The sequence below is a fragment of the Salvelinus fontinalis genome, chromosome 14, assembly GCF_029448725.1.
Source record: "Salvelinus fontinalis isolate EN_2023a chromosome 14, ASM2944872v1, whole genome shotgun sequence".
Lineage (NCBI taxonomy): Eukaryota > Metazoa > Chordata > Actinopteri > Salmoniformes > Salmonidae > Salvelinus > Salvelinus fontinalis.
The window spans coordinates 55,469,394-55,613,572 of record NC_074678.1 but is presented as its reverse complement, the minus strand read 5'-3'; the positions used below and the strand labels follow the sequence as shown (position 1 = coordinate 55,613,572).

The window sequence follows — 144,179 nt, the reverse complement described above, 5'->3', positions numbered from 1 at the left end:
CATATAATTTCCTTATTGAATTTCTCTAGGCAGCCATGTAGGTATAAGACACTACACAGTAGACCTACAGAGAAATGGTGGGCAGCATTGGATTTGCACATCTTTTCATTCTATGCCATTCATTTTCAGGATGTCCTCCAGGGACCTTGTCCTAAAAGCATACCACAATAGGATGACTGGATCCATATAACTGTTTGGAACACACGTTACCATTAGCACACTTTCAGCGAGGCCCACCAGCTGTACCATTTGCCAGTGGTTATAGCACACCATTGTGTATATTCCCAAACCAACACTCAGTTTACAAAGACATTTTCACCATCTTCAGTTGCAAATGTTTCTCTCGCCATAACTCACTCATCTCACTCTTATGTCTCTACCTCTCTCAATTTTCAATTTCATATGCTTTATCGGCATGACTACAACAGTCGGTGAGCACTAAACCCAACGCCATATGTTCTATTTTGTGAACTGTAAAAATTACTAGCATTCTCAGTCGATGACTGTTTTTGGAATTTAGCATTTTTAGTTTTGAACATTTTTATCTGCTCCACCACGCACCTGTCTGGTAAGGTTGAAAGCCTCCTCTCCCTCTCAGCCTCCCAACAAAATCTGGATGTGACACCTACACCCTTTGCCTGCTCCACTGCTGCTTGCTCCCCATCTGTCCTGGTCTGTCTCCCCCTGTCTGGTACAGGTCCCCCCGCCATACTCTTGCCCATCCAACTCACACACATGACTTTCGACTGATCTAAATTTGTGAATGTTATTATGTGAACTTTACTCAGAAATGGTTTAATTAACTAGCATAGGCCTACTATTTATTTATTTTCTCAGACTTTTATAGCGTACTGGACTCTGAGAGCTACTCTCTCACATTATTTTGTTGTGGCGAGTGACTCTTTGAACTTACAATGGCTAGCCCGAAGCAGTTAGACTTTTTTCTTGTGCTTTGTGTTATTTGCTCCATGACTCCTTGTAACAGTTGTCCTCCTCCTCTTCGGAAGAAGAGGAGGAGTAGGGATTAGGCCAAAGCGCAGCATATGTTGAATCCATAATACGTTTATTAAAGAAAAGACGAAACACGAAGAACACTTGAATAACTTACAAAATAACAAAACGAACGTAGACAGACCTGAACTAGAGAACTTACATATATATACACGAAGAACGCACGAACAGGTACAAACTACACAAACGAAACAGTCTCGTGTGGTGCACATACACAGACACGGAAGACAACCACCCACAAACAAACAGTGTGAACAGCCTACCTTTATATGGTTCTCAATCAGAGGAAACGTCAAACACCTGTCCCTGATTGAGAACCATATAAGGCTAATTACCAACGACCTAAACATAGAAACACATAACATAGAATGCCCACCCCAACTCACGCCCTGACCAACTAAACACATACAAAAACAAAAGAAAACAGGTCAGGAACGTGACATAAACCCCCCTCAAGGTGCGAACTCCGGAACGCACCACCAAAAGTCTAGGGGAGGGTCTGGGTGGGCATCTGTCCACTGTGCCAGCTCAGGCTCTGGGCGTGGTCCCCATCCCACCACAGTCAATCCCCGCTTTCGTATCCCCCTCTCAATGACCACCCTCCAAATAAACCCACCTAAATTAAGGGGCATCACCGGGATAAGGGGCAGCCCCGGGATAAGGGGCAGCACCGGGATAAGGGGCAGCTCCGGACTGAGAGACGGCAGCTCCGGACTGAGGGACGGCAGCTCCGGACTGAGGGACGGCAGCTCCGGACTGAGGGACGGCAGCTCCGGACTGAGGGACGGCAGCTCCGGACTGAGGGACGGCAGCTCCGGACTGAGGGACGGCAGCTCCGGACTGAGGGACGGCAGCTCCGGACTGAGGGACGGCAGCTCCGGACTGAGGGACGGCAGCTCCGGACTGAGGGACGGCAGCTCCGGACTGAGGGACGGAAGCTCCGGACTGAGGGACGGCTCTGGCTGGTCATGGCTCGCTGACGGCTCTGGCTGGTCATGGCTCGCTGACGGCTCTGGCTGGTCATGGCTCGCTGACGGCTCTGGCTGGTCATGGCTCGCTGACGGCTCTGGCTGGTCATGGCTCGCTGACGGCTCTGGCTGGTCATGGCTCGCTGACGGCTCTGGCTGATCCTGTCTGGCGGAAGGCTCTGGCTGATCCTGTCTGGCGGAAGGCTCTGGCTGATCCTGTCTGGCGGAAGGCTCTGGCTGATCCTGTCTGGCGGAAGGCTCTAGCGGCTCTCGTCTGGCAGACGGCTCTGAAGGCTCATGGCAGACGGGCGGATTTGCAGGCTCATGGCAGACGGGCGGCTTTGAAGGCTCAGTACCGACGGGGAGTTCATGCGGCGCTTGGCAGACGGACAGTTCAGACGGCGCTGGGCAGACGGGCAGTTCAGGCGCCGTTGGGCAGACGGGCAGTTCAGGCGCCGCTGGGCAGAGGGGCAGTTCAGGCGCCGCTGGGCAGACGGGCAGTTCAGGCGCCGCTGGGCAGACAGGCAGTTCAGGCGCCGCTGGGCTGACGGCAGACTCTGTCCGGCTGAGACGCACTGTAGGCTTGGTGCGTGGTACCGGAACTGGAGGTACCGGGCTAAGGACACGCACCATCAGGCTAGTGCGGGGAACAACAACAGGGCACACTGGACTCGCAAGGCGAACTATAGGCCTGGTGCGTGGTACCGGAACTGGTGGTACCGGGCTGAGAGCACGCACATCAGGGCGAGTACGGGGGGAAGGAACAGTGCATACAGGGCTCTGGAGACGCACAGGAGGCTTGATGCGTGGTGCCGGAACTGGAGGCACTGGGCTGGAGACACGCACCATAGGGAGAGTGCGTGGAGGAGGAACAGGGCTCTGGAGACACACTGGAAACCTGGTGCGTGGTGTAGGCATTGGTGGTACTGGCCTGGAGCGGGGAGGTGGCGCCGGAAATACCGGACCGTGCAGGCGTACTGGCTCCCTTGAGCACTGAGCCTGCCCAACCTTACATGGTTGTATGCTCCCCGTCGCCCGACCAGTGCGGGGAGGTGGAATAACCCGCACCGGGCTATGTAGGCGAACCAGGGACACCATGCGCTCTACTGCGTAACACGGTGTCTGCCCGTACTCTCGCTCTCCACGGTAAGTACAGGGAGTGGGCGCAGGTCTCCTACCTGACTTCGCCACTCTCCCTTTTAGCCACCCCCCAAGAAATTTTGGGGGTTTACTCACAGGCTTCCTACCGCGTCGTCGTGCTGCCTCCATTCACCGGTATCCCTCCTCGCACTGCGCCGGAGAATCCCAGGCGGGCTCCGGCACTCGCCCTGGGTCGATCGCCCACCTGTCGATCTCCTCCCACGTAGTGTAGTCCAGATCCTTCTCCTGCTTCCGAGCTAGCTCCTCGAAACGCCGCCTCTCTGCTTTCGCTGCCTACAGCTCAGCTTTGGGGCGGCAATATTCTCCTGGTTGAGCCCAGGGTCCCTTTCCGTCCAATATTTCCTCCCAAGTCCACGAGTCCTGGTTCTTTGGCCGCTGCTGCTGGTTCCTCTCACGCTGCTTGATCCATGGTTGGTGGGTGGTTCTGTAACGGTAGTCCTCCTCCTCTTCGGAAGAAGTTTCTCAGAATGTGTCACGCCCTGACCTTAGAGATCCTTTTATGTCTCTATTTTGGTTTGGTTAGGGCGTGAGTTTGGGTGGGCATTCTATGTTGTGTGTTCTATGTTTTATATTTCTGTGTGTTTCTCAATCAGAGGCAACTGTCTATCATTGTCTCTGATTGAGAACCATACGTATGTAGCCTTTACCCACCTGTGTTTTGTGGGTAGTTGTTTTTCTGTTTTGTGTTGCTGCACCTGACAGGACTGTTTCGTTTCGTTCATTCTCTTTGTTATTTGTTATTTGTTATTTGTTATTTGTTATACTCACGCCCTGACATAAAAGGATCTCTAAGGTCAGGGCGTGACACATTCTGAGAATGTTAACTAAATCAGGGATTTACTCATCTGTTTCATTTTCAGTCAGAGAGAGTCAGCATGGCACGATCATCCTCCAGAAATTAGTCCATCACAACTTTTTCCGACTGACCTTTGTTGATAGCGCCTGATGAATTGGGGGCAGCAATGTTATTGAGAGCAAAAACAATGTTTTTGCAGTTCTCCATATTAAGGCACATGAAAGTTCACATGTTCGAGAAGGCATTTCTGCCAAAAAACGCATTTGCAAAAAAACTTTTTTACGTTCAAATGACTCTCCTGTGAAGTCGTGACTTGCGACATAGGCCTAGTTTCCTGAATCGGGTCACATATGAATGAGAGTCATCCAATATACTGTAATAGAAATAAGGCCATGCTCATGGAATTTATTTTTGTCCTCCCTCATCTTCAACAACACTGACGGCCACTGGCTGCTACTGTTTATTATCTATCCTGTTGCGTAGTCACTTTACCTATATGTACATACAGTATATACCTCAATTACCTTGTACCCCTGCACATTGACTATGTACTAGTACCCCGTGTATATAGCCAAGTGAAGAGTTACTCATTGTGTATATGTTGCTCATGATATAATCTTCCTATATTTTTCTCTCTGCATTGTTGGGAGGGGCCTGTAAGTAAGCTTTTGACTCTTAGTCTACACCTTGATTTGGTTTTTATTTGTCTAATAAGTAATTTACTGTCTGGTGATGTCAGCAGGCAGTCCAAAACTCCATCCCATCAAAATAAGCTGAAATGTCAGTCTTTTCAAAAAGTTTACACTAAAAAGGCATTGTCATAATTTTCACAATTTTACAATGTTTTTCCAGCATCATAGTGTACGAATATATATATATATAAAAAAGAAAAATCACATTTTTTAACACTGGATTGATTTGGGGGGGCTGTGACCTAATGACACTTCTCCAGATGATGTTACCATTATCTTTTTTTGTTCATGGCACCCAGCCTTAGACTCTTCAAAGATCCCTGTCTGCCCAATCAGTGCTCACCCTGTTAGCATGGAGTAACATCCTGGGGGGTGGGGGGCAGCAGCACGGCTCAAACGATCGCTACCTCCGCTGGGGGTCAAATCAGTATCCTCTGCACAGTGACGCAACTGCAATTTTGCTCCGTTTGGGCTCTGCTGCTCTCCCGCTGCTTCAGGAAGGCCACTGACCTGAGCCTAAACCAGCCAGCCAGCCAGGCGGCCGCCGTCCTGGACCATAGGACACATTTGTACAAATGGTGAAGCATCCATGTGAGTTATACAAATAGAAAAATTGAACAACAATCCCAACATATCTGGCAATCCCTGCATGCCCCTTAAAAATCTATTTTTGTTGTTGTAACAAAACAATTTATTTTCTTGGGCAACTCAAAATACATACATTTAGACAACAAAATGTCACCGTTTTCTTATAGCCATTTCTAGGCCCAGTATTGCCACTTGACAACTTGGGTTAGGTGGCTGGGAGATTTGGCCTCCTTGGTTATGAATATATAAGTTCAGTTCTGCTTCATCGCAAGCTAACAGGCTAACTCACTAACAGGCTAATAGCCACCACACTATGAGGCAGTAGAGTATGTCCACCACACCAGTCATGAAATAAACTATAAAAACTATTTCAACTTCCCCCTGCACACAAACTTCAATTTGCAGCCACTAAGTGAATTCAAATTAAGGCCAAACCGACGGGGTTCAAAAACCATATTCCAACTTTCACAAGGTTAAATGTAATTTTTTTTATGCATACAAACTAAGCACTCCATCAGGTTCTAATGCATTTTCTACAAAGCAACGCAAATAGCCTTCCCTCCCTATAGCAATTAGGTGACCAAACCCTTTCTGAAAAGTTCCTGAACCCATTCAGTGCTCAGATTGAAAGCTATTCATCACAGCTAGCAACTCTGTCACTGCACATGGTGTACGGTGCAATTGAGCCTGTCTGCACAATGTAGGGCACTTAGAGATCTGAGGCGAATTATAATGGTCTTTAACTTTATTTGTTGTGCAATGCAAGTGTGCACCTATAAGCACAGCACCTATAACCATGCCACAGGCCACGTGAATAATGGCATACAGCTTTGCATATTTAACCAGGTAGGCCAGTCGAGAACAAGTTCTCAATTACAACTGCGACCTGGCCAAGATAAAGCATAGCAGTGCGTCAAAAACAACAACACAGAGTTACACATAAACAAACTACACTCAATAACACAAAATAAAATAAAAATAGAATCTATGTACAGTGTGTGCAAATGTAGAAGAATAATTTAAAAAACAATTTCAACTTAGCATTAATACTGGAGTGATATATGTGCAGATGATGATATGCAATTAGAGATACTGGGGTGCAAAAGAGCAAGAGGGTAAGTAATAATATGAGGATGAGGTAGTCGGGTGTGCTATTTAAAGATTGGCTGTGTACAGGTACAGAGAAGGAGATTGTCAAGCGGGACTACAATGCACACACGTAACAAACTTAAGACAATCCCGCACAAAACAAGGGCGGGTCTACCTACTAAATATAGGGAAGCTCATTAACCGAAAACAACAGAACACAGGTGAAACTAATAAGACAAAACAAACAGACAAACGAAAAAGGGATCGGTGGCGGCTAGTAGGACGGTGACGACGACCGCCGAGCACCGCCCGAACAGGTAGGGGAGCCAACTTCGGTGGAAGTCGTGACAGAGATATAAGACTCCAGCTTCAGAGATTTTTGCATTTTGTCCAACAAAAAGGAAAGGTGGCCAAAGTAAGTGTTGGCTTTGGGGATGACCAGTGCAATATATCCTGCTGGAGCGCGTGCTACAGGTGTATTTACTATGGTTACCAGTGAGCTGAGATAAGGTGGGGCTTTACCTAGCAAAGACTTATAGATGACTTGGAGCCAATGGGTTTGGCGACGGATATGTAGTGAGGGCCAGCCAACGAGAGCATAGAAGTTGCAGGGGTGGGTAGTATATGGGGCTTTGGTGATAAAACGGATGGCACTGTGATAGACTACATCCAGTTTGCTGAATAGAGTGTTGGGGGCTAATTTGTAAATTATATCAGCGAAGTCAAGAATGAGTAGGATAGTCAGTTTTACGAGGGTATGTTTGGCGGCATGAGTGAAGGAGATAGTTGTATTCGGCTAGTCGGGAGATGGGCCTAGATTTGAGGCTAGCTCCAGGCTAACTGGTGCTTGCTTCGGGACAGAGACGTTAGCCAGGAGAAGCAAAATAGGAAGCCAATTCTAGATTTCATTTTGGATTGGAGATGCTTAATGTGAGTCTGGAAGGAGAGTTTACGGTCTACCCAGACACCTAGGTATTTGTAGTTGTCCACATATTCTAGGTCAGAACCATCCAGAGCAGTAATGCTAGTTGGGCGGGAGGGTGAAGGCAGCAATCGGTTGAAGAGCATGCACTTAGTTTTACTAGCATTTAACTTCTTGTGGGCAGGGGGCAGCATTTTCACTTTCGGATAAATAGCATGCCAAAACTCAACTGCCTGCTACTCATCCCCAGAATATAAGATATGCATATTATTAGTAGATTTGGATAGAAAACACTCTGAATCATGTCTGTGAGAATAACAGAATTTATGTAGCAGGCAAAACCCTGAGGACAAATCATTCAGATTTTTTTTTTTTTTTTGATGTCACTGTCTTTTCAATGAGGTTTCTTAGAGACACCAGATTTCTAATGGACTTGCTTGCAGTTCCTACCGCTGCCACTGTATGTCACCAGTCCTTGGAAATCGGTTGAGGTTATTCCTTTGTGTAATGAAGAAGTAGGGCTATTGTAAATGAGGGTCACATGAAGTAAATTTTTTGAGAGAGGCATGTTATGAAAAAATTTGCGTCAGTTTGTTTTCTTTTTGTATTGAACACAGATCATCCCCTCTTCAAATTGATCGATTATTAACGTTTAAAAATACCTAACGTTCTATTACAAAGTAGTTTGAAATATTTTGGTAAAGTTTACACGTAACTTTTGATATATTTTGTAGTGACTTGGCGAAAATTGGAAGCTGTGTTTTTCTGGATGAAACGGTCCAAATAAATTGACATTTTGGATATATATCGACGGAATTAATCGAACAAAAGGACCATTTGTGATGTTTATGGGACATATTGGAGTGCCAACAAAAGAATTTCGTCAAAGGTAAGGCATGATTTATATTTTATTTCTGCGTTTTGTGTCGTGCTTGCAGTGAATTGAATTATGCTACTCTCTTTGTTTACTGTTGTGCTATCATCAGATAATAGCATCTTATGCTTTCGCCGAAAAGCCTTTTTGAAATCTGACATGTTGGCTGGATTCACAACGAGTTTAGCTTTAATTTGGTATCTTACATGTGTGATTTAATGAAAGTTTAATTTTTATATAATTTTATTTGAATTTGACGCGCTGTATTTTCCCTGGCTATTGGCCGGTGGGACGTTTTCCCTCCAATTTGACACACTGCACTCTATCTGAGAAGTATTTGGTGAACCAGGCAAGGCAGTCATATGTGAAGGCAAGGCTATTGAGTCTGCCGATATGAATGCGGTGATTGACAGAGTCAAAAGCTTTGGCCAGGTCGATGAAGACGGCTGCACAGTACTGTCTTTTATCGATGGCGGTTATGAGATCGTTTAGGACCTTGAGCGTGGCTGAGGTGCACCCTAGACCAGCTCGGAAAACAGATTGCATAGTCGAGAAGGTACGGTGGGATTCGAAATGGTTGGTGATCTGTTTATTAACTTGGCTTTTGAAGATTTTAGAAAGGTAGGCCGGCTGGATATAGGTCTTTAACAGTTTGGGTCTAAGTTGTCTCCCCCTTTGAAGAGGGGGCGACAGAGCTTTCCAATCTTTGGGGATCTCAGACGATACGAAAGAGAGGTTGAATAGGCTAGTAATAGGGGTTGCAACAATTTCGGTGCCAAATTTTAGAAATGTTTTCTTGCCCAGCTGATTTGTAGGGATCCAGATTTTGCAGCTCTTTCGGAATATCAGCTGTTTGGATTTGGGTGAAGGAGAAGCTGGGGGGGACTGGGCAAGTTGCTGCAGGGGATGCTGAGGTGTTGGTCGGGGTAGGGGTAGCCAGGTGGAAAGCATGACCAGCCGTGGAAAAATGCTTATTGAAATGATCGATTATTGTATATTTATCGGTGGTGACAGTGTTTCCTATCCTCAGTGCAGTGGGCAGCTGGGAGGAGGTGCTCTTATTCTCCATGGACATTACAGTGTCCCATAACTTTTTGGAATTAGTGCTACAGGAAGCAAATTTCTGTTTGAAAAAGCTAGCCTTAGCTTTCCTATCTGACTGAGTATATTGGTTCCTGACTTCCCTGAAAAGTTGCATATCACGGGGGCTATTCGATGCTAATGCAGAACGCCACAGGATGTTTTTGTGCTGGTCAAGGGCAGTCAAGTCTGGGGTGACCAAGGGCTATATCTGTTCTTAGTTCTAAACTTTTTGAATGGGTCATGCTTATTTAAAATCGAGAGGAAAGCACTTTTGTAGAGCAACCAGGCATCCTCTACTAACAGGATGAGGTCAAAATCCTTCCAGGATATCCAGGCCAGGTCGGTTAGAAAGGCCTGCTCGCTGAAGTGTTTTAGGGAGCGTTTGACAGTGTTGAGGGGTGGTCGTTTGACCGCGGACCCATTACACACGCAGGCAATGAGGCAGTGATCGCTGAGATCCTGGTTGAAGACAGCAGAGGTGTATTTAGAGGGCAAGTTGGTCAGGATGATATCTAAGAGGGTGCTCATGGTTACGGATTTTGGGTTGTACCTGGTAGGTTCCTTGATAATTTGCATTGAGTGACGATGAGAGAGGTTTTGACTCTAGAAGCACCATTTAAGCCAGGTGCGGTCACCACATGTGTGGGGTCCAGTGAGTTGCTAGGCGAGCTGGAGGCACGGAGATTCAGTCAGCTAGCGGCATGCTAGCAGATGAGCCTCAGCGGGACGTCGCAATGGGGGAGCCTGTAGAAAACCCCAATCTGATGGATCAGATGGATTTCTTCAGGCTAGCCGGGAGATGGGCCTAGCTCAAGGCTAACTCCAGGCTAACTGGTGCTTGCTTCGGGACAGAAACCCCCTCGGACGGTTACGTCAGTAGACCAGTCGTGATTGTTCGGGGGGCTCCGTGTCAGCAGAAAAGGGTCCAGGCCAATTGGCAAAAAAAGAGGTAATTGAAGCCCAGAAATTCTTGATAGATCTATTTGGCTAGCCGAGAGATGGGCCTAGATTTGAGGCTAGCTCCAGCCTAACAGGTGCTTACTTCGGAACAGAGCCGTTAGTCAGGAGCAGCCACTTGGATAGCAGATTGCTAATTGCGATGATCCGGAGTGAAGGTTCATAGCTTGCGGTAGGAATCCGGAGATATGGTGGTGAAAAGCAGTCCGATAGGCTCTTAGTTGATATTGCGCTGTGCAGGCTGGCAGGAGTTGACCGGGCTGAAGCTGGCAGATGTTGACGGTGATGGCTAACTAGCAGTGGCTAACTGACTACTAGCTAGTAGCTGGCTAGCTTGAAGGGGGTTACGGTTCTAAAGTATAAAATATATAATACTGTACAGCTGGGATATTTAATGTACTGTTAGTGTTAATACTACTAACTAATCTCCCTAGCCCTACAGTATGTATACTACATGTAGATTTGACTTTGATAATGTGCTGATTGTATAAGATAATAATAACCACTAATAATCCTAATCCAGGCACTTGTCATCTCCCGTCTGGATTACTGCAACTCGCTGTTGGCTGGGCTCCCTGCCTGTGCCATTAAACCCCTACAACTCATCCAGAACGCAGCCCGTCTGGTGTTCAACTTTCCCAAGTTCTCTCACGTCACCCCGCTCCTCCGCTCTCTTCACTGGCTTCCAGTTGAAGCTCGCATCCGCTACAAGACCATGGTGCTTGCCTACGGAGCTGTGAGGGGAACGGCACCTCCGTACCTTCATGCTCTGATCAGGCCCTTCACCCAAACAAGGGCACTGCGTTCATCCACCTCTGGCCTGCTCGCCTCCCTACCTCTGAGGAAGTACAGTTCCTGCTCAGCCCAGTCAAAACTGTTCGCTGCTCTGGCACGCCAATGGTGGAACAAACTCCCTCACGACGCCAGGTCAGCGGAGTCAATCACCACCTTCCGGAGACACCTGAAACCCCACCTCTTTAAGGAATACCTAGGATAGGATAAAGTAATCCTTCTAACCCCCCCCCCCCCCTTAAAAGAGTTAGATGCACTATTGTAAAGTGGTTGTTCCACTGGATATCATAAGGTGAATGCACCAATTTGTAAGTCGCTCTGGATAAGAGCGTCTGCTAAATGACTTAAATGTAAATGTAACCACCAATCCACTAACATACTGTAATTAAAGAACTGTTTATATTTATTACTTCTGGATTCCCCTACATCGTGTTATTATCATTCACATCTGAATAGGGCTCCCGAGCGGCGCAGCGGTCTAAGGCACTGCATATCAGTGCAAAAGGCGTCACTGCAGTCCCTATTTAAAATCCAGGCTGTGTCACATCTGGCCGTGATTGGGAGTGTCATAAGGTGGCGCACAATTGGCCCAGCGTTGTCCGGGTTTGGCCGGGGTAGGCCGCCTTTGTAAATAAGAATTTGTTCTTATTAACCTGTTTGGGCTGCACGCTGAATATTGAAAAAACTGGAAAATGTGTGCACATTTTCAAACGGCCTCCTAAGAAACTTTTTATTTTCCAATATGCATATATTTACTACTGTTGGATAGATAACAGTCTGTAGTTTCTAAAAAGGTTTGAATTGTTTCTCTAAGTCGAACAGAAATATTTTTACAGCCATTTTCCCAGCCGAATTGAGTTTCCCAAAATGCGATGTGTCTCTTTAAGACCTTCTCTATAAAAGGCCATTTGACTTGGGACCATATTAACACGTCAGAGGCGTTCGTCAGACTGTAATGCGGAAGTGAGAATTGAAAGGAGTCGAATATCTCGTCCCTGGACTGAATAACAGAACTTCTTGTGAGACCTGCGCAGTTAAAATAAAAATCCGGGCGCGAAGGATAATTTGATCTCGGCTTCTGGAACAAGGTAGATAACGTTGAATATGATGCCTGACTACGATATTATTTGCTACATGTCACAAAATCATCCTAAAGTAGGTTTTTTCAATATACTTTAATTATATTATTGCAATTTATTCTGGACTTTAGATGTGAAACGACGGAAGAATTTTTTGAAGAAACGCTTTCTGGCGCAGCAATGCTACCGTGCTAGCTAACCAAAGAGGGAAATCATTCGTTCTGGAACCCAACTAAAGACTCTACTGGACATTGGACCCCGTTACAACATTCTGATGGAGTACCAAGAAAGATAAGACCCAATTTGGGATGCTTTTTCATATATATGTCGAACTGTTGAATGCTAACTCTGCTAACTATGCTAGGCTAGCGCTTGACTAGAATCAATGCTGCCTTATGCTAGCTTATGATGTTAGCTAATATAACGATATATTGTGTTTTCGCTGTAAAACACTTCAAAAATCGGAAATGTTGTCTGTATTCACAAGATATCTGTCTTTCATTAGTTATCCACCATATGTTTTTCTGAAATGTTTTATGAGGTGTAATTAGTAGCCGACGTTGGTGTATGTATTTTCTCTGGCTACTCCCGGCTGGATTCAGACTGTAGCTATGTATTAGCATTTTTGGGGAGCATCAATGTAAAACAGATTTATAGCTAAAATATGCACTTTTTATGAACAAAACATAGATTTATTGTGTAACATGTTATATGACTGTCATCTGAGGTCGTTTTTTCTGGGCTCTTTAGGTTGGTTTTAGTTTATTTCGGTTGGTTGTGCATGCTACTTCAATCATAATTCATACTTCATAATCATAATTCATACGTGTCTGTCCACTTTTGTATTTGGTGGTGAGCTAACATAAATATATGTGGTGTTTTCTCTGTAAAACATTTAAAAAATCGGACATGTTGGCTGGATTGACAAGATGTTTATCTTTCAAATGCTGTATTGGACTTGTTAATGTGTAAAAGTTAAATATTTTTAAAAAATAGATTTTGAATTTCGCGCTCTGCAGGGGTGTCATTTTCGGTCCGAGGTCGGGCTTGCACCCCAAACAGGTTAACTGACTTGCCTAGTTAAATAAAGGCAAAATATTTTTTTTTTTATACATATTGAAATACTCCATATATGCAAGGAAACAAAAACATTTGCAAACAAGAGTGCATACTGTAGATCATGCCTCACATACTGGTATTGTTTTAGAAGGGTATGGAGAACGTGTGTGTGTGGACGTATGATAGAGTGAAAGAGCGATGATAACATGTGCATATAATCACAATAAATGTGAAAGTGAGAGAAAGAGAAGTGTAGCTATAGGAATATATTCATGAGAGCATAGTCACATCAAATGAGAGTTAGAGCCAGAGCGTGATGGGGAGGGAGCAGAGTACAGTACAGTGAACATGTGCAATGTGGATCCTATATATGCTAATAGCATGCACACTTAATTCCCTTAGTCATGTGCTTGTATCCGTAGGGAAGGTGGGTGGAGACGACAGAAGATGGGAAAAACAAGAAAGGGAGAGCCGGAGAGGAGTACAGTAGACCTACATCATGGAATTATGTAAAGTAGCCCTACATCATGATTGCTCACCACCAGTGAAAATATATTTGGACAACATGACCGTCCCCTGACCTCTTGGAAAGGGGCAGATGGACACGTGGATTAAGAGGCTATAGGCATGGCGGAGCAAAAAGGGGAAGAGAGCGAGAGTAGAAATGATCCGGCCTTATTAGAGCTAGCCCCATTTTCGAACGACACAAGGAGGCATTAACATAATTGCCATCAGTCTCCACCGTCAAATCAATCCGAATCCCCTGAACTCTCTGCCGGGAGAGACCTCATTACCTGCCCGTTTCAAGGCGAATCATATGTTTAGAGAGAGAGAGAGAGACTCTCAAAGTCACATAAATGTATTCTTGGGTTTGCTTAAATAGTTGTTAAACTTAAAAAATATTCGAGGCCTGACAGAGGAGCAGGAAATAGGAGATGATATGTAAGTAATTGTGATAGGTGTTGACTGAGTGATTGTGCTGTGTCGGTGCATGTCTGTAACCGTACGAGCACCCCTTCCAAGGGACGTGACGGACTGGATCATATCACACCGGGCCAGTGGAGCATACTGTCATGGAGGGCTAGATTTCTCTACCTGCTTTTGAATCCTCTTCTTCTCTGCTCCATCAGTTGGGATGTTTGTTTAGATGTTAACGTGGCAGCATCCCTCCTCTCGAAACACACAAACACATACAGTAACACATAGTAACATGGACGCATACACACACACGCACACACAAACAAACACACACAGACAGACACACAATAACATGATGTACTGTACACGCTTAGAAAAAAGGTGCTATCTAGAACCAAAAACGGTTGTTTGCCTGTCCCCATAGGAGAACTCTTTTGAAGAACCCCTACAACTTTCCACAGATGGTTCTACATGGAACCCAAAAGGGTTCTACCTGGAACCAAAAAGGGGTATCCTATGGGGACAGTCGCAGAACCCTGTTTTCTAAGAGTGTATGCATGCGTGTGCACATGCATATGCACACACAAACACACTCACACACAAACACACGGTACAGATTTGAGCCAGCTGTGTACAGGTACACCCTTAGGACTCAAGGTGAAACGCAGCCATCTGTGTCACAGTGGAAGAGAACGATAACGAGGGGAATTGAGAGGGGGATAAAAAGAGTAGGTTTGATAGTTGGTCTCTATTGATGTTCAACAATTTTACAGATTTTCGATGTGAGCATGTGACTGTCACTAATGGTCCAGAATATAATGGACCATCATTTCCACAGCTATCTATGACTGATATACAGTACATCAGATCCTTTTTAGTGTTCTTCATTTGCCAAGATTTACTCTTTGATAGACTATTCAGACAAATTGAATGTGATTTATATCTCAGTCCGGGTGTGTTTATTCTCCTCTCTAATGTCTCAAATGATTATTGTTCATATATACAATCTGTTTATCTATAACATTTTATTTTAGGGCAAGATAAAATGTCTTATTTTTTTGCAGATTTGTTTATAACAATTAATTAAGTTGATCAAATGATCAATATAAGTGCAAGTTTTCTTATGATATATTTCTGAGATTTATTCTTCACTTTATTTTGATGACTTTGTACTAAATAACAAGTACTTTGGCTGTCCAAAGTAATTTGATATATTCCATGAAAATATCTTTATCTAATTCATATTGAACCCTTGTGTTGTCTTAAGGGTAAAAAAAATGACGCACCACCATGTTTAACAGCAGAGAAAAAAAAACGAAATTATCTTTCTTCAACTTGAAATTTTATATTTTTTCCTAGAGTGACCCCAACATTGGAAAATGTGAAACATCGCCTTTGTTCATATTTTCATATTTCATGAAAGCTGTACACCACCATGGTACAAAGATTGTCTTAGGTTCATCTTTGACCCGACAGTTATAAAATAATTTACACACCACGAAACCACACACACGAAACCACACACACACACACACACACACACACACACACACACACACACACACACACACACACACACACACACACACACACACACACACACACACAATGAGAAATTGAGATTATGTGTGCTGCTGATTGTACTCATCCAGCATCTCCTGAAGAGGAAGATCACCATGGTTGGCACAGTTAGAAAGAACAATCCTTGCAACAAGGGGGAGGAGGCCTTCTCATCAAACCCCACCACCACTCTAGTTTCCTACCTCCTGTTTTGTGCACACTGCACAAAACAGCTGAGATCAGTGATCGTGAGGACAGGAAGCCAGCCATCATCCTGGACTATAACCACAACAAAGGAGGCGTGGACAACCTGGACAAGGTGATTGGAACTTACAGCTGCAGGAGGATGACTGCCCGCTGGCCCCTGGTCATCTTCCATAACATCATTTATATGTTGTCATACAATGCCTTTGTGATATGGAACAAGATCAACCCTACCTGGATGCCTGATAAGCGGAACAAGAGGAGGGTGTTCCTGGAGCAGCTGGGAAAGGCACTTTCCAAACCCCACACATTCAAAGAAGGGAGTGCCTCCTCCGCACAGCAGCCTCTGCAGCGCTTGTGAAAGCTGTTCAGGAGGCTGACTCTTGTCCTGATCCACCTGATGCTGCAGCAGGGGCAGGCAAGAGGAGGAGGTTGCAATTCTGTCCCCCAAAGAAGGACTGTAAAACAAATACTATGTGCTGCACATGTGAGAAATACATCCGCAAAGTCCATGCACACACACTTGTATACTGTCCTAGGTTAGCTAATTAGATTTGATTGAGTCATGTTCTTCAAGTTTTAGTTTTTTATCTATTATCTTATTTTAATCGTATTGTTGTTGTTTATACACCTTGTGGGTGGGTACAATGTTTTAAAAAAATGGGAGAAGACTAGTATTTTGTAGTTGAATTCCTCATTGTACAGTATATAAGAATATATCAATATGTTGCCAAAACGTTTCAAGACTGTTATTGTTTCCCTTCAATACAATGCATTCAAAACTCCTTTCTGCACATTTCTGCTAGTTTCTTATGCTATACAAGTGCTATCTCTTGCTAAAAAATGTATTTTTACACCAATGCAGTACTTTTAGCAATAAAAAACCTCACTTTAGTAAAGAAAACAATTATGGCAGGTGTGTTGTAATAAAAATGATTGGTGTCCACTGGTTAAATGCAGTCTTTCTGCATTGTGAAGAGGGAAAACCCAGATATTCACAAAGTTTGTGATGAATGACAGGTTGTTTCTTCATGCAAAATAGATTTGGGGTTTAAAATTCAATTAAGCTGCTTATTTTATGGGTTTAGAGTGGAGGCGGGACATTATTTACCCTTAGGACAAGGGGAGTATACAGAATGTTAAGACTACACAAGGGTTAATCAGAGTTTATAAACACAAACTATTGCAAAAATGTCAGAACCGAGTTTCACAGGAATACGGATTGTTTTCTATGTTTACACTATGTCCTACATTCTCGCCCTCCCTCTTAACCAGAGACCCCCCCTTTCGGAAATATTTCCCATCATGCAACTCATTCTGTCCTTTGAGTAACCCCATCCGCAATGATGTCACAGTCTAGTCGCGGGCAGGGTCACAGCTCGGTCACTTTTGTCCAATCAAATTCATCTGTGCCAACTTTGCCTAGCTGACACTGGTGCTAATCACGAGCTCGCCAACACCATTGGAGTAGCGTCTGTAAAGAAATGAGAGCAACGAAAATAACGGTGAAACACCAGATCTTGCATGGCCAGCCTCTCACTCGCTCGTCTAATGGAAGATGTCCCACTTTTCTAGATCGTTTTCCTTTAATATCCTTTGTTGACGAGAAATGATTATCTTTCCAGCTGTGATCGACTCATACTCAAGGGGCATTTTTTCACATTGGCCTCTTTGTTTTGTGACAACTTTGGCTTCTCGTGGTGTTAACAGGTCAACGGCAGTGCAGAAAGGTGAAGCCGAGTTTGTAATGAGTTGACACTTTGGGGATCATGAAAACACCTCCCTCTCCGTCCGACTTATACAGCTGAGAAGCCCTGAAGAATGTTAACACATTATCAACGACCCCCCATTGCCCTTACCTTTGTCCAGTTGTCACCTGGCATTAGGTGGCTTCACTAGGAAGCTCTTCGAGGGTGAAGAGGGAAGTGAGAGCAGGGGATACATGGCAGTATGCTACATGACAAGTTCGTCAGTGGATAGACTGTTAGAGGCTATGACAGATAGCTCAAAATGCAGTAGTTGAATTAATGTCTCCAATTGAAATACATTATGGTTCATCCGCTTTGGATAGAGAATGATATTAACCATATTTTTTTTTTTTTTTTTTTTTATTTCACCTTTATTTAACCAGGTAGGCAAATTGAGAACACCTTCTCATTTACAATTGCGACCTGGCCAAGATAAAGCAAAGCAGTTCGACACATAAAACAACACATAGTTACACATGGAGTAAAACAAACATACAGTCAATAATACAGTGAAAAATAAGTCTATATACAATATGAGCAAGTGAGGTGAGAAGGGAGGTGAAGGCAAACAAAATATATATATATAAATAAATAAAAATATAAAAAGGCCATGGTGGCGAAGTAAATACAATATAGCAAGTAAAAAAAAGTAAAAAAAGTAGAGATAGTAGAGATAGAAAAAAGTAGAGATAGAAATAATGGGGTGCAAAGGAGCAAAATAAATAAATAAATAAATACAGTAGGTAAAGAGGTAGTTGTTTGGGCTAAATTATAGATGGGCTATGTACAGGTGCAGTAATCTATGAGCTGCTCTGACAGCTGGTGCTTAAAGCTAGTGAGGGAGATAAGTGTTTCCAGTTTCAGAGATTTTTGTAGTTCGTTCCAGTCATTGGCAGCAGAGAACTGGAAGGAGAGGCGGCCAAAGGAAGAATTGGTTTTAGGGGTGACCAGAGAGATATACCTGCTGGAGCGCGTGCTACAGGTAGGTGCTGCTATGGTGACCAGCGAGCTGAGATAAGGGGGGACTTTACCTAGCAGGGTCTTGTAGATGACCTGGAGCCAGTGGGTTTGACGACGAGTATGAAGCGAGGGCCAGCCAACGAGAGTGTACAGGTCGCAGTGGTGGGTAGTATATGGGGCTTTGGTGACAAAACGGATGGCACTGTGATAGACTGCATCCAATTTATTGAGTAGGGTTTTGGAGGCTATTTTGTAAATGACATCACCGAAGTCGAGGATTGGTAGGATGGTCAGTTTTACAAGGGTATGTTTGGCAGCATGAGTGAAGGATGCTTTGTTGCGGAATAGGAAGCCAATTCTAGATTTAACTTTGGATTGGAGATGTTTGATGTGAGTCTGGAAGGAGAGTTTACAGTCTAACCAGACACCTAGGTATTTGTAGTTGTCCACATATTCTAAGTCAGAGCCGTCCAGAGTAGTGATGCTGGATGGGCGGGCAGGTGCAGGCAGCGATCGGTTGAAGACTATGCATTTAGTTTTACTTGTATTTAAGAGCAATTGGAGGCCACGGAAGGAGAGTTGTATGGCATTGAAGCTCGCCTGGAGGGTTGTTAACACAGTTAACATATCATCCCCCCCATATAGAACGATGATCGAGCTAATGTACGCATTCGATATTCTACAATTATTTCCATAAATGATGCTGACAATTATGTCAATAACTAACAAAGTTATGCAAATTATAGATTAGATTACGGAAAACCATTGTCGGTATAGGTCCAGTAGTTCTTAATTCAGCTCTTATTTTACCAGGTAAAAATCTAGATGACATCGAGAATACATTATTTTGGTAATATAACTACATTTTAAGTCCAAATACTAAAGATGGGCATCCTGTCACTTTATCAACACGCTTAATATCCCCCTGGTGCACCATAAAACACAAATAATGGGCCATTATTTCAACGGTTCAGACACTGATGCACTCCATACTGTCCACTGTGTTTGTAGTCAGGACAGATAAAGACAAACCGAGGGATTTTCTTCCAGGACACTGCTGTTTATACTCTATTTTATGTTTATCACTACCTTCTCCCACTTCTCTCCTATGGCAGACCTTTTTTTCCTGCTATATCAAGGACGCCGAGGAGGACGCAGCATGATTGCTTTCTCACCCAGGAAGTAATCACATCGGACCTGCCACACTTCTGATTAAGACTGATAAATATCGACGGACAGCTAATGAGATGTCAAACAGAAGATAGCCCCTCCCACGAAGCCCACCGCTGCCACTAATAAAGAAAAAAAAAATGATTTACATCTCAGCAATGTCATGGCCGTCTTTCATTGGCATAAAGCACAGGCTATTAGTTATCCTCAACGGACAAAATGGGAGAGAAGGGAATGTGTGGAATCTGCAGTCTAGGAAATAGTCACTAAAAGATGCTTTGTGGGTTGTTATCTTTCATAATTGTGTATGTTAAAGGAGGAATTAGCATTCATGTGTGTTCAATCCCAAAAAAATCTTCACCTTCATGTTCAGCTCTCCCTGTGGTGTACGGTGGGAAGAGGCTCAAGGTACGCAGGTCAATTTGTTAATTAAAAGATAATCTTCCATGTTTACCTCGAATCGATTGAATGACTGTTCGTTCGACCCAATGTCCGACATGAGCCTTAAAGTCAAAAAGTTGTGGAATGCCGTAAATATATTAGGAATGTGGATCTCCTTAAGGAGCTCATATGCATTTTGGTTAGTCTGATAATGACTATGCCACCCAGATTCCACAATGTAAACAGCTACATTTTCACTCAGACGAGTAGACAGACAGACAGACCACAAGAGACGCCCAAGAGACGTCTGTTCCTCTCTGATGAGGACGTTAGCTCAGCAGGGCGTATCAGAGAGTGTGCTTCACTATCTTGAGGACCATCTTGTGTGGCGTGGGTTTCTGTGTGTGTTCTATTCACCAGCTTGGCAGGCCCAACGTCAATGTGTTTTCATGCTGCAGCATGTGATTTCTCTCTTTTTTTGTGTAGCCCTATTGAAACACGTCCCATATTACGTTTGTGGAGTTCATCTCCCAAATATACATCCTATGCCAGATTATTACATACAGTATCCCTGTCATTTGACTGTTGATTGAAAGCTTTGGCAGTGAAGTTCAAGCATCTCTGTGCACGCCCATAATCTTGTGGAATATTTGTCCTTGGCAGGGCTACCCACCATCGATGGTGATCCATCAGAGAGAGAGAGGGACCCCGCAGCTGCACCAAAACACCCAACAATGGGTCACTTGTTCTGGGGACAGAGAATATATGGTGCCCCCTTTGGAGAGAAGACAAGCAGGGGGTTAAAATATTTTGAGGGGTTTTGGGATGGAATAATCCCTTGTGATGTTACTTTGAATGGGGGAGACCGCCCCAGACTTGGTTTCTATCGGATAAATGTTTATTTGACAAGATGAAACCAATGAAGATGCATATCTTATACACTGAGTGTACAAAAAATTATGATCACCTGCTCTTTCCATGGGATAGACTGACAAGGTGAATCCAGGTGAAAGCTATGATCCCTTATTGATGTCACTTGTTAAATCTACTTCAATCCCTGTATAAGAAGGGGAGGAGACAGGTTAAAGAAGGATTTTTAAGCCTTGAGAGAATTTAGTCATGGATTGTGTATGTTTGCCATTCAGAGGGTGAATGGGCAAGACAAAAGATATAAGTGCCTTTGGTAGTAGGTGCCATGTGCATCAGTTTGAGTGTGTCAAGAACTTTTGTGAAATATCACAGCACAGTTGAAAAATATATGGCAAATAGACATCAAATCTGGATGGTTTTCAGAGATAGATGGGAGTGGTCGAGGGGAGCTGATCGGTGGGACTAAAACCAAAAAAAGATAACTAATGTAAAATATACTGTGTCTGTAAAATGTATATAATATGTATATATTCCTGTGTCACAAAGTAACAAAATAACACACATGCCATGTTTGATAGTTGGTCTATTTTGATGTTTGGGGCAGGTAGCCTAGTGGTTAGAGCATTGGGCCAGGAACCAACAGGTTGCTGGATGGAAAACTGGAGCTTACAAGGTAAATATCTGTCGCTCTGCCACTCAACAAGGCAGTTAACCCACTGTTCCATGGTAGGCTGTCATTGTAAATAAGAATTTGTTCTTAACTGACTTGCCTAGTTAAATAAAAGTTCAAAACAAATCTACACTTAACAGATATTCGATGTGAGCGTATGACTGTCACTAACGGTCCAGAATATAATGGATCATCATTTCCACAGATATCTATGACTGATATACAGTATAACAGATCCTGTTCATTGTTCTTCAATGGCCAAGATTTACTCTTTGATAGACTCGTCAAATTGAATGTGATATACATCTCAGTTAATGAGAAATATGTGGCCAGGGTGTGTTTACTCTCCTCTCTAACGTCTCAAATGGTTATTGTTCACATATACAATATGTGTATCTAAAACATTTTATTTTAGTGCAAGATAAAAACCTGTTTTTTTTTTCCTGATTTTTGTAAAAACAATCATGGTTATTTCAGTTGATCAAATGATCGGTATAAATGCATGCAAAACATACTGTGTCTGTAAAATGAATATAATATATATGAGCTAGAAGTTGAAGCCTAGGCGTTGTTGTCTATTAGTTTACTACAATTAGGAGAGGGGTAGGTAGGTTTAGGGGAAAATAATAAAGGGAAGAAGAAATATATATATACACATGGGGGATTGGAAATGATGCAGAAAATGACATGATAGAAGCCCCAATCTATTAGCAATGTTAAAGCTGAACCCCCCCCCCCCCCCCCCCCCCCCCTGGGTGTACCTGAGTGTATCAAGAATGGTCCACCACCAAAAGGATATCCAGCCAACGTCAAAACTGTGGTAAGCATTGGGAGTCAATATAGGCCAGCATCTCTGGAACGCTTTCGAGACCTTGCTCCGAAAAAGTGAGGCTGTTCTGAGGGCAAAACGGGGTGCAACTCAACATTTTTGGGATGGTGTCCCTAGTGTTTTCTACACTCTGTATATCATTTTGTATGGGTTTAACGGGCGAACACATACAGCTTTAATGTCACTGACACATTACAGGGCTGAGAGGAGCATCCTTTCATTTCCTTCAAAATCATAGGGGGATGAGTGTATTAAAAGCATACTGGCTTTATGGCAGGTCATGAATAAAGAAAGGATCATCGCTAATCAGGCAGGCATGTAATAAATGCTCGGCACCTCCCCTTCCTATACCCATTACTGTTGTCAGGTACAGGACAGATAGCATAATGACATACTAAATAAGAAAATGATAAGACCTATGATTTGTTTACATGCAATTCATACGCTGACATTTAACAGCTGACCATTGGAAAAGCAATTAGACCCACATTTTCTCACACTTGTAGGCAAATTTCCCTATTGGATCAGTAGTGTGGACATTTCCTCTCTGGTCTTGGCTTAGGTTTCTGCTGTAGCATGCTTGAAAGTGTCATAGGCCTCTGTCTACCAGCATCCCCTGTGCAAGTCCACACACACACACACACAAACACTCACTCACAAACACTTTTTTGGTCTCTAACACATACACACTCACACTCTTAGCCCATTCTTTGTTCGAAGTCATTGCCAATTAGCAAGTTGCAGCTGCGAAGCTGTAATTAAGGCTGTCCAGTCGGTTGGTGTCTGTGCACAGCTTAGCTCCGACAGGTTCAATGGTAAACGCTACGCTATTTGTCCAGCAATTATGTCAGGTCCCTATGTCACAGTACAGATTTGGCCAATTAGTCACACCAAGCAAAAGAGAAAGAAAGGGTTCATACCAGACGAGATTGGAAAGGATGAACAACTAGAGGGAGCGAGAGAGAGGGAGTGGGAGGAAGAGAGTCTTAAGGGAAAAAGAGAATACAGGAGAGAGGGCTTTGCGGCGAGGGGAAGGAGGATGTAATGAACAAACACAGTGTGTTCGGTCGGAAAGAGGATCAACACGAAGCATGATCATACACACACCAAAGACAGAGAGAAATCCGCTAGCTCGCACCAGATTTATGCAAATGCCATCGAAGCAACCAGGGGATAAGCAATTCATCTTTATTGATGCCTCAATAATTCTCCATCTCATTATGACATACAGTAAGAAGTATGTTGATGAAATATGCCAGAAACAATCAATATAAGTAACGTCCCACTGGGCACACCACGTGATTTCAATGTGGAAATTTCCGTAATAGGGAACGGGGGGGTAACAAGCCCCCTCTAAGAACAATGTCCAATTGCTGACATAAAAAAGCTAAGTTAGGTAAAAATTAGGTATGTGGGTGATGATCATGCTTCGGCAAACAAACTATGAAAGGCAATAATTGGCTACAGTTGACACTTTTTTATTTAATTTAATGAAATGTTGTTTTTAGAAAAGGGGAATATTTCCCAAGCACAGGGGTAACTGCAGTTTATAAATGTTTATATACATTACACATCAAATATAATTAAGTAGTCGGCTTGAGGATAAATGGAGCCACGATTTATTGTTGAGCTCGGCAGGTTTTGTCTGGCTAATAGCCTACACATATCGGCTGCTATCAAGGTAAATCAACTGAAATCCAACTTGAAACTCGTCTGGTCTTCTGAAGTCCTCCTTGCTGCTTCTCTTAGAAAGAGAGAGACAAGCACAGACACCTAGAGGATTTCTTTCTATGTAGAGGCCTGTAGTAGCTACAGTATGCGACTGCGTCACCTTGCATTTTTGTGTGCAAATATTTTCACCGTGGCCTGTAGGTCCAGGTTGCGGGCCCGACTGTTTTTTATACTGAATATTGACAATCCAGATAGTCTTTCATGAGACATTATGAACTGAGCTGCACACATTGCGCTGCACACTATTTAAAATGAGTGTTGCCTGATGCATGTGAAGATATTTCAGAGATAAGGGACTGTTGATATTGCAATCACACAACTCAAACGCTGGTTCACCAGTATGACCAAAATCGCAAACCGCTTTATTTGTTTGAGCCTTCAAGAACTGTTGTCCACTAAATATGATCATCTGTTTGCATCTGTCAATTTATTGGCTGTTCAGTATCCAGACGACCTGTCCCAAAGCTTATTATATTATACCATTTTTTATTGTGATTTATCAAGGGGTACTGCTGCACCCTCAGTACCACTATTGCCTGCGGCTATGCAAGGTTTGTCTATGTTGAAAAACATCATATCTGTGGTTGAAATTGACTTTTTACAAATCCACGTCCCAATACTGTACGTTGACAAAGATTTCACGTCACAATACATTGACAAATTACGTTGAAACAACGTTGATTCAACCAGTTTGTGCCGAGAGGGGTAGCACCATATCATTAGCCATAGGAATGTCTACAGTACCTCATGTTGGCACTGGCCCATATACATCATACTGAAATGTCATAATATACGTTGGGAGTGCTTTCCTAAAGTAGTGCTGGCTGTCTACCATACATCCCCGCTCTGCTTCAGTGTAAGTATTTGGTTCTGGTTCAACTTGTCTTTTTTTGAACAACGGTTAACGCGTTGTAATGTCATGGTGCTCACAAAGTAGACTGACAGCAGCTGATTACAATAGCAAGTTAAGAGATAGTAAGCAGTACCGGGCCTGTGTCCCCTGAATTCCGCTGCCCTAATATACAGTAACAGTTATTAAATGTTTTACTATTTTCTATATTGTAGAATAATAATGAATACATCAAAACTATAAAAAAACACATATGGAATCATGGAATAACCAAAAAATATATTATAGCCACCTTTTGCCTTGACACAGCTTTGCACACTCTTGGCATTCTCTTAACCAGCTTCATGAGGAATGTTTTTCCAACATTCTTGAAGGAGTTCCCACATATGAGCACTTGTTGGCTGCTTTTCTTTCACTCTGAGGTCCAAATCATCCCAAACCATCTCAATTGGTTTAAGGTTAGGTGATTGTGGAGTCCAGGTTAAATGATGCAGCACTCCATTACTCTCCTTCTTGGTCAAATAGCCATTACACAGCCTGGAGGTGTGTTTTGTTTCATTGTCCTGTTTAAAAACAAAGTATAGTACCACAAAGCACAAACCAGATGGGATGGCGTATCGCTGCAGAATGCTGTGGTAGGCTTGCTGGTTAAGTGTGTCTTGAATTCTAAATAAATCACAGACATTGTCACCAGCAAAACACCCCCACACTATCACACCTCCTCCTCCATGCTTCACGGTGGGAACTACACATGCAGAGGTCATCCATTCACCTACTATGCGTGTCACAAAGACATGGCGGTTGGAACCAAAAATCAAAAATCTGGACTCATCAAACCAAAGGACAGATTTTCACCACTCTAATGTCCACTGCTCATGTTTCTTGGTCCAAGAAAGTCTCTTCTTCATTTTTGGGTCCTTTAGTAGTGGTTTCTTTGCAGCAATTCGAGAATGAAGGCCTGATTCACGCAGTCTCCTCTGAACAGTTGATGTAGAGATGTGTCTGTTACTTGAACTCTTAAGTATTTATTTGGGCTGCAATTTCTGAGGCTGGTAACTTTAATGAACTTATCCTCTGCAGTAGAGAAACCTCTGGGTTTTCCTTTCCTGTGGCCGTCCTCATGAGAGCCAGTTTCATCATAGTGATTGTTGGTTTTTGCAACTGCACTAGAATAAACATTCAAAGTTCTTGAAATTTTCCGGATTGACTAACCTTCATGTCTTAAAACCTTTTGTCAATAGGGGGGCGCTATTTTCACTTTGTAAAAAATCGTGCCCAAATTAAACTGCCTCGTACTCTATTCTTGCTCGTACAATATGCATTTTTTTATTACTATTGGATAGAAAACACTCTCAAGTTTCTAAAACCGTTTGAATTATATCTGTGAGTAAAGCAGAACTCATTTTGCAGCAAACTTCCTGTCAGGAAGTGAAAAATCTGAAATCGAGGCTCTGTTCCAGGGCCTTCATATTCATTTGCTTGAAATCTATGGATATATATGCACTTCATACGCCTTCCACTAGATGTCAACAGGCAGTGGGAGGTGGAATGGGGTGTCTAGCTTGATCTGAGGTCGAACAAGAGCTCTTGGAATGACGTGACCCCAATTTACTTTGTCAAGCAAGGCACGGGAAGGACATCGCAATTGGCTTCTGAATAGCGTTCGGTATAGACGTCTAATAACTCCGGCTTTGATTTTATTTGATACATGTGATAATATCATCGTAAAGTATGTTTTTTCAATATAGTTTTATCAGATTATTGAACGTTTATCGGGAGTTTTGGCGTTTTCCGTTCTCCGCGTTTGAAGATGGACATCTTTGCGCCACATGGCTTGCTATGGTTGCTAATTCGACAGGCGAAGAGGACATTCTAAAACCAAACAACGATTTATTCTGGACAAAGGACTCCTTGTACAAGATTCTGATGGAAGCTCAGCAAAAGTTGGAACCATTTATGGTGTTATTTCGTATTTCTGTGGAAAATGTTTAGTTCTATTATCCAGCGTTTTGGAGGGCGCTGTCTCGCTATAACATAAGCTGTATGTCGTACTAAAGTTATTTAAAAAAATCTAACACAGCGGTTGCATTAACCTGTTAGGGGGGCAGCCCGACACCGGTACACTTATGACAACATCTAGCTCAAAGTGCAGGGCGCGAAAATCAAAAGATATATTTTTTAAATATTTAACTTTCACACATTAACAAGTCCAAGACACCAGATGAAAGGTGCCCATCTTGTGAATCAAGTCAACATGTCCGATTTTTAAAATGTTTTACAGGGAAGACAAAATATGTAAATCTATTAGCTAACCACGTTAGCAAAAGACGCAACTTTTCTAACTCCATCAGTTTCTTACTCCATCAGGTGCTATCACAAATTCGACCAAATAAAGATATAAATAGCCACTAACCAAGAAACAAATTCATCAGATGACAGTCTGATAACATATTTATTGTATAGCATATGTTTTGTTCGAAAAATTTGCATATTTCATGTAGTTTACATTGCAGCCACCATCAGAAATTGCATCGAAAGCGGCCAATATATTTACAGACACCAACGTCAAATAGCTAATTACTCATCATAAAACATTTCTGAAAAATACATAGTCTGCAGCAATTGAAAGACAGGCATCTTGTGATTCCAAACAATATTTCCGATTTATTAAATGTTTTACAGCGAAAACAAAATGTATCGCTATATTAGCGTAGCTACAATAGACAGAAACAATTGGGCGCCCACGGCCAGTTCACATGCACGACAGATATATGAAATAACATCATAAAATGGGTCTTACTTTTGCTGATCTTTCATCAGAATGTTGAAGAAGGTGGTTCTGTCCAGATGAGTCGTTGTTTGGATTCAGAATGCCAAATTTCCCTCTTCAATTAGCATTGGCACTAGCCGAGTGGCACAAATTTCTCCAACGTAAACACAGTCAGAGGACGGAACACGGCAAAACTCCCGAAAAAAGTTTAAATAATCTGATTAAACTATATTGAAAAAACATACATTACGATGATATGGTCACATGTATCAAAAAAAATTAGAGCCGGAGATGTTAGTCCTTCGTTACGGCAGCAAAACAGAAGTCAATCCCACTTCCTTCAGAGTACCGGAAGTGGACGGTCACGTCAAATAAATAGTTTTTTTTCCACCACAGACCAAGATGAGCACAAAAATTTCTTCTCTCACATCCTCTTTACACCAATAGGAAGGCGTATAGAGTGTAAGTAGACTCCTAAGTGTCAAGACCATGTATAGGCATCAAGTTGAAAAGAGAATCGATTTCTGACATTTCACTTCCTGGTCAGGAAAAGTGCTGCAGAAGGACTTCTGTTTCACTCAGAGAAATAATTCCAACTGTTTTAGAAACTAGAAAGTGTTTTCTATCCAAAAAGAATAATAATATCCAGATTGTACGAGCAAGATTTGAGTAGGAGGCCGTTTGAAATGGGCACGATTTCACTGGCTACTCAACACTTTGCCTTGCAGCCATAAGAAGTTTTAAGAACTAGTGTATCTTTAATTTGCTGTACAACATGTATTTTTTAGTAAAGTTTATGATGAGTTATTTGATTAGATTAGGTGACTGTCCAAATTATCTCCGGATAATTTTGTGCATTTTGACTACGAATTCACATTGTAAAACCACGATTTGTACCGCTAAATATGCACATTTTCGAACAAAACATATATGCATTGTGTAACATGATGTTATAGGACTGTCATCTGATGAAGTTTGTCAAGGTTAGCGAATAATTTTATATGTTTTGCTGTTTTTTTGCGATCGCTACCTTTGCGGTGAATGAATGCAGTTGTGTGGTTTTCTATTGTGGTAAGCTAATATAATGCTATATTGTGTTTTCGCTGTAAAACACTTAAAAAAATCGGAAATATTGGCTGGATTCACAAGATGTTTATCTTTCATTTGCTGTACACCATGTATTTTTCATAAATGTTTTATGATGAGTATTTAGGTATTTCACGTTGCTCTCTGTAATTATTCCGGCTGCTTTGGTGATATTATTTTATAGTAGCTGCAATGTAAAACGATTTATACCTAAATATGCACATTTTCGAACAAAACATAGATTTATTGTATAACATGTTATAAGACTGTCATCTGATGAAGTTGTTTCTTGGTTAGTGACTAATTATATCTCTATTTGGTTGGTTTTGTAATAGCTTCCTATGCGGTAAAAAAATTGTGAAAATATGCATCTTTTGCTATTGTGGTTAGCTAATAGAAATACATAGTGTTTTCGCTGTAAAACAAAAAATCGGAAATGATGGCTGGATTCACAAGATGTGTATCTTTCATTTGGTGTCTTGGACTTGAAAACACTGATATTTATATGCTAGTATTTACTTGTGGCGCTATGCTAGGCTAAGCTAGTCAGCTTTTTTACTGATGAGGATGCTCCCGGATCCGGAATGGTGACCAAGTAGAAGAAGTAATGATGGACTGTAATTTATCTTTGCTTATTTGAACTATTCTTGCCATAATATGGACTTGGTCTTTTACCAAATAGGGCTATCTTCTGTATACCACCCCTACCTCGTCACAACACAACTGATTGGCTCAAACGCACGAAGAAGCAAAGAATTCCATAATTTTACTTTTAACACGGCACACCTGTTAATTGAAATGCATTCCTGGTGTCTACCTCATGAAGCTGGTTGAGAGAATGCCAAGTGTGCGCAAAGCTGTCATCAAGTCAAAGGGTGGCTAGTTTGAAGAATCTCAAATCCAAAATATATTTTGATTTGTTTAACCATCTTTTGATTACTACATGATTCCATATGTGTTATTTCATAGTTTTGATGTCTTCACTATTATTCAACAATGTTGAAAATAGTAAAAATAAAGAAAAACCCTTGAATGAGTAGGTGTGTCCAAGCTTTTAACTGGTACTGTATGGCGGGTGGCCCAAGTGAAAATATCATCTAAAGAGAACGGTAGAAAAAAGGGCAAGATAAAAGTATTGAGTTGAGGTTGGTGTGCTGCTCCCCTCCAGCTCTCTTATCTGAGAACAAAATATATTCTGCTACTGCAACACAAACCCCATAATCCTCTGTTGAGACTTCTCAGAGCGCATCTAGCGGTGTGTGTCAAAAATATCTGCTCTACCAAGACGCCCGAGTTCCCTTTTAATTGGATGGGGAGAAAATGAGAAAGAACGAGAGGAAGAGAGAGAAAGAGTCAGGGGACCTGGAGGAGAGGGGGAGAGGGGGAGGTGTAGTCCATAATGAGTGCATGTTTTTTTTATCTTGAAAAACACAAATTAGCTTCTCATAGGTTTATAGCAGGACATAAGGAGTTGACACATAGTTTGTGTGAAAGTGGTTGAAATACCTATCCATTGTTTCAGAAGTTTCCACATTGGTGTTGTTGAGAGTGAAGATTAAATATTGAATTCAGCTTTGAAGAGGAGTGAGTAGACAACTCATGGAATCTCGGACAGTTCTTCCAGGTTCAACTTCTTTATTACATCATGATGGAAGGGTCGTGCTTCAAGCTGACACCTTGCCTAGTCGGTAACACTTTATTTGTATAGTCTGCAGAGCATCTACAGATGGGCTATTTACAGACTACCAGTAACATTTCAACTAAATATCTACTAACCCTTACCCTTAACCCTTATTCTAGCCCTAAACTTAACCCTAGTCCTTACCCTTATTCTAACCGTAACCTTAGCAAGCAGTTGCTTATCAACAGATAGTTTGTTGATAGTATGGCCATCTGTAGAGCATTTACAAATGGACTATCCAAATATAGTGTGACCTAACTCGAGTTTCCCTTCCAGGTGAATGTGTTGTCTTCAGCATCTCACTGTCCGAAGTAAGCCAGTACTGCTTCGTTCGGCATCTTTACAGCGCGGTAGACCATTTCTGGGCAGAAGTGAATGGTTAAAACACACAGTGCTGAAGATAAACATACTATTATGGTAAATGTACTAACGATTACTATTTGTATGTAAATATAATATATGGTATATACTGGATATACAGTACCTTCAGAAAGTATTCACACCCCTTGACTTTCTCAACAACAACAAAAAGTGTTATAGACTGAATTTAAAATGTCTTGAGTCAATAAGTATTTAAAGTCTTTGTTGTGGCAATACTAAATAACTTCAGGAGTAAAAATGTGCTTAATTGTCATGCCTGCTCCCGCTCTTCCCCCCTGGCGCTCGAGGACACCTGTCACGCCCTGGCCTTGGTTATCTTTGTTTTCTTTATTATTTTAGGTCAGGGTGTGACATGGGGGATGTTTGTGTGTTTTTGTCTCGTATAGGGTGTTTGTATTGTATTGTTTTTTTTTGTAGATTTCATGGGGTTGTGTTCAGTGTAGGTGTTTATGTATGTCTATGGTTGCCTGGATTGGTTCTCAATTAGGGTCTCAATTAGAGACAGCTGTCATCCCTCGTCACATGCATCAGCAAATTATTGGACTCACCTGGACTCAATCACCTGTTTTTTACCTCCCCTATATTTGTCAGTTCCCCAGCTCTGTTCCCCGCTGCTGCATTGATTGTCTTACGTCTGTGTTTTTTGACGCTGTTCCTGTCTTGTTTTCATGTCTGTTCCGATTAAATGGTGACTCCCCGTACCTGCTTCTCTTCTCCAGTGTCATTCCTTACAGAATGCAGCAGCCATCAAATGAAGCATCGGGGGAGTGCTGGCGGCTCGGTTGGTGGTGAAGTCGGGTCCGGTGGTTGCCGTCGATGGAGCCTGGGGGTGCCTTAGCTGGATGGTCGGGCTTCCATGCCCTAGCTGGCTCGAGAAGTTTCCTTGCCCTGGTTGGCTCGGAAGGCGCCCATCCCACGTCAGGTCTCAGCCGGATCGTCAGGTTTTTACGCCCAGTTGGCTTGTCAGGCTGCTACGCCTCAGCCGGATCATCAGGCTCCTATGCCTCAGCCAGCTCGCCAAGCTCCCACGCTTCTGCCGGTTCGTCAGGATTTTACGCCCAGCCGGCTTGTCCATCGCCCGTGCCTCAGTCAGCCCATCAGGCTCGCCCGGGTGGGACGCCAAGTGGCCCTAGAGGGGGGGGGGGGGGTACTGTCATGCCTGCTCCTGCTCTTTCCCCCTCGTGCTCTAGGGCGCCAGCCTGCCCTGCAATACGCACTCCTGCCACCATCATTACGCAGACCTGCCTTCCCTCGTCATGTGAATCAGCGAATTATTGGACTCACCTGGACTCAAACTCCTGCTTATTACCTCCCCTATATTTGTCAGTTCCCCAGCTCTGCTCTACGCTGCTGCATTGATTGTGTTTTACCCGGTTCTGACACTGTTCCTGTTCTGTTTTCATGTCTGTTCCGACTAAATGTTGCCTCCCCATACCTGCTTCTCTTCTCCAGCGTCATTCCTTATACTGAATAAGTCCCAGAAAAAGTTGCATCATTCTGGATTTTTTCAAAAGCAGATACTGAATATCCCTTTCAGCATGGTGAAGTTATTAAATGCACTTTGGATGGTGTATCAATACACACAGTCACTACAAAGATACAGCCATCCTTCCTAACTCAGTAACTATTCCAAAGCCATCTTTGGCCTCATGGTGAAATCCATGAGCAATTTCCTTCCTCTATGGCAACTGAGTTTAATAGCATCTTAAAATGGATCAACAACGCTAGTTACTCCACAATGCTAACCTAATTGACAGAGTGAAAAAAAGGAAGCCTGTACGGAATACAACAATTCCAAAACATGCATCATGTTTGCAAAAAGGTACTAAAGTAATATTGTAAACATGTGGCTAAGCAAATAACCTTTTGCCCTGAATACAAAGTGTTATGTTTGGGGCAAATCCAATAAAACTCCTGAAGTTACTGAGTACCACTCCCCATTTTTTCAAGCATAGTGGTGGCTGCATCATGTTGTGGATATGCTTGTAATACTTCAGGACTGAGGAGTTTTTCAGGATAAAAAAAGAAACGGAATGGAGCTAAGCACATGCAAAATCCTAGAGGAAAATCTGGTTCAATCTGTTTTCAGACACTGAGAGGCAAATTCGCCTTTCGGCAGGACGGAGTTGCTTTCCAAGAAGACCTTGAATGTTCCTGAGTGGCCGAGTTACAGTTTTGACTTTTGCTGATCAATGATCAACAACCAATTTGACAGAGCTTGAAGAATTTTAACAAGAATGATTGGGCAAATATTGTACAATCAAGGTGTGCAAAGCTGTTGGGGTCTTTCACACAAAGATGCAGAGCTGTAATCGCTTCCTAAGGTGATTCTAGCATGTATTGACTAAGGGGTGTGAATATTTATGTAATTTAGATATTTATTTTCACTTTGTCATTATGGGATATTGTGCGTTGATGACTTTGAATTTATTTTATATTGATTCCCTTTTTAATTCAGGCTGTAACACAAAAAAATGTGGAATAGGTGAAGGGGTATGAATACTTTCTGAAGGCACTTCAGAATTATAGGTCTTTCAGAGTGGATTAGAAATGTAGTGTCAGGGGTCAGTAAAATGTCACTGTTTCTGCCATTTTTGTTCTATTACTTCCATAATGCAATTGAGTATCTTAATTAGATATGAAATAAGATTTCACATTCTACTTTATGAGGATTCTAGATCCTGGTTCATACCAGCTGAACTATTGGACTATATAATACTATTACCATAGTACAAGTTCTGCAGAAATTGAAAGAAGTTGTACTGCGACTGAGGCTGTCCTAATATGTACACCGTACACACACACATATACAGAGCCTTCGGAAATTATTCAGACCCCTTGACTTTTTCCACATTTTGGTTATGGTTACAGCCTTAAATGTAAAATGGATGAAATAAAAAATATATACTCAGCAACCTACACATATTACCCCATAATGACAGTGAAAACAGGTTTAGACATTTTTGCACATTTATTAAAAATGGAAAACTGAAAAACCTTATGTACATAAGTATTCATAACCTTTGCAATGAGACTCAAAATTGAGCTCAGGTGCATCCTGTTTCCATTGATCATGCTTGAGATGTTTCAACAACTTGATTGGAGTCCACCTGTGGTAAATTGAATTGATTGGACATGATTTGGAAAGGCACACACCTGTCTATATAAGGTACCATAGTCGACAGAGCAAAAACCAAGCCATGAGGTAAAAGAAATTGTCCGTAGAGCTCCAAAGCAGGATTGTGTAAAGGCACAGATCTGGGGAAGGGTACAAACAAATGTCTGCAGCATTGAAGGTCCCCAAGAACACAGTGGCCTCCATCATTCTTAAATGGAAAAAGTTTTGAACAACCAAGACTCTTCCTAGAGCTGGCCCCCCGGCCAAACTGAGCAATTGGGGGAGAAGGGACTTGGTCAGGGAGGTGACCAAGAAACCGATCGTCACTTTGACAGAGCTCTAGTGTTCCTCTGTGGAGATGGGAGAACCTTCCAGAAGGACAACCATCTCTGCAGCACTCCACCAATCAGGCATTTATGGTAGAGGAAGATGAAAGCCACTTGATGGAAGCCACTTCTCAGTAAAAGGCACATGACAGCCAAGATCATGAGAAACAATACTCTCTGGTCTGAAAGAACAATTTTACTCTTTGGCCTTAATGCCAAACGTCACGTCTGGAGGAAACCTGGAACCATCCCTACGGTGAAGCATGGTGGTGACAGCATCATGCTTTGGGGATGTTTTTCAGCGGCAGGGACTGGGAGACTAGTCAGGATGGAAGCTGAACAGAGCAAAGTACAGAGAGATCTTTGATGCAAAAACCTGCTCCAGAGGGCTCAGGACCTCAGACTGGGGCGGAGGTTCAACCTTCCAACAGGACAACAACCCTAAGCACACAGCCAAGATAATGCAGGAGTAGCTTCGGGACAAGTCTCTGAATGTCCTTGAGTGGCCCAGCCAGAGCTCAGACTTGAACCCGATCGAACATTTCTGAAGAGACCTGAAAATAGCTGTGCAGCAGCGCTCGCCATCCAACCTGACTGAGCTTGAGAGGATCTGCAGAGAAGAATGGATGAAACAGGTGTGCCAAGCTTGTAGCATCATACCTAAGAAGACTCAAGGCTATAATCGCTGCCAAAGGTGCTTCAACAAAGTACTGAGTATTTTTTAAATTATAAATTAGCACAAACATTTCTAAAAAACTGTTTCTGCTTTGTCATTATGAGGTATTGTGTGTAGATTGATGAGGGGGAAAAAACTATTTAATCAATTTTAGAAGAAGGCTATAACCTTTCCCATAGCGATACAGATGAAAGATGGTATTACAGGCAATTTAACAGACTGTTGTTTGACCTAAAAGTCCTCAAGCTGTTTTTAAGGAGAAAGAGAATAATGTGGCCTAAAAGGTGTTTAGCAAGAAAAAGGTGAGTGGGAAGGGAAATAAAAAAACATGTTTGGAATATGGTACATTAAAAACAATTACAAAAGTAAAGGCTGGGAATGGGGCTTGTTTTTGTCCAGATCACCATCTTAAATTAAGGTGCTGTTGCAAGTATCAAGTAAGACTATTTTGAAAACCTGAGTGCTAGGACTGTGTTTATATAATGTCCTGAAGAGGTGCTTTCAGCAAAACATTGACAGTGCATCAATTGTCTGAAATATGTCAATTTGGTTAAGTAAACAACTGTCGGATAAACAACTGCAAATGCCTTTAATTTCCTATCAGAATTTTATATAACTGTCTTTCAGTCTACGTTACGGTTTACACGTTTCTTAAACTTTGTTATGACTGTAAAGATATAACTTTGTATTTGTCTTGGTATTTATTCTGATAAAAGAGAAAAAGAAGACTGTTAAAATGAATAATGCATGTCAATATTGATAGTTTGTTACTAGTAAAATATAATATAGGCCTATGAATATATGAAATGTGTATACAAATTCATCACACCACTCAAAAGACTGGTAAATAATTTAATTGCAAAAGGGTATTTAAAAAATATTTCTACAAGAATGCATTTTTTTTTTAAATGAATTAGATTTTTTTTCTTCTGCACCATCATTAAATACATCTCAATGCTTTCAAAGAGGAACAAAATAATTGCAAATCGCAAAGGTTTCTTCCTTTTCCTCTCACTATACATGTACAACACTTGTAAACATCTCACTTTTTTCGATATGTATTTGGGATGTATTTGGAAAGTGACGAGAAGACAGGCATATTAAGTGAGTTTGTTTAATTTTTTATATATATATTTATATAAAACAGTGACAGATGAAGAAAAACATTTCTGAAAAATATTCTATCGGAAAAGGTTAGGGGTTAAAAGTCGTGGGGTTAGAAGGGGTGGCGTGTGGAAGGATTAGGGGGTAGGTAGAGGAATGTGAGGCGAGTGTTAACTCCGTATACTTTCAGAGAGATGGGGTGATTGGCACAGAGAGAGATACTGTATCTACCATAAATGTATAGACTGCGGACTGGATTGGTTCAGTAGAAAATTAAAATACTAGCACCTATATCCACACTCTCCATTCAAATGTCAGCGCTACGCAGAGATACTGGTCTGTAAGATATGATTAAACAAAAACACAGAATGATGAACAATCGTCAACTCTCGACAATTCAAGGTCCTAAGTATGAAACATCTGTTAGGAACATCTCCCTACAGTGTGAAAAATCTATTTGTTCCAACAATATGTTCAGAGTTGATGTGCTAATCCTTTTAAGATATGTAGCTGCAGCATCAGAGCTCATCACTCATTCAGCTTCTTTTTTCCCCCAAAGCATAAACCAAGACCTAGCACAGCATGTGCAACAAATCAATAGTTCAACCGAGCTCTGAGCTGCCATTTTTCATGAATGGGCATGTCAAACATCTGATTGTATTCAGCCTTCTCCATTGTTCACATTCATCAACCGAGTTCTATTAAGTCAATGTCCTAGCTGATGTAGCAGTTGTACCTCACCTCAACTTTGAGAGCATTATCATTGTTATCACTATCATTGTCGTACAGTGCAACTTTTTCGGGTTAGTAAGCCCTTACATGGGACTCATTGAACTGGAATTGCCTCTATTTTAAAAGAAGATTAAATGAAATCAAAATAAGGAACACATATTTTTTACATAATATCCGTGATGGCTTCAGAGGGTTCAAAAGAAAGTCTAAAAGAGTAATATGGCAAGACTTGATGCACGGTAGACAACAGAAAGGAAGAGAATCTGTGGGGGCCAGCACTGCAAGTACCACCCTGCCCAATACAGGTGGTTCATCCCATCCCTCAGCCCCCAATCCCACTCCCCTCCTACTATAACACTGATGGTACAGTCCTAGGGGATGCAGCTGCTATCATTTACAATGAGCGCTCCAGATTGCTGCCTGTCTCCAGGCCAAGGTTGCTGGTCCCCGCACTGTACTAATCAGGCAGAGCCGCAGAGCCCAGACAGAATGATTGCAGCCTGAACAGGAAATAAATACAGATAATCATAGGCCGTCCATCCGTATGTCTGCGCTGGGCTGTGAATGTATCCCTCGGAGCAGGAGATTGGCCACTGCATTAATCAGTCTGACAAGCCGGGTCCAAGGGGCCACTTCTCTGAAAAAAGTGGACTAGGGCCCAATCACAGAGGTGCACACACACTGAGCCCCTTGACGGAGCTCCGTCTACAGACCTATCGGTTTAAGAATGGTCTCTGCTCTCAGAGCTATACAGTGGTTGTAACGGACAATCTTGGTAACGGACAATATCGAGATGTACAAACACAAAATTAATTCAATAAAATCTCCATAGACCATTGGGTGTGTCAACTGTGTCGGGAAGTTTCATTTGGATAAAGGTGCATGGAAGACAACTACTGACAAGTTCACATGGCTACACAATATATTCTCCTTTACAGATGATTGAGAGAAGGGATGGTACAGCTAAAGATGCAGTCTTGGCGATCACCAATACAATTTGGCCTGGAACACACACTCTCAACATACCCACTCACACACGGAAACATACACTTGAAAGGAGACGGAGGTTGTTGGTGCAGAGTGTATACCCCTCGTGGTCGAACCACGGTTTACCCCTTGACATGCTAAAATGATTGCAGCTGTCCCTAACTTCTCTCTACCTTTCCCTTCCTCACTTTCTTTCTCTCTCTACTTCTATTCGTCTTTTAATCCCTCGCTCTCTGCTCATTTCACTCAGAATCAAACGACGTCTCAACACTTTCCCAGTGTCTTAAATAGCATTTTGTTTTCAGGTTATTTATCTTATTTTTCGTTACAAAACATTACAGGCTGTTTAGAACAACAACAAAATTACATTATCCAATTTTCTATGCATTTTTTTGTAATAATCAATGATTTGCCGAATCCTCTTGGGTCTTTTCGTTTCCTCTTGATTGTTCTTTAGAATAAATCCACAGTTCGAATGGCCTCTTGTCCAAGTGGAGAGAAAAATAAATACACTGGGTGGAAGTATAGAAATTTAGCTAAAGTTTTAGATACATGATTTATCCAGGTATTAGTAAAAAGAAAGTTACGGTGTCTTTCGTGCTTGCCCTCAGTTGTTGTACGATGCATATATATTTCCAAATGTTTGGATTTCAATAAAAAAAATGTTAACAGTTGTCCACAGAATATAGCGTAGTTGTTTCCGATATAATTGTTGCTTCTTGTCACTGTTCAGTTCATGCGTTAATTGTCCATGGTGGCGATGTAGCTGAAGCTGTATTGTACAGTATTTTGTTACACTCATACGTTCACAAACACACATACATACTCACGCACAAAAGGCTGGTCGGTCTTTGTATTGAGTTGCCACAGTCCTCGCCTAGCTCCTCCCTCCCCGTCACACAAAGCGTCCAACAGGAGTATTTAGCTCTGACCAGCCATCTTGAAACACAAATCTCCCCAAAGTGATGGAACAGAAAAACATAAACGGAAGGCTGATGTAAACAAATGAACAGCAATTCTAATAATAAGAAAAACACAGTTGATGAGCCAAAATGAGCCAATGGTCCCAAACTTTGAGAACATCCTGAGTGTGCGTTCCCCCCAGGTTTTAGAAAAAGGTTGGTTCCATACTTTTGGCCCTGGTTAGGCCAAACTAATGTGGCCCGCTCCAGCTAAGCAGTTCTCATTTAACCTCTTGACCTCTGTGACCCTCTGATTTACCCTCTTCCTCCACGTCCTTCTACATAATAATACACCTTCAATATGAAGATGGGGAATAACACACACACACACACCAACAATAAAACAATTTCTATCGTTTTCATTTATCATCTTGGTGTCCAAACACTTTTTTTGTGTACGAACGCTAGTTCACGTTTTCTGCTTTTTTGAAACACTTTCTACTCGGTGTTCATCCTTTTCCAACTGTAATGTCCGTCAGGGGGCTTTCCGACAGATGTTGGGGTAGGGTCAAGGTTCAAGGAGATGGATTTTCACAGGAGGAAGACTAAGTTCAGGATACAAGAGGTGGGAGGGGAGGGTTTAAGTCCTGGCCAACCTCACAAACACACACGCACGCATGCAAACGATCACCCCACACTGAAACCAGTGAGGCACGCATGGGATATGGGTTCTCTTTCTAGTCTTTAGACATTTCTTTTTTACAAAATGGAAAAACATTGGACTAATAATGTGGAACATAAAACGTTGGCGTGGAAGAAAAATAAGAAAAACAAGTTCGAGGCACTGCAAGCCAGTTTTGTTCTCATCTGATTGGCAGAGATGGTCAGGCAGCTAGGGTTTCCTATTGGCTCTCTCTCTGGCACAGTTCCTCCCCATCCTGTCTGTCTGTTGGTCCATCTCAGACCTGGACAGGCAGTGTTTGGTTCATCTGTAGTCTCATGTCCCGAATGCTGCCTAGAATCTTCTTCTGGTGGCCGGCCAATGTCACCCCTATCCGAAGAAGGTCTCTGAGAAGAGAGAGAGAGAGAGGTCAGGCATAAACAAAAATAGGTCTAAAACTTGAACCAAATATTTTTTCTGGTCAGGAAAACATTGGGTTCTAATTATAAGATGTAGATAGGGAGTCCTAAGCACGCCTTTCCTACTCACTTCTCAGTATTTGGTATTCAGACACGTAACGCGCTCTACAGGTGTGGCTACCTTGCACGCTCTGAATAAATGTCATTCAACCTGCTGAAAACTCTCACACTTGCTGGCCAACGGATTTTTTTCTCCGACAGAGTAGAATATATTAAGAGAATTGGTTAAATATTGTCTCTCTCTCAGGGGTGCGTGCTCAGTCCCCTGCTGTACTCCCTGTTCACTCATGACTGCATGGCCAGGCACGACTCCAACACCATCATGAAATTTACCGATGACACAAGTGGTAGGCCTGATCACCAACAACGACGAGACAGCCTATAGAGAGGTGGTCAGAGACCTGGCCAGGACAACAACCTCTCCCTCAACATGATCAAGACAAAAGGAGATAATTGTGGACTACAGGAAAAAGAGGACCGAGCACGACCCCATTCTCATCGACGGGGCTGCAGTGGAGCAGGTTGAGAGCTTCAAGTTCCTTGGTGTCCACATCAACAACAAACTAACATGGTCCAAGCACACCAATACAGTTTTGAAGAGGGCACGACAACCTATTCCCCCTCAGGAGACTGAAAATATTTGGCATGGGTCCTCAGATCCTCACAAGATTCTACAGCTGCACCATTGAGAGCATCCTGAATGGTTGCATCACTGCCTGGTATGGCAACTGCTCGGCCTCCGACCGCAAGGCACTACAGAGGGTAGTAAGAATGGCCTGGTACATCACCAGGGCCAAGCTTCCTGCTTCCTGCTTAGGCCCTAAAAATTGTCAAAGACTCCAGCCACCCTATAGACTGTTCTCTCTGCTACCTCACTGCAAGCAGTACCGGAGCACAGAGTCTAGCTCCAAGAGGCTTCTAAACAGCTTCTACCCTCAAGCCATAAGACTCCTGAACATCTAGTCAATGGCTACCCAGACTATTTGCAGAGCGCCCCCCCCCCCCTCTCTCACCCCTTTACACCACTGCTACTCTCTGTTGTCATCTATGCATAGTCACTTTAATAACTCTACCTACGTGTACATCCTACCTCAAATAACCAGTGCCCCCGCACATTGACTCTGTATCGTGCACCCCTGTATATAGTCTCGCTATTTTTATTTCACTGCTGCTCTTTAATTACTTGTTACTTTTATCTCTTATTCTTATCTGTATTTTTTTTTAAACTGCATTGTTGGTTAGGGGCTCGTAAGTAAGCATTTCACTGTAAGGTCTACTACCCTGTTGTATTCGGCGCATGTGACTAATCAAATTTGATTTGATGTGAAAATATATGCATATTATATGCATATATGCAAAAATATATGCATATTCGTCTCCGTTTCAGCACCAATTGGTAGATAAAAAAATAGGTTAAGGAAAGCATTTATGAATCATAAAATAACAGGTTTGGAGAGCCTTTACGTGGTTTGATTAATTCTGAAATTGCCACATTCAGTTCTTCAACGCATGGTAATGTTGGAAGTTTTGTGTACATGCATTGCCTTCAGAAAGTATTCACACCCTTTACTTTTTCCACAATTTGTTGTGAGTTTTTGTATCACTGGCATACACACAATACCCCATAATATCAAGGTGGAATTATGTTTTTAGACATTTTTACAAATTAAGTAAAAATGAAAAGCAGAAAAGTATTGAATCAATAAGTTGTCAACCCCTTTTTTATGGCAAGCCTAAATAAATTCCGAAGTAAAAATATCCTTAACATTTCACATAATAACTTGCAAGGACTCACTCCATATGCAATAATAATGTTTGACATGATTTTTTAGTGACTACCTCATCTCTGTACCCCACAGATACAATTATATATAAGGTCCCTCAGTCGAGACAGTGAATTTTAACCACAAAAGACCAGGGAGTTTTTCCAATGCCTCACAAAAAGGGCACATTTTGGGGAAAAGTAAAATAAATAAATAAATAAATAAAGCAGACATTGAATATCCCTTTGAGCATGGTGAAGTTATTAATTCAACTTTGGATGGTCTATCAATACACCCAGTCACTACAAAGAGACAGGCACCCTTCCTAACTCAGTTGTACATTGATCTGGTACTGGTACTCCCTGTAAATAGCTCCATTCTTGTGCATTACATTTTATTCCTCTTGTGTTACTATTTCTTATTAAATGTTTTACTCTACATTGTTGGGAAGGGCTCGTAAACAAGCATTTCGTCTGCAATGTGTAGGGAGTTATTCGGCACGTGATAATTAATATTTGATTTGCCAGAGAAGAAGGAAACTACTGAGGGATTTCACCATGGTGACTTTAAAACAGTTACAGAGTGATAGGAGAAAGCGGAGGATGGATCATCAACATTGTAGTTACTCCACTATACGAACATAAATGACAGAGTGAAAAGAAGGAAGCCTGTACAGAATACAGAATAAAAATACTCCAAAACATGCATCCTGTTTGCAATAAGGGATTAAAATAAAACTGGAAAAAAATGTGGCAAAGAAATTCACTTTTTGTCCTGAATATAAAGTGTTATGTTGGAGGCAAATCCAGCACATCACAAAATACCGATCTTCATATTTTCAAGCATGGTGGTGGCTGCATCATGTTATGGGAATGCTTGTCATCGGCAACATCTAGGGAGTTCTTTAGGATAAAAATAAATGAAATAGAGCTAAAGCCACAGGCACAATCCAAGAGGAAAACCTGCTTGTCAGCTTTCCAACAGACACTGGGAGGCAAATTCACCTTTCAGCAGGATAATAACCTATATCATGAGGCAAAATATACAATGGAGCTGCTTACCAAGATGACAATGAATGTTCGTGAGTGGGGGGATGATCATTGTCTAGGAACAACCAATTGTAGAGTCCAGATGTTTTACCAAGAAAGACTAACAGCTGTAATTGCTGCCTAAAATGTATTGACTCAGTACTTATGTAAATGAGATATTTATTGAAAATGAAATACAGAAATGTGACAACATTTCTAAAACCATTTGTGTGTAGATATTCATTTTTTTTTTTTTAAATACATTTTGAATTCGGGTTGTAACATAAAATGTGGAATAAGTCAAGGGGTAAGCCACTGTAGAAATATAATAGGGAGAATATTGTACAATAGTAGGCTATACCCTTGTCTATTACCTGGACTAACCATGGATCTGTGTGATGACACGCCCAAGTATTGCGCCATGCATCAGGTTCAAAACTTTTGCTGCCTGGTCTGCGCTCCACTCCATAATGATTTAATTAGTGACGCGTTGACAGAGGAAGAAAATTAAGGTAAACAAAACAATGTAATTAAATGGAATGATAACATAGTAACTAACAGTCAATTGTCAGTTTAATATATGTGGTTATTAGGCCTAATGACGGTCGATACTGACAGTGGCTAATGTTTAACATGATAGAAATAGGAGACAGAGAACAACGGGGTAGCCGTTAATTAAAACTTTCAAGAATGCCCATCCCTGCAAGTTAAAAGGGCGTACCATTTAAATTCAGCGTAATGGCATAGCATTTCATAAACAGTACTGTGGGAAAGTTGATATGCTTCAGTTTGCTGCCATATGACTGGTTTCACATTTGTCTCCAGAGACTATAAGGTAAAAGAGATATAGAGCAAGTGTCATTTATATTTACAATTCCCTTATCCAAACGGATTACTCATTTACCAAGCTCTTATCAAAAACTATTATCAAGTTATAAATTGCAGAGCTTGGAGAATGCTTTTATTTATATCGGGAAAAAAGACGATTTCTTTCCCACTTGGAACAGTTGGGTTCGCTAGACCTTATTAATGGTTTACTCACGCGTTAAGGTGGTGGAATTATTAGGGAATAAAGTCAATGTCAGAATACGGCATATCTGTATACACACCTCCGCCACACCATCCTTTTTTCGACCCCCCCCATAGGGCATTACATGGACTCTACGATTTGGTCCTGCCGTACATACCTACACGTACACTACGGTCACAAGATGCAGGCCTCCTAATTCTCCCTAGAATTTCTAAGCAAACTGCTGGAGGCAGGGCTTTCTCCTATAGAGCTCCATTTTTATGGAATGGTCTACCTACCCATGTGAGAGACGCAGACTCGGTCTCAACCTTTAAGTCTTTACTGAAGACTTATCTCTTCAGTAGGTCCTATGATTGAGTGTAGTCTGGCCCAGGGGTGTGAAGGTGAATGGAAAGGCACTGGAGCGACGAACCGCCCCTGATGTCTCTGCCTGGCCGGTTTCCCTCTCTCCAATGGGATTCTCTGCCTCTAACCCTATTACAGGCTCTGTCACTGGCTCACTGGCTTACTGGTGCTCTTCCATGCCGTCCCTAGGAGGGGTGCATCACGTCGTGCCAGGCTTTTTTGCTCTATACTCGACTTGAGTGGGTTGAATCACTGACGTGATCTTCCTGTCCAGTCTTGCGAGACCTGTGCGGTGGAGGAGATCTTGGTGGGCTATACTCAGCCCTGTCTCAGGGTAGTAAGTTGGTGGTCTGTTGATATCCCTCTAGTGGTGTGGGGGCTGTGCTTTGGCAAAGTGGGTGGGGTTATATCCTGCCTGGTTGGCCCTGTTCGGGGGTATCGTCGGACGGGGCCGCAGTTTCCATCGACCTCCCTCCAGTATCTATGCCCCGGGGGGCTAGGGTCAGTCTGTCCTATCTGGTGAAATTCTCCTGTCTTACCAGGTATCCAGTGTAAACTTAAGTATGCTCCCTCTAATTCTCTCTCTCTCTTCCTCCTCTCCTTGAGGCTCCTCTCCCTAGGACCATGCCTCAGGACTACCTGGCCTGATGACTCCTGGCGGTCCCCAGTCCACCTGGTTGTGCTGCTGCTCCAACTCCACTGTTCTGCCTGCGGCTATGGTACCCTGACCTGTTCACCGGATGTGCTACCTTGTCCCGGACTTGCTGTTTTCGTCTCTCACTCCTTCTCTCTCTCTCTCTCTACCGCACCTGCTGTCTCGACCTCTGAATGCTCGACTATGAAAAGCTAACTGACATTTACTCCTGAGGTGCTGTCCTGTTGCATCCTCTACAACCACTGTGATTATTATTATTACCCGGCACAGCTAGAAGAGGAATGGTCACCACTCACAGCCTGCTTCCTCTCCAAGTTTCTTCCTAGGTTCCTGCCTTTCTAAGGAGTTTTTCCTAGCCACCATGGTTCTACATCTCCATTGCTTGCTGTTTGGGGTTTTAGGCTGGGTTTCTGCATAAGCACTTTGTGACATCTGCTGATGTAGAAAGGGCTTTATAAATACATTTGATTGATTACATTTGATTGACATATGCCAGTAGGTTTAAATGAGAACAAATACAGTTTGCCCTTGTGGAAACAGCTGCAGACAGCAGTTATCTGTGTACACCAATAAAATGTCTTCCTTGTGTAACAGCATAGCTTCTGTCCCTCTCCTCGCCCCTACCTGTGCACGAACCAGGGACCCTCTGCACACATAGACAACAGCCACCCTCGAAGCATCGTTGCCCATCGCTCTACAAAAGCCACGGCCCTTGCAGAGCAAGGGGAACAACTACGTCAAGATCTCAGAGCAAGTAACGTCACTGATTGAAACGCTATTAGCGCACACCCCGCTAACTAGCTAGCCATTTCACATCGGTTACAATTGAGTCATGTCATCAAAATGGGAACACTCCTCAGTGCACTGATACCTGGGCCAGATGTAACATACTTCAATATCCTGGCAGGTGGACGAGAGGAGGAAAATAGTAAGGGGGGAAGGGAGGTTAATATTTTAACAGTGCTTTACGCCACTGTGGGCCAGCTGGTGCTTTTCACGTCACTAAAACCAATCTGCCAGCCAGCCAGCCAGCCAAACAACCTGTCAGTCGAGAAAACAAGTTAGTTATTGAGAAAACCAAGCGAGTGAGGAAGTCAGTCATGCAACATTCTGTCAGTAGCCCATCAGTTATTTCTGCAACAGACTGTAAGTCAGTGTGTCAACTAGTCAGTGATCGAGAAAATAAAATAAGTTAGTAATTATGTCAGTCAAAGAACAATCAGTCAGTAGCCAATGACTTATTCATATAACAGACTAGACTGCCAGCCAGTGCGTCAACTGGTAGGTCATTTGATGGTGATTCGTCTAATCTTACACAGTCAGTTAGATGACAAAGCTGTCTTGAAAGACAAGACTGGAAGAGAACAGTAATCCATCCTTTCAATCAATCATATAGCAGTCACCCAGGTTGACTTGTCTTTTAACAGTTTCTCAAACTCTCTTCATAGTTCAAAAGAGGACAGAGAGAGTTCACTCCGAAATACGAGAACCAATGGGGAAATATGAAAATGGCACCCACACAGAGGCCTTATTAAAGAATGGCTGCTATGAAAAAAGCTGCAGCACCTGTTTGGCCGCAGTCAGTCAGACGGTGTAATCTAATCGTCTCAGCGGTGTTAGTTTAACACTAAGGCCTCATGTACCGGGTTGTTAGGAATAATTTCACAAGGACTCTCTTTTCCGCTCTTTTGTTTGTTTTTCCCTTGCCGATAACGAAGGAGAGAGCAAACCACGGTCGGCATCTGGGGGAACGATTAGCAAACCACGAGGGCCCAGCGCCTGTCTGGATCCTCTCCGTTCACACAGACAAAGACACACATATGCACACATACATTCAACCTTCTACACAGACACCATGCCCTTTGCAAGTCTGCATGTTTCTGTTGTCCTCTGCATTTGCACACACACAGACAAATACACACACACACACTGCATACTACCTTATCTCTACTTTTACTACGTATTTTGGACATGAGACTTTTATTGTTATTATTGATATTGATTCATGTACTGCATTGAGGGAACTAGCACATAAGCATTTTGCTGCACCTTTGTACCTGCTGTAAAGTGTGTACACGACGCAAATGTCTTTTTTTTATTTTGATTTAACACAAACAATTTTGCCTAAATGAAATCAATTGTGTTTTTGTTTCCATTGCAATCACTCCAGCAACGGAGGATAAAATGATCATAAATGCAAGCCTTTAGAGGAATTACCTACCATCAAGAGCAGGAGAGAGCCACTGTACAGCACACTTGTCGGCCTGCCAAATTGAAACAAATCCCCTATTATCCACCTAACGAGGATGATATATCGATCATTATTATTATAATTCCTTTATTTGATCACAACTAGCCCCGTTTCCATGACTTCTATGACACACATTTCCTGTTCTATAAATAACGTGCCAAGCTGGCTCTGAAAACGTTGGTCATGTTCATTAGGCCCCAAATGAAAGAAAATGGAATGAAACAGGGAGGGACTACCAGGACTTGTCCAATGACAAACGTTCTTTTTCATTTTGCATTGCAAAACCTTTTATAACGTTTTGTTTCCTAATGAACACGACCCAGTTCTGTGTCAACTCTAGGTTATTATTGCTGGAAGGGAAGGTGTCGTGAGGTAACGTGCACTATGGAGGAAGAGTGTGTGTAGTGTCCTTCAAGTCTCTCCAAGATGAGGTAGAACCTTCAAGAGAAGTGCTTTTTTCCTTTTCCTTGTGTTTTCACTTCAGGGTCAATTAGTGTTTGTGGACCCTTATCCCAAATGGTCTCTCACTAGTTTTACAACTGACTAGATATCCCCCTTTTCCTTTTCTTTCCAATCACATACAATGAGAACAGTAACAACTGCAGCCACCATTATTCCCAAAGCAACTCAATTTGTTGTGTTACCAACGCTGTCCTGGTTCATACTGTACAATCTGTGTGAGAACTGGGCCTCTGTGAGTTAATATTTAAATGCAATTTGAATGTCTCCAGTCATGTAGATTTCAAGGGCCATGCTCTCATTGCACCCTCAGGATGTCTACAATGAGGCTGTTTGAATTCACCATTCTATTTGGTTGATTAAAATGGACTATTTCCCAACTACGTGGTAGGCCGTCGCCGAAAAAAGTGAAGTGGATCTATCTACTGTATGTCGCGGGAGGGGATGATTTTTTTGCACATGACAATATTATTATGATTGTCAAACTTGTTGCCACCTTCAATTCTTGCAAATTGTTTCAGAAAATGTATTCTGAACAAAAACAGAAATGCAAAATGCAACAATTTCAATGATTTTACTGAGATACAGTTCATAAAAGGAAATCAGTCAATTGAAATGAATGAATTAGATCCTAATCTATGGATTTCACATGACTGGGCAGGGGCGCAGCCATGGGTGGTCCTGGGAGGGCATAGACCCACCCACTTGGGAGCTGGGCTCACCCACTGGGGAGCCAGGCGCAGCCAATCAGAATACATTTTTCCCCACGAAAGGGCTTTATTACAGACAGAAAATCTCCTCAGTTTCATCAGCTATCTGGTGTGGCTGGTCTCAGACGATCCCACAGGTGAAGAAGCCGGATGTGGAGCTCCTGGGCTGGCATGGTTACAAGTGGTCTGTGGTTGTGTGGCCAGTTGGACGTACTGCCAAATTCTCTAAAATGACATTGGAGGCAGCTTATAGTAGAGAAATGGACATTCAATTATTTGGCAACAGCTCTGGTGGACATTCCTGCAGTCAGCATGCCAATTGCACGCTCCCTCAAAACTTGAGACATCTGTGGCATTGTGTTGTGTGATAAGACTGCACATTTTAGAGTGGCCTTTTATTGTCCCCGGCACAAGGTGCACTTGTGTAATGATCATGCTGTTTAATCAGCTTCTTGATATGCCACACCTGTCAGGTGGATGGATTATCTTGGCAAAGGCAAATTCTCACTAATAGGGATGTAAACAAATGTGTTCACAAAATTTGAGAGAAATAAGCTTTTTGTGAATCTGGAACATTTCTGGGATCTTGATTTCAGCTCATGAAACATGGGACCAACACTTGAAATGTTGCTTATATATTTCAACACTGTCTGCTCAAGCAAATTTGCTCAAACTAGAACCAATCAGAACTCCTGTACATATGCCTCGTGATGAAGGCATTAAATGGCCTGCTTCTATCTAAGATTGAAAAACAGTGTCAGTGTGTTAAGAGGAACTAACATTATCTACCAAAGACTAAAGATAATTATCTGTTTTTGAGTGCACGTTGACCATTTAGACAATTTATTGAAAGCTAGCCAATGTTACAGTTGACTAGTCTAGCCAGCTAATACTGTAAACATCAATGTGATGTGTTTCATTAGCTATCACTCTGTCAGTGAATAAAATGTTGAATTATGTTTTGGCAAGATTGTCTCATTTCAAGTTAGCCGCAGGCTTAAATTAACATTCAATCATATGATTTAATAGAAACCCAAATAAAAGCATGTAGATAAATGTGTGTGTGTCATTTATGGTAGAATGGAGTTTACAAAAGGACAGCTGCACAGGCATATTAGCCATTGGTGTAGCCTACTAGGGCTGTCACCGACAAAAACAAATCTTGGTCGACCGAGAGTCGTCCTATTCTTTTAACAAATCGATTGGTCGAAATGTTTAAACTTATTTTTTATAGACCGAAACCCTCGGTGTTTGAATAAAACCAATTACATATGCACTGACCTTGTCTGATGCATTTCACCTCCGGATGAAAAGTATGCCCAAAGTAAACCGCCTCTTACTCAGGCCCAGAAGCTAGGATATGCATATAATTCGTAGATATGGATAGAAAACACTCTAAAGTTTCCAAAACTGTTAGAAATAATGTATGTGAGTATAACAGAACTGATGGCAGGCGAAAACCTGAGAAAAATCTATCCAGGAAGTGGGATTTGTTTCATGTTTGTAGTTTTCCATAGACTGCCTATACAGTTTCCAATGACTTAGGACTCAGATTGCACTTCCTATGGCTTCCACTAGATGTCAACAGTCTTTAGAAATTGTTTCAGGCTTGTATTCTGAAAAATGAGGGAGTAAGACCACTCTGAGTCAGTGGATAGTGGACCCACCGCCTAAGTCACTCACCCACACTCTACTCTTGAACGAAACTGAATTGAGTTTGATTCATTTGAATCGACTATTCCTCGATTCACTCAATCACCCTGCTATCTTGCCACATCAATGGGGCCATTTGAGCTGAAACAAACCAATTTGCAAGTGAACCAACTCATGTCTCAATGAAGCCATTTGAACTCAAGCCATTTGAACTCAACCAAACCAAACATAATTAATCGGAATCGACTCATTCTTCACTCACTCTGCTGTCATCTGGGCCACTAGATCGAAGGATGCGAAGCCGGCATTGAGGAAGTTGTCGCGATAGCGGCTCATCTTGATGGCATCCAACCAGTCTCCCACGGTGGTGAAGGTGGTGTAGTCAGGGACGCATCGGTCGAGCAGAGGCTGCGATGCCCTACAGGAGGGAGGAGGAGAGTGAGACAAAAGAGAGAGGGTTAAGGTCACGCCTCGCCTCCAGCACCAATGAAATCTCACTCCCAATCCCCCAAAACGCCACCTCAATCTCCCCCTCGCTGCCCTTGTAGGGTCAAGGGTCAATCGCCTCCGTCGCCTGACGTAACCGCCTTGGGTTACCGTTGGAGACTGGCTTGGCCGGGCGTGTGTGTGTGTGTTCTCTTTGGTATGCTGACCAATGTTAACGAGACAAAAGGCGTGCAAACAACACAATACGGCGAAGATGGAAAGACATTTCCTCAAGAATCTCTTGGACAGCGTGGAGATATTTGTGGACTGTCAACGTGTGTGTGTGTGTGTGTACACTTGTCGTCACCCAACAGGGCCCTCGGACTCTCCAAAAAACCCAACCACCCCTGATTGATGTCATAGATAGGGGGGCCACCTTGCAGTTTTAATAAACAGCAGTGGAAGTTTGAAAAGAGAGGGAGAGCGAGGGTGAACGAAGGAAGGGGGGGGAGAAAAGGACAGATAGAAAAAAGGGGGAAGAAAGAGGAGAAAGAGAACCTCTGTCTCTGTCTAGCTCTCTCTCTCTCTGACCGCTCTCTGCTCTGTTGATCCTTGTCGTCTTTTGATGGCATTAGATTCCCAGTCAAAGGTGGATGGAAAAAAGAGAGGGAGCGAGTTAATAAGAGTCAATACAGAGGCTCCATTGAAGGGTTGACTGCTGCAGAGGGATAGGAGGAGTGCTCTTTAACAAGGCCTGCGCTTCAGGGCCCCGAGGGTTCGGGGTAGCCACCATCAACCATCAGACACAGTTCCCTATTAATAGAGCACTGTCAGCCACTTTCTGAAGTCTCGTCCTGAAGCGGAAGGTGTCTAGCCTGATCCCAGATCTGTTTGTGCTATCTTGCCAATGCCTTATGGTCAGTGGAAAGACAGCCATAACAGAGGATGTGGAATCAGGCTAGAAGCTGTTCACCATAGTCAAAGGAAACCAACGGCACTGGGAGAGGCCACTAAGGCCGTATGTCTCATGTTACGAGGGGCAGTTACCTGAGTGGGTACTCCCAAACTGGAGCCCAAAGGGCAAAGGTGTTGTGACTGTTTACTCATGGTTTTTGGTGAGCGTTTTTTTGTTTGTCTTCAGTGTGAGTGGTGAAAGACACAGATCATTGGATTTTTCCGTGTCAGGCTACATGGGTATGCATTATGAGGCAGACACACCTGACCGCACATCGCCGCCACCCCCTTTACACACACGCACATACACACCACACACACGTACCACACACACTCACTCGCACATGACAGGACACCTCCACTTGTATTGTTTGAACTATAACACGACTCCCAAACCAGTGACAAAAGTTATCATAGCTACCGCTAACCACTACAAAGCACTAATGTCACGCCGGACGTCATGGTAGCTCATCTCTCACTCACTCTTTCCTCATTAGGATCGGCGGGGGGGCACACGTCTCCACTGCCCGTTTAAAATATATTTTGCAAAAAATTCAAATCATTCAAGTCTTTTCGCGTCACTCTTAATCTAGCTAAATACTGGCTAATTAATCTAACTTAATCTTCCCAGCCATCGCCATAGCTACAGCTCCAGATCCCCGATGGAATCACCCCCTATTCCTCCTCACCCTCTTCCCCCTTCGGGCTCTTTCCATGAAAACTACAGAGGAATGTAGCATGAGGATATTACTAAATATGTGAAACCATCGATCTAAGAATTTCCTTGCAGGAGCTATGGTTGCCTTGAGTGCTTTATTGAGCAATGGTAAATCCACATTTGCATTGACAACACTGGCCAGTTTTTTGGTGGCTTAATGTTTTAGCTATGGGAAGTACTGTGTACTGTAGGCATTGCTAAGACGCCGATATTTGTCCAGTGAAAAGTGTTATCGTTGTTGGCATGACTCGGGTGACTCTAGTACCACAGTCACCGATAAAAAATGGCACCGTCACTACTAAACGCTAGTCCAGGGGACACACTGTATTGCAGTAGACAGAAAACCAAAGAAACCCTTTTCAGAGATATATATTTCTTCCTATTCTCTATAATGTAATCCATCACATACATACATACATACATACATACATACATACATACATACATACATACATACATACATACATACACTATACAGTACCAATCAAAAGTTTACACACAACTACTCATAACATGGGTTTTTCTTTATTTTTACTATTTTCTAGATTGTAGATGTAAACTATGAAATAACACATATGGAATCATGTAGTAATCACAAAAGTGATGAACAAATCAAAATATATTTTATATTTGAGATTCTTCAAAGTAGCCACCCTATGCCTTGATGACAGCTTTGCACACTCTTGGCATTCTCTCATTTCAATTAACAGGTGTGCCTTGTAAAAAGGTAATTTGTGGAATTTCTTTCCTTCTTAAAACGTCTTTGGTGTAGGGGGCAGTATTTTCACGTCCGGATGAAAAGCATGCCCATTTTAAACGGCCTGCTACAAAGCCATAAAAGCTAGAATATGCATATTATTTGTAGGTGGATAGAAAACACTTTGAAGTTTTTAAAACTGTTTGAATGATGTCTGTGAGTATAACAGAACTCATATGGCAGGCACAAACCTGGAAAATCGACCAACCTCAGATTTCCCACTTCCTGGTTGGATTGTTTTTAACTCAGCTCCTATTGAAGATACAGTGGGATATTGGTAATATTGGTAAGCCTTTGTGAAATCGGACACTGTGGCTGGATTTACAACAAGTGTATCTTTAAAATGGTGTAAAATACATGTATGTTTGAGGATTTTAATAATGGGATTTCTGTTATTTTGAATTTGGCGCCCTACAGTTTCACTGGCTGTTAAAGAGGTGGGATGCTACCGTCTCACGTACCCTAGAGAGGTTAATGTGTTTGAGCCATTCAATAGTGTTGTGACAAGGTAGGGGTAGTATACAGAAGATAGCGCTATTTGGTAAAAGACCAAGTTCATATTATGGTAAGAACAGCTCATTACTTTAAGACATGCAGGTCAGTCAATCCGGAACATTTGAAGTTTCTTCAAGTGCAGTCGCAAAATCCATCAAGTGCTATGACGAAACTGGCTCTCATGAAGACCGCCAAAGGAAAGGAAGACCTTGAGTTACCTCTGCTGCAGAGGATAAGTTCATTAGAGTTACCAGCCTCAGAAATTGCAGCCCAAATAAATGCTTCACAGAGTTCAAGTAACAGACATCTAAACATCAGCTGTTCAGAGGAGAATACGTGAATCAAGCCTTCATGTGCAAATTGCTGCAAAGAAACTACTAAAGGACACCAATAAGAACAAGCGACTTCCTCGGGCCAAGAAACACGAGCAGTGGACATTAGACCGGCGGAAATCTGTCCACTGGTCTGATGAGTCCTTATTTGACAAGAACTACCTTGTCTTTGTGAGATGCAGAGTAGGTGAACGGATGATCTCTGCATGTGTAAATCCCACCGTGAAACCATGGAGGAGTAGATGTGATGGTATCAGGGTGCTTTGTTGGTGACACTGTCAGTGATTTATTTAGAATTTGAGGCACACTTAACCAACATGGTTACCACAGCATTCTGCAACGATACGCCATCTCATATTTTGTTTTTCAACAAGACAATGACCCAAAACACACCTCCAGGCTGTGTAAGGTCTATTTGACCAAGATGGAGAGTGATAGAGTGCTGCATCAGATGACCTGGCCTACACAATCAACTGACCTCAACCCATTTGAGATGGTTTGGGATGAGTTGGACTGCAGAGTGAAGGAAAAGCAGCCAACAAGTGCTCAGCATTTGTGGGAACTCCTTCAAGACTGTTGGAAAATCATTCCAGGTGAAGATGGTTGAGAGAATGCCAAGAGTGTGGAAAAAGGCAAAGGGTGGCTACTTTGAAGAATCTAAAATATATTTTGATTTGTTTAACACTTTTTTGGTTACTTCATAGTTTTGTGTTATTTCATTGTTTTGATGTTCTCACTATTATTCTACAATGTAGCAAATAGTAAAAATAAAGAAAAACCCTTGACTGAGTAGTTGTGTCCAAACTTTAGCAAAATTCCCAGGTTTTCTAGAAATCCAGGTGTGAAGATAACCGGGTTATGGTTATTCCGGAAAATCTGTGAATTTCGGGATTTTGCAACCAGCACCAGATTGAAGTTGATGCCAACTAGGCTGAGATGGGCCAGACTGTTTGACAGCATAATTAAAGGCTTACCCAGAAGATTGCGTGCTGCTGGTGACCACCTTGAGGCTGGCGGCATTGCGGATGAGCTTGTCCAGCGTTGCAACGATCTGGGAGAATTTAGGCCGAAGGTTCCTTTCCTTGACCCAGCAGTCGAGCATGAGCTGGTGCAGCGCTGTGGGGCAGTCCATGGGCGGGGGCAGCCGGTAGTCCTGCTCCACTGCGTTTATCACCTGGAGGGTTCGGATAAGAGTTAGATTAACAAGTGGGATAGAATCAGACCTACATCAAAATATAGAGGTCAAATCAAGGGAATATGGTTTTGAATTATGAGACAAGAAAAGGATAAGAAACAGGGTGATGACTGGGGAGAGAAGGGATGGGAGAGAAGGTGGGTTTAGAGTCAAGATAAGAAGAGTCAGGAGACAGGGAGAGGGGGGGTGGGAGGGGGAAGATAAGAGAGAGCATGAGAAGGGAGAAGGGGGCAGGGGGCAGTGGGGAGAGAGGAAAGGGAAGGGGAACCAGTTAAGAAAAAGGGGGGGTCAGAGAAGGAGATTGACAGCTTGAAGATGTGACAGTGTTTTTCGGGAATGTTGAATGTCAAACTAAGTCAACTTAAACAAAGTCAAGTCCAGTAAAGTAAATAAAAGAAAGTTCCACTCACGTCCTGGTTGCTCATGTCCCAATATGGCCGCTCTCCGTACGACATCACTTCCCACATGACGATGCCGTAGCTCCACACATCACTGGCCGAGGTGAACTTCCTGTAGGCGATGGCTTCGGGGGCCGTCCAGCGAATAGGAATCTTGCCTCCCTGTGGATATGCGAATGAGTAGGTGAGCGTGAAATACTGGGGATGGAGTCACACACAGAGTTACACACATACAGAGGGAAGAGAGGGTAAGACAAACTTACACTGGTTGAGACACGTTTGATTATGATAAGATGCCAGGTAAAACTGAGGTACACAAATACCATACACATACACACAAAACCCTGAACAACAATTTAATTGTGATTCTTATTGAATGTACAGTACAATTTGTGATTGAATAAAAAATAAATAGCAAAAAAGAACACACACTAAAACCAATGTATTACCATTCATTCAAGACTTGACATACACTATACTGTATATACAAAAGTATGTGGACACCCCTTGAAATTAGTGGATTCGGGTATTTCAGCCACACCAGTTGCTGACAGGTGTATAAAAATCAGTTCCAGACTGCCTCTGTCAGCGCAATAACTGTTCGTCGTGAGCTTCATGAAATGGGTTTACATGGCCGAGCAGCCACACACAAGCCTAAGATTACCATGCGCAAAGCCAAGCGTTGGCTGGAGTGGAGTGGTATAAAATAAAGCTTGCCGCCATTGGACTCTGGAGCAGTTGGAAACACATTCACTGGAGTGATGAATCACGCTTCACCATCTGGCAGTCCGGCGTACGCCAGGAGAACGCTCCCTGCCCGAATGTATAGTGCCAACTGTAAAGTTTGATGGAGGAGTAATAATGGTCTGGGGCTGTTTTTTGTCATTCGTGCTAGGCCCAGTGAAGGGAAATCTTAATGCTACAGCATACAATGACATTCTTGATGAATCTGTGCTTCCAACTTTGTGGCAACAGTTTGGGGAAGGCCCTTCCTTGTTTCAGCATGACAATGTCCCCGTGGACAAAGCTAGGTCCATACAGACAGGGTTTGTCGAGATCGGTGTGGAAGAACTTGACTGGCCTGCACTGACCTCAACCCCATCGAACACCTTTGGGATTAATTGGAATGCCGACTGCGAACAGGCCTACATTTGTGCCCGACCTCACTAATGCTCTAGTGGCTAAATGGACTCTCCCACAGCAATGTTCCAACATCTAGTGGAAAGCCTTCCCAGAAGAGTGAGGCAATGTCATGACGTTGGCCTGTGGGTAAGGTTTATGACCCCCCATAGATACCTTTCTCCCTTCCCTCTCTCTTGACTCTACAGAGGGACTCTTGAATAGCCTTTGTTGAACATAAAGAGTCTGGGAACATCAAACAAGTGTAGGGAAAGGAACCATATTTCGATAATAGAACCAGTTGAACATATGCATTGGTACTTAATGAATATGATGTCAGTTCGGTTGTCATCTGAGACATTATGACTGATGACAGGACGACCTAAACTGTATCTGGGAAGGTCTACACATTATAGTTATCAGATTCACATGGAATTGTTGTGCAATTCAAATGTTTAAATATAAAATTATTTGTGAAAAGATTAAATGTAATTTTAGCTTCCAATTGAGAGATTTGGGTTTTCATAAGGTTAGGGCTCTGCTCAACCAGTGGCCCGCCCCTGTGAAGAGACATGGGTTATAAACTATGAAACACACCCTTCTCCCTCCACTATATAAGCCCTTGACGAAAATGTAACCTCCTGTTCCGGGTACATTAGGACTACGGTACAATGTCAGAAGGATTCAGATAATAATGCCAACCTTAGCGTGAGCTTTGGTTGCGAATGGTATGAACTTTGAACTCTTATTCGCTACAGAAGTGCTACCTCATAGCCGTTGAGTTAGCAGCGGCCGCTGTAAACGTGGGCTAGGAGAAGACAGACAGAGTATCCCGTCTACCACACAACAACAACACTACAACGTTTCCCGTTCACCACCAGAGACACTCTTCAAAGGACAAAGGATTCTGTTGGCAAAACACGGCCTTCCATCTACTACCAACCTATTGAAGCGCGGGTCAGAGTAAATATGTATTGCATTTTCCTTTTCCAAATGGGAGGTAATTTAGAATGCATAAGATTCTGTATTTACGATAGAGTAGTTGCCTACGGCCCGATAGAGACATCGCTTCTCCATTTGTTATTCAGTCTTCCCGCTCTTTCACTCAAACCCAACCCCCTTTTCTTTCTGTAACCAGCTGTCATATCTGTTCTGTCCACTAGGGACGTTTTCCTTGATGACATAATTTGTAATCAAGGTATGATTCATTCTGTGTACATGTAATTCTGTGTGATTATTTAGGTATTTAGTAAATAAATAATTAAACCCAATTTTGTATTGCTGATTCAACTTGTTAGTCAGGGTTCGTGAAGACAACCAAGAATTTACAACTTTCATACGAGAATGAAATAAGGTGACGATTAATATTGACTGCTATTGCTGTAAAATATTGCTAGGTCTTTAAGAGTTTATTCGGAAGATAACTGCTCTATAAATATTATTTCGTGGTGCCCCGACTTTCTAGTTAAATACATTTACATGATTAGCTCAATCAGGTAATATTAATTACAGAGAAAGTATTTCATAGAATAGCATGTCATATCACTTAATCCGGCATAGCAAAGGGGGCACAAACTCAATATTAACGCCGATGCTTTGGAATGAGATGTTCGACGAGCAGCTGTCCACATACTTTTGGTCATGCAGTGTAAATGCCCACACACACATGCATACACACACTACCAAAGTGTCCTACACACTAACCAGTGAGCTGGTGTAGGTGGGATCCGTGGCGTCATCTTCGAGGAAGCGAGACAGGCCGAAGTCAGACACCTTACACACCAGGTTGCTGTTGACCAGGATGTTGCGTGCAGCCAGGTCCCGGTGGACGTAGTTCATATCAGACAGATACTTCATGCCCGCCGCGATGCCACGCAGCATCCCCACAAGCTGGATCACTGTGAACTGCCCGTCGTTGAGCTGGCAAAGACAGAGAGATAGAAAGAGAAAGATAAGCAACCATTATACTATAATCTACATTCAATAATTAGTTGAACTGTTTAACATACTCCCGTTCCTACCTTTTTGCCGCTCTCTCTCTTTTCCTACCAACTCTCTTTTGTTTTGTGTCTCCTGCTCTCTCACGGTTTTAATCTCTTTCACTCTTTTTCTTATTTCCCCCATATCTCTACCTGTCTCCCATCTAGCTCTCCTTCTGTTTCTCCCTTGTCTTCTGTTTCACCCCTTTCTCTCTACCCTCTTTCTCCTTCAATCCTTCCTTCCCTCCATCTCTCTCTCCCTCTATCTTCCGCTCTCTCGCTCTCCTTCTCAGTGTCAGACAATGTTTAATATGAGGGCGAGGCAGTGATTCATAGGCTAGTGAAACCTCTGTAAATGTCGGAGATTGCGAGAGGAGCGGCACATTTGTAAGATACTGACAACAGACGGGGGATAGGGCCTTTTCCACAGAGATAGAGAGAGGGTGTGGAATAAGAGGACATTATTAGGGAAGATTAGGAAGACATGGTTGGGTACTTTGGCAGATGATGAGATGATTACAGATACACATTTATGTGTTTTCAAGAGTATCAATTCTCTGGGTGCTTTTATATAGTGCATCTTCAAAGGATTTAGTACAGAGATTGACAGCAAGGTAGGCCTTTGTTATTATGAAAACATTTTTGGGGTTACAGTAGGTGATGGGTAATGTTAGCAAAATGTGAAATTATGTTTTTTTTTATAACCTTTGCCAAACCCTGAGCTCAATGTTTCAAATAATTTGCTAATTCTAAACATATCCCTGTGTGTGTGTGTGTGCACCCACCAAATTATTATTATTATTTAGTATTGTGTGTGTTTGCACCCTTGTGTGTGTATGTTCCACAGGTTCTCTTACCCTCAAGAAAGAGTCCAGCGCCCCGTTCTCCATAAACTCTGTGACGATCATGACTGGCCGGCTTTTGGTGACCACGCCCTCCAGTCGAATGATGTTGGGGTGGTCAAACTGTCCCATGATGCTTGCTTCACTTAGGAAGTCCCGCCTCTGCCGGTCAGTGTAGCCCACCTTAAGTGTCTTGATAGCCACAATGATCTCACGTCGGCCGGGTAGCTTGCAACGCCCACGACACACCTCCCCAAACTCTCCTGTGAGAGCGAGGAATGGGAGACAGCAAGAGAGAGAGAATAGAGAGAGAGACGGAGGGGGGAAGAGAGGAGGTATCGAAAAAGTGGAGGAGAGTGGGGGAGAGAGGGGAGAGGGACAGTTTACTGGTTAGAACCAAGGACCCAGGGAAGGGAAGCAGGAGACTGCGAGAGAGAGGGGCTCGGGCAGTGTAAGGTGGCTAGGAGTGGCAGAGAAAAGGAGGGATGAAAGGTGAGAGTGAGGGACGGACGAGGGAGAACTAAAAACGTAGGGAAGAGTGGGTTAGCGTGGGTAGTTTGGGGGTGGGGGTAAAGCTTGATAAGAGAGTGGGGAGGTGGGAGGCTAGAGATATAGGTGGGGGTAGAGGGGTGGTTGGGGAGATTAGGATTCAGAGGAGTCAGGGGCAGGGGCGGAAGAAGAGGCTGGAGGCGAGAGAAGCTTGGGGGTCGTGGAGGCTTTGCATTTAGGTCCTAACACGCCAAGCGGGTGCGAGAGTGTGTGAGAGAGACAGAAACAAGGGAAGTGAGGGAAAGGGGGAGGGTAAAGGGGAGGGGCAACAGGGTTTGAGGATTTTCCCTAAAGGCGAAGGCTGGGAAGCGACGGGTTCAAGTAGCAGCAGTAGATGTTACCGTGGTAGTGGTAGCAGAAGCAGTAGTAGAGCAGAGGGGGCTCAGCTGCAGGCGACATACACCTCAAAATCCAAATTCCCATCACCACAAGTCTTCATTCGGCTCAGATACAAGGCTAACTCTGAGTCGACAACAGTCCTGCAGCTTTTTAGCAAAAGTATTACTAATATTTCTAAATATCAAGATTTTAACTCTAACTAGTACATCAAAAAGGGGCAGAGGGGTGGAGCAAGGGTGTAAACAGGAAGAAGTAAACAGGAAGGATGCCCACAATAAGTGATGAGGTCAAGGGAGTGGCCCCCTTTTAGAGTGGCCCTCAAGACCCTTAAAGAGGGGGATGGAGTTTTGAGATGAATGATCCTGGCCCTGGAAGGCTGCTGTTCTAGCTTCTTGAATAGCCAATCAACTCTCCTAGATGATGTTTCAGTCAGTTAGATTCAAGTAGGGGAGCTAATCAATTGAAGTGATTGATTAATGACAGTTGAACAAACAAAATAATGTCCTACTGCAGAGCACCTCTCTGGGACCAGGAAGGTGCACTTCTTAGAGGTTAAAGGTTTAATAAAACAAAGAGACAAAAAGTGGGGAAAGGAGGTAGCAATCATTAAAGGCACTTAGGTCCCAACCTAAGGGGGAGCTACAGTTGTGAGAGAAGCGAATTAGAGGACGCAACATTTTTTGCAAAGATGTAAGTGCATATTTGTGATTAGGGGGGCTGCTAGTGCTGGGGGGATGGGGGGGGAGCACGAGGGGAGGCGGGGCGATGGTTGTGACGATGAATTGAGTGAAAGTACCGCTTGGCGTGAAGTCCTCTAACGGTATGGCCTGGAGGTGACTAGCATTCTTCCCCCTGTAGCTCAGGAGCTTTTGTTGGTTACCTGCGCCAATGACTTCCTCGATCTTCACGCAGGAGATGTCGATCTCCTTGGCAAACTCGCGGATGGCCTCATTGGGGTCCTCGTAGGTGAAGGGGTCAATATAGACCTTCATTCCAGGTGTGACTATAGGGGATTCAATAGCGGAAATAATCACATGAATCAAGGCAGTCAAGCAGAAATTGCCATTCAAAATGATATGTACAGCATTGATTGTTAATCAATTAAATGCATGAAGGTGGCCTACGTGTTGTAATGATAGCTTAGCTTCTAATAATAACGGGTGCATTAACATATGATTTTACAGTCGAGGAATAACACCAATGAGATCCATAACCACTACACTCTCAGAAAAATGGGCTCCAAAAGGGTTCTTCTGCTGTCCCCGGAGGAGAACCCTTTTTGGTTCCAGGTAGAACCCTTTTTTGGTTTCAGGTAGAACCCTTTTGAGATCCATGTAGAGTCCTCTGTGGAAAGGGTTCTACATGGAACCCAGAAGGTTGCTTCAAAGGGTTCTTCCATCGCCTCAGTAGTTATTAAATAGAACGCTGCGGCCCGCCCGCCCGTGGGGAAAACAACCCTTGGTTGTCTTGGTTACCCAATTGACTCAAAGCAAAAACGTCACCTTTATAAAACACAATTTTTTTGTTGTCTGCTTGTTTTCCTCATTTACAAAATTACATTTAAGAAAGTACAACATGTCTAAAAGATTACTTTTGAACATTTCCTGCTTCCAAGCGTTCTCACTAATATTGTAGGGCTTCCCTCATGCCCCTTTCATGACGGCGCTAAAGTTAGCTACATGAGTGAGTGCTAGCTAGCTACCAATCAGAACATTAAGCTAGCCAAGACCAACAACACAAAACAACAGAATTTATAGCTACAAGTAGTGATTGGAGTTACAAACGGACTATACTAAATTAGTTAAATCTCTTTCCTGTGAATGTTTTCCACAGACAGCTACATGTAGCCTACTTGGACATTATGTCCCCACAATTTCCCACACCGAATAGATTGAAGCCACAGGGCTCTTCTCGCAGGCTTTATTTCCCTTTTTGTGAGCATTGTGAACCGTAGGTCGGGATTTTTGACCTGGTTACTTTGAACAACACAGAATTATTTCTGTATAACAAAAAATCTGTGATGAAATTGGCTTTTTTACAATGGGGGTCAATAGGAAAGAATGTTTGTTTTCCCCAATTTGTGGGCGTAGTCGAGGGGAATTTCTTCTTATGACACCAAGCTTTATCTTGGCCAGATTGCAGTTGTAAATGAGAACTTGTTCTCAACTGGCCTACCTGGTTAAATAAAGGTGAAATGAAAAAAAATTCAAAACATGAATACCGACTCAGAGTATGGGTACAGCCGGTTAGGTTCTAGATAGCACCTTTTTTTCCCAAGAGTGTACCAATGCTGCCTATATAATCTATGCCTGTTAAATGACATAAACCATCTTTTGACACAATATGTGGATATAGGATTCTTGTGATATAACGGCTTTTGACATGTAGTGTTTGGGTATACTGTTGGATGTAACTAAGAACTAAGTCTAGCTCAGAGGGTTAGAATAGAATATGGATCATGTGGACAGAATATGGATCATGTGGATTGCTTATAATGGAGGACAGGCAGTAGAGACTTACTGTACTGCTGCAGTTTCTCTGTGTACTCTGACTCGGAGCCATTCCTCTGCTTCCTGTGGGGCAGACCAGAGTAAAAACACAAAGTCAGACAACTACCGTATGGTGCAACACTCAAAGGAGCAGGAATGAGTGGAGATGACTTTGGCACAGCCGTGTCATTAGAAATAGAGAATACCACCGTATTGCTGCTCACTACGATATCTTTATATTTGAAACTAAGAAATAGAGAATTTCAGGTAAAACTACAAAATAAGATAATATATTGGACAGGAAAAGTAGGACTCTGTTTGTATGTCTGAATAGGCAGCTGAGAGAAAACATAATGGCCCAACTCGAGAAGTGAAGGACAAAGCCTCATCCAATGGCAGCCTCAGCTGTCTCCCTCAACACCCAGCTTAACACTCCCTCCTGCACGCTGGTTCAGACTAATACACTGTTCACTCCCAATCCCCCCTTTATTTATTCTGTTCATTCTCCTCTTTCTCTTATTTCTTCAGTATCAGTCCATTAATGCAGGGGAGATGGCTATGACAGGGCGAAGGGGGTGGGGTTGTTGAAATTACATGTTAATGTGGTTCCTTTGTTGTCTAACCAGTAACCGGGGCAATAATACCCGCCGGTGATTTGCATCTCATTTCCAATTCAAATGCAGCTACGGAATATGCCAAGGAGCCTCTGAGTTTTCCTTCTTTTTTTTTCTTCTCTCGTGGCAGATGCTAGCGAGCTAAGCTAAGACAAAGAAAGAGACTATTCAGTCTGACAGGGCCTGGGCCTGTCAGAACGGGCGGCTCACAGTGAACCATGCCACTGCCGCCGCGCCAACCGTGCGCGCCAACCAGTCGCCAAAAGGGAGGGTGTCAAACTTGTATGCTTCGCCAACCTGCAGACTCCCAGTGACAGATGAGTAGTACTATGTACAGTAGAGTTGAAAGACCACGGCCAGGCTTTTACAAGAACTGAATGGATATTAAAGTTAAATGGACTAATATCCTACAAGTGAATAGGAATCAATAGGGATTGGCCATGTCAAGGTTTTTGGGACGGGCAGCTTCCGAATGCATAAACCTGGGAACTCGATGACAAGGCCATGAGTGCAGGCCTATTAGCTTCTAGCAGCTGAAGCTCATGCTCTGTCCGGTGGGCTAGCCTAGCGAGGGATTGGGAGGGAAATCTCTATGGACTGTCCACTGGATAGAGCTAATCTCCTACTCGCAAAAACTCTTAGGTGGCAGCCAGTGCAGAGTGTCCCTGTCTTTCTTTTGTGTGTTTTAAGGACGTAAACACCATCAAACGTTGACATTTCCATTTCGTTTTTGTGTGTGGGTGTTTCAATCTGTAAATCAAATATGCCAGGAATGACCATAAATATGCGGTTTTCTCACTTGCTAACATTGCTATGCTAACATTGTTTCATCCACAAACTGAAGTACGGCTTGTAAGCCAGTATTGTATGAGCTTGGTCAACTGCTTTTGATAATGAACGTGGCTTCAATGTTGGACGTAGACACTTTTTCAACGTTGTCTAAACGACAATGTGTTCACTGGGTAGTATTGACTATGATTATTCTCACCTGAGGCAAACAATGGCAATGACGACGACAGCGATAATGAAGACTAGACTTGCGGTGGCAGAACCCACAATAAGGGGCAGCTGCTCCTGAAGAGACTTCTCGGGGTCACCTAGAGGTCAAGAGGTTAGAGGTCAGGGTTACCCAAAGGTACCTGTCACCACTAGCACATAAATACATACACACTACGCCCACACGGCCCTCACACCCTCAGACTAGGCGAACTCCCGACATCACTTTGTCCTTGTGATGTATGCGTGCATCTCCCACCTGTATAGAATGATTATTATTACATTTTTGTAGGGGTTGATACATTTTGCCTAAGGGAAAATCAAGTCTGAAATTTCAAAGTGGAAATTACAAACTAGAGAAGCCTTTTTAAACCTCAAATAAAATACAATTAAAAAATGTCCTGCATTGCAGGAACGCTCTCCTGCAACAGGGTGATGAAATGAAGATCCTACATCTGTACGGGCTTTCAACTCCTACACTTCGGCTACTCCAAGAAACCACTCCTACACTTACTTCTAGAAACCACATGCTTATGTAAAGACAGGCATGCCCTTGTGTTCACCACTCTGCATCAGAGAAAATGGGAAGGATATTGGCAGTTTGTCAGTTTCAACCTTTCGATTCACGATACAGTACTCTAGCCTAACTGGCTCCATTATAAATTGGAATGAAAGTCAAATAATGGGAAACATCGTCATAAATGATTCGGCAGACAGGCACCAAAGGTTTATTATTTAATTGATAAGCCTAAAGAAGTAATAACCTTTTGTAAGGCTTTTGAGCCTCTACATATTTATAAGCAGGGGCACAGGGTAAGGAAGTGGAGGTAGGCAGCAAGTGATGTAATATGGTCAGTTAGCCGACACGTTAATCCAAAGCGATTTACAAAGAACACTTATACAACAGGCTATATGTGGCCTTCGCACGAAGCAAACCCACAACCTAGTGTTGCAAGCACCGAGCTGCTACCAAGTCGTGAGTCATCATTGCAACCATAAGAGATGTGTACCTGTTTTATAGCGTGTGAGAAATTCAGTTATATTCTGATGCCAATGGTGTCCCTGTTTGTGTCTTAGACTGTTGACAAACCCCAATTTCCGCTCATGGGGAGAAAAAAAGTGAATAAATTCATACTTTTTAGGTTGGTGCTGAAGTCAGCGGGGCTGCTATAGCGGCCGTACCCAGCCACTGTGCGGGCCCGGACCTGGACCACGTAGGGCGTGCCCGTCTTGAGCCCCTCGATGCGGGCAGAGCTCCTTTGGGCTGTCATGGTGTGGGCGATGGCCTCACCCTGGTCCTGCCAAACCAAACGCACAGAGAATGGTTAAGAAATGCTTCAAAAATGTACTAAACAAACATCCCCTCAATGATATCATCCATATTCATCGCCTTCCCTCCACCCGCTTTGTGGCACATGCCGTGTCCAACAAATCTCACCGTACAGATGGCGAGAGGCAGCGCGAGGCAAGAATAGCTGGAGAGCTTTAATTCGGTGGGTACAACACCACAACAAACATAGAGAGAGACACTAACCAGGTTTCCATCCAACCTTGTTTTACCGATCACTGTACTTGTACACAGCCAAACTGTAAATAGCACACCCGACTACCTCATCCCCATATTATTACTTACCCTCTTGCTCTTTTGCACCCCAGTATCTCTACTTGCACATCATCATCTGCACATCTATCACTCCAGTGTTAATGCTAAATTGTAATTATTTTCGCCTCTATGGCCTATTTATTGCCTACCTCTCTACTCTTCTACATTTGCACACACTGTACATAGATTCTATTTTTATTTTCTTTTGTGTTATTGACTCTACGTTTGTTTATGTGTAACTCTGTGTTGCTGTTTTTGTCGCACTGCTATGCTTTATCTTGGCCAGATCAGTAGTAAATGAGAACTTGTTCTCAACTGGCCTACCTGGTTAAATAAAGGTGAAATAAATGTTTTTATTAATTATGCAAGTAAAAGTCCATGTCAAATAAAACCTATCACGTCAGGCCTGATGGAAACAGCAAATCTGTCGGTTAATTTTCCATTTGTAAACTTTAATAACGGGATATGGTGTGTGGTCTTCCCACTATGACTCGGGAAAGCATGCAGTTACTGTATATACAAATAAGTTATGATGAACTTCCACAGGGTGGTGAAAGTGCACGTTAATGAGCTTGATGCTACTTTTCCAATAAATATAGAGGGTCATATTTTGGTGACAAGATGATCGATGCTTGGCTGCAGTTTGACAACTAAAAATGATATCGCTTTCATCAATAATAATCTCATGAAGTACAGTAGGTAGCCTACCCGCACTGTATCTGCGAGCTGTTGGGCAGAGCGCACGTGCCAAGACCGGAGTGGGCACATTAACTATATAATGCAACATTTATTTTGACAAAATTTGATTAAAAAAATGAAAATAACACATAAAAATGAAAATAACTATTTTGTATTAATTACATGGGAATGTAACCGCAAAAGCATGTTTTACGTCCACTACGTCATCACGCACAACCTTTTATCATCAACAAGTCAATTTGATAGAAACAGAACTCTAGTAGCAAAATATTGTTTTTAGAAAGATTTTAGAATATTTGCTTGGGGGGGTAAACAGAAAAGAAAAGGAGGAGGAATTGTGAGGGGAAGAAGGAATAAAGGCAGGAAGGAAGGATCAACTGAACGCCCAGCGGACAGAGGGACGGGATTAAGACTTTGTCACAAGTGTTGTTGTCATTGTTGTGGTGTTGAATCATTTCCTACGGGGCAATATTATTACAGCATGCAACAGAGGCAGAAATAAGACTTGTGAAATAGGATGTGGAATTAAGAAGCGTTCATTTACAATGTTGCTTACCTTCTCATGGTACTTAATCTCATAATCCAGAATGATTCCATTGGGTTTTTCAGGGGGCAGCCAGGAAAGACTCATGGTGCTCGCTGTGGCCCCCATCAGGTGAACTGTAGGTACTGCAGATGGAGCTGTAAGAGAGGGGTAGAGGGAAGGAAATATGCACTGTAATTCGGTATTGTGTGTTTTCTGAGTTTCACACCCTTTGTATATCTACACAAGCCTAAGCATATTGATGCTTTGCAGGGCTTTGTGATGTGCTGTGCTTGCGATACTTGGTACGCTATGCAACCAGCCACTCTCTCTCCCTATAGCTCTGCTGTTCCTTTTCCAGACAAGGGATCTGTGATTCTTTCTCAGCAACGAGCAAGTCAATCAACAAAATGGTGGCGCTTAGTATTTGTAAGATCCAATACACACCCTGTGCGGCACACACACACGCACGTGCACACACGCACAAACGCACACACTCACACATACATGACCTCACCCACATCAGGTTCATTTCTCAACCCACTCTTTTATTTGTGACCTGTGTATGACTACACAAACAGCAGTCTGTCTCTCTCCCTCTTCCTTTCTCTCCAGGCATGTTTTGTTTCTGAGTCACTCCTATGTACTCTCCCCTGATCCATCCTCACCTCCCTAGTTCCTACCCTATCATTCGCTTTTATTTAACATCCATTGTCACTTCAGTCCTTCTTTAGTTCGCTCAAAAAAGGTCCCCCCTCTTTCTTAATGATTCTCTTCCCCAGTTTCATCTGTCTCTTTTACTCCTAGTATTCTCCTCTCCCACCCCCCTTCTCCCTCTCTCCGCCAATACTCTTTGTTAAACAGTTTCTAATCCCCAAGTCCGGTACTTTGAACCTTTGTTTCTCCGCCTTGTCATTGTCACCACCACCACCCTAGACCTCCCTCTCTCTCACTGTCTCCCCTCTTTCTCTCTTTTTTCCCTAACCCAAAACTCCATCCCTATGTAGTAGCCTACCACCAGCCACCCATTCCTCCCTGAAAATCTCAAACATCTCCCCATAGACAATCCTCCCTGGGCAAACTCCCCAGGTCACTGGGAGCCTCCTCCTGGCCGAGACACTGGGGAGTAACCAGTAACCATGGCGGGCCTCACACGGCTTATCGCCTCTATTTATTTTTGGTCTTAAAAGGTGAATGCGGAGAGCGGCGAGAATGGTAGGGAATCTAAGGATAATCTGATCGGGGTGGTGCCTCTCCTTCCCCCTGCTGCTCCCCCCTGACCTACACTCCTCCTGGGGGGTGAATAGTGTGGGACGGGGGTCCCTGTTACCATGGGCGCTTGACTTAGTGTGAAAGTGGGGGTGCAAAAGCTTGGAGGGGAGAGGGTGGAAGGAGGGGATCAGAATATTTTTTGGATACATTTTCCTGCAATTCTATACTGTTTCTTAATATGTGGAATACATATTATTTGACAGAACACAACAATTTAAACACATCAATTATATTGAAAAAGTGTTTTAATGACTCGTTTACTAATCTACCCGCTTCCCTGAAAATCCCACCTCCAATAATTCATTGACTGGTCTGAAACCCTCCCAACCATGTGACTCACAAACATCCTGCTCCTTCCCCACCCACAGTGATTGATTGACAAGCCAAACTGTGTGGCCAGGATAACGCATGACAATGAGGAAATGAAATCGAAAATGGGAGGAATAATATTGTTTCACCCAATAAGGATTTGAATTTGAATGTTGTAATTAAGAAAAAGCATTGCTAAATTGTTAAGTTTTCATTACCTTTTTGTCAGAAATAACGTGATCACAATAATGTAGTACAATAAAAAACGTGAACTTTGATTTATCTTTTAAATGTAAAAAAAATATTTTCTCAATATGGCAATTATCTGGTAGGGTATTGAACGAGAACTATCAACTTGAAAATGCAAACTGGAGTACATACAAAAAAAATGGAGTTAATCATATGCAGCCTGCATATGTTGTTATTGTGTAGTCCTAATTTGACTAATAGAAACAAAGAAAAGCACTACATACATAATCGAATCACGTTTTGGTTCTTAAAACAACATATCCTACACAAATCCTACTGTACCCTACCTGGAGAATCTTGCATTTTTAAGATGAGAGAAAATAAGCGTGTTTTTACATTTCAACAAATCTGTAGCCTGCAATTACAAGACTACTGTCAATCATTTTCTAATTGTCATTCTGTTTATTAGTGGCCATTTCAACAACATACCACAGTGAGTAGGCTACATATTTGACAACAAATTGTGAAGAAACACAATTATCTTAAAAATGATGAGAAATAACAAAAGTGTTGTCTCAGCAAGCACAATAATGTTCCAATTTTCCTCAGACCTGAACTTTTTTTGGCGCCGTCGTTTGATGCGCCGTCACCATGAAAATGTTTAAGAGCAACTGAAGGCAATACACAGCTTCTCTCATAAGAAATGGCCTACGTGGCATCAATATGAGTCAGAAACATTTAGTCTAGCGTCCAAATTGACTACAAAGTGTAAACAGGTCAAATGTTGGTCATTAAAGTTAGTCTCGTCCAAAACGGAGTTTTGTAAGTGAGTTAGTTGCGACGTACTTGAGGGTTTTGGTATGGATTACTTACATGCCCACTTTTGCCAAATATACCAATTTCCCAGAGACAACACATTGTGGTCCGCCCCCAGCTGCCATGTGGAGTTTTTGGACAATGTTGTCAAGTGTGCATCTGAGTGCAACACATGCACATTACATTTCCGCTCAGCAAATAGGAGTGAAAATGGGCTTCCATAAAGATGGTGCCAACTTCCAATGCATTTCAACAATATTGCCAGATGTTCATTATTATATTGGTACTAGCTAGCTATCTACTTTTCATTATACAACATTATTTGATAATGCTAGCAAGCCAGGCTAGCTATGATACCACAGATGAACGGGGAATGATACTGTAGCTAAGTAAACACAAGACGCTAATGTGTCATGTGATGCAGCATGTCAGAGGAAGATGAGCAAATCTCATATTAGCTAGCTACCTTGTTAGCAACAGCTAATTGTAGCACATTTGCATTTAGTGTCAATACAGGGCAGGCATTGGATACTAGCTAATCATACGATGTAGCAGACATGTTTTCAAACTTTCTTTCAATAAGGGTTGGCAGACACTAGCTAGCCAACTCATTTATTAAACTCGGACAGATATTGATAACTAACCCGGATTTGCAAGTTAGCTAGCATTCGGGGGTGTCTGCCACAACATGCCTGTTCTCATAAAAGGTTATTGTGTATTTTCTAGGGCAAAAATAAGTGAAGGATGGTACTTGTGGCTTTGGCTCTGGTAGAAAATAGCACACAGCTGGTTGCATAGAAACGGCATCAGCACTGGCCTGAATCTATTCTGTACTTACAGTCCCTCTATTAGCATATAAATTACTTCCAAACTAGAGAAAGTAATTTTTCTCACTATATGTTTATCGAGTGACAATATTTTATTTCATTCACAGGCTACAACCTGGTGGATTTGTTGTTCAGCAGCATCGTGGGAAACCTCCTGCCATATCAGGAGCTGTTACAGAAGTCTGAGGCAGTGGCCAGACACCAGTCCAGGTTCAGAGTAATGGAGGACACCTGGAATTCACCTAACCACCATTGATAATGTAATCAATGCTGTGTGTATATGTGTGTCTTGTATGTTGTAAGAAGGTGACCCTTTCCAATGTGCCAATGGATTACTCCTGGGCCAGAGTGAGAAATGACAACCATGCTAGCATGTGTCCCTTGTGAATCAGGATCTCTGATTGGCTATGTTCAACCGTATATCTAATGTTGTCTTCCATGACTGTATGGTGACAGTCTTTCTCTCCCTCCCTCTGTGATATTGGAGCAGAGTCGGATATAGGAGCCAAAGTCAGGCTCCTTCATGACCAGTATCTGTGATGAGAGGGGCCTGGAGCTAATCTGCGCTGCCATGCCCATCAGGCTTTGACAAACACCACAGAAGGGACAAAAGGTGATTACTTATAAGACAGTACATGACAAGTGTTTAGTAATATCACCCTTTCAATACATGTGTCACTCATCAAGGACCGAAGAGATGCTTTTGAAATAGAGTACTCTGACTGAAAGACTGGTCGATACTGATGTCTGAATTGGGAGAGACCTTGCACTCAGGATTAAAACGATACAAGACGCATCTATAACTTTTTATGATATGTTTTTGTTTTCATTTAATCGAATGTTACTATCAATAGTGGGGGACCCTGTGTATTCTTCAAACGTCAAGGAACTCCTGTCTTATACGGGACACCCCACAGGAAGGTATAATATTTGCACCTTGTTATATTAGCAGGACACCGCTTCTACAGTATTATGTGAAGTATGGTTTATTCTACACGGAACTGTTACACTTGAAAGTCATTAAAACACTTTTATTTAGAATAGCTACATAACTTCAGCAATTGCACTCTCCTCATATTACTCTGTAGGCTACTGACTGATGCAAAGCTTCTTCCTGGTCAGTAGCCTTCAGAGTGGTATGAGAAGAGTGTATCACATCTGCCTGTAGTTATTGAACTCTGCAGGCTGGCCCGTGGGTTGAGGCAAACTCAGTCATATCCAGGATGGAGTGTCATGCACGCCATCCTTCCTGCCACTTGCTTTTACATGTCCATAACCTGTAATACATTACACCGATGGAAGGGACTTCATGACCCACTGGAGACTTGAAGACAGAACCTCACCCAGAGAGCTGTGCATGTCAGTGTGTGGTTAGACAACCAAATCCTTAAATTTGGCCAGATACACACATAAAATGCCATTCTAGTTCTGGTTAGACAGCAAATGTTGTACTCTACACACAACTTATTTGCATTTTCTAGGAAAGTGTAGTCATGCTGTCTTTATGAGAACATCAATATGACATTTACAGCATAAACTGTGTTGTCCGCTGTACCAAAACCGTGTCGTGCGGGAGCGAGGCAAATCTTTTGAGAAGTCAAAACCACTCATCTTGAGGTGACGGGGGGAGGGGTGCAAAATGCAATCTGTCAATTATTATATCATATATAATATGGACATATCTATTTCAATACAGACTAGCTCAAAACAATACTAATCATTGAAAATGAGAAATCACACGTTTGCACCCCTGTTTTGAGAGTCGGGTCGGCAGCTGCTCCGTTTGCTCCAGTGCTCTGGCGTCTATGCCTGTCACCCGTGTGGCACCCGGTGCCCGACCCTTGCGCAACAATGGGGGACTACGGAATCCCCACCGGAGCCCCAGGCACAAACAGTGGGCCATTCCTTTCGTGAGGCTTTCAGGAAGAACAGAAGGGAGATGAGGGACACATGGCTGCGGACGGGGATAATCCCAGGGTCTGTCTGAGCCTGTCTAAAGAGCAGACTCTACATAGAGACCCATACACAAACCCCAGCGATATATCAGAGACTTATACACAACCCCTGGCTATTGGCCTACACCAGGGAAAACTCCACACAGGAACCAACACACAACCCCAACTACAGGCAGATTGAGCAAACTCTACATAGAAACGCAAAAGCCCCAGCTAAAAGGCCTGCAGCAAGGGAAACTCAAATCAAAGACCAACAAAGAAACCCCAGCTATAGGCCTACATAAGGGTAAACTCAACACAGAGACCCAGACACAAACCCAGGCTATATAGGCATACAGCAGGGAAAACTACACAACAGGAAATAATACACAATACAGATATCCACACACAAGCTCCATACAGCAAACCAACGGCAGATTGAATCGGGCTTGGTGGTGCAGATTACTCTGGTGGCCTAGTTACTGAAGATGCTGTGGGTTGACAGTGGGTTGATCGTTGTGGGCAGAACAGTGTCGGTTCAATGCCTAGCCATACAAGCAGCACTGCCTCGCTATTGCTATTTGTGGTGGTGTGTGCCGAGTGCTGTGGGCGTGTGAAATTGTCCTTCTGTAAATCTCATTGAAATGTTTTTCTTCTCAATCCTCACTTAACATACATATATTGTATGTAACCCACACCTACATGCAGAGGAAATGTATCTGAACAAATGTCTGCTTTTACCTGCCTTGCTGATGTAAATCACTATCTATTTTTCCTTGAAGCAACCATCATCTATTCTCGAAAAAATGCTTCACCCTATCGTAAACATCACCGATTGTAGCACACTGCCATTGTGCCCTTGAGCAAGGCACTTCACATCGCTAACCTACTTCAAAACCCTGTTCTGCAGCTGACCATGTTTTGCTTCCATTCATTCTCAATCTGTACATGTGTCTTTATCTTCTAGGTTAGGAACAACACAAGACACTCAAAAGACAACTGTCCGTTTCACAATGGAACAATGCAGTTATATTTGATCTTATAGACTAGCCACGGTTTTACCTACCAGCCTGGTTGGTGGTAATGTTGACGGCAGAGAACTGCGGCGTGTACGGGCTCTTAATCGACACGCCGTTGACGGCCTGGATCTCAAAGCTGTACTGGGTGTGTGCCTGCAGGTTGCGGACCGCCACACGACGCTGCGTCAGGCCCAGGTGGCGCGGCGAGATGTCCACATTGTCGTCGCAGCGCGAGCACATGCCACGCTCAGGCAGGCACTTCTTGCAGATGATGTTGTAGAAGATGTCGCCTCGACCACCAGAGTCGCGCGGCTCGCTCCACTCCAGGACCAGGGAGGTCTCATTGACGTTGGAGATGACGCTGCGCGGCGGAGAGGGGATGGCTGTGGGGGTAGGAAAGAAGAAGGAAAAAAAGGTAGAAAACAGTGTCAATTCGTTTCAATTCAAATACGCTTTAATGGCATGCCAGAAGTATGGACAAAGCAACAATATTAAACAATTCAACAGGACATGAAATATATTTAGAACAGGGAGTAGAATCTAATAGATTCTATTTCAATAGGACTTGGTGGTAGTGGTAATGGATGCGGGTTAATTCTCTCTGTGTTTTGAGTGCTTAGAGAAAACTCAATATGGAATAAACAGACAGTGCAACTCTTTCTGTAAGGAGGAGAGCGTATAAGAGCGTGTGTGTTTGTGTGCGGGCACGTGCATTAGTGATGCACGGGTTGACTCATAGCCCGCAGTCCCCACGGTTATATCAGGGCGGGCGGGTTTTGGCTCATGAAATATTGTGTGGATAAAGGGTGGGTGGGTTGAATAAAGAGAAAACAATATCTTAAAAAATCCAGAAATTTATAATTATTGTGCAATTTATTGGCTACATTGAGGTTTTTCTTTCATTATTTTAGGCTATTTGGCATTAGTGTGTAAGCCTAACTTTAAGGGCCTAACTGTACACGAGCCAAATAGCATACAGGCCAAATGCTGTTGGGAACGGGCAGAAAAAATCTGATCCACAAAAAGGACAATGCCGGAGTTTAATTAAATAAGAGAGTTGAAAATATAAAGAAGGGAGGGCCAGAAAAGTAATGTTTGGGAAAGATTTGGTGAAGTGGTAAAAGAGGAAGATAGCAGTGCTAGCTATGTTATATGTGAAGACTTTTAGGCGCTATACAAATTCAACAGTCCCAGTCAAGACGGGGACTTCAAATAGGCCTGTGGCACGTCAAGGGAACTGTAACCTACTGTTCGGATGAGTTAAATGGAAACTGAAGTCTCACATATACATAATATTAACTCCTGCAGAATTAAGGATTTCTTGCAGTAAAATTATAGATCAAACGTAGGCAAACATTTTATTCGGTAACAGGAGTGGAGAAATATGATTTCTTTCTTTCAGCATCTTGAGAGAACGCAAATACGCTGTTAGATATCATCTGTCGAGGTGCTATCTTCAACAGCATCATAAAAGCTGATAGTATTTCAACCACATAACATATGCATCCAATACAAACTGAAATATTTTCAGAAACATGTTGTGTCGTTTTCATAGATATCTTTTACTTTACAACCAGTCAAACAGATGTCATTTGGACATCTTGCACAGAAAATCACAACATTTTTGGGGGGCGATTTCAATTTCTCCCCAGTCCCTAAATGTCTTTGCTACGTGAAAGAAGCAGAGGTAACAGAGAACTTTACAATCAACTACATTAAAGCATTCATTCTTTCTATTTATGATGTTATTCTGGTGAGCAGGGGTTTAATTACTCTTCTAGGGCAACATATATAATGACAGAAGAGAAGCTGCATATATCTAATTATAGACTAACAAATAGCCTACCAAAATGTTTGAAATTATATGCAAAAACATACATGAATCAGGCAAAAGAAATCCTGCGACCCCTGTCAAAAAAACGATCCACCGTATCTGATTGTAGCCTAGAGCACATTTTCATATATTATCGGGTCAGTGTCGGTTGCGGGCCTCAGATTTTCACTTTATCACTTACAGTCCGGCGGATGCGAATGGGTTATTAGCAATTGTGGCCGGGTGCGGGTGAACAAACAGCTAACCCATGCACCACTAACGTGCATGCGTGACTGTGCACTCCTGTGCACATGCATGAATATGTGTGCTTGTGGAAACAGCTAAGGGGGACAAGAGAGACTCTTGGCAGGAGGCGGAGCAATTGTTATCCAATTATTGTGGCCTTATCTCTGCCTGCACTGTGGGAGAATCAAACAAACCTCCTAACAACAAGAGAAAATTGGCCCTCTGTTCACCACAAGTGAAAGGATTACTCCCTGTGTGTGTGTGTGTGTGTGTGTGTGTGTGTGTGTGTGTGTGTGTGTGTGTGTGTGTGTGTGTGTGTGTGTGTGTGTGTGTGTGTGTGTGTGTGTGTGTGTGTGTGTGTGTGTGTGTGTGTGTGTGTGTGTGTGTGTGTGTGTGTGTGTGTGTGCATGCTCTCTTTGCTCTTAACTAAGACACATCCACTAGATAAATTCCTACACTCTGTCAGTGAGAGGTGGCGGCTGCACAGGCGGATAGGCTACGGTGTGCAAAAAGCACTGATAACGTTGGGATAGCGCTTGGAAAACATTGGGAGAGAGTGGCTGTGTTTGTTGTACATGTGGCAATGTGGGAATGTTCACAGGCCCTTCAGAGAGTGCTGATAAAGGTAGTGAGTGAAGGTCATAGTCCAGCGAGAAATTCATCGTTTTTTGAGTGTCTTAGAAGAGGTCGGGAATGGCTTAATGGCTGCAGAAGTGAACACACAACAATACCCACAACCTCAGTGTATATTCAGGCCTTTGAGTGTAATAGCATATTCTAATGTGTGTATTATGACAGCAACTAAATGAGAAAAAAAACGTACTGGTGCAGGCATTGTCAGGTGAGTCTGTGTCTGAGCGGTAGTAGCCGTTTCTGCAGGAGCACAAGCTAGCTGCTCCAGAGCTGGTCCGGCTGTTTGGTGGGCAGGGAGTACAGAAGCCCTCACCCTGCTTGGATTTGAACGTGCCCGGGCTGCAAGCTGAGAAAGGGAGAGGTCAAAGGAGTGAGTCCAAAAGCCAGGAACTACACAGATAAGGTGGACAAGGTTAACACGGGTGAATGAAAGCACTCGTTTGAATCTCAAGAATAGCAATATTGTACCTGTGTAAAGCTAGGTTGTAGTTGTTTGTATTTGCATTTGCGTGTGTGTGTGTGTGTGTGTGTGTGTGTGTGTGTGTGTGTGTGTGTGTGTGTGTGTGTGTGTGTGTGTGTGTGTGTGTGTGTGTGTACGTTGTCTTGGCACTCCCTCTGAGCATCTGTGATAAACTATGGCTTCCGATATGATTGACAGCTCTCACTGCCATGTGTTTGTTTGTTTTTGTTTTCCTTTTTTCCGCCGCTCTGGAGAGCACATCCCCCAGCAACATTACAGGAAGAAGGCATTTAAAGAAACACGCAGTCCTTTGCATAAACCCGTGCACGGATGCACACGCTGTCATCCCAACTTACTAACACACCCCTCAGAACAAACACACACTAGCGTGAAGCCTTCCTCGGAACTCCTTCTCTTATCCCTGATACACACACACAAATGTATGCACACACACACATATGCATGTTTGCCTTCACACATACGCACACGTGCACAAGCACACACCCATGCACACACACTTCCACGACACTTGGGAACAGCCTCCACTTCCCAGTAACATGCTCTCAGTCCTAAGAAGCTTTTCTCAAAAGTGTGCCTATTGTCTTCCTTTTTTCAAATCAATCCAATTTACTGCAACACTAATGGATAAAATATCTGTCATAGAGAGCATTTGTTCTCAATGCTAAATGGTAAAAGTAATACATTAATCCATAAAATAAATCCATAAATAACGCCTCAAGCAGAGAGCGCATAGTTTCTCCGATGTGTAGAGTTATAACATTGTCGACCGGTGCCCTTTGTAGACTCCCTATCAATTTTTACAGGGCCTGTTTAGAAGTTTATAACTGATAAGTTATGAGCTAGCATGCCGGACAGGGAAGCATAGCATAGGCAGTAGATGGCACTCTGATCTGGAACATTCCAGCCGTCTCTATCTATTTATCTCTCACTAAACTGTCTTGTTAAAAGATGAATGGAGGTGGTATGTTAATAAAAAAAAGGGAAGGGAAGGTGAGACAGCAAAAGTTGCTTAGCATGATCCGCTATGCCGCTAACTCACTCGTCAATGTCAAGGTTGCTTGGTTTTGGTTCAAAATGTTAATTCCTGTGTTGCTGCTGGGTTTGTATCATTTAGAAATTACGTCAGTGGTAGCACTGTGGGACTGGTTCTTGTCACATTTGTCACCGTTTTGCTGTGTGTGAAGGTAAAATATTGGTACAAAGCCGCATTAGCTGCTGAGTGGTGTGCATTAGCACTGAGTGTGTTTGTTCTTCCACCATTAATCACAGACACCCACATCAACAAAAAGCGCTAACATCCTGGCATGATAACATTTTTACCATTTAACATTTGTCTTCTTAGTCATGTTCGTGAACATCCTAGTTGTGCTTGTGAACTTTGCAACTACGGAAATAGTTTTTTCAATGTCACTATGAAGTTACAATCCATATCATATTCTATCATATTGTCCTGTTAAAAAATATATATTTCGGTCAATGAAAACTTGAAAAGGCGAATTTTCAGGTTTGATGGGACACTATCCCAACTAAAGCTTCCTCGTTAAAGCTGCAACCTGATCAAATTCCTCCTTTGGCCGCCTTTCCTTACAGTCCTCGGCTGCCAATGACTGGAATGAATTGCAAAAACCACTGAACCTGGAGACTCATAACTCCCTCTCTAACTTTAAGCACCAGCTGTCAGAGCAGCTCACAAATCACTGCACCTGTACATAGCCCATCTGTAAATAGCCCATCCAACTACCTCATCGCCATACTGTTATACATTTTTTGTTCCTTTGCATCCCACTATCTCTACTTGCACATTCGTCTTCTGCACATCTATCACTCCAGTGTTTAATTGCTAAATTGTAATTATTTCGCAACTATGGCCTGTTTATTGCCTTACCTCCCTTATCTTACCTCATTTGCACACACTGTATATAACATTTTCTATTGTATTATTGACTGTATGTTTCTTTAGTCCATGTGTAACTTCATGTTGTTGTTTGTGTCTCACTGCTTTGCTTTATCTCGGCCAGGTCGCATTTGTAAGTGAGAACTTGTTCTCAACTGGCCTACCTGTTTAAATAAAGGTGAAATAAATAAAAAAAATATATAGAAATGTGAATTATAGAGCTGTCATTCTCATTGAAAGCAAGTCTAACATGCTGACCACACTGCTTGCGTTGTGTGCACGAGCGTTGCAAAATACATTTATACATGTTATTCAATCATTGCACCCACACTGCTCGTGCTCATCAACGAGCGTCTACGTGGTCAGGCGCTAAAATAGAACTTGGTTCTATATGGGATCCTTGATGCACTGCAAGTCCCGCCTCTCCCATCTCCTCATTGGTTTTTAGGAGCATATACCCACGGGCCATCTCTTCATTGGTTTTTAGGAGCATATACCCATGTGAGTGATTGAAAGATGAACTGATGTCCACACTCCAGAACCCGTCGGTTGGCTCAGTTGGTAGAGCATGGCGCTTGCAACGCCAGGGTTGTGGGTTCGATTCCCATGGGGGGCCAGTACAAAAAAAAGTATGAATGTATGTACTTGTAAGTCGCTCTGGATAAGAGCGTCTGCTAAATGACTTAAATGTAAATGTAAATGTAATGGTAATGCACCTTAGAGTTGGTTGCCAACCACCATACAAATTCCAAAGAAGAAGAAGAAGCCTGAAGGAGGAGAGATTACTAGAAACAAACGTTTACCGTTTTATCTGTGGATTAATTGCCAGAGTAGAGGACCTTGTGCATTTCAGGTAAAATAACAACCCAATGTTTATATCCCAGGAATAATTAGCTAGCAACAGCAAGCTAGCTAAATTGCCATACGTGTTTAATGCTTTTTGACCTGTCCCCAAATGTATATTGTTGGTTCAGGGTTTGTTTTGATATTTCAACCTGTGTGTCCTGATCGCGGCTGGTGTGGTTGGACAAAATCAACTTGCGCACAGTTTTGGTCAGCATGTGAGAAGCGATAGATATGTTCTATGAGCGCTATTTCTATGCTTTCCGTGTTGAAGTTTTGTTTTTTGCGTCTTTTACTTTCAGTTTTGTACACCAGCTTCAAACAAGTTGAAAATACAATATTTTGGGTTATTGAATATATTTCAATAACCACAACAGTTTAGATGGTAAATGATTCACATGAACTGAAATTAGGTGAACTATTGGAATTTCTGCATATTGCAGCTTTAAACGAGGCAAGTGTGAATGATTGAAAATGCTGATCAATCGCTTCCAGTGAGGTAAGAAGTCATCCCCCTTTGCTTTCATCTTCCCTCCCCTTCGAACACCACTCCTGACAGGGCGAAGAGGGGGAGGGGGAGAAGGGAAGATGAGGAGGAAAAGGCAGAGAAAATACTAAACCTGCAGGCTCTTTTTTTTGCAGATCTCTCCCTCCTCTCTCTCACTTCCCATCTCTCTCTGTTTTCTTCCTCTCTCTTTCCTTCCCTCTCTCTCTCCCTCTCTCTGTCTCGTACCATCTTATGCAGAGCAAAGGGCTTAAGGAACTGATTAGGATGTGTGCTGAAATTGGAAGTGAGGAAGCAAAAAATGAGTGGGTTTAAAAATGTGGAGCGGTAGGGAAGGAAAAGAGGAAAAAAAAGGTATCGATTGATTAATATTCATGTGGATGTCCTAACCGTGCTCTGGTGGGGTATTAATGAAAGCTTTAGATAAAGGAAGGGAGGGAGGGGAATACATAAAGAAGGAAAGAGGGGCAGGATAAGGAGAGAGAGAGAGATTATCAGGTAGAAATACAGAGAAAGTCACAGAAAGAAAAAAAGACAGAGGTTGGCTCGGAAGAGAGAGTAATAGATAGATACTATAGAGGGAAAAAGAGAGAGAGAAAGAGAGTAAGAAAAGACACGGCAGGGAGATTTATCCCCTGTGGTTTCCGGGTCGACTTGTTTAGAGAGCGTTTTTTTAGGCCCAGTCGCCAGGGCTTTGCCCTGGAGCTGCCAGAGGAGTTTTTAACCACACACCTGCCACTAGATTTGCTGTGGCCACTCTCCATTAAAGGTGGACACACATTCGCTAACCTCCATTCAACGCCATATAGGGAGCTATCTCCCTTTCTGTTCTTCTTAGACTTCACGATCCCTAAGCTCCCTTCCCTATTTCACACGTTCTACCTTTGTTGATCTCTTTCCTGAATCTCTCAGCCCTCTCCTCTTTCTGATAGCGGGGTGGTATGAAGTGCAGGCCCTTGTGGTTTTTTACACATTTGCACACCATGCATCACAATCAGCAGTGCGAAATGATAACTGACAGCGGCCTACCTCTCATCTCCCCTGCTCTCCAACGTTCCACTACCCCCCCCCACCCCCCACCCCCACCCCACCTCCCCACTCTGTCATCCTTACAGTTGAGCCCTGGCCTGCTGTTTTAATTCACCTTGGTCTAGACTTCTGTGCACCTGTTATGTTCTCTATCAGATCTGGCCCTCCTAGATCTCTCCAGTTTTCTCCAGTGTCATATAGGTTACTGACAGCAGCGCCTAAGCATTTTATTTATTCATCAACTCACTGTCTGGGAGAATTGAGGTCAGGAGAGTAGAGGCTCAGTTGAGAGAGTGCCACTAACTATACGATGTGTTGTGTTTCTCGCTGTTTCATGATAGTTGGGTGCAAATGTACAGTATCTGGATGCATTTTGCACAAAATGGCTGCCGTCAAAAGGAACAAGAACATTGGGTGATGACCCAAAAATGGCCGGTAAAAAACTCACCCTGACATTGTGTGTCCTTGATGTCACACTCACCCTGACACTGGGTGTCCTTCATGGCGGGTTCAAACCCATTTGCACAGGTGCACGAGCCAACAGGAACCATCCACTCGCCGTCCCCATTGCAGTACAGCTTGAGAGGCACGGACACCTCGAGAGCGTTAGAGACGCATGTCCCTGGCGCGATGACCAGCGACGTGGCCTCGGCCCCTGTGGCCGTCTCGGGGAACACGGCGAAGTTCGCAATGGTGGTTGAGCACTTCTTATAGAAGACCCGGACGGATATCAATGACATACAAGCCCCCAGGTCCTGGAATGCCAGGTAAAACCCAACCTTGGATAGAGGTCCGAAGCTCCGCACTTTCGTGTTCACCCTTCCCGACTCCAACATGGAGAAACTCTCATCGGGTGCGATGGTGTCCACCTTCACGTAGGGGTTCTCCATCCAGAATGGACTTGTCTCCGTGGCCGAGTCTGAGTCGGACTCGTAGTAGAAGAGGTTGAAGGTCTCCTTGCAGGAGCCGGGGATGTTGGGGATGCTGTTGCAGTCGCGCACGGTGAACTTCATCTCCACGTAGACTCGGAGGACGTCTTTGCGTGGGATGAAGTCACTGCGCAGCCAGTTGTTCTGATTGCTCTCCCGCACGTTGCACACCTGGTACGTCCGGATGGGGTTCATGGCATCGTCGTAGCCGCTCACCTCCTCCCACTGTGGATGGAGAAAGAGGGAAGAAGAGAGGGAGAGAGAGGGAATGAGAGAGAGAGATGAGTGTTAGGGTCAAACAAAGGTCAAATGTCCTATAATGTATGCATTCTTAAACACATTGGCACACATACACACTCTCACACACACATGATAGCTAAGGAATTATGTAAGGAGTGTTAAATGTTTCCATCGCTAGTCTGTTGGTATAAGCCTTAGGTGTGGATGAAAGCGGCAGTACACAGCACATCCAGGGTTTGTGAGGTACTTAACATGATGTACAGCGCTCTGTTCTGGCCTCAGATACTAAGTCCAATAACACAATTCGGAGAGAGAAATTAGGTGAGGCGTTAGGAACGAGCAGATGAAAGAAAAAAGGAGTCAAATTTTGGGATTTGTGCCTTTTCAATTACGCCCCGATCGGCGCTGTTAAGTCGAGGCCCTTTTCCACCCCCACCCACCACGGCCTTTCATCTCTGGTTGCCACGGTGATGAGTCAGGAAACAAGGGACGGCGAATTCATCACAATTACAGAGGAGTGTCAACCCGGGTGCGTCCCAACTGAACAGCACTGGTTGTTTACCTCATTCTCCAGGTTCGTTGTAGTCGCTGCATCGCTTCACAAGCAATTACCCTTCAATTACGGAGCAACGATCGCATCGTCCTCTACAGCCTGCGAAAGGAAACGTGTAACCTTTTCTCCCTTTCCTTCCTACGTCTTTATCTCTCACCGTTGGGAGACAAATACATAAATTGCTGAGGAAAAGCTCTGATTACGGGTTTCAGTAAATGAAAATATGTATGCAAATTGGCAAATGTATTAAGTGTTATATACAGAAAATACATAAAAGGCCTGGTTGGGTGAATCTTTTAATGGCATCCAGGTTTAACTTAATGTGTTTCTCAATACATGGCTCCACTTGGCTGAGGATGTTTAGAACGATAAACGTCAATCGAAACAAAACAGTCCGTTCAAGTTGGGCCAAATGGAAACATGCTTAGTACTAGAGAATGTCATCCCATACCCTGGGCTTCCTCCTACACTGTAGCTTGAATTTGTGCTCATCTCAACGGTATTTTCTTTTTTTTAACCTTTATTTAGCTAGGCAAGTCAGTTTAGAACAAATTCTTATTTACAATGACAGCCTAGGAACAGTGGGTTCCTAGGCTGTTACTGGCCCAATGCTCTAAACACCAGGCTACCTGCTGACACATACTGTATGTGTGAGGTTTGCTGTTTGTACTGCACTGTAAAGAAGTCAGCCAGAGTTGACGTGGGCCATCATTCACACGAAGAGATGCCTCCCTGGCCACCAGTTCATATTTCAAAACTATGCTTGCATATAACGACAGGAAATTCTGAACCTATGCTGGTATTCTTTTGTGCATTATTTAGTTGTTTATTAAATTATATTCTTAGCTAAATACATTACTATTTAATAGTAGTAGCCATAATACATACATGGCACCATGCAGGGTTCTATATATTGTAAATGAGAACTTGTTCTCAACTAGGCTACCTGGTTATTAAGTAAAGGTGAAATAAATATAAAAATATTTTTATATGGAACCATTTTGGTTCAGTGAAGAAGAACCGTTAGTGTTCTGATCAAAGAATCCTATCAAAGGTGTTGTTTATGTATTATGGCTACTACTATTAAATAGTCAAATATTTAGCTAAGAATATAATTAGCTAAAAAACAATTCCGGGACAACTCTCAGGCAATATCTCAATAGTGGACAACAGCAGTAACGTCAGTCTTTGGAACATGTACAAGAGCCACGTTTAAACTAGGCTTTCAATTTGCCACCTCTGGGGAAAATTAGTTTACCACAGAACTTTGGACGCTGCTGAAATACAGACAGAGAAAGACAGAAAATAATGAAAGTTTTCTCTCCGAGGCTGAAGACTCTTAATTAGGGGCCTAATATGGATGTAGCGGAGGCGGGCTATTCATCCAGCAGGACCCTCTAGACCTGTGGAGAGAGGGGGGCTTAGCTGAGGATCAGGCCCAGAGAAGGCATTCATTTGTGAGCTATCTGCTGGAGTCGAGGCCGTTGGGGGAATCAATAATCACCAGCCAGGTCAATGAGACGAGAGAATGTATGAAGTGTGAATGGGTATTTAGTTCAGTGTAATACATTGCCCAGTGTGCAAGAGGGAGATTGTGTGTGTGTGTGTGTGTGTGTGTGTGTGTGTGTGTGTGTGTGTGTGTGTGTGTGTGTGTGTGTGTGTGTGTGTGTGTGTGTGTGTGTGTGTGTGTGTGTGGAGGTTAACCCCATGCCACACGTACAGCACAGATGCGGACACTTCACGCCAGCCCTGCATACCAAACCTGAATGAATTAAGTAGGTTGTGTGAAAGAGGGTCAAATTCTTTGGCATCAATTTGGAACAAGATGAATAGTTATGCAAGCTTTACAAGTCAACTCCTTTTTCCTTTTGTCCTTTACAGTCAAAGGCTCTACATTTTACTTTCAGATTCCCTGGGACCTTGGTGCAGCCGGGACAGTGGATGTGAGGGGGATGTGAGGACTCAAGCCTTCTCCCAGACCTGCATACCAACCGAGGCAGCTAGATAACACATCGTCAAGGATTAGCCATAAATGCTAGTTGTCACACTAGTTTCCTCAAACCATAGTGTGTAGTAAAGTTAACATGTGCTTAGCATGTACCAGCCTGTAAGCTCATGTGTGGTCTGCTAATAGAACCAATGCTAATAACAGTCATTAGAGCTGTGGGCTCCTGCATGCTACATGCTACAAACTGCATGCTGCATAATAAGGGCTACATGCTATAGGCTACAGGCTGGCTGGTCGCTAGTAACACCTTGTTATCTGTTTCTGTGAAACCCCCTGGAGGCTACATACTGATCCCAGGGAGAGCCATTTACTCCGCTAGAGCTTGGAATTCCCCCTTCAATGGCCATCTGTTTGGGGAGAAATGGCATGCCCAATGTGCGTGCGTGCACAGACACATACAGACACAGACGAGAAAAATCCAGACGCAGACATAAACAGACATACAATACAAGAACACACACACACATACAGCTCACTTTACGTACACATTGCACACACATACACACGCTTCCATATTGGGCAGAATGGTATGTGGAGATACTGTCTATCACACATACACAAACAGAGGTCAATGTGTATCAGACCCTAGCAGCACCACGCTGCATCACACTTGTGTGTTTGCCTCTAGACCCACCAGGCCTGTTATTGTCATGTGGAGAGGAGATGCTGCTCAGTCTACATCTGTGTTTGTCTTCCTATGTCCACACACACAGCTCTGTATCAGACTAATGTACAAAGCGAGAAGAGGTAATCTCCCAACACAGAGAATGTGAAAGAGAGACAGTGACTCAGACCTGGCCGTGTACCTTTTCACATACCTACCTGCTGCTGGAGTCACTATAATGAATGTTTTGTTAGGCAGTTAAATAAAAATAAAAAAACTTTACATAGACACAGATGCATTGTGCATACATACACGCACATACACTGAAACACAGAGAGACACACATGTGCGATCAAACACACACACACACACACTCCAACAATTTACCCCAGTTTCAGGATGTGCGGTCCAGGCTAGTTCTGTTGTGGCCCACTTGGTGTCCATTAATGTTTCTGTAAACAGACAAAAGGAGACAAATACTTTAGCGAAAGAGGAACTAACACAGACGAAATCAAGTAAACCTGCAACAGTTACCAAGATAACGGCATCATAAAAATACAAGTTACTTCTGAAGTAATCTGCTAAACTTTAATAAAATATTCTCAATTTAGCGTAAAAAAATATATTTAGCGTAAAAAGACTGTGGAGGAACAAGACATCTAAGTGGGTGATCTGGGAGGTGTTGTAGACGTTTTATTTTGTTGCTCGTTTTACTAATTTAATTAGACATGTTTTTACAGGGCCAGGAAACAACCATGAGTGTCATTGAGAGACTATTCCACTTCTTAAGCATGTGCAAATGAGGACACTCACTCTCTCACACACACACACACACACACACACACACACACACACACACACACACACACACACACACACACACACACACACACACACACACCACACATACACATTGTGGTAACAAGTTATAAAACTCAAAAATATGTATTTATTTATTTAACTTTTATTGAACTAGGCAAGTCAGTTAAGAACAAATTCTTATTTACGATGGCCTACCCCGGCCAAACCTTAACCCGGACGACGCTGGGCCAATTGTGCGCTGCCCTATGGGACTCCCAATCACGGCCGGTTGTGATACGCCTCTAGCGCTGAGATGCTGTGCCTTAGACAATTGTGTCACTCGGGAGCCCCAGATACTGTATATAACTTGAATAGAAGGCATGGATAAGGGTGTCATAAACCCACAGTAGCACAAAAGAAAATCTCTTCACCCAGAAGAAAGGTCAATACACTTAAATTTCCCTCGCTTTTTAAAAACCAGCCAATCCCCTTTCACTGTTTTCTATTTCTCCCTCTCTCTCTCTCTCTGTCCTCCTACTGTTCCCTCTTTCTATTGCCTAGGCAAACAGTCTCGCTGTGAGAGAGAGAGAAGAGAGAGCGTGTGGGGAAGGGAACACTATAAATTAACTATTTTACTACCTGGCACTTGGGAAGCAGTACTAAGCAACTGCATGTGTTATTATCCTACCACTCTGCTGTTCTACAAGACAGTAAAGATCATGGAATGGTGCGATACCAAAAGTGAGCCAATGTTTGCATTGGCATACAATGGAAAGTTGTACAGTACCTTTTTTCCACAAAGGCCTTGCTTTTCTTCTCTCTCTCTATCCTCTCTCTCCTCTCTCTCTCAATTAAATTCCATTTCAATTCAAATTGCTTTATTGGCATGGGAAACGTATGTGTACATTGCCAAAGCAAGTGAAATAGTTTTTTAATCTAAAGTGAAATAAACAATATAAAATGAACATTACACTCACAAAAGTTCCAAAGGAATAGAGACATTTCAAATGTCATAGTATGACTGTACAGTACAAAAGGGAAAATAGATAAATATAACATAAATATGGGTTGTATTTAAAATGAAGTGTGTTCTTCACTGTTTGCCCTTTTCTTGTGGCAACAGGTCACACATCTTGCTGCTGTGATGGCACACTGTGGTATTTCACCCAATGGATATGGGAGTTTTTTAATTCTATGTGGGTCTGTGTAATCTGAGGTAAATATGTGTCTCTAATATGGTCATACATTTGGCAGGAGGTTAGGAAGTGCAGCTCAGTTTACACCTCATTTTGTGGGCAGTGGGCACATAGCCTGTCTTCTCTTGTGAACTAGTTCTGCCTACGGCGGCCTTTCTCAATAGCAAGGCTATGCTCACTGAGTCTGTACATAGTCAAAGTTTTCCTTAATTTTGGGTCTGTCACAGTGGTCAGGTATTCTGCCACTGTGTGCGCTCTGTTTAGGGCCAAATAACATTTTGGTTCGCTTAGTTTTTTTGTTAATTCTTTCCAATGTGTCTGTCACGCCCTGGCCTTAGTATTCTTTGTTTTCTTTATTATTTTAGTTAGGTCAGGGTGTGACATGGGGAATGTTTGTGTTTTGTTGGTTTTGGGTGTTTCTATGGTAAAGGGGTTATTGGGTGTAGTATATGGGTTTGTGTTGAGTTCAGATGTCTAGCGTTGTCTATGTATGTTTAGTTATCTAGGAGAGTCTATGGTTACCTGAATGAGTTCCCAATTAGAGACAGCTGATTTCGGTTGTCTCTGATTGGGAGCCTTATTTAGGGTAGCCATAGGCTCTCATTGGTTGTGAGTAATTGTCTATGTAGAACGTTTGTAGCCTGTATGTATGTGCACAACGTTTGTAGCTTCACGGTCGTTTTGTTGTTTTGTTCGTTTTGTTAAAGTGTTTCGTGTTTATTTTTTGTCATCTTGGAAAATAAGCCATCTTCTTTTATTTTAAAACTGCTGCGTTTTGGTCCGTCAATCCCCCACACGATCGTGACAGTGTCAAGTAATTCTCCTTTTGTTTTCTCATTAATTTTGCTGGTTCTAATAGTATTGCTGTCCTGGGGTTCTGTGGGGTCTGTTTGTGTTTGTGAACAGAGCCCCAGGACCAACTTGACGCTTCTCCAGGTTCATCTCTCTGTAGGTGACTGTAGGTGATGGTTTTGTTATGGAAGGTTTGGGAATCGCTTCCTTTTAGGTGGTTGTAGAATTTATTAACGGCTCTTTTCTGTATTTTGATAATTAGCGGGTATCGGCCTAATTCTGCTCTGCATACATTATTTAGTGTTTAACGTTGAGGATATGTTTGCAGAATTCTGCATGCAGTCGCAATTTGGTGTTTGTCCCATTTTGTAAATTCTTGGTACGTTAGCGGATCCCAGACATCACAACCATAAAGGGCAATGGATTCTATAACTGATTCAAGTATTTCTTGCCAAATTGTAATTGTTATGTTGAATTTTAGGTTCCATTTGATGGTGTAGAAGGCCCTTCTTGCCTATTCTTTCAGATCGTTCACAGCTTTGTGGAAGTTACGTGTGGCGCTGATGTTTAGGCTGAGGTATGTATAGTTTTCTGTGTGCTCTTGGGCAACAGTGTCTAGATGGAATTTGTATTTGAGGTCCGGGCAACTGGACCTTTTATGGAACACCGTTATTTTTGTCTTACTGAAATTTACTGTCAGGGCCCAGGTCTGGGCCCTGACAGTAAATCTAGGTGCTGCTGTAGGCCCTCCTTGGTTGGGGACAGAAGCACCAGATCATCAGCAAACAGTAGACATTTGACTACAGATTCTAGTAGGGTGAGGCCGTGTGCTGTAGACTGTTCTAGTGCCCTCGCCAATTCGTTCTCTCTTTCTCTCTCTCCTTCAGTCTGTTTCAAGTGTTCCAGGTGAAATGACATGAAAAAGGGAGCTGCATGTAATCTCCTTTTCCGACTGCAAATTCCTGCGTTGAAATACTTATGCTGACAAACGCAGATATTCTCGACCGCATCGAACTCAAAGACCTCTCTCTAGTCAGTCAGACTAGCTTTGTAGCATCTCTTTCTTTTGCAGAAACGTCCCATTTATGTCACCCTGTTAGGTTTGAGTGACAGCATCTGAGAGAATGTGTCAGTGTGTACATGATAGTATGTGTGTATCTTCTTTGCTTAGGACTTCCCCATCTGACTCACACATCACAGTGTTCTTGTCAGACCACTTACAAGCAAGCAACCACACAGGGAGATGATGAGGTACAAAGGTATACAGTGTTAAACTACTATAGTACCTAGTCTATTAAAACAGACCATGTACACCCTACATTAGTGCTAACTTCACTGATAATGACAGTGTGTGACACACACACACACAGAGAGACAGTGCACGGAAGGCCAGACTCAGTGTTAACTATGGAACATTCAGGAAAGGAGTGCATGTGCATGCAGTGGCCTAGCCAGTAGGTTCTGCAACTTTCTGTTTTGTTTGAGCTCTCGGCCGGTGTGTAAACAGTATATATCTACGGCAAAGCCCCCTCATTGTGCCCAGCAATGAAGAGGCAATCCTGAATCAATTGGGCAGAGCAATGCCACAGTGACCCCGTCATAACCCGGATCGTCATCACTCCCCAAAATCAGTAAGGGCCACAAGGCCAGCAAGAGAGCACACACCGAGTCCATGGAACTGCAACGCAATCACTTTGAAGTCGACAGAAAATGTTTTCCATACAAAATATAAGACAAAACCTCGTTTTTTTCCCCCCTTCTTACTGGGCCATGGCAAAAAAAAGGATACACAGAGAGCTAACACACCTAACATGCTAGGCAAGAGAGCTCTTAAAGCCCTGACCCCAAAAAATAACCTGACAGACAACTCTTGAAAGAAACAAACATACACAGCTCAAAAGGTATTGTCCATCAGATCACCTTTTTAGCCCATTTTAACCTTCCAAATGTCCTTTTGAAGTTTTACTATGGGACACCACAATCAGAGAGAGTACATCTTGAGGATGTCAGACAGAGGGTAAAACATTGACAGAGTAAAGCTATAAAAGGCGGTGTCATAAAGCAGTGTACTACATAGACTGGGGCCGTTGGCAATGGGATAGCCGCCACACTGACATGCAAATGTATTCTTTTAATCCATCCATCTCTCTTTCTCTACCTCTCTTTGCATCCCTTTATTTCTCTTTCTCGCTGTCATCGTCTCTCTCTCTCTCTACATCTCTTTCTCTCTCTATTTATTCTCTCCATACAGTATGTGAAGCTTTAGCTCTGTTGACTGTGTAATGATGGATGGTACAGTAAGTCTGGCCAGAGGTAGATGTTTTCCAACCACCTATACTGTACTGGGATGGGTGGAAGATCCCTGAGTCATAGGGGATTGCTGAATAAAAGTGTTATTTACAATGTAGGTTAGCTCTACCCTACCTAGATCAGCACTGTGTACAGTGAGGGAGAGGTGGGGAGGAGGAGTGACACAAAAGCTATGATATAAACATGACTCACTGACCCTGGATCATACATAGAGAATATAAACACCGTGAAACATGGATGACATAGACATCACACACACACAAACACGCACACATATGCAGGCACACATATTAACATACAGGCCGGCTGGCAGGTAGGCACGCAAAAACACACACGCACGCACACACACACACACACACACACATATTAAAATACAGGCTGGCAGGCAGGCACACACACATACAGACTACCCGACAAGGCCGGCCCATATACTCTAATCCCCTAATGACAGAGCAGGCCTAATAACATGGGGAGCCATTGAAACACTCATTCCTATTGAGTCTGAAAACACACACACACACACACACACACACACACACACACACACACACACACACACACACACACAGCACACAGGGTTACAAGCCTCTTCAAATATGTCTTTGTTCAAACAACCAGTCATCTCAAAAAAAAGAAGAAAGGGGAAGAGGGAATGGGGGGAGAGGCAAAAGCGCCATTATTGACCTAGAAGAATGTGTGCTCGTTTCCTAGGCCAAACCTAACTCCCAGGCCAGGAAGAGCAGACAGGTGAGGGATCATCTAGTAGTGTGTTGCTCGTACCTACAACCTTTTGTTGTTCTTTTCTGCAAGTAGCCTCTTTTTACAGTTGACCCCTCAACAGTTCAGTTACGGGAGGAGATATTTTCTCATCTGGCAGGGAATGTCAATGGATATTTGTTGGTGTTTCAGTGACTTCCTGAATGATAAATGTTGTGTTAGCTTAGTTACACTGATGCTAATTCTCCAATTAGCAAATTTTCAGCAACTAGACCACAGTTTTAGCCCGCCTGCAAAATTCGGGAGGATTTTTTTGTTGTCGTTGTTTTCAACAAACACCGTTGCACACACACATCAGCGTTTCTGTCTTGAGTCCTTCTCTTTCCCCAGTTAATTATCGTTTTTTCTCTCTTCTGAGCGCCTTTGTTGTGTCCTTCCAGAGAAACACGCAGGCGCATGGCAACTCGACTTCAACAAAGGCCAAGCCTGCACCGTCGCCAAACACTTCAGCTCTGTTTAGCCACAAAACAGTGAAATGTGTCAACAATAACCAGAGGATCCCCAACGTTAAACGTATTAGTGCAATATTAGCCTAATTGCTTTGTAGGCTGCTTTTGTTGCCGCTGCTTTTATCAAGCCGAGAGGAGAGGGGCAGAGAGAGAGGAAAATAGAGAGAGAGAGAGAGAGGAAAAATCCAATTTCAATTTGAATGGGGCAGGCAGCCTCTCTCCCTTTGTACCGCGATAGTGTGCCATGATTAGGAGGGGACCCCGTTTTGTGCTGAGCCCCCCTGCTTGGGTAATTGGTCGACGTGCTCGATGTAGGTGGCTGTGGTGTTCCCCCTATTTCCCTCTGTGGAATTCCTTCAAAAGACCCCCTTCTACCCACCCCACATTTCCCCCCCAAATCACCCCACCTCCCATGACACCTCTCCCCTAGCTCCCCTACTCTCACTCTCGCCACTTGCTGTCACTCATGCCACAATGGCTGTCACAGAGCGCTTGCCTCTGTGTACTAACCGGGTTCCACTGTCAATGCTGGGCAAATGAGCTCTCTCACTGCAGGGCGACACTAATGAACACAGTCCTCAGGGGCCACACAGTTTGTTGGCCCCCTCATTTACTTGGCTTATCAAATGGATTGCAGACTTAATCGTGTTAAAGGTTCCTCTGACTGTCTGCCTCATTGCTTGGTTGGCTATCCATTTTTATGCAGCGATAAATAAATCGTGGCAGTGTGGTGACTACGATAAAATGTGATTAGTATATTTCATTTCTATGGCAGCCTAGACAGCGATGGCGACGGTAAAGTAGATAACAGGGGATAGAAGCAAAGTCCTTCATGTTTTGTTTGTCACATCAAAGGGAGTGTAGGGAATGGATTGGGGGTCTGAGTTCACGTATGCATCATTTAGGGAGAGGAGCAGTGGCCACTGGGAGTTAAAATGAAGACTGGTGATTTGATCACGTTGGTGCAGTAGTCTCAGACATGGGCTTGTTCTCAAACTGAAACAGCTGAGAAGGGAAAGGCTGACTCAAGCACAATATTCCTCTGTTGGTGTGTGGATTTTTGGAGTATGTGTGCGTGCTATCAAGAGCTCTGTCTGTACTAGTTCCTGTATTGCCAGTGGAATGGTCTCTTTTGTATTTTCTGACATTCTTTCTTTCTCTCTCTCTCAGCCCCCCTCTCCACACTCCCCCTTTTCTTTCACTACGGCCTGTAATTACAGAGCAGAGCGGATCTGACGAACAGGTAGCCCCTAGGGCGGCTGTCTGCAAACCAGGTGTGTGTGTGTGTGTGTGTGTGTGTGTGTGTGTGTGTGTGTGTGTGTGTGTGTGTGTGTGTGTGTATGTTTGTGGGCAGAACTGCTGATGCTGACAGTATGGTGACGGGACTTTAATGATAGTGTTCAGGTCTTGTCTAAGGAGAGGCTAACATGTCTAAGAGAAGACTAACTGCTTTTATGGCCATGTTTCACCGTATGACGTTACGCTGTAGGGCTGCGCAAGCACACACACCGAACCCCCCCCCCCCCCCTGCTCTGCTCTGCGATGTAGTCATCCTCAACCCCAAACTGATTTATGACATTCAGACCATGTGATTTCAAATCATCTAGATCCGCCATGCATTGTGCTCTACTTACAGGAAATCACACATTGGCTTGGATTTCCGAGGGACTTGGGATAAAACTTACTTTCTTTAAAAAAAACAAGAGTTCTTTCCACTGGACCAGATCTTATAAGATGAGTTCGCCATTTTTTGTTCACCAAATTTCTATTTTGATGTAAATGGCATGTTATACAAGGGTCCAGTTGTGATTTCACTTCGTTTTGAGAAACTATTCCTACCTGCAGTAGACGTCCTCATTGCTTGATCTGCAGTTTCCCCTACCAGCTGTGCTGCTTCTCCGTGTCGCTCGTGCTGCATCTCCGTGTAGCCCGCACAGCACAGCTGGTATGAGAAAACCGCCCGAGTCGCACATAATGGAATTTGACGCTGTTCAATATTACACAATGTCATGTGTACAACATCTAAAGACCTGCATCACTATACTGAGTGCTTTGCCATTTCTAAGGACGTATTTTGGGTGTTTTGGAGCCTTTGTTCACGTTTTTCCGTAGCCACCATACTGCAGAACGAGCAATTGCGGGTGGAGGAAGTTTCTCAAAACCAAGTAAAATTGCTAAAATATTGTCTGGACCCTTCATTCGCATACCATTTACATAAAAAATTGAGATTTGGTTCAAAAATTGTGAACCAATCCTTTAAAGGGATTTCATTCCACTTTACCCAATTCAACTTTTCCTCCATTCATTTTTCTTTACCTTTTTAAAACTTCTTCAGAAATAACGTTTGTCTTACTGCTTCAATCTAGTAATTGCACACATTTGCCATTTCAGCAAACATGAACACGGCGCTGTATTTAGTCTAGTCGTCAATCAATCTTCAAATGGGTGTGGGAGTTGTTTTCAAGTAGTCTCCGTCTGCCAGTAGGTCTGTTTGTTTCTATAATCTCATATTCTCAGCGATGACTCAACTGCCTGGGTTGAAAAAAACCAAGGTAGGAGTTTACCCTTGCCCATAGTATCTGCATATGGAAATGCAGATCTGAGCGCTGTGTGTGGGGCCACAAGTGTTTGTGTTAAAGTGCGTGCATCTGCAAGTGTGTATGTGTGTGTGTCTGTACAGCTGTTAGTTGAGCTAAGTATAAACTCACGCTACCTTCAGGCTACGAGACCAGGAGTATGATTCATATTTAAACACACAATAACCACAACCCCATGTGTTTTGATTGATTCATACTACTCCATAATTGCGACAGACAAGCTCACACACTCATTCTCAGGTACACGTTCCAAAATCCTATAAAAAGCCCTCCGTGATACTGAAAATAGCCACGTGCTGCACGCTCCGTGATATCAAACTGGCCATTACCCAACTTTCAATCCTGCCTATTTATACCTCGACTCCTCTCTACCATACCATTTTAACATCACTGACTTTGGTACCCATTCCCCACAGCCATTCCCCTACGCCAAACAACATTTCTCTCTTTGTTTTACCGTTTAATACACATAGCTGCCGTCAACGCTTGGCTGTCAGGTTTGGCAGTCAGGATAGCCAGCTATAAAAGTTGTGTGGCTATACATGTGTGCTGTGCTCACGAAATGTCAAGCTGTCACCTTCACTACTTTAGCCATACAGACAACCAGCTAACTAGCCACGAAATAGAGATGAGAGTCATTCATATTTATCTGTTGGATTTAGGTTATGGTTTGTCATATTTGCTAGTTAAAGATATTCATAGGCTATATATTGCCTCGTTTTCCTATTATTTGACAGCTTGCTTAGCTGTCGTGTTATGGTAGAAGCCCCCACAGTGGAGCTCAAATGATATTCAGTTGCTGTGAAATGTGTTTAAATAGCCAGTTGCTTGTTTTGTCCTGTTTTTACCGGTGCTATTCATTTGGAACCTGTCCCAGCTTTGTAACTAATTATCTAACTCTGTAGTTGTCTGTCAGGCAAGAAAAGGAGAGTTGAGTGTAGGCGACAACATTGTGCTTTGCTCGCAACGCTGTCACTTGATCGTCTCACTCCCTCCCTACAAAGACAACTAGCTAACTAAGTCATCTAACCATGGGTCTTTGAGGTGTATAAACCATATATAGCCTTTACGGGTATAATCTAACTCTGCTGGTCATCTATGAGCATATTTATGAACGTCTTTCTGTGTGCTCCATGATGTCTGAATACCCATCAGCCTAAAAAACATATAATACCAGTCAAAAGTTTGGACACACCTACTCATTCAAGTGTTTTTCTATATTTTTACTATTTTCTAAATTTCTAAAAAATAGTGAAAACATCAACACTATGAAATAACACATACAGTTAAAGTCGGAAGTTTACATACACCTTAGCCAAATACATTTCAACTCAGTTTTTCACAATACCTGACATTTAATCCTAGTAAAAATTCCCTGTCTTAGGTCAATTAGGATCACCACTTTATTTTAAGAATGTGAAATGTCAGAATAATAGTTGAGAGAATGATTTATTTCAGCTTTTATTTCTTTCATCACATTACCAGTGGGTCAGAAGTTTAAAAACACTCAATTAGTATTTGTTAGTATTGCCTTTAAATTGTTTAACTTGGGTTAAATGTTTTGGGTAGCCTTCCACAAGCTTCCCACAATAAGTTGGGTGAATTTTGGCCCATTCCTCCAGACAGAGCTGGTGCAACTGAGTCAGATTTGTAGGCCTCCATGCTCGCACACACTTTTTCAGTTCTGCCCACAAATTTTCTATGTGATTGAGGTCAGGGCCTTGTGATGGCCACTCCAATACCTTCACTTTGTTGTCCTTAGTGTTTATACTTGCGTACTGTTGTTTGTACAGATGATGTTGTACCTTCAGGCATTTGGAAATTGCTCCCAAGGAAGAACCAGACTTGTGGAGGTCTACAATTTTTTTACTGAAGTCTTGGCTGATTTCTTTTGATTTTCACATGATGTCAAGCAAAGAGGCACTGAGTGTAAAGGTAAGCCTTGAAATACATCCACAGGTACACCTCTAATTGACGCAAATGATGTCAATTAGCCTATCAGAATCTTCTAAAGCGATGACGTCATTTTCTGGAATTTTCCAAGATGTTTAAAGGCACAGTCAACTTAGAGTATGTAAACTTCTGACCCACTGGAATTGTGATACAGTGAACTGTAAGTGAAATAATCTGTCTGTAAACAATTGTTGGAAAAAATACTTGTGTCATGCACAAAGTAGGTCCTAACCGACTTGCCAAAGCTATAGTGTGTTAACAAGAAAATTGTGGAGTCGTTGAAAAATGAGTTTTAATGACTCCAACCTAAGTTATTGTAAACTTCCGACTTCAACTGTACTGTGTGTGTGTTTGTGTGTCTGTCTCTCTCTCTCTCTCTCCCTCTGTTACTCTGTTCCTCTAGGTCAGTGAAAGTGAGGGAAGTGATGTGAAGAGTCAAGGCCCAGCAGCAGAAGGCAGGGAGGAAGACGAGTTAGAGATGATTGGAGGGATAGAGATGTGGAGTGAGGAGGGAGGAGGGAGGAGTGGAGCGAGAGGAGAGTGAACGGAACATTGAGAGGTAGAGGAGGAGGAACAGGAAGAGGGAGAGCACACCGGTGATGGGAGCCTACGTTTCCATGGAATGTGTCTGCCCCAAGTCTCGGGCTCCCGAGTTGCACAGCGGTCTAAGGCACTGCATCTCAGTGCTTGAGGCATCACTAAAGACACCCTGGTTCGATTCCAGGTTGTATCACAACCGGCCGTGTTTGTGAGTCCCTTCGGGCGGTGCACAATCGTTCCAGCATCATCCGGGTTTGGCCAGTGTGGGCCGTCATTGTAAATAAAAAAAATCTAATCAAATAACAAATTCTTAAGTCTCACCTTGTACCACACAGCTTACATTGTGCAATTTGTCTGTCTCATTTGTTGAATTTGGATCTGAAAACTGCATGTACCTACATAGCTTCTCAAAGCGGTTGCGCGGCATATTGCTACCTATGTATGGTACCCTGAGGGTGGCGTCAGTAGACTAGTGTGGGGGACCCTGCAAAGGCCCTTTCCAGAAACCGCATGCATTGGTCCCCAAAGGCATTCAGAATGCAACTTGTGCATTCACTTTGGGATGGCTACAGTGGCAGGAAGCGGTGAGCCAAGAGTGTGGCACGTGGAGGTTTGGACCGAGTTGTCACTCAAACCACTACCTGGTGTAGTTTGACGGGCATCTGGAGTGGACGCAGGGCAGAGAGTGGGAGTTGTGTGCTTTACATGTTCTTTTCCACTTTGCTGGATGGGGCTGTGTTTCCAGAAGTCCCATGACATGTTGTAGGCTAAATGCAAACACTAGAGTGACAGTGTGAAATAATAATTTGTCCTACAAATCTTATAGGGAAACTGTGTATTTCTTTTCGGGTTGTCTCTGACCAGTAGTTATCTGTCTATCTATTACATTCAGTGAATTAACTGAATTGTTGTCAAATTAGGATACTATTTCTACATTTTGTTTGAGGCCTGGTCTGTACTACATGTTATTGAGAGAGGTTATCTAGATTTGCAAGTCTCTGAATAGCTGTTTGCAGTTTTACATTGTTACAGAAGAAAGTGTCGTTGTCAATCAAATAGCCTACTTTGAATATGTCTGAATATTGTCCTCTGGTCAGATTTTAAGATTATTTGTTCAATATTTATAAGTATAATATATTATGCATTGTTCATTTTGAGGGAGAAATAGTGAGTGTCTTTACACGATGGCTGTTACTCCTATTGACGTGAATGTGGCGTCATATTAAAGAAGAGGTTAAAAGAAAGTGAATTTGGAATTGTCATTTGTTCTTTGTTTTTGAGCTATGTCTGTGTGTATGAAAATGTTTGAGAAAAATTGCTTCATTTTGAAAATTCTCAGTCATCTACAAAAAATATTTGAGAATTCGTTTGCGGTCTAAAGGGTTAAATGTGTTTCCAGAAAGGGGAATAGGGTGGTGGAGTAATTTATTGGATAAGATAAGGGCGTAGTGATACGCTTTGATTTGTTTCTTTGTCTGGCCCAAAAGGCTTCTGATGAATCCTCAGTAGATCTAGCTAATGAGCAAAGCTGCTCGCCGTTAACAAGCCCTCATAAGAGCCATATGAGGAAGTGTGGACAGGAATATATATGAGGCCTCAAGCACCGGGGCTAGTTCTGTCTCACGGTCTCTCTCTGTGTGTGTGTGTGTGTGTGTGTGTGTGTGTGTGTGTGTGTGTGTGTGTGTGTGTGTGTGTGTGTGTGTGTGTGTGTGTGTGTGTGGATGCATGAAATGTGTGTGTGCCTGTGTGTGTATAAATTCAACTGGCGCCTCTCTCTTACAGGGATTTTTGCTTTTAAGTGTGTGGGTTACGGTTGTGCCAAACCTCAGTGACACCGTCCCGACATATTTAGATCACAAACAAACACGCAATATGCTTTATCAGCCAATATAATCCAAGAGCCAAGAATCTCCCCTTCGTTCACCTATACTCAAACCATCTCTCTCTCTCTCAATTCAATTCAAGGGCTTTATTGGCACGGGAAACATATGTTAACATTGCCAAAGCAAGTAAAGTAGATAACAAACAAAAGTGGATAAAACAATCAAATTAACAGTAAACATTACACTCACAGAAGTTCCAAAAGAATAAAGACATTTCAAATGTCATATTATTTCTATATACAGTGTTGTAACGATGGTGCAAATAGTTACAGTACAAATGGGAAAATTAATAAACATAAATATGGGTTGTATTTACAATGTTTTTTGTTCTTCAATGGTTGCCCTTTTCTTGTGGCAACAGGTCACAAATCTTGTTGCTGTGAAGACACACTGTGGTATTTCACCCAGTGGATATGGGAGTTTATCAAAATTGGGGTTGTTTTCGAATTCTTTGTGGCTCTGTGTAATCTGAGGGAAATATGTATCTCTAATATGGTCACATGTCTCTATCATATATATATGCTGCAAGGAGGCCTGAGGAGCGCAGATGTGGCCAGGGCAATAAATTGCAATGTCCGTACTGTGAGATGCCTAAAACAGTGCTACAGGGAGACAGGACAGACAGCTGATCATCCTCACAGTGGCAGACCACGTGTAAAAACACCTGCACAGGATCAGTACATCCAAACATCACACCTGCAGGACAGGTACAGGATGGCAACAACAACTGCCCGAGTTACACCAGGAACGCACAATCCCTCCATCAGTGCTCAGACTGTCCGCAATAGGCTGAGAGAGGCTGGACTGAGGGCTTGTAGGCCTGTTGTAAGGCAGGTCCTCACCAAACACCACCGGCAACAACGTCGCCTATGGGCACAAACCCACCGTCGCTGGACCAGACAAGACTGGCAAAAAGTGCTCTTCTTTTTTCTTTTTCTTTTTTTACCAGACTTGTGGAGGTCTAAAAAAAAATTCTGAGGTCTTGGCTGATTTATTTTGATTTTCCCATAATGTCAAGCAAAGAGGCACTGATTTTGAAGGTAGGCCTAGAAATACATCCACAGAAAAAAACTCCAATTGACTCAAATGATGTCAATCAGAAGCTTCTAAAGCCATGACATCATTTTCTGGAATTTTCCAAGCTGTTTAAAGAAACAGTTAACTTAGTGTATGTAAATTTCTAACCCACTGGAAATTGTGATACAGTGAATTATCAGTGAAATAATGTGTCTGTAATCAATTGTTGGAAAATGTACTTGTCATGCACAAAGTATATGTCTTAACCGACTTGACAAGAAATTTGTGGAGTGGTTGAAAAACAAGTTTTAATGACCCCAACCTAAGTGTATGTAAACTTCTGACTTAAACTGTGTGTGTGTATATATATATATATATATATAAATATATATATATTTATCACTTAGCTGAATATGCCTATGTGACAGAGCTTGAAATGTGGCCATTGCACATTTTAAACCACTACATGAGCCCATAGAGCCACACATTGCATATAAAGCTGCATTCAATGTGTTGCCATATACTTTCCCAGTGTTGGGTGTGACTGTGAAAAACCACATTAAAGGCATTTAGTTTACTAATGCTGTTTACAAGTCTCTCTAGATGGGAGAGTGTGAGAGAGAGAAAAAGGGAAAGGAGAAGGGAGCCAAGAGAAAGAGGGGGAGGTGGAGATTGAGGGAAAAATACAAAAAACAAGCCAGAATACTGAGAGAGAGAGAGACAGAGAGAGACTCCCCTATTCCCCTATCTCTGTGTTCCTTTCATTACGACAGCGGAGGTTGGTGGCGAGGTGACCTTGAGTGTTAGTGTTTAACGTTCTCTCAGATCAGTGTGGTCTCCTACTGCAGTCTGCAGCCGCCCAGAGAACCATCTCCCTCTCCTCTTCAATCTTCTCCTAGATTGCTCTCTGCTTCTGCGTTGCGCTGCAGCTACCCACTGGAACGAGCTGCAAAAAACACTCAAACTGGACAGTTTTATCCCCATCTCTTCATTCAAAGTGGGGCTCCCGAGTGGCACAGCGATCTAAGGCTCTGCATCTCAGAGCCAGAGGCGTCAGTACAGACCCTGGTTCGATTCCAGGCTGTATCATAACCGGCTGTGACTGTGAGTCCCATAGAGCAGCGCACAATTAAAGCCAGCGTCGTCCGTGTTAGGGTTTGGCCGGGGTAGGCCGTCATTGTAAATAAGAATATGTTCTTATTAAGGTTAAAAAAATGTAAAAAAAATAATAAATCATGGACACTCTTAGACTTGTGGTTGCTTCGCGTGATGTATACTTGTCTCTATCTTCTTGCCCTTTGTGCTTTTGTCTGTGCCCAATAATGTTTGTAGCATGTTTTGCTACCATGTTGTGCTGCTGCCATGTTGTGTAGCTACCATGTTGTTATCATGTTGTGTTGCCACCACGCTGTGTTGTCACGTGTTGCTGCCATGCTGTGTTGGTGTCTTAGGTCTCTCGTTATGTAGTGTTGTGGTGTATCAATTGTCGTGATGTGTGTTCTGTCCTATATTTTTATTTTTTATTCCAGCCCCTGTACCCACAGGAGGCCTTTTGCATTTTGGTAGACCGTCATTGTAAACTTGCATTTGTTCTTGACTGAATAAATAAATAAAGGTCAAAGGTTAATTCAAAAATAAAAATGCTCTGCTTACCCGACAAAACGCTCATTATATTGACTACAGCAGCAGTATTAACAGTTAGCCCGGATGGGTCCCAGACAAAATCTATGAAAATATGATTGCAGATTGCACCACGGCTATCCTAGGGGAATGGGGAACACAGACTGTCTGTGTGGCTGTATTGCCCGTGGCTTGTCTCCCTCTCAAATCAATTCAAATCAAATGTTATTGGTCACATACACATATTTAGCAGATGTTACTGCGGGTGTAGCAAAATGCTTGTGTTCCTAGCTCCAAAAGTGCAGTAATATTTAACAGTTCACAACAAATGCAAAAGTAAAATAATGGAATACAGAAATACGTAAATATTAGGACGAGCAATGTCAGAGTGGCATAGAGTAAAATACAGTAGAATAGAATACAGTATATACATGAGTAAAGCAGTATGTAAACATTATTAAAGGGACTATTGTTCCATTATTAAAGTGACCAGTGATTCCATGTCTATGTGTATAGGACAACAGCCTCTAAGGTGCAGGCTTGAGTTACAGGGTGGTAGCCGACTAGTGATGGCTGTTTAACAATCTGATGGCCTTGAGATAGCTGTTTTTCACAACTTTGATGCATCTGTACGGACCTCGCCTTCTGGATGATAGCGGGGTAAACAGGCCATGGCTCGGGTATTTGATGATCTTTATGGCCTTCCTGTGACATCGGACGCTGTAGGTGTCCCGGAAGGCAGGCAGTGTGCCCCCGGTGATGCGTTGGGCAGACCGCACCACCCTCTGGAGAGCCCTGCAGTTGCGGGCGGTGCAGTTGCCATACCAGCCTGTGATGCAGCCTGACAGGATGCTCTCAATTATGCATCTGTAAAAGTTTGCGAGGGTCTTATGGGCCAAGGCAATTTTCTTCAGCCTCCTGAGGTTGTAGAGGCGCTGCTGCGACCAACTTCACCACGCTGTCCGTGTGGGTGGATCATTTCAGATCGTCAGTGATGTCTAGCGCCGAGAAACGTGAAGCTTTCTCTCTCATATGCGTATGGCAGTCTTTCAAGAACACACTCATGCAGACACTGGACATGCATACACATGTAACGGATGTGAAATGGCTAGCTAGTTAGCGGTGGTGCGCGCTAATATCGTTTCAAATCGGTTAGGTCAATCACGCGTTGAGACCTTGAAGTACTGGTTCCCCTTGCTCAGCAAGGGCCGCGGCTTTTGTGGAGCGATGGGTAACTCTGCTTCGTGGGTGACTGTTGTTGATGTGTGCAGAGGGTCCCTGGTTCTCACACACACAAACACACATACAAACCACACACCGATACAGGCTTGTCCACACAATGACAAAATCCTGCTTGTCCTCTGTGTAGCACAACACAGAAAATGCCGGAGCCGGTCCGGGTATAAAAGAAAAGCAGTGAGTCTGAATGGGGACTGGCTCTAAATTAAAAAGAGGGTTTAACTTCCAGCTTAACTGTTCTGTATGAATAGCTATTGAGTCTTTCTTTATAACTGCCGTTATGAGTATCCGCTCTTGATATAGCCATCATGCCAACATATCGGATTGTCTTACAGTCTTTACAGTCCACTTGTAAAGTGCTGTGTAATGATTGTGTTCAATCTACAGCTGGTTGTCTGCAGTGGACAGACGTGATGTGGTGGTTTCACATTTTCCACATACCAGCGGCTTTCAATTACTTTATAATGGTCAAAAATATACCATGGACAGCTCAAAACCCTTGAAGTTTTAACATGTTCTTATTTTATTTTTCCTTTGGTTTGGCGTCCCTTTTGAGTAACATAAAACAAAACGAGAAAAGGCCAGAATGTGAAATGCATGGGCTCTCAAGCTTTTAAGGAGGAACTGTGAGACTACCCGAGCAACTGACGTTGATTTATTAAGACGTGCCAGCAAAGTTTGGAGTCAATTATCACCCGTGAGCGATGTTAATTTCCAGAGGTATGTCCTCATGTACCTGGGATAGGGAAGAATAAAAAAGCAATCCTAATAGGTCCAGCTTTACCACAGTGTAATAGATGAGTAATTATACATGTTTTTTCGCTGTATTTCTATCCCTTTCTTTTTCAAACAGGCTGCTAAGGAGTTCCAGGGGAGGCGATAGCCTCGGGGTGAGCTGGCTAGCCAGAGCTCGACTGGCGGTTCTCACGTTAAGATCATTAAAGAGAGAGAAAAGACACAGAGAGAGAGCGAGAGAGACCCAACCAGAAGACACCCAATTAGAACCAACCAAATCATGAGAAAACAAAATGATAATTACTTGACACATTGTAAAGAATTAACAAAAAAACTAGAATGATATTTGGCCCTAAACAGAGCGTACACAGTAGCAAAATACCTGACCCAAACTTAAGGATTTATTTTTTTCCCTTTTGTATATATACATAATATGACATTTGTAATGTCTTTATTCTTTTGGAATTTCTGTGTGTAATGTTTACTGTTCATTTCACATGCCAATAAAGCCGGGGGGGGGGGGGGGGGGGGAGAGAGAGAGAGAGAGGTTTTAGGCTCACACATTGCAAGAGAGTCACTCCAAGTCACAGAACAGAAATCTCTTCTCAGGTGCAACATTCATAGAATTAAATGTGGGAGTTTACCTGCTCACTCATTACCCATTCGGGTCAGGGGCACAACAACAAAAGCAAGGTTAGGGCAGTTAGAGGCGGGAACGCAGCCGGGTCAAGTCTTTTGGGCTGTGTCGCTGGCTGCTGACACATGCTCTGAAACACACGCACACACACATACATTCACACCTACGTGCACGCATACACACAGTCGGCTAAGGAGGCTGACACGCACAGGCAGGCTGACACATACACACAGGTAACGATACACACACAAACACATTTAGAGGCATACACCACATGCTCGACAGAATTTGTGTTACAGACACATGACACGCACACAACTTGCTTTGATTAAACAGCAGGGTTCCTGGCATCTCCTTCCCTCTTCTCCCTTTCTGCCTCTCCCTCCCCTGCCTCTCTCCTTCTCTCTCCTTCACGCATGGCACTCCTCCCTCTCCTCCCTCTCCAGATCCTCCCTTGGGGTATATAGCCAGCTAACCACCCTGAGATTCAACACCCCCTTCCCTCCCTTTCAGTTGGGCCTATGCCCATGTTATCTCTCTCTCTCCCCTTCCCTCTCTCGCTCTACGTTCGTAATTGTTTTATATACTTAATGGCCTATGATGACAAACAGCTGCGGGTTAATTATGAGGGATTTATATATATATTTCCAGCTTTTTGAGGACTTTTCGTTGGCAAAAAGAAATGTATTTGCTATTTGGCGTCATTAACTTTCAGAGGAGGGAAGATCATCATTATTATTTATGGTTATTTTGTTTTTCTTCTCCCAAATGGCTCTGCGAGATAAATCACGTTGATTTGTTTCCAGCGCTCCCCACCGTTACTTTTAGGAGACCGTGTCTGCTCTATTCCTAATCGCCACTCAGTTAATTAATCTCACACTTGGCTGCTGTAATAACTTGACTCGTTAGACCCTTCCGAATGGGCTTTGTCTCTTTAGCTCTGAGGCCCACCGCTAAAGTGCCAGAGACCCAGAGAGGGAGAGAGGGACAGGGAGAAAGAGGGAAAGAGAAAGACAAAGAGAGGGAGAGAGAGAGATAATGAGAGGAACAGGGAGAGAGGGGGGGGTGGGGCAGGGAGAGAGAGGGAGAGTGAGGGAGCGGCCCGAATAATTTACCAACGAACCATACCATGTACAGTTGTGCCCAACCTTCCCAGATGATTATGCAGTGCAGTTTTGCCATACCGGAGTCCCCTATCCCTGATCCCAGACCTGTGTTTTCAGTCTCTACTCTCTATCTGGTCTGGGCCTCCGTCACCGAGCCTTCATTGCGTCATCATTAGAACCATCTTACGATGTATTTTCATTAGTAACGTGGCTCCGAAGAAACCTTTGCACTACGAGTGATCCAGACCACCCGTAGAGCAGCCAGCGTGCATTGTTTGATGTTTTTTTGCCCTTCCACGTCACTTAATCCAGAGAAAAATTGCCATTTAAAAATAGAATCAAGATATTTAGGCTAGGTGTCTGTCTGACTGTGACCTTCGATAACTACAAATACAAATTTGGCCAAAGTATTTCCAATTGTTTCAAACAATTGAAGGACACAATTATGCTTCAAATGAAAATGTTGATGACTGCATTAAAATATACATAGGCTACATGGGCATATATAGGCTATTTCAATCATTTTGCAGTCAATAGAGTCCTATTTTGCGACTAGGCCACTGTCTGTCATTTTCTGCCTCAATGTATTTCATGATGTGTGACAACATGTGCTCAATAATGTGCCCAATCGGTGATTTAGGGCATTATTATTGGGTAAGCATAATAAGCCACCTCAATAGCCTACTTGCAGCCATAGGTGGTAATATCTCTCTAGGAGCTGATCCGTCGTTAGTATTGTGGAGTAGTTCTCATGTACATTTGAATGGAGAGAGCTGATCCGAGAGCAGTGTGCAATAGCCTTTTGATCTCATCAGTATCGACACGTTGTCTAAAGACACACTTAGTGAACGCTCTCTCTACGTGCTTGTTTGAGAAACACTTTAAAAAGTTTGCTCGTAAATAACGATGCATCTGGAACGGTCACTGTAATGTTTGAGTTACATCGCTCTGGTGCATCGCCACGACACAGAGATAGCTAGGGGCCCGTGACAGCAAATGAGGACGAATAAATCACACAGCACTTAGGGAGCCAGACCAGACACACTGACTCAAATCTTTCTCTGTATCCGTTGAGAGAACTTGGCTATGTATGCGTGGAATGTTCTGTCTGTCTGTCTGTCTGTCTGTCTGTCTGTCTCAAATCAAAGTTTATTTGTCACGTGCGCCGAATACAACAGGTGAAGACGTTAGTGAATTGCTTACTTACAGGCTCTAACCAATAGTGCAAAAAAGGTATTAGGTGAACAATAGGTATGTAAAGAAATAAAACAGTAAAAAGACACGCTATAAAAGTAGCGAGGCTACATTCAGACACCGGTTAGTCGGGCTGATTGAGGTTGTACGTACATGTAGATATGGTTAAAGTGACTATGCATATATGATGAACAGAGAGTAGCAGTAGCGTAAAAGAGGGGTTGGCGGGTGGTGGGTGGGACACAATGCAGATAGCCCGGTTAGCCAATGTGCGGGACAACTGGTTGGTTGGCTCAATTGAGGTAGTATGTACATGAATGTATAGTGAAAGTGACTATGCATATGATAAACAGAGAGTAGCAGCAGCGTGAAAGAGGGGTTGGGGGAGGCACACAATGCAAATAGTCCGGGTAGCCATTTGATAACCTGTTCAGGAGTCTTATAGCTTGGGGGTAAAAACTGTTGAGAAGCCTTTTTGTCCTAGACTTGGCACTCCGGTACCGCTTGTCATGCGGTAGTAGAGAGAACAGTCTACGACTGTGGTGGCTGCGTTCTTTGACAATTTTTAGGGCCTTCCTCTGACACCGCCTGGTGTAGAGGTCCTGGACGGCAGGCAGCTTAGCCCCAGTGATGTACTGGGCCGTACGCACTACCCTCTGTAGTGCCTTGCGGTCAGAGGCCGAGCAATTGCCGTACCAGGCAGTGATACAACCAGTCAGGATGCTCTCAATGTTGCAGCTGTAGAACCTTTTGAGGATCTCAGGACCCATGCCAAATCCTTTTAGTTTCCTGAGGGGGAATAGGCTTTGTCGTGCCCTCTTCACAACTGTCTTGGTGTGTTTGGACCATTCTAGTTTGTTGTTGATGTGGACACCAAAAAACGTGAAGCTCTCAACCTGCTCCACTAATGAGAATGGGGGCGTGCTCGGTCCTGCTTTTCCTGTCATCCACAATCATCTCCTTAGTCTTGGTTACGTTGAGGGAAAGGTTGTTATTCTGCCACCACCCGGCCAGGTCTCTGACCTCCTCCCTATAGGCTGTCTATTCATTGTCGGTGATCAAGCCTACCACTGTTGTGTCGTTTGCAAACTTAATAATGATGGTTTTGGAGTCGTGCCTGGCCATTCAGTCGTGGGTGAACAGGGAGTACAGGGCGGTGTGTCTGTGTTTGTCTGTGTCTCGGCTAGTAACTAATCGAGAGCTTGGGACTATAAGGATCTATCTGCAAAAAGATGATTCTGAGATAATTGGCTTTCAAGTTCCGAACCTCATTGGTTTGAATGGTGTCAGCAATTCTTATCTTGTATTCTTTTGAACATCACAACATGATTTGGGGTATTTAGATTACAATATAGGTAGAGGACATTGAACAGAACAAGGCGAACAAAATGTTTACAAAAATTGCAGATATAATCTTATAGTCCCAAGCTCTCACAATCTATTTTGCCGTTGTGTCAAGGCGGTCAGTCACAATCTAGCTGTCTGGAACACTGTCTGTACAATTTGCACTCAGCCATTAAAACGGAGGTGGATGGGTGTCACTTGTAACTGTTGACCCACAAGAAGAAACCACTGCCAGCATCTTCCCTCAGATCAAGTGAGTCAACTGAATCAGAGTTGATGTATGCATCACTCCCCTTCTCATATATCCAAGGACTGGTGTTGTTGTTTAGCTGGGACATGAATCTTCCATACAGTATGGTCCCATACCATATATCTGAATTAAGCGGGGACATACTGTAGGCAAACAGGTTGCAAAGCAGGGAGGGATCTCCTGGGTTGCATGTAAAAGAAGAGGGGGCAGATGCTGGAGATGTCTCCCTCTACTTCTCCCTCCCTCTCGCTCCCCCCGCTCTCCCACTCTTTTTCCTTATCTCTCTCACTTTTTCTTCCCTTCCCTTCCTTTCAGGAGTAGAAGGAACGTATAGGCCATGCTGGTTAATGTATTATTCACCCCTCACTGATGTGTAACTAAAGCTGCTGGTTAGGAAGAAGGGTACAACTAGTATAGTAGTCTATAAATTAAATGAAATTATAAATTATAGTCTATAAATTGTGCATATAGGCTGTGATTTACTTAGAATTAAATACAAATGCGATGGTGCCTGGAGAGAATATCCTCTCCACACAGCGGAGAATATCCTCTCCAAACGTGCAGAGTCACTGGGGATGCTAAACACCCTTTTTGCCAGGCTGGGCAGAGATGCAGAATTTATTATTTTTATTTTTATATTAGGTAGGCCTAAAGTTTTTAAGCTAAATAACCCAATCAAAACGGAAAGCTCCTTGAACATAGGAATATGCCAGGCTTATTGGGACAAAATCAATGATGGCCTATTGTATAAATAATAGAACAAAAATAAACTAAAAGTTTATCATTTTTAGTTTATAAATACACACTTAGTTATCTACCCACCTTGTTCCTTTTGTTTAGCGTGTGCACATAGTAAGTACACCATCATGCCTTCGGGATACGAGTCTTTTCAGATTCCACAATGATTCTCAAGTTGTTGACACGACATCACCACACTCCCTCTCTTGCTCTTGGTCCTCATCTTTGTAAGCCACCTTGATTTAGCACCTTTGTGTTCTATCAGTTTCTTTAAGACAATATTTAGCCAACTCCATGACAGTAGCTTAAGCAAGGGGCAATAACAGCACACAAGTAGACTACAAATGAATGATGAGCCGGGCATGCCCTGAGCGGGTGAAGTGAGCGTAACTGAAGCAAAATTGGATCGGGCGGGAGGGCCGACGCTCCAGCCGTTGCGAATCTCGCTTCATGCTCGTCAAATTGGGCACGCTCATCCTCTGGCATGTTGATGGTGAAGCCTCCAGATGACACACACATGGAATGCACACCACATACCCTCATGTGTTTGATGCCATTCCATTTACTCTGTTCCAGCCATTATAAAGAGATGTCCTCCCCTCAGCAGCCTCCTGTGGTGAGCCTGCAAGCGTGTGTCATCTGGAGAACACACCATCAACATGCCAGAATAACCGAGCTGAAGCATCGTAGCAGTCAAACAGCAGAGGTGATCATGTGCAGAGGTGGCATGCCCATAGGGGGCATGGGGACACGTTCTCCCTCAGATGTGTCCTGTTTTAAAAAATATACACTACCATTCAAAAGTTTGGGGTCACTTAGAAATGTCCTTGTTTTTGAAAGAAAAGCAACAAAAAAAAAGTCCATTAAAATAACATCAAATTGATCAGAAATACAGTGTAGACATTGTTAATGTTGTAAATGACTATTGTAGCTGGAATGCTGGCATTCCAGGCAGAGTTGCAAAGAAAAAGCCATATCTCAGACTGGCCAATAAAAAATAAAAGATTAAGATGGGCAAAAGAACACAGACACTGGACAGAGGAACTCTGCCTGGAATGCCAGCATCCCGGAGTCGCCTCTTCACTGTTGACGTTGAGACTGGTGTTTTGCGGGTACTATTTAATGAAGCTGCCAGTTGAGGACTTGTGAGGCTTCTGTTTCTCAAACTAGACACTCTAATGTACTTGTCCTCTTGCTCAGTTGTGCACCCAAACTTTTGAACAGTAGTGTATATATAAAAAACATTTTAAAAATAATATAATTATAATTTTGCAAATCAAATCAAAATGTATTGGTCACATACACATGGTTAGCAGATGTTAATGTGAGTGTAGCGAAATGCTTGTGCTTCTAGTTCCGAACATGCAGTAATATCTAACAAGTCATCTAACAGTTCCCCAACAACTACCGAATACACACAAGTGTAAAGGAATGTATTTGAGTAGGTACATATAAATACATGGATGAGCGATGGCCGAACGGCATAGGCAAGATGCAGTACATGGTATATCATATATACACATGAAATGAGTAATGTAGGGTATGGAAACATTATATAAAGTTGAATTGTTTAAAGTGACTAGTGATACAATTATGACATGCAACGTTTTATTATTATAGTTGCTAGAGATTTGAGTCAGTATGTTGACAGCAGCCACTCAATGTTAGTGATGGCTGTTTAACAGTCTGATGGCCTTGAGATAGAAGCTGTTTTTCAGACTCTCGGTCTTGATTCTAAAGTTTGGATTAGAATACCGGCAACTGTGAATGTGAACGAATGCAAACAGAACAAGACAGAGGTACAGAGTAGAAGTCCTAGTAAACAAAACATATGATCGATAAAAGGCATGAAACAATTTATATTTAGGCTAGTTACATTTAAAAGTAAAACAAATGGCGAATGGAGATCAAATAACCAAAACATAGCCTACACACTACTCCAGTGAGATGCAGCCATGCACAGCTGTCTTTCCAAATGAAAAGGCCTATGCAGGCCTGCTTCGAACATGGAAAATCATGCCGCTTGCTCGCGTTGTGATGTGGTAAAACACACTTATGTGAAACAAATTCTACCCGCATAATCAATCAAAAAAAAATGCCAGCCTACCACAAACACGTTTCCAATACGTAAAGTTCCATTTACAGCAAATGCAAACCTATAAGCTACCAAGAAAAGCATAATCGAATGTAGCCTTTCTATTTCTATGATGAAACATATGGATATGTAGCTATACCAACTATAGGTATCATTTGGGTTCTTGCATTGGAACTATGTTGAATTCTGCTTATATCACGCTATACCCTAATAAACAAAAAAGTTCAAAAAATGCTTTTTGATCAAGAAGTGACAGGTTCAATGGCACAAAATATCGCTGCGCTCTATCAGCACCATGGGCAGCGCCCGACACACTAAAAGCAAGGTTTGATTTTTAAAAAAACAGCTAAATTATTTCAATCTTACCTTTTCAAAAGATTTGCAGCTTCCTTGATGCTTTGTGACATTTCCAGATTAACCAATAAGTCCATTGTCTCTAAAACCTTCTTGCAAGATCCCCCTCAAATACAAGTTGGTTTAGCTGAGCATTCCTCGGGTGTAGCATGCTTCTTCTGTGCTGACTGAACACGTTTGTCAAAGTGGAAAATGAATTATCGCATGTGGCTGTGGACGTCCCAAAAGGGACTCAATGGTGTCCACAATCGGCGACAAATACATGCGATTTCGTGCCGGCTGCCCATCATTAACAAGTGTTGACACCAATCTTCCCATAGCACTTCAAACTAGTTTTTATTTCCACAGTGCAGTGCATTTCAAATGCTCTTTGCTTGATGCATGCCTAGAAAATAGTTTAGTACCATCAATAACATTCTTCCAGTTAGAAAACCCAGTTGGGGTGAAGGCCTTGTCTACGTTAGCATTGGACACAATACAAAACGTTCGATTGGCTGGTTCGAGCTTGCTAAATAGGCTAAAGCTTTTAACAGCTAAGCGGGAAGCAGTTTCAACTGTAAACATGACCCTGCCCTTTTAAATCAAAATCAACTATTACAGGCAGAGGATTGTCACATTATTCACCTAACCTACCACAGAGATAAGAAGTGTTTTTCCCAGCTTTTTATGGAAACCCAAAGGAGTCATACCTAACCGCCCAATGGCTTTCTATAGCCCCCCGGCTGCAACCTGGTCTCAGAGCATTTTGTATTTAAATCCGAAACCCTCCATTTAGTATGATATTCTCATTTACAGCAAGGACCTGGGGAATAGTTACAGGGGAGAGGAGGGGGATGAATGAGCCAATTGTAAACTGGGGATGATTCGGTGACCGTGATGGTATGAGGGACAGCTTGGGAATTTAGCCAGGACACCAGGGTTAACACCCCTACTCTTACGATAAGTACCATGGGATCTTTAGTGACCACAGAGAGTCAGGACACCCGTTTAGCGTCCCAGCCAAAAGACAGCACCCTACACTGGAATATTTTCTCTTTTTTTAGACATGAGGAAAGAGTGCCTCCTACTGGCCCTCCAACACCACTTCCAGCAGCATCTGGTCTCCCATCTAGGGACCGACCAGGACCAACCCTATTTTGCTTCAGAAGCAAGCCAGCAGTGGGATGCAGGGTGGTATGCTGCTAGGTATCATATAGTATGTATTAATTTGAGAATGTCCCTCATCAATTTTTGCATGATATGTTATGAATTCCAATTTGTTTGATATGTTCTGAATTTGCTAAATACACAATATGTTATGAATTCGCAAAAGGCACAATAAGTTTTAGACTTATCACTGCAATGTATAATTTTGGGGGGTGACTTGTCCAAATTCACATAGAAATATTGAGCTATAGACCTGTCATTCTCATTGAAAGCAAGTCTAAGAAGTGGTAGATCTGTTCTATAGGCACGAGTTCTATGCCTCCCGTTCTTAAATTTAGTTTCTGCATCTTTCACTTTCGGTTTTGTACACCAGCTTCAAACAGATGAAAATATAATATTTTGGGATATAGAAAATATATTTCACAGTGGTTTAGATGGTACAATTATTCTCCACACAACAACTGATCGTTTTGTCACATAAACTGAAATTAGGCAAACTATTACAATTTTAGCAACCAGGAAATGGCAGGGCGATTTCTGCATATTGCACCTTTAAGTAACCTTATGTCTTATGTAACCATACCAAACGTAACATATCATACTAATTTGAGAGTCCCAGATTTACATTTACTATGTCACGTCTAGTCTATGAGACCAGGCTGCCTACACACAGGAACACAGTGAAGCAGAGATACAGATTTTTGGGGGGAGCCAACCTGTGACTCAATCATTTTAACTTATTTGATAACTTCTTTTATATAAGGACCTAAAATTAATAAATTAAAGTTTGAATTGTGTGAGCTACGAGCCCCCTCGTGGAGCCAGGCACACCTCCCAGCCATCCTCAAGTACTTTCTGCCCCGGTCAGATTTTATGGGGTGCATGATGCCCCTGTTTCTGTGTGTGCGTGTGCATGTGCGTGTGTGTGTGTTTGTGTGTCAGTGAAGGCTGCTGAGGGGAGGACGACTCATAATAATGACAGGAACAAAGCGAATGGCAACCACCTGGAAACAATGTATTTGATACCATTCCACTCATTCCTCTCCAGCCATTACCATGAATCCGTCCTCCCTAATTAAGGTGCCACCAACCTCCTGTGGTATGTGTAGCCCCTGAGGCAAACATCCTATGAAACCTGTACCAGTCTATCTAGCAGCTAGTGTGATTGAGGGCAATAGAGGCCAAAGCGCAGCAGGGAGGCAGAGGGGGAGTGAGGGAGGGAGATAAAAAGGACAGAGGGAGCAACTGTGGCTATATGGCTCGAGGGATAAATAACAGATGTCAAAGGACTGGAAAGGTCATTTTATATCCACCCAGAGTCAATCGCTGATCTATACATTAACTATTTTGACAGCTCACTTCAAGATGTTGAGTCAATACTGCCTGGTAGGCAGCCAATCACACTGGGTGATGGTACGGGATGTGATAGTGGATAGACTGACTCACCCACACACACTCAATAATATACACTCAGGGATTGAGGAGGACAAAGGGTTACGTAACCCTGACAAAAAAAAGAGGGTTAATAAGTGCTCTTGGTGAGCGAGAAGGATTTAACCGGTTTAGGTTTGATCAGAGGTATCTTTCAAAAAAATCTCTCTCTCTTAAACACATGTACACATACACACAGGCAGAGAAACATGCAAACCTTGGATTCTCGTTTGGTGGTGACAGTCATAATTACAGACCTCTTGACCACACCCATGTTCCTGTCATCAAATCCAACTTGATTTGTCACATGCGCCGAATACAACAAGTGTAGACCGTGAAATGTTTACTTACAAGCCCTTAACCAACAGTGAAGTTCAAGAAGAGTTAAGAAAATATTTACCAAATAAACTAAAGTAAAGAATACTAAAAAGTAACACAATAACATAACAATAACGAGGCTATATACAGGGGGTACTGGTAACGAGTCAGTGTGCGGGGGATACAGGTTAGTCGAGGTCATTTGTACATGTAGGTAGGGGTGAAGTGACTATGCATAGATAATAAACAGCGAGTAGCAGCAGTGTACAAAACAAATGGGGGTCAATGTAATAGTCCGGTGGCCATTTGATTAGTTGTTCAGCAGTCTTATAGCCTGGGTAGAAGCTGTTAAGGAGCCTTTTGGTCCGAGACTTGGCGCTCCGGTACCGCTTGCCGTGCGGCAGCAGAGAAAACAGTCTATGACTTGGATGAGTGGAGTCTCTGACAATTTTATGGGCTTTCCTCTGACACCGCATACTATATAGCTTCTGGATTGCAGGAAGCTTGTCCCCAGTGATGTACTAGGCCGCACGCACTACCCTCTGTAGCAGTTGCCATACCAGGAGGTTATACAACCGATCAGACTGCTCTCGATGGTGCAGCTGTAGAACTTTTTGAGGATCTGGGGACCCATGCCAAATCTTTTCAGTCTCCTGAGGGGGAAAAGGTTTTGTCGTGCGCTCGTCACGACTGTTTTGGTATGCTTGGACCATGATAGATTGTTGGTAATGTGGACACCAAGGAACTTGAAACTCTCGACCCGCTCCACTACAGCCTCGTTGATGGGTTCTGTGTTAATGGGGGCCAAAGTTTGGCCCGCCTTTTCCTGTAGTCCACGATCAGCTCATTTGTCTTGCTCACATTGAGGGAGAGGTTGTTGTTCTGTCACCACACTGCCAGTTTTCTGACCTCCTCCCTATAGGCTGTCTCATCGTTGTCGGTGATCAGGCCTACCACTGTTGTGTCGTCAGCAAACTGAATGATGGTTTTGGAGTCGTGTTTGGCCACACAGTCATGGGTCAACAGGGAGTACAGGAGGGGACTAAGTACACACCTCTGAGGTGCCCCAGTGTTGAGGATCAGCGTGGCAGGCGTGTTGTTGCATACCCTTACTACTTGGGAGCGGCCCGTCAGGAAGTCCAGGATCCAGTTGTAGAGGGGGGTGTTTAGTCCCAGGATCCTTAGCTTAGTGATGAGCTTCGTGGCCACTATGGTGTTGAATGCTGAGCTGTAGTCAATGAACAGCATTCTCACATAGGTTTTCCTTTTGTCCAGGTGGGAAAGGCCAGTGTGGAGTGCGATTGAGATTGCATCAACTGTGGATCTGTTGGGGCGGTATGCGAATTGGAGTGGGTCTCGGGTGTCCGGGAGGATGCTGTTGATGTGAGCCATGACCAGCCTTTCAAAGCACGTCATGAGTGATACAGGGTGGTAATCATTTAGGCAGGTTACCTTCGCTTCCTTGGGCACAGGGACTATGGTGGTCTGCTTGAAACATGTAAGTATTACAGACTCAGTCAGGGAGAGTTTGAAAATGTCAGTGAAGACACTTGTCAGTTGGTCCGTGCATACTTTGAGTATACGTCCTGGTAATCCATCTGGCCCTGCGGCTTTGTGAATGTTGACCTGTTTAAAGGTCTTGCTCACATCGGCTACCGAGAGCATTATGACACAGTCATCCAAAACAGCTTGTGCTCTCGTGCTTCAGTGTTGCTTGCCTCGAAGCGAGCATAAAAGGCATTTAGCTCGTCTGGTAGGCTCACGTCAATGGCCAGCTCGCATCTTGGTTTCCCTTTGTAGTCCATAATAGTTTTCAAGCCCTGCCACATCCAATGAGCGTCAGAGCCGGTGTAGTAGAATTCAATATAAATCCTGTATTGACGCTTTGCTTGTTTGATGGTTCGTCTGAGGGCATAGCAGGATTTCTTATAGGTGTACGGTCACTGCACAGAACATATTCCAGTGTGTGCTAGCAAAACAGTCCCTGTGGCGCAGCATCCGTATCATCTAACCACTTCCGTATTGAGCGAGTCACTGGTACTTCCTGCTTTAGTTTTTGCTTGTAAGCAGGAATCAGGAGGATATACTTACGGTCAGATTTGCCAAAAGGAGGGTGGGGGAGAGCTTTGTATGCATCTCTGTGTGTGGACTAAAGGTGGTCTTGAGTTGTTTTCCCTCTGCTTGCACATGTGACATGCTGGTAAAAATTTGGTAAAACTGATTTAAGTGAGTATTTCCTTGTTTGCTTACGATATCAGCTGATGTACGAAGGGCTATATAAATAAATTTGATTTGAAATTGAATTTATGGCCTTAGAGTTGGTTGAGTGCAGTCTTAGTGCCAGCATCGATCTGTGGTGGTAAATAGACGGCTACGAATAATATAGATGAGAATTCTCTTGGTGGATAGTGTGGTCTACAGCTTTTCATAAGGTACTCTACCTCAGGCGAGCAATACCTCTTTAATATTCTACATCGCACACCAGCATTCGTCGCTACAAGTTAATATTAATGTCTAATATTTTACCACCCATTAAAACTCAGACACACCGGTAAGATTGCCAAACGTTTGCCTGCCGACAGTACTTAGCAGGTCTGAAGTGTCAGCAGTCAATCTCATTTGTGTTCACACAGCAAAGACCTTGGAAATCGTCAGCCACTCAGCCTTGTTAAAATACTCCAAAACAGAAGGTGGCAGTAGCGTTGTTTGGCGATGCATATCCGTGCATTTTGCTAATTGTCTAGATTTGAAGCTACTGTGCTAATGATGCTATTTTGTAGAAAGCCCTTGTTGATACTAGCCTGATGGCCACAGCTACATAACTACCTAGCAAAATGATGAAGAAACAATTTAATTCACTCTCTATATTCAAAACTGTAGTAATCCCCATAGTAAGATAACTGAACTAAATGACTATCTCCCCGTAGAACTCACTTCTGTCATCGTGAAGTGCTTTGAGAGAATAATCGAGGATCATATCACATCCACCCTACCTGTCACCCTAGACCCACTCCAATACCACCCCAACAGGTCCACAGACGATGCAATCGCCATCACACTTTCCTATCCCATCTGGACAAGAGGAATACCTACGGAAGAACGCTTTTCATTGACAGCTCAGCATTCAACACCATTGTACACTCCAAACTCATCATTAAGCTTGCAGACGACACTACAGTGGTATGCTTAGTTACCAACAACGACGAGACAGTCTACATGGAGTAGGTGAGGGCCCTCGGAGTGTGGTTTCAGGAAAATAACCTCTCACTCAATGTCAGCAAAACAAAAGAGATGATCGTGGACTTCAGGAAACAACAAAGAGAGCACCCCCCTATCCACATCGACGGGACAGTAGTGGAGAAGGTGGATAGTTTTAAGGTCCTCGGTGTACATATCATCGACAAACTGAAATGATCCATGCACACAGACAGGGTGGTTAAGAATGCGCAACATGGCCTCTTCAACCTCAGGAGGCTGAAAACATGTGGCTTGTCACCAAAAACCCTCACTAACTTTTACAGGTGCACAATCGGGCTGTATCACCGCCTGGTACGGCAACTGCACCGCCCACACCTGCAGGGCTCTCCAGAGGGTGGTGCGGTCTGCACAACACATCACCGGAGGCAAACTACCTGCATTCCAGGACACCTAAAACACCCGATGTCACAGGAAGGCAAAAAAGATCATCAAGGACAATAACCACCCGAGCCAATGCCTGTTCACCTCGCTATCATCCAGAAGGCGAGGTCAGTACAGGTGCATCAAAGCTGGGACAGAGAGATTAAAAAACAGCTTCTATCTCAAGGCCATCAGATTGTTAAACAGTCACCACTAGCACAGAGATGGTGGCTGCCTATCTACAAACTTGATATCATTGGCCGCTTTAATAAACGGAACACTAGCCACTTGAAGAATGTTTACATATCTCACATTTCTCATCTCATATGTACAGTATATACTGTATACTGTATCCTTCACTATCTATTCTTTACTATCTATTGCATATTAGCTGCTCTGTCACTGCTCATCCATATATTTTATACTTATATCTTCTTATCCCATTTCTTTACTAGATTGTGTGTAATTAGGTTTTGTTGTGAAATTTGTTAGATATTAGGTTCTGTTGTTGAATTGTTAGATATTACCTGTTAGATACTGCTGCACTGTCAGATCTAGAAGCATAAGCATTTTGCTACACTCGCAATAACATCTGCTAAGCATGTGTATGTGACCAATCAAATTGAATTCGATTTGATTTACTGCCAGTGCCAGCCCATAGCCAAATGTTTAGCTAGCTAGCTAACGTTAGCATATTTGCTAGCTAAGACAACCTAGCTAGCTAGCTAGCTAAGGACACTGCACTAACCCGGCAGCTAACACAGGCAGCTGTTTCATGGAAATAGCTCATCCATTGTGACTTAATTATAGTGTCAATAATAGCTACAGAATTCAATAAGCTTGGGGGAAGTATTTAGTATTGTGTGCATTGTATCATTGTATCTTTGCACTTGGCTACCATCCCGTAGCCTTTATTGCACATGAAGTGAGACTGGATCATCCATGGCTATATGGAGAAAATGCCCGATTATCCTTTTTTTGATAGCTACCCCACGTGGGGGTTCATGCTCTCTAATTAGCTCAAAGTCAAGTGGTTGGCCTCTGACGAACATTGCGATTCTACAAGCAGAATCGGTAGGTTTGTCCCTACTGAGTCTTTCAAGAGAAGGAACGGCCTCCAACTGTGATAAGTACCTATCGGCAGTCTATCGGCAGTGAGTTTCATGCTATAATGGTCACTTCCAATATTTGACCCTTCTGCCTCACTGTGACCCCTGCAACACTGCTAGTGGCAAAGCCAACAGGCAAATGAATAAAGATCATATTCTGATGACTTGCCTCACCATTTCAGTTGTGGCTTTCAGCTATTTCTGTGATCACAGCTGAGGGCTATAAGAACTATGACAAATGTATTGGCTACAAATGAATTGGCTATTCAAATACAAGACTGCTTTCTTGAAAAAGCGATGTTCATCTCAATGTGACTTGCCTGGTTAAATCAAATAAAGTATTCTAAATGTCCTATACCTACCTATCTGTCAGACAAAATATGCAACCTAATTCAATGAACACACACATACTGTATTTGCCATCTACCTTAGACACACACACACATACATATGAGAGCTCTAGATGGTCTGGGTTAGGTGGGGTTCGTTTGGGACTGGCCGAGTCAGTCCAGACCACAGGGCGTGGATCAACCCCTGCCTGATTAGTCGTGGGTAGCTTCCCAAATGGCACCCTATTCACCATGTAGGGCACTACTTTCCGTAGGGCTCTGGTCAAATGTAGTGCACTATATAGGGAACATGGTGGCATTTGGGACGCAGCCCCAGACCTGACCCTGAACCACAAAGAACCACTAAGAGTGGGCAGAAACTAATGAGGTCCAAATGCCCAGGGGCCTGTAAATCTAACTCAGAACCTGCGTTTATAGCTCTAAAAGCCACACCATACAAGGCTGCGATGGATAGACGGACGGACTCACTGTCCCTGAGTAGTGATGTCACCACCACCACCACCAAAACTAGACAAACTTAGCTAGTCTGCGTGGGGGTAGTGTTTCGGTTACATGATTGACGTGGTTTGTGCGTGTGACATCTTATTGACCCGCATTGTCAGGGGTGCACGAATGAGCATCACAATCAAGTTTGGAAATTAATTGGGAGAATGTTTGTACCACATCCTGACTTTCTCTGTTAGCATTTATGCTGTGGAGGAAATCAAAGGGTGTGACACCTCATCCCATTTGATCTCTCTTGAGGTTTGGAGTCAAATGACACCAAGCACACTAAGAGGAGGATCTGGGAGAGGGGATTAAATACTGCAGCTTAACCTGTTGGGGATGGGGGCGCTGTTTAGACTATTTATGCTAATGTGGCTAATTTTTTAAACGGCTTCCCACAAAATCCTTGATCGTACAATATGCATATTATTATTATTATTGGATAGAAAACAGTCTATAGTTTCTATAGGAGTTGAAATTTTGTCTCTAAGTGGAACAGAGCCCATTCTACAGCAATTTCCCTGACATGGAGTCAGATTTGAGAAATGTTGGCCACTGTTCTGAAGTCATTTAAAAGGGCACTGTCGTTGCTATGACTATACGGACACTTCTTACGTCTTCCCCTGGATGCCTTTACGTGATGACGATTCCAACGGTGTCGATTGCGCGTTCACAGGCCCTACAAATCAAAAAACCCTGAAGCTAGTCATTCTTTGGGAGCTGCGTCATGAGCCTAGAGGACCCCGGCGCGCACCTGTTCCAAGCGTTAGTTTAGCCTGTTATATTTCTCCGGTCATCTTTTCACTCGTTATAGGAGTTAAAAACATCATAAGGTAGTTAATTTAAAGCGTTTTATAGCAATTTATATCCGTTTAGTGCGATTTTGGGACATTTATTTTTGCAACGATGTGAAAAGTTGGGCACGCTTTTCAGTTCATCCCGAACGCAGTTGACATTTCCACATGGCAAGAGGACAGCTTTCCACCAAAAGACGATTTCTCCCAAGAAAGGATCCTTTGCCCAAGATACTGATGGAAGAACAGCTCAAGGTAGGACATTTTTATTATGATAAATCGTGTTTCTGTCGAAACATTTTAGTGGCTTAGAACGCCATGTTTTATGACGTAGCTTCGCTAGGCGCAAACTGTATTGAAAAGTAAGGATAAATTAAAAAATGTAATAACGCAATTGTATTAAGAATTAAATTGTCTATCAATCCCTGTCCACCCTATATTTTTTAGTCACGTTTATGAGTATTTATGTATAAGAGTAGATCACTGTCTAAGTGGCGCAAGGACATTTTCTTTACCAGCTTGTCTACATTTCACATTGTCTAACCATGATTTTGGTGGCTAAATATAAACATTTGCGATCAAACTCTATATGGAATGTGTAATATGATGTTACAGGAGTGTCATCGGAAGAATTCTGAGAAGGTTAGTGAAAAAATTAATATCTTTTGGCGATGTTGACTTTTATCGCTCACTTTGGCTAGAATCAATGCTGGGCTGCTAATTGCTATGTGCTAAGCTAATATAACGATTTATTGTGTTTTCGCTGTAAGACACTTAGAAAATCTGAAATATTGTCTGTATTCACAGGATCTGTGTCTTTCGATTCGTGTATGCTGTGTATTTTTACGAAATGTTTGATGATTAGTAGTTAGGTAAACACGTTGCTCATTGTAATTATTCTAGTCCATTTGTGATGGTGGGTGCAATTGTAAACTATGCCATCTACCTGAAATATGCACTTTTTTCTAACAAAACCTATCCCATACCATAAATATGTTATCAGACTGTCATCTAATGAGTTTTTTTGTTGGTTAGGGGCTATAAATATCTTAGTTTAGCCGAATTGGTGATGGCTACTGGTGTTGGTGGACAAATAAAAGATGGTGGAATATGCTAATGTGTTTTTAGGTAATAGATGTACATCTTTACATATTGTGTCTTCCCTGTAAAACATTTTAAAAATCGGAAATGTTGACTGGATTCACAAGATCTGTGTCTTTCATTAGCTGTATTGGACTTTAATGTTGGGGATGGGGGCGCTGTTTAGACTATTTATGCTAATGTGGCTAATTTTTTAAACGGCTTCCCACAAAATCCTTGATCGTACAATATGCATATTATTATTATTATTGGATAGAAAACAGTCTATAGTTTCTATAGGAGTTGAAATTTTGTCTCTAAGTGGAACAGAGCCCATTCTACAGCAATTTCCCTGACATGGAGTCAGATTTGAGAAATGTTGGCCACTTTTCTGAAGTCATTTAAAAGGGCACTGTCGTTGCTATGACTATACGGACACTTCTTACGTCTTCCCCTGGATGCCTTTACGTGATGACGATTCCAACGGGCTCGATTGCTCGTTCACAGGCCCTACAAATGAAAAAAACCTTTAGCTAGCAAGTCTTTTCTTGCTGCGTAACGCGCGTGGAAGACACCGACCCTCTCCTGTTCCAAGCGTTAGTTTAGCCTGTTATATTTCTCCGGTCATCTTTTCACTCGTTATAGGAGTTAAAAACATCATAAGGTAGTTAATTTAAAGCGTTTTATAGCAATTTATATCCGTTTAGTGCGATTTTGGGACATTTATTTTTGCAACGATGTGAAAAGTTGGGCATGCTTTTCAGTTCATCCCGAACTCAGTTGACATTTCCACATGGCAAGAGGACAGCTTTCCACCAAAAGACGATTTCTCCCAAGAAAGGATCCTTTGCCCAAGATACTGATGGAAGAACAGCTCAAGGTAGGACATTTTTATTATGATAAATCGTGTTTCTGTCGAAACATTTTAGTGGCTTAGGACGCCATGTTTTTTGACGTAGCTTCGCTTGGCGCAAACTGTATTGAAAAGTAAGGATAAATTAAAAAATGTAATAACGCAATTGTATTAAGAATTAAATTGTCTATCAATCCCTGTCCACCCTATATTTTTTAGTCACGTTTATGAGTATTTATGTATAAGAGTAGATCACTGTCTAAGTGGCGCAAGGACGTTTTCTTTACCAGCTTGTCTACATTTCACATTGTCTAACCATGATTTTGGTGGCTAAATATAAACATTTTCGATCAAACTGTATATGCATGTTGTAATGTGATGTTACAGGAGTGTCATCGGAAGAATTCTGAGAAGGTTAGTGAAAAAATTAATATCTTTTGGCGATGTTGACTTTTATCGCTCACTTTGGCTAGAATCAATGCTGGGCTGCTAATTGCTATGTGCTAAGCTAATATAACGATTTATTGTGTTTTCGCTGTAAGACACTTAGAAAATCTGAAATATTGTCTGTATTCACAGGATCTGTGTCTTTCGATTCGTGTATGCTGTGTATTTTTACGAAATGTTTGATGATTAGTAGTTAGGTAAACACGTTGCTCATTGTAATTATTCTAGTCCATTTGTGATGGTGGGTGCAATTGTAAACTATGCCATATACCTGAAATATGCACTTTTTTCTAACAAAACCTATCCCATACCATAAATATGTTATCAGACTGTCATCTAATGAGTTTTTTTGTTGGTTAGGGGCTATAAATATCTTAGTTTAGCCGAATTGGTGATGGCTACTGGTGTTGGTGGACAAATAAAAGATGGTGGATTATGCTAATGTGTTTTTAGGTAATAGATGTACATCTTTACATATTGTGTCTTCCCTGTAAAACATTTTAAAAATCGGAAATGTTGACTGGATTCATAAGATCTGTGTCTTTCATTAGCTGTATTGGACTTTAATGTGTGAAAGTTAAATATTTAAAAAAATATTTTTTTTGAATTTCGCGGCACTGGTTTTTCAGTGGGGGGGGGGGGGGGGGTGTGCCGCTAGCGCCACGCTGATCCTAGACAGGTTAATGTGTGAAAGTTAAATATTTTAAAAATATATTTTTTTTGAATTTCGCGGCACTGGTTTTTCAGTGGGGGGGGGGGGGGTGTGCCGCTAGCGCCACGCTGATCCTAGACAGGTTAAACTAAATTAAAGTACCTCCTCAAAAAGTACCTGCATATGACTCCATTCAATATGGGTGTCCAGATGGAAATAAAGTTCCATTCGGGTCAAATTCTCTAATTTGCTCTCAAACAAGCAACACAAGACCAGAAGTAAAGGTCAGAAGTGCGATGGCATGTTCCGGCTGACCGTAGATGTTTAGAACGTATGGATCGTCGAGAAGCTCAGCCATTAGTGATGGACTAATTAGGGTTTAGAGTCGAGTTACCTCGTGGTCTCCTGCACCGATCGAAGCGAAGATTCATTAATAAGTAAGTGCAGTGGCAGCTTTGCCGCTTAATTAGGAAAGCAGAAAAAACGCCTACTCCCAAGAGACCAACCCAGTCTGGTTTTAAGAGGCTGGGCTATCAACAGCACTCGCCTTCCTCCCTCCAGCATTGATTGATGGGGAGCTAAATTGAATCTCTAATCATCACCACACTTTTAGCCCCCGGTCCCATAGGGATTCAGAGAGGGCAAAAGTGTCTTTGGGGTTAATGTTTTCAGATCCGTCTTCTGACACCAATGGTATAAACATCGACCCCCTAGTTCACTGACCATTCCCATCTGGTCGGGGGGGTTATTTGACTCTGCTGTGTGTTCCTGCACGCTTTCATGTCCCTGGCGATTGTTTTCACACTCTTTGCCATTCTGCCGGGTATCGAAAAGCTGCTACACCTCACGTGCCTTGCACTTAGGCACCCTCCGACACCCTACAGCAACAGATTGAATTACAGCCCATTGAAGACCTTGTGTGTTTTCCTACATTTGTACTAATCTCTCTTTTTGTGATGTCTGACAACTGAGGAACCTGTTCTTGGAGAAGCCAAGGGCGATGGGGACAGGTTGAAAGAGAACGCCATTGTGAACATGTCATGTAAGTGTCGGTGCTTGAACTCAAACTGCATTTTTTGGCATACGGTCGCCATCATTTCGTGTTCATGGGAAACAATGTCACAGAACGAGGCAGAGAACCGCAGACTCCTCTTTCCACTTCAATAGAGGAAGTGAGTCATTTGACTGTCAGCCCTTATCAACAAGTGGACACATGAAAAGACCATGGGGCAGGAAATATCCCTTTCTCCTAGCTTTGGGGATTTCTATATCACAAGGCTGGCAGATAACGGGAAGGGAAAATATTGCTACAATTAGAACCAAACTATTAAAGGAAGTGAATCAGGGGTACAGTAAAGGGTAGGAAAGGACAGAGTGAAAGAGTGACGGAGGTGAAGAAAGAGAAAGTAAACAGAGGAGAGAACGGGAGGCATTGTCTACGGTTTGTTTAAAAGTCTACCTGTTTGAATGAGGACCGGTGAACATTTCGTTCTTCCCCTTTTGCATACCACAGCGCCAATCTGTCTACCCAGCTACAAGCTCAGGCCCTAAACGGCTGCCCGTGTTCACGCGCTAAATCATCACAGAAGGTATACACCCCTATAGTTCCTTGAATTAAGCGACAATAAAAGTTATTGGACAGTATAATCTCATAAACGGTTGAGCTAAAGCAAACAATGCCGTTTGAATATTTTGCCCTTAGCACTACACAGCTGATTATCTTGCAGTCTCTCTATCTATTTCTCTCCGGTCTATCTCTCTTGCAGTGTCTCTGTCTCTCTGACATGGTCAGAGATGCTGTCTTGAAAATTGTGGCACAATGTTGCCAGTGATCGGCACTCGGTTGCTTTGTCAGATTCATTCAAAACAACTGCGGACTCCTTCCGGCCTGCATCACAGCCCAGACTTTTCATCTGGTCACCTGGGTGGTGAGTGAGAGAGAGAAAGAGAAATGGAGGGAGGGAAAGAAAGAAAGAAAGCTGGATCTTTCTTCCCAGGCTAAAGCTGGATTAAGATAGTCTAATTGAAGATGAGAGGAGACAGTAGATATGTAACACTGGTCCAAGGTAGGAAATAAAATCTCCCTTCTCTGATGCTCACACCTTCCCAGAGCCCAACACCACCCCAACCCCCTTTACTCCTCCTTCCTCACCCTCTTCCCCACTCATTTTACCACAGCTCCCCCCAATCTCACATGGGTCCCTCTATCCCGCATTGTCAACACTTTCAACACCTTTTGAAATGAACTGTCTTGCCAACACTGAACCAAGTGGCTTTCTCTCTGCCTCTCTCTCACTCTCTTTATTTCTCTGTTGCTCTCTTTCTCTCTCTCGGTTCAGGTTCAATAACTGATAAGCCTTCGACTGCGGCTCAGCGGAGAACCAGAGCGCGAAGCTCAACCCTGCAATCATACATCTCTCACCCGGTATGGGAGGCTTCTCGCAAGGCAGGGGGTTTGTGGATAATCCCTGTAGAAAAGGGCTGCCCGGGGTGAACACTCACTGCCTGCCTGAGATATGTCACCTTGCAGATGTAGCCATCTGGTGGACCCATGCCTATAGATCAAAAGGCTTTGATACACCATATCTGTGAGCTGGTGTGGTGGTTTAGTCACCATATGGTTTCATCTTAACTAGATAAAAGTATATAGTGTATTTCTCGCTCTCGCTACTGTCTATGTCTATCTCCACCTCTTTTTCGAGCTCATCAAGCACCATATTCCAGTGAACAAATCACAATGACAAGACATCTCCTGTGAGGTTATTTTTATTTAACCTTTATTTAACTAGGCAAGTCAGTTAAGAAAAAAATCGGATTTTACAATGACGGCCTACCCCGACCAAACCCGGATGACGCTGGGCCAATTGTGCACCGCCCTGTAGGACTCCCAATCACAGCCGGTTGTGATACAGCCCGGGATCGAACCAGGGTCTTAAGTGACGCCGCTAGCACTGAGATGCAGTTCCTTAGACTGCTGTGCCACTCGGAAGCCCTACTACATATGGGGGTCCTTAGATTTATATATTAAACCTATTGCCTTGGATTGCCTAAAGGTAAAAATCTGTGGTTCTACCCCTGAGCAAGGCAGTTAACCCACTGTTCACCGGGCGCCGAAGACGTGGATGTCGATTTAGGCAGCCCCCAGCACCTCTCTGATTCAGAGTGGTTGGGATGAATGCAGAAGACACATTTCAGTTGAATACATTAAGTTGGACAACGGACTAGGTATCCCCCTTTCCTTTCCATAAAGCATCTCATTCCCCTATAATAGGTAAAGTTCTCTCAATAGCCCCGTGGGGGAGAGCACTCTGTTCCCCCCACAGGGGCTTCCGCCACTGAAAATACCAGCGGTGTAAAGTACTTAAGTAGTACTTTAAATTATTTTTACTTAAGTAGTTTTTTGGGGTACTTTACTACTTTTACTTCACTACATTCCTAAAGAAAATATTGCACTTTTTTATTCCATACATTTTTCCCTGAAAGTGCTAGTTACATTTTGAATGCTTAGCAGAAAAGAAAAATAGTGAAATTTACGCACTTATCAAGCGAACACTTCGTCATCCCTACTGCGTATGTTCTGGCGGACTCACTAAACACAAATGAATCTTTTGTAACTAATGTCTGAGTGTTGGAGTGAGCCCCTGGCTATTCTTAAATGTTAAAAACAAGAAAAGGGTGCTGTCTGCTTTGCTTAAAATAAGGAATTTGAAATTATTTATACTTTTACTTTTGATACTTAAGTGTATTTTTTAGAATTACATTTACTTTTGATACTGAAGTACATTTAAAACAAAATACTTTTAGTCTTTTACTCAAGTAGTATTTTACTGGATGACTTTTACTTGAGTAACTTTCTATTAAGGTATCTATACTTTTACTCTGGTATGACAACTGGGTACTTTTTCCACCACTGTAAAAATACACTGTGGTAAAATACACACACACTCAGAGACAAAGACCAAACAGTCAGAGAAACACACACACTTCACAGCTCCCTCAGTCCCGTCCCACCAAATGGAGAGGTGTCAGATCGGCTAGGCAGTAAAACAATGTCTGCCTCAACTCAACACCAAGACATTTGGTCTTTTAGTGCACAGGATGCACGTAAAGACATAAAAATGCCTCACCGGTTTGGCATTTGCATTTTTGTCTTTGTCCCCTAACATGGTATGCTTATTCAGGCATATAAAAGAGCATAGGGCATTGAACGTCTTTAACGTTCAATGCAAAGCTTAGCGGAAGTCTTCCCACAGACAAAACCTTCAGGAGGTCATAGTGGGAACTGTGAGGACTATCGTCACTCTCGACTATCGTACATTCTATGCAAGCTGCGTCACGTTGAGAAACCCTGTTTAAGTCATTAAGAGTGAGTACTGTCAACGATGGTAAGTGGTAATAGGGGGTATGGTAAAGTCTGCACCCATTCATGAGAAGAAGCTTCCTTTTGGCAGGGTGTGTTGTTTGAAGTGTAGATTGGGAGCAGGTGGAGCTGGGTGTTTTAACTCTTAGGAGAAGGAGTGAACGGATGGAGTTTTAGTGGCAACTGTAACTCTCGACTCCCACGCCATGAAGACACACAGGCACACACACACACACACCACCATTCGCACACAATACACACTCACTTCACACATCTAGTTCCATGAATCAAAGTGGACGTTCACACCTAGCACACTAACCACGACTTCAGTCAGTGCCTCCAAGATCCCCTATCATCACACCTTCTCTTTCAGGCAGTCATTTTAAAAAGTAGCAAAATGTGTTGCCAGTCTTCAAAAACGTATCCAAAACACAACCAAGTGTCCGGAGCTAAAGCTTGCATTCAACTATTTCAATATGTTAAAAATATCTTAGAGTTGGCCCCTTTTCTTCTTTCCCTTACATTTTAACAAGACTTGCGACGCTGAAACCAGGTGATAGCTTTTTCCTCCAGGCACTCAATTTTGGAACGGCCGACAGATGTGACTTGGTTTTTTAAAAGACAAATATCAAAGATCCCTTTCTGCTCTATCAGCAAAATTTGTTACAAGAGCCTGTAGCTCGTAAAAAAATGGAGGGGGGGGGCTGAAACGGATCAAACCACTGTGCATTGCAGAAGAAGAAGTCCGCTCGGCTCTTGCCAAGTGACTCTCGGCAGAGTAATGACCATGGCATGCCCATAAAGTGTGTTCGTCTTCTCCCCCGAGCGCCCCCGACCTACATGTGAATAGCACATTGGCTCTGGACTGCTAGCTGGCGTCGAGTGATGCTCAAGCACACTTCAGCGCAATTGGCTTGTCTGTTTGTATCCTTGCATGAGTGTTTATGTGTGTCGACAGGCATGAGTGGCTGTGCATGCACATTTCCCCGTACAATAAATACACATCACCACTTGTTTCCTTTTTCGTCCTTAATTCCATTTTTATTCAACCAAGCATGGCCCCGAGGGTTTGAGTCTGTTTGGGAAGCCATTGTTACTGAATAAAAAGACTGGCTTGGTTAAGATGCAGTGACTTCCTTGTTTTGAACCGACAGAAGGTCAAAGGGCATAGGTTCTCAATTGCACCAGGAGAAAACACACTGGGGCCTAACAGAGCCACGTTCAGCAGGCAAACGTTGTGGAGCGATGCAGATAGAAATGTCACGATATAGAGACGACGCGGTTCCTTATTCTAGATGTCAGCGAGGAAGGTTTGTTCGTCATAACATTTTCTATCTGACTGTTCTACAACGTTGTCCCCTGCTGAACGCACCCCCATTCTAACCCAACCCGAGTTGTCACACATGGTCAATTCAGCTGCGCTTTATGGACGTCCGATGTGGAAGGGGCCTATAAAATGCCTACTTTGATGGAAGTTAACATTATGTATAGCATTTCACCAAAATTTTGAAACTCATTAATATGGTTCCAGTTGGATGGAAACTTTTTTTTTTAAACGACAGCAGACTAAGGGGCCAAGTGGTAACACACCTACCCTGCACACACATACACACATTCACTTTTAGTCACACATTTTCGGTTGAAAAACTTTTATAGTCGACTTGAAAGGGAAAAACCTCAGAGAAAGCACCTTCTGACTTTGACAGTGACTAAAGAGGTAAAGGAGTGGCGCTACTACCCTAACGCCAGCTGCCATCATGTGACTTTGTTTAGGTGGCTTGAGCTGTCTCTGTTGGCCTCGGCAGTTGGCACTGTGATATAAGACACGGCCCTAAAGCCGTGCCACAGCCACCCATCTCGCTCTCTCCAGATGGAGTGGAAGTCCTCTCTCCCTCCTTCTCTTTCTTCCAATCCCTCTCTTTTTTGTCTCCCTCCTCTCCCTCGTTCCGCTCGGCTGGCTGTAGACAGCACCAGTGGGAATTTGGCAGTGGGCAGTCCCAGACACATTTGCTCCTCACGCTCTCAGGAGCGGGTGTCAAAGACCTTCTATTCGACAAGACCCTTCATCAGCTGCAGGACAGCCCTTTAGAGGAAGAAAGGGGGATCTCCGTAAGCACACACACACACACACACACACACACACACACACGAAGGTCTGCAACCAAGCACTTATGCGTTAATTAGCCAGCAATTCACTTCACAGCACAATAAATACAGCCAGAATATTCTGTCCTTATGGCATCCAAAATGTAGGCTTTACAGTAACCCTTATAGACACACTGTCCATATTGTCCATACAAAAAGGCCACCTAGTTTTCTTCTATGACATAGAAGTTCCTGGTGTGCAACTGTTGTATATGGATATGTGAGCAAACGTTCATGTGCTACGTGACCGTACCATCAGCATTCACATCCCACTGGGCACACACTGGTTGAAACAATGTTGAACCAACGTGGAATAGATGTTGAATTGACGTCTGTTCCCAGTGGGATGTGACCATTCACATAAGCACTCCTGAGTCCCATAGCATCAATAAGCCTGTCAGCTCTCTCTCTCGCTGCACAGCCACAGCCCCCCACCAACCAACCCCCGTCTGAGCGCCAATCTGAACCAAAGACACTGAACATCTGTTCAACATGGCCTCTCCTTAGCATGTGACCTTCAACTCAATGGGGCCCTATCTAACCTATACAGGGCCAGAGTGGGGAAGATGCCACTGTTTTCTAGTTGTCATTCTTCTCTTATAGAGGATTTGACAGTTGTAAAGTCACAATTGATTCACAATTCCAGGCTGAATCATGATGTGACAATTGTGAAAAAAAATTGGATTATAATGATGGAATTACATTTACATTTAAGTCATTTAGCAGACGCTCATTTTTACATGAATTAATTATACTACTATTATAAGTCTCATCATCACCACTATCATTCCTAATATTATTGCCTTAGATCATAAGCACTCTAAAATCCAACAAATTTGGATTCAATTGTTTACTTAATTATATTGCTTTTGAATTTAACAAAATTTCATATTATTCTTAACAGAAAAAAAAAATTCACATGGGAAAATAGACCTACACAATTATTTGTTATGCATTAATAGTACTCTAACAATGGAGTACTGTATTTTTAATCATGGCCAAACTCTACATGAAAAGAACATGTTCAATAAACAAAATTAGATGATAAAATAGGCTACAACTATAATTCACGGAATGGAAAACAGAGACCATAACCGTATAGTAATAAACCTATATGCTATCAATTTATGAAAAACCAAGACTTCATAAATAGACTAGGCTTTTCGTAATGAATCATTTTATACTCAAAACTGAAATTATTAACATATATTTTCACCCATGTAATTCAATAAGTCAAAAATCATGCCAAATATAAAAGTCTATATGCGCTCATGCCATCGTGCTGTCTGTCTCGCTCTCGCAGAGCGGCCTACGTGGCAATTAGATTGGCACACTCAGCCCCTCTATCCGCCAGACCATTTGATTCCAACCGCCTATCAAGAAATCGCCTTAATTGGTGCACTTCAACGTTTCATCCTGTGGACTACTCTGCAATAAAGACCTGCCCTCCGATAGATTGTAAGGCCAGGGATATTCAACTGGTCAATTTGGTTCACAGACAATAGGAAGGAAGCCAATCTCTTGCATCACTCTATCGATTCTCCGGTTAAAGACCTAAGCAGCGCGGTTGTCCTTAATCAATCAAGCCACATCGATTGCGACACTCTGGCAGTAGGGACGTTTAAGTAATTCATACTTTCAATAGTTCAACAAAGTATGCAACCCAAGATGCAATTCAAAGTATTAACGCAAAGTCAAAAACGTATTGATAAGAAATTAAATGATGATATTATTAGCATAGGCTATACATATAATGAAGCTATTTTAATACGTAAAAAACTCGTAATTGTTATAATTATTAAAAAAATATATATTACAAACTGCATGAATTCTTTAAAAAATCTAAAGAGTTCAATTAAATTCAATGTACTTTTTTAGCCCAGTAATTCTCATTTTGGTTTGGTCAGTTTTTCGTTTAGGTCTAATAAAGTATATCTTTAACAACAACAAACATAACAACAATAACCAGTGGACAGGAATCTATATTCTGTCGATTCTGTCATATTCAGCAGCAAGGTCTCCACATTGAAAGTGCTAGTTGCGGCTTATTGTGTGTTGTTTTACACATTCTGCTGTCCAATTTCCCCCTCGGCCCCTAAAAGGGTTATGTTGTTACAGTTGTTAACCTTAGTACTAATCATTTATTTTGTCCATTCAATAATGCCCATTATTATCCCTAACGACGTTTGTTGAGCATTTGCCTTGGAATGCATTAGCCTATGTAACATGGATTCTCCGAGGTGGGCGCTCAGTACTTGATCTCTCTGGACGCACTACAGGGTCAGTAAAAAGTTAACAAAAATCCTAGTTCATTCAAACAGAATAGGCCTGTTGCATGTTCGAAAAAAAGCCGGGTAAGGCTTTCCTTGTTTAACACAGAACAAGTGTGCCGAACAAAATGGGTCAAGCAATAATAATGATGACGAAGAGCCTTCCAGGCACGTTGAAGAGGGAAGGATTTAACCTGGCTGAGAGAGAGAGAGAGAGAGAGATACTTTGAATTGTTTTGAGAGAGTGAGAGATTCGCCAACTGCAAATTAAGGACAGGAAAATAGGCCTGCAGAGGTGTGATCTTGGGCACAGTATAAAAGCGCAAGCTGGTGCGTACGAGGCTCGCAGCCTATTTACGCACACCACAACCAAACATAAATAGCAACGCTACGAGACAGAAAGATTATGCCATGGGCATGGACTAAATATGGTGAAAAACTCATCAAAGCAAATAATCCGCACTTTAGTTAGGGGAAATCCATACAAAATAAAATTGATAAGATTTGCACCTGTGTAAGTCGCTCTGGATAAGAGCGTCTGCTAAATGACTTAACTGTAATGTAAATGTAGGCCAATCTACAAACATGCAAGCAGTGACAATGGTAAATCAAACCAGTTCCAGTACATTGCACGGCTTGAAAACACTGGCGTTGTGAGGTTAGTTTACGCACAGTCTGGGAATTCATGAACTGAGGAGGGAGGGTGGGCTAATGGAAAACGAAGTTCAACGTACTTGAATTGAAAATTATCATCCTTTCCCTCGAAAAAGAATAGGCTGCAAAGTGAAGGATGGGACCTGTAAGTGAAATGAAATGCGCGTCAAAGTGGGCAAACGCGGTTCCAGATTGCCTGCAAATCGTGATAGATGTTGTTGTGTGTGCACCGCTAACATATCTGCTTCTATCTTAAACCTCTATCATAAACATAACTTACAATGAGGAAAGAGATTAACGAATCCCCCAGTGCACTAAAATGTCATCGGGACAATGTATGTCTCCGATGGAGCGCTGAGAAAACCAATAGCCACAGAGCTTTATCCAAACAACTCCCGGTTGTTGGCCACTTTATCTATGTAGCCATGTACAGTACAGTAGGCCTCGTGAGGCTTTTATACAAGATGATACTTTGGCTTTGTTATCAAACTATTTCAAGTACAACATTTCAAACAACTACAAACAACATTAACTTGAAGTCAAGGGCATTTTAAAGCCAACCATAGTGCGTAAAGACGCTCAATAGGCCTAGAATATTAATTGTTTTGACAGCTATAACACTGCTGAATAGTCTGCTTTTGTTTCTGAATAAATAAAGGCGAATCTTCGTCATATAAATTACTTTAATGGTTGAGTTGAAAAACAGAATATTGCCACAATACCCATGGCTCATTTTTGCTAAGCAAAAGATTAAGCAGAAGTCACATGGTCACACTGTGATGTTAAGGCGTAGTTTATGTGTCCAGAATTAGGTCACACAAAAGACCTATGAGGGTATCAAATTATATAAAATAATCAGGAATATGTTTAATGAATAATTTAACATATTCAACGGAATCGTGAAAGTGGATGCTGAGCATACGAAAAAACATGACCTATAATATAAAAAAAACTAAAGGTGTTTTCTTTTCAATAGGCTATAGAAAAATTATTCTCTAAAACGGTGCAATGTTACTTTTAACCTGTCCCTTGTTAGTAGCGGCTGTAAATTGGGTAAAATAGGGGCATTCTCTCGTTTATGGTTCCTGGTCAGACCAGACGCTCCGTGTGGTCGTGTATTGTTCCCCGGGCGGTCGCTTCCCATAAACTATGCTCCCTCTCAGAAAAGTCTCCAGCGCATGTCATAAATCACCTGCCCATGTTAAACGCTTAGCTAAGCCCCGAACCAGGTCAGCGAAGAGAAATGTATGGCAGCACTTATGGTGGAAATAGGTTGTTCTAACGAAATACATCAACTTCAGCCAAAAAACGGACTATTTGCATTGCCCCCCTCTTTTACACCGCTGCTACTCTCTGTTGTTACCATCCATGCATAGTCACTTTAATAACTTTACCTACATGTACATATTACCTCAACTAACCGGTGCCCCCGCACATTGACTCTGTACCGGTACCCCCCTGTATATAGTCCCGCTATTGTTATTTTACTGTTGTTCTTTAATTACTTGTTACTTTTATATCTCATTCTTATTTTTTTAAAACCGCATTGTTGGTTAGGGGCTCGTAAGTAAGCATTTCACTGTAAGGTGAACCTGATGTATTCGGCGCATGTGACTAATACAATTTGATTTGAAAATTTGAACCCATAATTTCGGTGCCGTTATATACCCTGACACACCACTCAAAATGAGTGCCTCCCACTAGGCATATCTTGAATGCTACTAATAACAGGCCTAATATAGTCTACATAGGCTAGGTGAAAGGTGAATATGTGGATTTCAGTGCACATACCAACCAATTCATAATTTACCGCTTCTTTTTGACATGAGTTGGTCTATAGACTACCTTATACAGAATGATTGCGGGCACCAATGAAACAACAACGCTTATCAGATAAAGCGGCATAGGCCTACATTATTTTGACCCGCGCTATAGCCTACTTCACTTTACCACAACTTCAAAGGGCGACTTTGAATACAACAGAACAACCGATTGTTTAAAACACTGTCTAAACATGATAATGTTATTAATCACGCACAATTAAAATGTCATTTTATGTTACGATCTGAAATCGGGTCAAGGCTCGCTCGTAATCAAATAATCCCAAGAATCATAAAACAGTGCATGCTATTCGGTTTCTCTCTCAAGTCTAATCGAAGTTCAACACCGTAGACAGCTTATCTTATCAGTGTAAATTCAAAGGAGTTGAAAATGTATCGGCAAGTCATGAAAGTAGACAAGAAAGCTATGGGAGAGCGCCATTTACAAAAAACAGTGGCACACTGTCCTACTTTTCTAGTGGCAACAGTAACACAAGCCAGCCGGGTATCCTACAAGCCGCATTGCTACGGCAATAGACTACAAGCTGTAGGCCCGTTCAAACCCACTGTGTGCCAGACCTGTTTCCTCATTCTACACCAATGAATAAATGGTCCACTGTTAGGCAATAAAACGCTTTTTGTTTCCATATGTTTGCTGCATGACAGAAAAAAATGTACTACTTTCGCTAATATGGCTCTACATATTAACGAATGAAATTAAAATATATTTCACAGTAATTGTGAAGACAAATAGTGTATTATCCCAATTTACAATGACTCAAACGCTTTGCCTGCAATTAATCATAATTCAATAGCAAATATAGCCACACCTTGATGTAATGGTTTGAAAGCCAAATCTGCTTTAAAAAGTAAATACTTGATAGGCTTCTTGTCAAACCGATCCACTATTTTATGCAATGCTGAACCTTCCAAAATACTAGAATACATTTTAGTGTCTGGGGCACCAATTGCGCTGCATGCCCGCGGAGCTACAACCTACATAGAGCTCCGACTCCCTGTTGAGATATGGGCTAGTGTTGCGCTAATTTCCTTAGGGTAAAAATGAAACGGCAAGCATCAAGGAGAATGAATGATCTTAACCGAAATTCTACACAACTCTCCTTGAAATGATACGACTGGTGAGCATTACGAATGTGTATTGAACATCGGCAATGGTAAGGCACTTGGAGTTGTTTGGGGTGGTCTGCCGTTGCGCAAAGCTATCTGTGGGAACGAGTTCATATCTGTTCAAAATGTTCTCTCAGAGCCTGATAAAAAATAATGTCGTTTAAAATGCTAAAATAGAAATAAGAGAGCTATAGCTCGACGAGGGATAAACTTGTGTTACTCGGCTTCGGCTACTACCAATGCGCACTGCTGTAGCCCATTGGCGGACCTCATGAGAGCTTCGGCGTAGTTAAAACCCAGAGCGAACAGGGTCTTTAACGAAAACCCAAAAACCAGAAGCCAATAATAAACCACAAAAAATATGGATGTGTCTTACCTTCAACAGCTGACGCCATGGCAAGCAAGAGGCTGCATAAAACCATAAAGTAATCCATTGTCATAAAGCGGTAAATTCGGACATGAAATTAACCCAGGGGAGAGTGGAATACAATCCGGTGTTCCGACGCTCTACGCACCCAGTCTAACCGCGTCTAGCACCCAAACCCAGAGTTACCTCCATAAAACCAACAAGAAAAATATCAATATGAAGGAGGTATGAGAAGCTTTGTGCAATCTAGGAGCCCTCTCCTTTTCACAAATTTTCAATGGGTTTATGCAAGGAACGGGAACGGGCAAAAGTTGTCCAACCCGTAGACTTCGCATTTGGCAATCACGGAAGAGAAGTTGCCTCGTCCCCAACAGCCATTCAATACATATCCCCGATTATGTTTGCTATTATGATTACGCAGGGAAATGTAAGTCCGTTTCACGCGGTCCGTCGGGAATAATCCAAATACTTTTCTGTAGTCAAGACGTTCGATATTTCCACACTTCTTGAATCAATACCGTAATGCAGTCCAGTTATGTCTGTAGTTTAGCCAACCCGTTTACATGATCAAGTGTTATTCCCGAAGAAAAATCTCCTTGGTTAATATATTGTAGTAATGTCCCTGAGCGAATTATCGGCGTGGCTGCAGAAAGCTTATGCTCCTCTCGGTGTGTGCATTGGAATTGAGCACGATTGTGCAGAAACAAGAGAAGAGTGAACGAGAGAGAGACCGGGAGCATAGGAGGAGGGGTTATGGTTAAAGAAGCTGTCAGTCTCTGATATGGTCACACCCCCGCAACTAGCTTGTTAAACTGATGCTCCAGGGCCACTGCCTTTCTCGGGAATCCTAGATCAGGCGTTTCAGCGGGGACAGAGCGCCCCCTGTGGGATACTCATATTTCAGTGGTCGATTTAATGCAAAACTACGGAGTTTCTGCTTATTTTATTTTTTATAAAATACTTTTTAGCTACTGCAGCAATTATGTGTCTAAAACAGAGTCGAATATTCCGGTTTTTCAATGGACATTGTGTGTCATCAAAATGCAAAGCCCATTGAACACTGGGATTTTCTGTAATTGTGCGCAAATCTCACCCAGTGTACAGACCTACACTTTCAGAATCTCGGTTTCTGAAGAAATTCAAATGATAATATGCGGAATATAAAACAAAAAAGTTTCATTTTGATTCGCTGTAGTTTACCGAGAACAATAATTAGGCTACACACTTGAAGCACATGGATACGGACTCCAGTTCTGTTGAAATTAATTTGAAGACATCTAAAAAGCGTACAAACTGTACCGGATAGTTTGGTGAATCGCTGTTGTTGCTTTAGCCTCTAATCTTCATTGGCATATTGAGAAGGCGCATTTGAAGAACAGTCAGTAGGCTATGACAATGGGCACATGGTGATGTTTCTTCTTCTTTAATTAGCCTGGAATAGAGGTTTCTCTTTCTTTTGAAAACCAAAGGAAATAGCATCTGGGATGAGTATCTTTTAGTGCCGTTTGCCTCAAATTTACAGCTTTTAAGGCGATTTTATTGCACCATTGTGTCATTCATTTCAATTAATAAGTAACAATAACCTTTACAAATTAGTTGAACCACATGCCAATCTAGAGCCCTTCTGTCTTCGAATTTGAGAAAAAATGTTCTAAATTGTATTTTTTTATTAATATGTTTGTTCATAATTATGAAATACAATACTTTGAGTGGTAGCCTGATACATTAAATGCATGCATACATTTTTCGGATGTTAAGGTGTTAAAGTTAACCATAGACCTATATCTAGCCTCTGCAATAACATTGTATTGTGCTGTAAAATGCTTTGATTAAAATTACAATTTGGCGGTCCAAAATGGTGCACAACTGCGGATGTAACTCAAAATATGAAAGTTCCTGGAACGACTACTACTGATATTTTATTCGAGTAGCCTAAAGTTTGCCTATTTTACATTGATTTATTGCATGTTAGACCTTCTATTTCTATATGCTTAACTATTATTTAGCAGTAAGATATTATCATGGAACCAAATCCATTAAAAAACAAATCCATAGGCCTAGTTTGTTTTTGAGACGTAGGCCATATCGGAAATTATTGTAACCGAATTGAGATAGGTCTACACCACTCAAGTAGATAAAAAAGCCTTATATACGTGCTACCTGTCCCAGACATGATCGGCTATGAAAAGCCAACTGACATTTACTCCTGAGGTGCTGACTTGCTGCACCCTCGACAACTACTGTGATTATTATTAATTGACCATGCTGGTCATTTATGAACATTTGAACATCTTGGCCATGTTCTGTTATAATCTCCACCCGGCACAGCCAGGAGAAGACTAGCCACCCCTCATAGCCTGGTTCCTCTCTAGGTTTCTTCCTAGGTTTTGGCCTTTCTAGTGAGTTTTTCCTAGCCATCGTGCTTCTACACCTGCATTGCTTGCTGTTTGGGGTTTTAGGCTGGTTTTCTGTACAGCACTTTGAGATATCAGCTGATGTAAAAGAAGGGCTATATAAATACATTTGATTTGAAATTTGATTATATATATATATCTTTTTTTAAATATATATTTCAGTGATGACTTCAGGAGCGAGAGTAATGGCTTCACAAGGGTGGTTTCCTCTCCATCCCAAAACTTGGCTCCAGACCTGGCCCTTGCCTCGTCTTCCCCGGCTCCCTCTAACCCAGGGGCCGCCTCGCAGGGTCTTGATAACGGCCCAGTGTCAGTGGAGACAAGAATGAGTGATAAAGCCAATGTTAACTGGACTAAGACTTAGATTTTGCACTAGAGCGGCAGTTCCTCAAAGCTATGCAAAACTAATAGCCTACTTCCCTAACCATGTATGCATAAATTAGGTTGAGATATTAAGTTTATCTCATGAATCCCATTGTTGCTAGCTTTTTGCAATACCAAAATGGTATTGATTGACATTTTGCCAATCATTTTGAGAGACATTGGATTGTTTTCACAATAATAATAAAAAAAATAGGCTAAATAAAGATAATAAAAAATAGAACGGCCAATAATGTATTCATGATTTGGCTATACAATTTGTATAATATCTAAGTAAGTAAATAAATACAGATTAGAAAAATGTCCAACATGGAGTAGACCTAACAGCTATGGCTGGTCACTCAAAATAGATAGTGATTATCTTGATTGTTGACCAGTTACTGTAGCCTCGATCAAGAAAATTCAATATATGTAATTAGCTAATCATATGTTTGGTATTTAAACAAAAAAGCATGTGAATTGAAGTCGAAATGGTAGTGTTCCATTCAGCGCGTCTCTTGAGACTGAGTGCACAGCTGAAGGCCCTAGCAAGGCTTGACTGTCATTTCCTGAGCAGGCAGATCGCTCAAGAGTGACTTCGAAATTGGATGTCTATCCATGCCCTGATGACGTCGAGAAATGTCTTCAAAACTGGCCACTAGGGGCAACAGTGAGCAGCACTATTACCATCAAGTAGGCTTGGGTTTTGATAAGGCATTGTGGATGGGGTGGCAGATGAGCGTAATCCCATGACTGGTTGAATGTTTGATCCAAGTGGTGGACACTCATTTTAAATGTTTTGTTTTTTAATCCTATCCTATCCCAAACCTTAACCCTTACCTTTTAACAATTCGAAAAGAGTGTCTAAACTTAATGTTATGACCCCATCCAAAACCTTAACCCGTGGAGCAACTTCAAAATTTGACGTTTGGAGAAATGGAAAGATACTGAGCAGAAGGAGTCAACCCAGGGTGTCAAAAACACTTTGAAATTTGATGTTTGGAGAAACATGTAAAAACGTCTAATTCTACAGTGAGACTGTGAGAGCTTGTTGTTCCTGAGAGGTGTAAGGGTCGGAGATAAAAGTCAGGCAGAGTGTTGTTGTCTTTATGGTCGCTGGCTGGGCTCGCTGCAGTGTTTGTTATCTCAGTGTTTTTATTGACACCGGGGTTAAGCACTCCAAATATCAGGGGTCACTCTCCGTTCCTCCGGTTTCCACAGTCACACATCAGTCAGGAGTTAAGAATAGCTTGGAGAACACTAAAGTCTGGCTCAACTGACTGTTCTGTACGCCAGTTGATTTTACAGCATCTCCTAGAGCTTTTTCAACTGAGTGGATTGATACAACTTTTGTATTGGGTTTTGTGGTGAAACGAAGTGTAGTAGGCTAGTCATACTTTTTGGTCACTTTAAACAATGCCACTTTATATAATGTTTACATACCCTACATTACTCATCTCATATGTATATACTGTACTCTATACCATCTACTGCATCTTGCCTATGCCGTTCGGCCATTGCTCATCCATATATTTATAAGTACATATTCTTATTCAGTCCTTTACACGTGTGTGTATAAGGTAGTTGTTGTGGAATTGTTAGATATTACTGCATGGTCGGAACTAGAAGCACAAGCATTTCGCTACACTCGCATTAACATCTGCTAACCATGTGTATGTGACCAATACAATTTGATTTGATTTGATGGCCTTTTTAAATTTAAAACTTGAGTTTGTTTGCTTTTTAATTTTGAATAGTTGAAGGCTATGTAGTGTAGTACCTCCTTTGTATCATCCGTTCAGGGATTATATGCAATTTTTGATATTGTGTTGTACAGATACACATTGTTTTCCAGTATGTCATATAGGCTATATTCCATTGATCACACCCACAGAGATAAACAATAATTTATTTATACTGTAGTTTAAAATGATCGTAATACCCAAGGCTGTAAATATAAGGTTATAATGCTGTATTTTAATATCAACATAATGCCTAAGGCTGTAAATATAAAATTATAACATATCTTAGGTCGGATGTGTTATTACATTCACCTCACAGTGCCATGTGAGTTTTTCCACGTGTTTTCTTTTTAAGTCATGGCATGGCACTACAAATGAGTATTCTTGTCATATATCTTCTCTCTCCCTACTTTCCCACTCTCTCTTGCCTTCTTGCTCCTCTGTATGCTCTAGAGGTAGCACCTTTGTAAATACTGGACTATCTGGGATCAAAATCATGAAGAAAAAAAGCTCGCTCTTGTATATTTTCTTTTCACCTACAGTACCAGTCAAAAGTTGACACACCTACTCATTCATGGGTTTTTCTTTATTTGACTATTTTATACAAAGTAGAATAATAGTGAAGACATCAAAACTATGACATAACACATATGGAATCACGTAGTAACCACAAAAGTGTTAAATAAATCAAAATATATTTTATATTTGAGATTGTCAAAGAAGCCACCCTTTGCCTTGATGACAGCTTGCACACTCTCAACCAGGTATATGAGGTAGTCACCTGGAATGCATTTCAATTAACAGGTGTGACTTGTTAAAAGTGAATTTGTGGAATTAATTCATTTGAGTCATTCATTTTGTTGTGACAAAATAGGGTTGGTATACAGAAGATAGCCCTATTTGGTAAAATACCAAATGTGGCAAGAACAGCTCATAAGGCAAGAACAGCTCAAATAAGCAAAGAGAAAGAACAGCCCATCATTAATATAAGACATGAAGATCAGTCAATGCAGAACATTTCAAGAACTTTGAAGTGCAGTCGCAAAAACCATCAAGCACTATAATGAAACTGGATCTCATGAGGACCGCCACAGGACAGGAAGACCCAGAGTTACCTCTGCTGCAAAGGACAAGTTCGTTAGAGTTACCAGCATCAGAGAAATCAGCCCATATTAAATGCTTCACAGAGTTCATGTCACAGACACATCTCAACATCAACTGTTCAGAGGAGACTGCGTGAATCAGGCATTCATGGTCAAATTGCTGCAAAGAAACCACTACTAAAGGACATCAATAATAAGAAGAGACTTGCTTGGTCCAAGAAACACGAGCAACGTACAATAGGCTGGTGGAAATCTGGCCTTTTGTCTGATGAGTACAAATTTGCGATTTTTGGTTCCAACCCCCGTGACTTTGTGATACACAGAGCAGGTGAATGGATTATTTCTGCATGTGTGATTCCCACCGTGAAGCATGGAGGAGGAGGTGTGATGGTATTGGGGTGCTTTACTGGTGACACTGTCAGGGATTTATTTATAATTCAAGACACACTTAACCAGCATGGCTACCACAGCATTCTGCAGTGATACGCCATCCCATCTGGTTTGCACTTAGTGGGACTATCATTTGTTTTTCAACAGGACAATGACCCAAAACACACCTCCAGGCTGTGTAAGGGCTATTTGACCAGGACAGGGAGTGATGGAGTGGTGAATCAGGCGACCTGGCCTCCATATTCACCCGACCTCAACCCAATTTAAATGGTTTGGGATATGTTGGACCGCAGAGTGAAGGAAAAGCAGCCAACAAGTCCTCAGCATATGTAGGAACTCCTTCAAGACCATTGGAAAAGCATTCCAGGTGAAGCTGGTTGAGAAAATGCCAAGAATGTGCAAAACTGTCATCAAGGCAAAGGGTGGCTACTTTGCAGAATCTCAAATATATAATATATTTTGATTTGTTTAAAACTTTTTTGGTTACTACATGGTTACGTATGTGGTCTTTCATAGTTTTGATGTCTTCACTATTATTCTACAATGTAGAAAATCTTAAACATAAATAAAAATCCTTGAATGAGTAGGTGTGTATAATTGACTGGTGCTGTATAATTGATGTATTCCCCTGGGTTTCTGTGGGGTTAACCTTTTTACTCTTTACGTTCAACATCTAGCCAGTTCAAGCCTCCTCACAGCAGAACATTGTCCTCTGAAATTTGTCACATGCGCCTAATACCTTACAGTGAAATGATTTCTTACAAGCCCTTACAACGTAGTTTTAAGAAAATGTTTGAAAAGTGTTAAGAAAGTATTTGCTAAAATAATTAAAAAGTAAATAAATAAATAACAAATAACAATATAGAAAAATAACAAATAATTTAGGAGCAACAAAAAAATAACAGTAGCAAGGCTATATACTTGCAAGGCCCAACTTGTAAGTCGCTCTGGGTAAGGGCGTCTGCTAAATGACTTAAATGTAAATATAAATATACAGGTGGTACCGTACAGATCAATGTTAGGGGGCACCGGTTAGTCGAGGTAATATGTACATGTACTGTAGGTAGAGGTAAAGTGACTATGCATGGATAACAAACAGAGAGTAGCAGCAGCGTAAAAATTGGGGTCGGGAGGTGGGAGCAATGCAAATAGTCCAGGTAGCCATTTGATTAGCTGTTTAGGAGTCTTATGGCCTGGGGGTAGAAGCTGTTAAGAAGTCTTTTGGACCTAGACTTGGCACTCCGGTACCGCTTGCCATGCGATAACAGAGAGACCAGTCTATGACTAGTATTTGTCAATTTCTTAGGCCTTCCTCTGACACCGCCTGGTATAGAGGTCCTGGATGGCAGGGAGCTTGGCCCCAGCTATGTAATAGGCCGTACACACCACCCTCTGTAGTACCTTGCGGTCAGAGGCCAATCAGTTGCCATACCAGGCAGTGATACAACCAGTCAGGATGCTCTCAATGGTGCAGCTGTATAATTTCTTTGAGGATCTGAGGACCCATGCCAAATTTTTTCAGTCTCCTGAGGTGGAATAGGCATTATCGTGCCCTCTTTACGACTGTCTTGGTGTGTTTGGACCATGTTAGTTTGTTGGTGATGTGCACACCAAGGATCTTGAAGCTCTCAACCTGCTCCACTACAGCCCCGTTGATGAGAATGGGGGCGTGCTCGGCTCTTCTTTTCCTGTAGTCCATAATCATCTCCTTTGTCTTGATCACGTTGAGGGAGAGGTTGTTATTAAATATAAATTGTTTGTTATATTGTAAAATAATGATTTACTCCAAAGGAAATGCATTTCTTTGTGTAGCTATTGGCTATGTTTCCTAATTATGGCAACCTTGTCCCAGTGCTTTCTTGAGTAATAATAGAGAGATCATTTTAAAGTCACAGTCAGAAGTTTGTGTTTCAGCCCAACAGCATCCCGCTACTTGATTTGGTAAAACTGAGGGACGGGACTAGAATTTTGAACATTCTCAAACTCATAAACAGAGCTATGGTTACAAAGACTGACAGTCTATATGGTCAACTTGATAGTTTTTAAGACATGTTTTGAAACTTTGGATTGTTTGTATAGAATGACTCAAATGACAGAAAACAAATCAAATAGTGCAACAACCATTTTGTCTTATGATAGAATAAAACACTTTTCCTAAGTTCATGCATAAATGATATCAATAAAAAAGTTATATTCTTCAAGAACCAATGGATATGTATAATTAAAGGTGCACTACGCAGAAATCGCTCCGCCATTTCCTGGTTGAAAAAACTCAGATAGTTCGATTCATGTCACTCAACAAGCAAGTATAGTGTAGAGAATCATTGTACCATCTAAACCGCTGTGAAATATATTTTACATGAAGGCCTTTGCAGACTATACGATTTTAGCCATCTTATGCCACAATTTTGCAGTCCCAGACGACATTTCTACGTCATGTGCAAATTCTTAGGTCGTAAACAATTGTTGGACATCTTGGCTCATTCAGTGTGACATAAGGTCTGCAGATGAAGAACCGCTACGTGCGGTCATTAGCTCAGACAAAGTTCTAGCATTGTCAGAATTCTTTTGCCTTTATCGTGTCG

The 144,179-nt window shown here is 42.6% G+C and overlaps 1 protein-coding gene across 11 annotated transcripts; it reads right to left on the bottom strand.

Moving 5' to 3' along the window:
- Window positions 1–39,129: 39,129 nt before the first annotated feature.
- Window positions 39,130–136,319, bottom strand: LOC129811123 (ephrin type-B receptor 3-like). 11 transcript variants are annotated; one of them, XM_055862321.1, is made up of 16 exons: window positions 135,595–136,319; window positions 85,318–85,382; window positions 81,045–81,750; window positions 76,035–76,190; window positions 73,200–73,535; window positions 66,820–66,944; window positions 65,097–65,259; window positions 63,954–64,062; window positions 62,383–62,435; window positions 60,659–60,877; window positions 58,990–59,237; window positions 57,858–58,073; window positions 55,047–55,196; window positions 54,416–54,615; window positions 50,022–50,177; window positions 39,130–39,793 (listed from the first exon to the last, which is right to left on the bottom strand). In XM_055862321.1, exons 1-16 carry the CDS (start codon window positions 135,656–135,658, stop codon window positions 39,685–39,687), a joined length of 3,075 nt encoding a protein of 1,024 aa, XP_055718296.1. In that variant the 5' UTR covers window positions 135,659–136,319; the 3' UTR covers window positions 39,130–39,684. The 11 variants fall into 11 exon arrangements, with proteins under 11 accessions (XP_055718296.1, XP_055718295.1, XP_055718297.1 ...); XM_055862320.1 differs by having other exon boundaries at window positions 55,047–55,232; window positions 81,078–81,750; XM_055862322.1 differs by having other exon boundaries at window positions 55,047–55,232; window positions 60,743–60,877; window positions 135,595–136,318.
- Window positions 136,320–144,179: the final 7,860 nt, after the last annotated feature.

Bases quoted from the DNA above. Each gene is read 5' to 3' on its own strand.
- LOC129811123 (XM_055862320.1), bottom strand. From the start codon at position 135,658: ATGACAATGGATTACTTTATGGTTTTATGCAGCCTCTTGCTTGCCATG. The intron at 85,383-135,594 runs GTAAGACACATC...GTCTGTTTACAG, and splicing joins CATGGCGTCAGCTGTTGAAG to AAACATTAATGGACACCAAG. The intron at 62,436-63,953 runs GTGAGAATAATC...TCTGCCCCACAG, and splicing joins ATTGCCATTGTTTGCCTCAG to GAAGCAGAGGAATGGCTCCG.